This window comes from Rattus rattus, chromosome 1 (genome assembly GCF_011064425.1).
Source record: "Rattus rattus isolate New Zealand chromosome 1, Rrattus_CSIRO_v1, whole genome shotgun sequence".
In the NCBI taxonomy this organism is placed as follows: Eukaryota; Metazoa; Chordata; class Mammalia; order Rodentia; family Muridae; genus Rattus; species Rattus rattus.
In genome coordinates this window covers 47,554,924-47,697,922 of record NC_046154.1, presented here as the reverse complement: position 1 = coordinate 47,697,922, position 142,999 = coordinate 47,554,924, and the positions used below count along the sequence as shown (strand labels likewise).

General features: G+C 46.5%; 5 protein-coding genes and 1 pseudogene across 9 annotated transcripts in view; 4 read left to right on the top strand and 2 right to left on the bottom strand.

The window, feature by feature from the left end:
• Nucleotides 1-28,271: 28,271 nt before the first annotated feature.
• On the bottom strand, nucleotides 28,272-65,584 carry Tceanc2 (transcription elongation factor A N-terminal and central domain containing 2). Its single transcript, XM_032900979.1, has 4 exons — nucleotides 65,426-65,584; nucleotides 54,427-54,568; nucleotides 37,528-37,721; nucleotides 28,272-29,250 (listed from the first exon to the last, which is right to left on the bottom strand). The coding sequence occupies exons 1-4, from the start codon at nucleotides 65,522-65,524 to the stop codon at nucleotides 29,062-29,064; spliced, it is 624 nt and encodes a 207-aa protein (XP_032756870.1). The 5' UTR covers nucleotides 65,525-65,584; the 3' UTR covers nucleotides 28,272-29,061.
• A 756-nt stretch (nucleotides 65,585-66,340) lies between these two features.
• On the top strand, nucleotides 66,341-87,577 carry Tmem59 (transmembrane protein 59). Its single transcript, XM_032900966.1, has 8 exons — nucleotides 66,341-66,790; nucleotides 72,714-72,819; nucleotides 74,659-74,753; nucleotides 77,811-77,963; nucleotides 79,727-79,808; nucleotides 80,622-80,703; nucleotides 83,952-84,060; nucleotides 86,951-87,577. Exons 1-8 carry the CDS (start codon nucleotides 66,602-66,604, stop codon nucleotides 87,104-87,106), a joined length of 972 nt encoding a protein of 323 aa, XP_032756857.1. The 5' UTR covers nucleotides 66,341-66,601; the 3' UTR covers nucleotides 87,107-87,577.
• An 8,796-nt stretch (nucleotides 87,578-96,373) lies between these two features.
• Ldlrad1 (low density lipoprotein receptor class A domain containing 1) lies at nucleotides 96,374-105,244 on the top strand. The gene is made up of 6 exons (XM_032891103.1): nucleotides 96,374-96,409; nucleotides 96,512-96,668; nucleotides 99,447-99,572; nucleotides 101,721-101,858; nucleotides 102,745-102,873; nucleotides 104,060-105,244. The coding sequence occupies exons 1-6, from the start codon at nucleotides 96,374-96,376 to the stop codon at nucleotides 104,206-104,208; spliced, it is 735 nt and encodes a 244-aa protein (XP_032746994.1). The 3' UTR covers nucleotides 104,209-105,244.
• LOC116890295 lies at nucleotides 97,150-97,225 on the top strand (annotated as a pseudogene).
• A 14,108-nt stretch (nucleotides 105,245-119,352) lies between the features above and the next one.
• Lrrc42 (leucine rich repeat containing 42) lies at nucleotides 119,353-140,961 on the bottom strand. 2 transcript variants are annotated; one of them, XM_032900897.1, is made up of 8 exons: nucleotides 140,658-140,961; nucleotides 134,764-135,250; nucleotides 127,529-127,660; nucleotides 126,430-126,548; nucleotides 125,247-125,335; nucleotides 124,708-124,821; nucleotides 121,637-121,721; nucleotides 119,353-119,824 (listed from the first exon to the last, which is right to left on the bottom strand). In XM_032900897.1, exons 2-8 carry the CDS (start codon nucleotides 135,234-135,236, stop codon nucleotides 119,574-119,576), a joined length of 1,263 nt encoding a protein of 420 aa, XP_032756788.1. In that variant the 5' UTR covers nucleotides 135,237-135,250; nucleotides 140,658-140,961; the 3' UTR covers nucleotides 119,353-119,573. The 2 variants fall into 2 exon arrangements, with proteins under 2 accessions (XP_032756788.1, XP_032756797.1); XM_032900906.1 differs by lacking the exon at nucleotides 140,658-140,961 and adding an exon at nucleotides 140,500-140,570.
• The window catches only part of Hspb11 (heat shock protein family B (small) member 11), a 26,378-nt gene continuing 24,060 nt past the window's right edge, over nucleotides 140,682-142,999 (top strand). For 2 of the 4 annotated variants that reach the window (XM_032900917.1, XM_032900944.1), the window contains exon 1: nucleotides 141,256-141,345. The gene's annotated coding sequence lies outside the window, so the exon portion shown is untranslated. Of the gene's footprint in view, nucleotides 140,768-141,246; nucleotides 141,346-142,999 lie in introns of those variants that run through there. The other 2 variants (XM_032900935.1, XM_032900926.1) reach the window with 2 other exon arrangements.

Below are 142,999 nucleotides of genomic sequence, written 5' to 3'. Positions count from 1 at the left end.
CAAGTCCAAGTCCTTCACCTTGTTAATGGAAAGTCTAGGCCAACTGCTCCACGGTTTCCATCTTGTGGAGGGTGTGACACATAGTGAATTAGGGGAGTTAGCTGGCATGGGTGGTCCTGCAGGGCAGTCCTCAGTCAGCCCCAGGCCTCTGAACCCAGCTTTTCTCTCCCCCGACCTCACTCTCAGTTCCTGAGTTAAGCACCTTTGCCCTGATCTGTTAACAAACACTAGGTCTTGATTTCTCCCTGGTTTTCTATCACTGTGATGAAACAACCATGACCAAAAGCAACTCTGAGGGAATGATTTATTTTGGTTTATAGTTTGTAGGCCACCATGAAGGGAAGTCTGGACAGGAGCCTGGAGCAGGGGCCATGGAGGGGTGCTGCTTACTGGCTTGCTCTCCTTGCCTTTCTCGGCCTGCTTTCCTAAGCAACCTAGGACCACCTGCTCAGGGATGGCACTGCCCACAGTGGGCTGGGTCCTCACACATCAATCATTAATCAAGGTAATGCCCTAAAGATTTGTCTATAGGCCAATTAAAGGCATTTTCTTAATTGAGGTTCCCTCTTCCCAAATGATCCTGGTTTGTGTCAAGTTGACAAAACAAACAAACGACAACAACAAAAGCAAAAACCAGCACCAACCACAAAACAAAAAAGATGTAACTAGCAGTTTCTCTGCCCCAGAAGACTGGGCACATTCTGAACACTCTCCAAGGGAGGCCTGGGGTCTGTCCTCTGTGGTTGGTGGTGGGCTGTGTACCACTTGCTGATACATGTGATTCTCTCACTTTATAGCTGAGGGAATTGGTGCAGCGAATGGAAAAACACTTAAGAACACGGCTGTGACACACTGGCCTTGGCTAAAGGAGGAAGCCCTTCCCTAAACTGGGCCTCCCAGCCCCTAGGTCACCCTTAGCTATGAGGGCAGTGTCTAGTGGGAAAGGCTTGCATGGCAGAGCATGAGAGAATGCTTCTGTCTTCACAGATGTGCCTGCAGCCAGCTGTTCCCAGCTCCCCGGTGTTATCTAGGTGAGCTGTGGGAAATGGCTGTCTTGATGACAGGAAGATGTCTGTTTAGAACTCAGTGGCTGAAATGATCCACTAGCCACCAGGCTCAGGCCTGGAAGAATAGGACAGGAGGGGCAACACCCGGCTCTACAAGTTCAGTGTTCTCAGAGAGGGGGGCTCCCATCCTACATGTCCACTGTGGGGCTAGCCTAGGCAGGAGCTTTGGGTCCTGCTGCCAGCTTGACCCTGTAGGGCTGATGTCACAGAGGAGAAGGAACCTTGGTAAGTAAACACATTGGTCTTGTCAAACCTCCTGTAGACTGCAGGTCAGACAGCAGCTACCTTTTAAGTTTTACCCTGACTCAGTGTAACCAGCTTTGGGGTGGACTTTTTTTTTTTTTTTTTTTTTTTTTTTTTTTTGAGCTGAGGACCAAACCCAGGGCCTTGCGCTTGCTAGGCAAACGCTCTACCACTGAGCTAAATCCCCAACCCCTGGGGTGGACGCTTAAGCTCTCTGAACACCATTTTTTTCTCTTAAGTGAAGTGAGGATAGCAATATTCTGTGTAAGTTATTATGAGGGATAGGTGGCTGATGGGTCCTGACTCTGAGCAAGGGCTTCTCAAGGAGGCCTCAAAGCTCAGGGTTGGAGAGGGTCTCACAGGGAAGCAAGTCCCCGGCTGTCTCATATGTTCACCTCACCAGTCTGCCCTCGAGTCTCTGCATCTCTGCTGCTCTCCATAGATGAAGGCCACCCCCCGCCCCAGTGCTGCAGGAGAATGATTCCTGCAGAAGCATCCCTGGCCTTGTCCTTAGGTCCATGTCCCTCGTATCCTCCTCTGTTCCATTGTACCTGACCACTGATGTAAGGTGATGTCCCCACATGTCACCCTGCACCCTGTGCCTGCTTTGCTTTCTCCATAGGATCTACCTAAAATGTATTTGCAAACCAAGGCATGTGAACATGAAACACAGCCAAGCAGGGTTCCCTGGAGGGGGAAATCAAGGCCCCCTATACTGATGCCCATCTCCAGTGCAATGGTAAGCAAGCCTCCCAGAACTCAGAAGAGTCCTGAATGGATCCCGAGGGACTCAGGAAACCACACAGAAATAAGCAAGGATTGTCCTCTAGTAATCCAGGGACAAGGACAGAGTCCAAGTGAACAGCTCACCTTGCCTAAGTGCTGGAGGTGCTCAGAGGATCTCCAGTATTCTCCATTGGCTTCCAGAACAGACTCACCAGGTACAGGACAGGTAACCACACATGCCAGTGCAAGGGGTCTTGAGGAGCACATTATGCCCTGGGTCAGGCCGAGGGCTGGGTGAGGAGGCTCAGACGTATACTGGGTGAAATCAAAATGCAAGACGAGCTGGAAGATTGCTTCAGGCACCAAGATGGTACAGAAAACAGAAATGCTCTCTGACCTCTGAGAGGAGACTACTGACCAAGAGAAGCAAATGACACAGCCCACCATATAGAATGTTTGTCACTGGTTGGCCCCACACATGCCGCTCACAAGTAAGTCAGTTGGCCTAGGGATCTGAGCCATGGGTTCCAGCTGCCTCAGCCACACGTAACCTTGGCTTATCTATCCATCTCCTCCATCTCCACGGGGCCTTTCCTAGCATCCCCAGGAGCCTAGCCAGGCTGGCGGATCACCAGGATCTGGTCACAGGGATTCAGATCAGGAGTGGCCAACATCGGGAGGTGGCCATGTAACTGGTCCTAGCTTGTTCTGTGGCTCGCTGTCTGAGGAAGCTCTCTGAGCCTCCACTTCCGCATCTGCGAGTTGAAAACAATAGCAGGAACATTCGTCGAAATACACTGCAAGCCAGACATGTTTCTAGACTTTATTTTTAAATTTACTTACTCATTTTAATTTTGTAACCAGTAACGATTCCTGTTCTTTCTTTAGAAACAAATTCAAATTCAGGCTGGGCAGTGGTAGCACAGGCCTTTGACCCCAGCACCCAGGAGGCAGAGGCAGGCAGATTCCTGTGGGTTTGAGGCCACCCTGAGTTCCAGAGTGAGAGAGAGAGAGAGAGAGAGAGAGAGAGAGAGAGAGAGAGAGAGAGAGTGTCAAACAAAAACAAACAAAAAAATTGAATTCAGGAAGAGCCAGAGTTTCATCCCCAAAACCCACATAGTGGAGGAAAGGACCCCAAGAGTGGCCTTCTGATCTCCACACCAGTACTGTGGCATGTGCATGCACACACTGTGCACACACACACACACACACACATACACTCACACACACACACACACAATAACACACACACAATACACACACACACAGAATAACACACACACAGAATAACACACACACACTGAATAACACACACACAGAATAACACACACACAGAATAACATACACACACACAGAATAACACACACACAGAATAACACACACACACAGAATAACACACACACACACACAGAATAACACACACACACACACACACACACACACACACACACACAGAATAACAAAGCAAACCACCCAGACAGCAAGTCAGTCAGCAGAGCCCAGATCTCAGGTATGCTAGAAAGAGCAGGTGAAGAAACCGAAGGGACAGGTGGATCCCAGCCATAACACTACATGCTTCATGCTTGGTGCTCAACTTAAAGCATTCTCCACATGGTAGCTCCGATCATTTAGTCTTCTGGGTAACACTGAGTTACACAGACCCACTCAGAGGCCAAGGAATGAATCTGGCTCCCGAGCCTCCGAGGAGCCGTAACAAATGTCCCAGGTGACTTGTCAGACAGAACTCAAGGCTGTTTTCATGCCAGGTTTCCAGGAACTCAGGGTGTCCTGGACGGTCAGGTTCTCATGCAGGCCTCTAGAATGCCTGGGCTCTGCCGGGGCCACCAGAGTCCTTTCCTTAGCCAGTGATGTCTGTGGGACTTCCTCCTAGAAAACACCCCAGCAGGCTTCCTTCTAGCGTCTGCAGGGTCTGTGGACCTTGGGGTAGCAGTTCCTTTTTCTCAGCACATAGGTCACATATGCACCTAGACCATGACTCAGTGGCTGTGTCCCAGCCACACTCCCAGAGTGCATCAGCAAATGTCCCAGAGGCTCCACACTGGAACACACAAAGAGTTGACCCCTCCCCCCAATCCACAGTCACCAAGCTTTGCAAGCAAGGAATTTGAAGCTTATAGGCTAATGGAGACCACCCAGTTGATCTGGAGGTTGAAGGAAGAAAGAGTGGGAACTCAAGTTCAGACCCTATTGGAGGATTTTCCCATGAAAGCCATGGAATTTCCCCCTTGCCATTTCCCACCCACGGAAGGTAGTAGCTTTTACTCATGCCTGGGGTATGCCAGACCCTGAGCCCAGTGGGTGTCCAGTAGGCAGTGATAGCTATAAGTGCTTCGAGGAGACCTACCCATAACAGTGACACAAAGTACTGTAACCGGAAGAGGGACCCTAAGAATGTCCTGGAGGGGAGGGAGGACCCCCAAGAGGGGGGAATGCCTGGGCAGGGTCCTGAGAGATAACGCAGGGCAGGAAAAAGGGAGAGCATGGGAAAGGAAGGGCATCTGAGGCAGTATGTGTTAGAGATGGGAGACCGGAAGGTTCTGGAACCTCAAGTTTGCTGGTGGCTCAGTGTAAGGTAGGGGGGAACTGAGGCACAGATGCCAGAAGGCTCCTAAGGGGCAGAGAATGGCTGGAAGCAGACTGCCCTAAGGGACCTAGGGTGGTCATGCCAGCCCCTAATCTCCATGTGATGCATCCGGAAACACATGGAATCCCAAGTCATAAATCCTGCACCCAGGCTTACAGTGGAAGCCCCCCTGTAAGAGGGCAGGTTGCCTGGAGGCACTGGACTCATAGGTCACCTGACTGCCAGGGTCACGCAGTCCCTGAGGCAATCTTGCTACCCTTTCTCCTTGCTGGGGGACCAGTGCACCTGAGCTCTGTGGGGAGGTGATGGGAGACAGCCAGCCCTCGGGATTCCCCTGGCAACTCTGTGGACTAGGCCCCACCCACCTCACCTGGCCCGGGAGTTTCCCAGCCTGTGAAGTCAAAGGCAAACAAAACCAAACAGAAACCGGCCCACCCCTGAGCTCCAGGTAAGCAGAACCCAAGCCTGTGGGGCCCGTGTACATACCTTTTGGCTGGCCTCCAGGACACAGGAGGTTGTTTGAATAAAATCCCCTCTTACTGGTAAGCCTGTAAGGCCTGGAGGTTTGCAGCTGGCAAACCGCTTCCCCCACATGTCCTCCCTTTTGGCTCTTACACCTGCCTTGAGAGGGGGTCTCCTGAGGCCTGAGAGGTTCTAGTATGGGCTTGAGGTCACAGAGTAGTTAGTGATAGATTTAGGGTCAGGGATATGAGGCTCAGGAGAGCAGCCACTGGCCATTGGTTAGATGGCTCCAGCTGACCAGTGTCATGGCCAAAGAGTCACAAGATCCGAGTGGCCTGAAGGCACTAATAGGGTGGCCTTTCGGAGGCAGACAGCAGTCACAGGCAGGCAAGGGTGCTCTCAGAGGCAGGGGTGTGTAAGCAGAGGCCCAGAGGCAGCGAGGCAGTGGGCAGTAGGGAACAGAGGGCTTCACTGAGGCTATTGCATGAACGGTCACTGGTCAGGGCTTCTTCACCTTTGTTCCATCTCCCAGCAGCCTCTGCTTCACTGTCGGTGTTCAGATCTGCCGTCCCCCATCGTTGGAATCTACAGAAAGTGTGAGGGGCCATGTATATAGCTCACTGGCTTGCTGTTGAGCCTAGCACGGTACTGGGAGGCTGCAAATTAATGAATGGAGCTGTCGGGATGGCTCAGCTGGCAAAGGGTTTGCCACATAAGCCGAGTTTGACCCCTTAGAACCCACCTTAAAGACCTGACTATGGGGTGCATGCCTGTAATCCCAGTGCAGAGAAGGCAGAGGCAGGAGGGTCCCTGGGCTTTGCTGGTGAACTACTCTAGCTGATCGGTGAGCTCTGGGTTCTTCTGGAGACCCTGTCTGGAAAAATGCAGTGGAGAGTGATTTAAGACACTCAGTGTCAATCTCTACACGCACATACACACGCACACACACACACATACACACACGCATATGCACACAGAGAGAGAGGGGGGGGGATTGATTCATGGCTGTGGTAGGGCAGGCATCAGAGTTAGAAACAGAGTTCTGAGTTGAAAGTGTCTTCCCAGAATGCCCCTCATTGCCCAAGTCTCTCCAGTGTCCCTCATGCCCCAGCTGGTAGACGGAGGGCAATCTAGCCTTAGGGAGCAGTCACAGTGAGGGCTGTCATTGCTCACACAGCCGGGGCAATGGAGCTGGAACCAGGAGAGGGGTGTCAGTGGATACAAGTGCACACTCCCAGGCACAACGGAGCTTGGAGTTGCTAGGTACCCGTGTGACAGTTTGAGGGCCCCTACCTGGAACTGACCCTCCTCCTCAGCTGTGGGACAGTAGGGACACTGAGTAGGAGGTCTACTGGGTGGCAGGTGCTCAGGCCAGCCTTGTGGCGGAAGCAGGCATGTGGCTGTGTGCCTCTCACTGCTGTGCATAAGCATAGCCCGGCAGTTGGGGACAGGACAAAGGTGTCAGGGCCAAGTGCTTGTTAGGGTGTGTTCGCACGTGCTTGGATGTCCCATGTCATTCTCAATGCACTGCATGTAGGCCTGGCCTGTTTCTGTTCACTCCATTTCCCACATACCCCGCTTGAGACCTTCCATGGGAGTGCAGCAGAAGCAGAGAGAAAGAGAGGCTGCACCCAATGTGCAGGTGCACCCATATGCAAGGTTTTCTGTGCACGTATGTATGTGTCTGCATATGTGTGTGTGTGTGTGTGTGTGTGTGTGTGTGTGTATGCCTACATATATGTGTGCGCACCTTCTTTCTAGAAGGTCCTGAGTTCAATCTCCCTCTGGCCCCTCTGGCCCATCAGGCCCTGACTCTCATGCTGTTGGGGTGCCCGGGGTCTGGGAGGAAGGAGAGTGAGTCTGAGAGAGGAAAGCAAGCACGTCCTCAACTGTGTTTCCGTGTGCCAAGCCAAACAGAGGGCCAAGCTCGCAGAACTGAGCAGTACTCTCCAGTCCTACCAGGCAGAGGCCTGGGCTAGGGGTGGACACAGCACCACCTTGTGGGCCACCAGGAGAGGTAAACGGCACCACTGGAAGGCAGCCAGCTACCCTCAGAAGGGATGGGAGGATGGCCTAGGGGACCCAGTATAGCTCACTGTCTTTGCATCCGACTCCTTTTCCTCTCACCCCTGCTGCATCAGCCTTCCTCACCCTCACTACCTCCAGTCCTTGTTCTGAGTTCATCCAGCCTGGGGGATGTGAAGGGCAGGGAGTCCAGTGACGGGAGAGGTGACCAAAAAGACTTCCCAGAGAGAAAAATCGCTAAGCATAATATCTTTTTTTTCTTTTATTGGATATTTTCCTTATTTACATTTCAAATATTATCCACTTTCCCGGTTTCCCCTCCAGAAACCCACTACCCCCTCCCCCTCCCCCTGCTTCTATGAGTGTGCTTCCCCAACCACCCACCCACCCACTCCCATCTTCCCGCCCTGGCATTCCCCTACACTGTGGCATTGAGCCTTGACAGAACCAAGGGCTTCTCCTCCCATTGATCCCCGACAAGGCCATCCTCTGCTACACATGCAGCTGGAGCCTTGGGTCCCTCCATGTGTAGTCACTGGAGGGTGGTTTAGTTTCCAGGAGCTCTGGGGGATCTGGTTGGTTGATATTGTTGTTCTTCTTATGGGGTTGCAAACCCCTTGAGCTCCTTCAGTCCTTTCTCTAACTTCTCCATTGGGGACCCTGTTCTCAGTTTAATGGTTGGCTGTGAGCATCTGCCTCTGTATTTGTCAGGCTCTGGCAGAGCCTCTCAGGAGAGAGCTATATCAGGCTCCTGTCAGCATGCACTTCTTGGCATCCACAATATTGTCTGGGTTTGGTGGTTGTATATGGGATGGATCCCCAGGTAGGGCAGTCAATAAATGGTCTTTCCTTCAGTCTCTGCTCCACACTTTGTCTCCATATTTCTTCTGTGACTATTTTTGTTCCCCCTTCTAAGAAGGACTGAAGCATCCACACTTTGGTCTTTCTTCCTCTTGAGTTTCACATGGGGTTGGATAAGTGGGAAATGCCTTAGGCAGAGGGAACAGAATGTGCAAAGGCCCAGAAGCATTAATGATTGCTGGGTATGCTGAGCTGGCGGTCCTCGAGAGCATGGACGGAGAGTGGGAGTGAAACTGAGAAATGATGGGGGTCTGGGCCCCAAAAGCCTGTAGTGCCAACCCAGGGAGCTGGACCGTAATGGAGCCACTGCAGGGAACTGGGCAGGAACTGACAAGGTCAGTGCAGCTGGCTGAGCTGAAACTCACATAACATGCTTTTACGTGTTATTTATTGACATTTTATCCTATTTATTTCATTTTGAGATAAAGTCTTTCTCTATAGCCCAAGATGGCCTCAAACTCTATATCCTCCTGCCTCAGCTTCCTGAGTGCTGGCATTGTTGATTTGGGTCCCTATAACTATTTTAAAGTGCTCAGTTTAGTAGCACTTAGCGACCCAGCACACTGTGTGGGAAGCAACATCTCTGTCTAGTGACCCAACACCATTATCATACCAAAGCAAACCTTTTACTCATTAAGTAAATCCACCCCCCATTCCCCAGAAACTATCAGTTATTCTCTCTCTATGGGTTTATCAGTTCTAGACATTTCATATAATTAGAATCATACACCATGTGGCCTTTTGTGCCTGGCTATTTTGATGAAATGCGTTTGAGGTTCATCTACACGGTAGTATTATTACTTGGGTCCCAATCTGTGTAGCTCAAGGGTAGAGGCCCTGAGTCCAGTCACCCACACTGAAGTAAATAAAACAAACCAACCCCTTCACCTCAGTGTGGTAGGATGCACATCTATAATGCCTGCACTCAGGAAGTAAAACCGATTCCAGTTCAAGGCCAGTCTGGGTGACATTGGGAGACCATGTCCTTAAAAAGAAATCATTCCTGGGGCTGCAGAAATAGCTCAGTGAGTAAAGAGCCTGCTGTGTATGTGTGAGGGCTGGAGTTTGGATCCCCAGAACCTGTGTAAAGGCCAGGTGGGCGTGGCCAGGTGGGGTTGGAGGGTGGGCTCTCCTGAGCAACCCAGCTACCTAGACTAGTGAGTGTATAGGCAGGCTCCGGCTTCTATTGAGAGGCCTACCTCAATGAATAAGGTGGAGAGTAGCCGAGGAAAACTATCTATGTCAACCTCCGGTCTCCACACAAGTATACACACATGCAAACATACATGCACACATAATACATGCATGTGAAAATTAAAAAATTAAAATTTCTTTTTTATGAATGAATAATACAGATGTTCACTCACTTGTGGTAGGTTATAACAGATAAACCTATGAAAGTTGAATACACAGCACATTAAACACACCTAACGTACCAGACAGAGCTGAGGTTCTCCATATGGCTGTCTGGGGGCTGGGGCTTGCCCATGCTGCCCAGCCCATTGAGAAAGCATTGGACTGTATGTCACCAGCCTAGCAAAGAGCAGATTCAAATGTCAATGGAAAGTTTCTGCTGAATATCACTTTTTTTTTTTCTTTTCTTTTTTTCGGAGCTGGGGACCGAACCTAGGGCCTTGCGTTTGCTAGGCAAGCGCTCTACCACTGAGCTGAATCCCCAACCCCTGAATATCACTTTAAAAAAAAAAAAAGGTTTTATTTTATTTTTTTATTTTATTTTATTTTATTTACACACACACATGAATGTCATTGCCCTCAGAGGACAGAAGAGGGTGTCAGATCTCCTGCAGCTGGTGTTTACAAGCAGTTGTGAGCCACCCAGTGTGGGTGGCTGGGAACCGAACTCAGGCCTGGTGTAAGAGCAGTCAGTGCTCAGTCTTAAACTACTGAGCCATCTCTCTGGGTCGCAGTATCACTTGTATATCGTCACAACACTGAAGAGGCAGAAGTCAAACCATTGTCTAGACCATCCCTGTCCTGTGGTCTGTACACAGCGAATTGCTCGCCCAGTCATGGTGAACATTTGGGTGTCGCAGGCCCACGTTTGATGCCCCTTGTGTCTCCGTCGTGGTACTTTATCTTCCAGAGGTAAGGTCCTCCATCAAAGGGTATGGTGGGTGAGGGAGAGGCTGAGAGCTAGGACAGGAAGGAACCCGGGAGCCATGCTGAGGAACCTGGACCTGGAGAAGCTGATCCGATCACCTGGGAGCCAGTGCAGAAGCTGGGGGCTGAGAACTGGAGGTGCCAGACTGCTGCCTCGGGTGACTCTCAGAGGGTGGCTCAGAGATAGAGTCCCACTCCCTCTTCTGCACCCCAGCATAAACCTGGGGCAGACCAGGAATCATGACTCGAAATGTCAGTCAGCGCCCAGAATGACACAACAGTGGAGTGACCCCAAGAGCAGTCACAGAAGAATGTGGTGTGAGAGAGAGTGCTAGAAAGCTTTTGAGCCCAGGTCTGGCTCAGTGGCCTCTCCAGAGGTCTCCGTCCTCTCAGACATTTCTGAGCAGCCAGCTTCTCGGAGGTTATATCCTCCCTACTTCCCTTCACAGGTCCGGCCTATTTGCTGATGTGACCCAGAGCCCGTGGGGTCTGTAGAGGGAAAGTTCCCACCTCAGGAAGTGCTGACAAGAAGCCCCCACCCTCCACCCTCCCACACCCCACACCCTCCCCACACCCCACCCCACACCCCCCCCCACCCCCCAAACCCCCCCCACCCCCCACCCCCCACCCCCCCCACCCCCCATCCCCCTCCCCACACCCCCCATCCCCACACCCACCCCCAAACCCCAAACCCCAAGCCCCACCCCCACAACCCCCCATTCCCCCACCCCCCATCCCCACCCCCACCCCCCCCACATCCTCATACCCCCACCCCTACCCCCACCCCACAAACCCCACCCCACCCCCCCCCCACCCCACCCCCCCCCCCCCCCCCCCCCCCCCCCCCCCCCCCCCCCCCCCCCCCCCCCCCCCCCCCCCCCCCCCCCCCCCCCCCCCCCCCCCCCCCCCCCCCCCACCCCCCCCCCACACCCCCACCCCCCACCCCCCCCCCCCCCCCCCCCACCCCCACCCCCCCCCCCCCCCCCCCCCCCCCCCCCCCCCCCCCCCCCCCCCCCCCCCCCCCCCCCCCCCCCCCCCCCCCCCCCCCCCCCCCCCCCCCCCCCCCCCCCCCCCCCCCCCCTCCCACCCCCCCCCCCCCCCCCCCCCCCCCCCACCCCCCCCCCCCCCCCCCCCCCCCCCCCCCCCCCCCCCCCCCCCCCCCCCCCCCCCCCCCCCCCCCCCCCCCCCCCCCCCCCCCCCCCCCCCCCCCCCCCCCCCCCCCCCCCCCCCCCCCACCCCCCACCCCCACCCCCACACCCCACACCCGTATTAGGTGCCTCTGGGAAGTAGGTAGGTGGAGCAGGGATGGCGAGAAGCTTACAGCTGCTCTGCCAGAGCTGTTAGGACTCCAGAATAATTTTCTTTCTCTCTCCTAAGCTGAGATTTTTTTCGTAAGCCGCAGATGCGGCAGATGGAAAGCAGCAGACATGTGAGGGAAGCTGCGAGACTCTGAGAGATGTGAAATCTAGGCTGGCCTTGCAGCCAGACGGCTCGAAGGAGAGATGGTTTGGGAGACACGAGAAGATTCCACCCCACCTGGCCTTGGACTCACACCTGAGCAGGCCTGAGACAGAGCTCCCCACGGGGTTTGCAGGGCACGGAGCGCTGGTCTCACCCAGAGTTTCTGATTTAGTGGGCGTCTGGTGAAAACCCAAGATCCTCTTTTCTGCATGGATCAAGGGATGCCTTCGACACGGGCGAGACCCACTGGTCCTGTCGCTTCCCTCTGGAGCTTGAATATCCTTGGCTTTCAAGGGAGAAGCTCACAGGCGTCGAGATATGCTTCAAGGCTCAGATGAAGAAGCCAGGACATAAGGAACATCTGATAGCCAGCCGGACTCCCTGCTTGCCAGGAAAGGAAACCCCACCAGAAGTGGCACGGACCAAGGTCACATGGCCAGTGTGAAGGTGACATTAGGCAGATCCCAAGCAATCTCTGCCCTTTTCTCCACTCCTTTAGCCCTTAGAGATCCTTCTCGTCTCTCATCTTCCAGAAGACAGGAAGTTCGGTGTTGGGGTTAAAGACTGGCAGTCCCTGCTCTATCCCTCAGGGTGTGTCATTTCTCAGCATAGTGATCTGACGTCTTCCACGTGCCAACCCTGCCACACTCTCCCTGAAGACTTTCTATGGCTCTCGAAGCCCTGTGCACACAGGAAAGATACCAGGGAGCTGACATCCATCCTCCTGCAGTAGATCCTAGGCAGTGACTGGCGGATGCATGGCCTGGCTTCCTCACCACCTGGCAGAGACAGCTTTGAGGTATGTTCTGTGCTATGACCCAGAATTCCTCTGTGAGACTGAGCCTGGCTGGTGATGGCAGGAACTTGCTGGATGGCAGTCCCTTTGCTGGCCTTTCACATCCATGAAGAGTCTAGTCACCTCTCATATAAGCCACTTGTTTCAAATCCTGTTGTATTAACTGGTGACAGTGGTGGCTTGTGTGCACCAAGACCTGCTAGCTGTCAGGTGTTGTGTCCGTGTGACTTTGTTTGATCCCCTCCCCAGTGGGCATCATCACCTCAATGTCACTGTCACACAGGATGTCCAGATTCAGAGACGGGAGGTGACTTGACTGGACCGTCACTGATAAGCATTTGGTCCACTTGGGGAGGCTCCACTCCCTGTTCCACCCTAGGACTTAGGGAGTCAAGGCACCCAACCTAGCTCCCTGTGGCTCCTGGATAGTCCAGTGTGGAGAAGAGGAGGTGGTTTGGGGGTTCCAGGACATGTCCATGGTTTTCCTGTGGCAACCAACAGAGGCACCAGCATGGTGCCACCCACCAGTCTTGTCGGTTGAGGACCCGGAGAGAATGACTGGACATCTACAATCGCAAGGCCATTTTGAGGCTCACCCAGAGACTCGGGAGACCTCTGAGGAGAGAAATCTCCTCTTTAGGAACAACAGCGGGATTCCATTTTGTAATCAGAGATGACTGAGTCTGCGACTCTGTGTTCAGGCCAGAGCAGAATGTAATGTGCCAGTACATTCACTGCTAGTGCGTTTGGGGGACAGATTGCTGTCTTTGTCAGCAGAAGTGTGGTATTTTACTTTCAACCTCAGTCTCAAAGCATGGTCCCAAGCAGACATTCTCACCACATAAAGAAGCCTATGTTGGTGATATCGAAGTCATAACTCAGGAGCAATACACCGAATACCCTTGATGGCACAAAGTCCCACATTAGACTCCAGACTGGGTCTGCTTTTGGGGCAGAAGCTCTAAAAGTGCCCCTCCCCCTTCCCCATTTGACCTCAGTTTTCTCAAGTATGACAAGGGAGTCAGCCGAACACAGAGTGATAGCCCTGTGGCCTTGTGCTCTCTGGGGGTCCCAGGTTTGACAGGACCTGTGGCTTTCCCTTAGGCCTACTTGGCAAATCCTGGCAGGTCCCTGCCCCAGAGTACAGATCTGTAATTGAGCCTTCAGGACCATGGTGACAGGCTCAGCTGTAAATCCCAGTTGGGAAGCAGCCGGAGAGATAGATTATTCTGCTCTTCCTGAGATTGGGGACAGCCTGTCTAGGGAACTCATGCGGACAGCAAGGGGAGCTGACAATGGCGTTCCCTGGGGTTGAGACACTCAGTGGAGGGTTCCAATCGACAATGCTTGTCAATACAGAGATGGCATGAGATCAGCTTGCTGGGCCCAGTGCAGATGCTGGCTGGGAGCAGACATCACTGAATGCGAGCCTACTGCACTCCAGGCTCTGGCTTAGTGTCCTCCAGGTCATGACTTCCTTCCTTCCAGAAGGTGTTCTTAGGAGAGAGCTGAGAAACGGTCTCTGCAGACATGTAAAGAACAAGGATGGTGGAGCTGGCGTGACGGTGTGCCTGTAACCCCAGCACTTGGCATTGGCAGAAAGATGACAACTTTGAGATAGGTCTGGGCTACATAAAGACTTTCAGGTTGGCCTGGGCTCTCCCCCTCCCCCTGTGCAGGCTGCTGTGTGGGTGTGTGGGAGGGACAGAAATGAACAGATGGGAGGTGAGAATGAGGCCAGCTGCTTTCCGAAGGGCTGTGTGATCTACTCTGGGCATTAAAAGCAATGTGACACAGCCAGGCTTTGCTACTAACCACAGGCCTTGCTCACTTCATTCAGTGGGCCCCGAACCTGTTGAGTTGGCAGAGTGATTTCCCTCCATGCTCCCAGATACCATGACCCCCAAGAATCCTGGGGAGGGGAGGGGAAGAGCTGCAGAGCTGCTGTCTCCCCACTGGGCGGGAGGGAGGGAAGGAGGAAGAGAGGGAGATCATATCTTTTTGTAGTCTTTAAGATATGTAGGGAGTTTTTTTGGTTTGTGTTTATTTTTGTTTTTGTTTTCTTTGAGACGGGGTTTCTCTGTGAAGCCCTAGCTGTTCTGGAACTCATTCTGTAAACCAGGCTGGCCTCGAACTTACAGAAATCTGCCTGCCTCTGCCTCCTGAGTCCTGGGGTTAAAGGCTGACACCGAGCTGTAGGAAGTTCTTTATTCTGATAAATTAGTGAAATTTCAGAAACTAAGATAAGGTGTAATATGTGCTTAGTTCAATTCTGATACTTAGCCAGGATATAAGTTTAGCCTTTTTAAATATATATATATATATATATATATATATATATATATACACACACACACACATTGTTACAAACAGATTGTTCAGACCTGTGTCTTTGTTGGAAGGAACTCTTCAGAAAAGCTAACTGCTCCTCCTGAGGGCTGGAGAGAGAGAGAGAGCGCAGAGGATAAGGGCCATCTCCTAGTGACTCAGTTGAGCAGCCAGCACCTAGCTAGCTGGCTTTGTGGGGAGATAGTGGCTGTTCCCCCCCCCGCCCCCGCCCCAAGGGTGCAAAGGGCCCTACAGCCCGTCCCCCTGCCAGCTTTGAACCCTTCTCTGCAGCCTCCTGCTGTGTCACCTCAGGCACATCACTCTGTTCTGAGCCCTTAGTTTTTCTTGTTCCAAATGATAATGACGCTGCTTGTTTGCTGGGCTTTGGCCTGGTGCCAGACAGATGGGTGCCGGACAGATGGACAGAGAGTTAGCGAGGCCATTTAGGAGGTCAAGGTGGAGACGAACCCTTCCCAGTCTGCCCTATGCTGTCCCAGCCGCACCTAAGCCAAGAGCTGGACTAACCAGTTATCAGAGGGCTGTGGACTGTGGCAGAGAACAAAATCTGAGTGTAACTAAAGAAGCTTTGCCTTATCCACTTGCCCCCAGGGTGCTTATGCTAATCCCATTCCCACCAAAGCCACTCAGACTAATGAAGCTTCTTCCACTCCTGCTCCACACCATCTGTCAGCAGATCCGCCGAGTCCTCCAGGACAGCCTGTGTCTGAAACCTGGTGAGCCACGTGGAGGCAGGCTGGGCCACCAGTGTTTCACCCAAACTTCATTCAGTGCAATGGGCCCTGCTGAGCCACATGGGGCTAAGGCACTGGTGATCTGGGGAAGAGAGGTGCTCAAGGTTTCTACACACACTCACATACACATACTCACACACACATACACACACACACACACACAGACACACACACACAGACACACACATACACACAAACACACAGACATAGACACACACAAACACACACACACAGACACACACACACACACAGACACACACACATACACACACACACACACACACACACACACACACACACACACACACACACACACACACACACACACACACACACACACACACACACACACACACACACACACACACACACACACACACACACACACACAACCACACACACACACACACACACACACACACACACACACACACACACACACACACACACACACACACACACACACACACACACACACACACACACACACACACACACACACACACACACACACACACACACACACACACACACACACACACACACACACACACACACACAGACACACACACAGACACAGACACACACACACAGACACACAAACACACAAACACACACAGACACATACACACACACACACACACACATACACACACACACACACACACATACACACACAGACACACACACACACACACACATACACACACACAGACACATACACACACACACACACACAGACACAACACACACACACACATACACACACAGACACAAAACACAGACACACACACAAACACACATAAACACACACACGCAACACACATCCACAAACACACACACACAGACACATCCACAAACACACACACACACACAATCCACAAACACACACACAGACACATCCACAAACACACACACACAGACACATCCACACAGACACACACACACACATCCACAAACACACACACACAGACACATCCACAAACACACAAACACACACACTAACACACACACAGACACACATAGACACACAAACGCACACACAGACACACACACACATACTCACACACTCACACACTCACACACTCACACACACACAGACACACACACACATCTGTAAGGAGGAATAAATAAGTTACTCTGGGGAGTTCAGGCCGCATTATGTCCTAGGAGAGAAAATGAAGCCAGGGCCGAGGAAGGATGTGGCCTGAGTCCAGCCTGGCTTCCTAATCCACACATTCACTCAGGTGTGTGGCACTCCTGCCTGTACAAGATTCTGCTGTAGTGGAGAAGTCAGTCAGTCAGACAGTTCCTGCCTGGGAGAGCTTCACACTGGGGTGGAAGAGCAGGTAAAGGCTTGAGGTGCTGCAAGTGCCATCATCATCAGCCCTTGATCCATTACTAGGAGTTTCCTAATATCTGTCATCTATCTATCCATCTATCTATCTATCTATCTATCTATCTATCTATCTATCTATCATCTATCTATCATCTATCTATCATCTATCAATCATCTATCAATCAATCATCTATCTATCTATCATCTATCTATCTATCATCTATCTATGTATCATCTATCTATCAATCATCTATTATCTATCTATGTATCATCTATCTATGTATCATCTATCTATGTATCATCTATCTATCAATCATCTATTATCTATCTATCAATCATCTATCATCTATCTATGTATCATCTATCATCTATCTATCTATCATCTATCTATCTATCATCTATCTATCTATCATCTATCATCTACCTATCAACCATCTATTATCTATCATGTTATGTGTGAAGGCTGCATGTGCCATCATATGTGTTTGGAAGTCAGAGAAAAGCTTTGTGGATTTGGTTTTCACTTCCGTCTTTGTGTGGGCTCTGGGCATTGAGCTCAGGTCCGCAGGTTTGTGTGGTAAGTACCTGCTGAGCCATCTTGCCTTTTCAAATGCTGGATCTTCCTTAATTTGTTTTATACGCATCTCTCTCTCTCTCTCTCTCTCTCTCTCTCTCTCTCTCTCTCACACACACACACACACACACACACACACACACACACACACAGTTCAGTGACTGCAGAGGTCAGAAGAGGGCATCAGAGGGCATCAGACCCCCTGGAACTGAAGTTACAGATGACTGTGAGCCACCATGTGGAGAAACTAACGGCCCAGTGGTTAGGGCCTTTGTTGGTCCAGGCAGAGCAGGCTTAAGGAAGCCACTCTTCCGCCTGCATCCAGTCTTCCTGGCATCCTCAGTTACCTCACATTGCTGTGGTACAGTGACTTGGGTCATCTCTGAGGGCTGGGACTGTCATGTGGCTTGGTATAGAGGAAAGAGATGTCCCATAAGCACTGTCACTCGTGAGAGGATGCATTTATCTCCAGCAGGACTGACATAGCACACTGCTGGCTGATTTTTTTTCTCTTCTATTCTATTGTTTTTGTGTGTGGTGTACATGTATGTATGCATTCATGTATGAGTATGTGTGGGGGTGTGGGCACATGTATGAGCCTGGGTGGCCAGAGGTCATTGGGTGTCTTCCTCTGTAATTGTCTATTTTTCACCCAAGACTCTCACTGAACCTCAGCTCATTAATTCAGCTCTACTGGCTGGCTAGTGAACCCTTGGTGTCCCCCATCTCTGCTTCCCCAGTGCAGAGATTAAAAGGACAGGGCTTTAAAAACAAAACAAACAAGCAAACAAACAAACAAAAACCCATAGATGCCCTCATGTGTGTGTGGCAAACACTTGACTAGTGACTGAACCATCTCCCCTCACTATTGGCTTCAATGACAGAATAAATTTCCCTGGAGGCCTTGCTCTGCTTTGCACAGAGCCATGGCCTTGCTGTGGTTTCCACAGGTCTCTGTGTAGCCCGTGTCCTCAAGCCTTTCTGTAACAGTGGCATCATACTGCAGCACGGCATTTACCTAAGACCTCAGTCTGCCCTGGTTACCCCTTCCCAGGCCCTTTTCAAATGCAGTCAACTTTGAAGCACAGAAAGGTGAGACTTCAGCACGTGACTTTAGGAGAACACTATCAGTTTACAGACTTTTATTAAGAGAGGGGGCAGACAGTGAGAGGTTCGAGAAGGACACTGAGTAGGGCAGTAGGCACTTGGTCTAGCCTCTGGAGAAAAAGGTGAAGAAGAGGAGGAGAACTAACTCCTATTGGGAGAGGGTGGAAGAACAGGAAAGGAATGCTTGCTGGGGTTGAGATGGGAAACAAATGTAGATTGTGCTCATAGGATGTTCTCAAGAGCTAGTAGCTCTGAGGTCATTTTCCAGCATAAAGATAGACATTAAAGATGTAAGGTCTCGGGCTGGAGCGATGGCTCAGCAGTTAAGAGCACCCGACTGCTCTTCCAGAGGTCATGAGTTCAATTCCCAGCAACCACATGGTGGTTCACAACCATCTGTAAAGAGATCCGATGCCCTCTTCTGGTGTATCTGAAGACAGCTACAGTGTACTTATATATAATAAATGAATAAATCTTAAAAAAAAATAAGAAAAAATATGTAAGGTCTCTTTCAGGCAATGAGATGCCCAGAGATTTAGAAATACACAAATGCCAGCCCCTTCTTTACCCTAGAGCAGTGGTTCTCAGCCTTCCTAATGTTGCCATCCTTTTAATACAGTTCATGTCGTCGTGAGCCCCAGCAATTAAATTATTTCATTGCTGCTTCATAACTGTAATTTTGCTACTATTATAAATCATAATGTAAATATCCGATATGCAGGGTATCAGATACTCGACTTCCCAAAGACGTCGCAACCCACGGGTTCAGAACCGCTGCTCTAGAACATTTCATTAAGTTGACTTTCCAGTTAGGGAATGGAGGCCGAGAGTCAAAATCGCCTGTGTGAGGTTGCTGGGCATCCTGTGAGCATCTCCTCATAGTCACAGGGAGGGAGAAGCCTGCACAGAACTTAGCCTTTGTGGTCACTGAGGAATACAAAGCTCCACTGTGAAAAACAAGTAGCCTGGATTATAGCTCGATGTACAAAACAACCATGACTCCATGTTGATATGACTGGATCCATGGGGGAGGGGCAGGTCTTCCTCAGAGGAGACTCAGACCTGAGAAGCACTCCAGGATGTGGGTTACACCCACCTCCATTCTCTGGCTGGGAAAACAATGTGGCGCTAGGGACTTGCCCCTAAGTCAGAGAGGGAAACAGTCCTGAGGGAACCCTCCTCAGACAGAGAGGCTCCTACCATGGGGGGTAGCCCTGATGGGCTGTGGCGAAAAGGGAACTTTGTGGTGCTATTTTCACCCTCAGTAATCCCAGCCTAGCAAGGAGCAAATTCTCATTCAAACCAGACTGAGGGGCCGTCTGCGAGTGACCGGCTAATGCTGCTCAGGGCTGGAAAGGCTGTAGGAACAAGAAAAGTTGGAACCTGCTCCAGAGCAAAGGCGTCTGCAGAGGCACGAAGACTGAGTGCAGACAACCCTGGTCCAAATCCTGGATTAGAGAGGGAACATTACCAGCAAAGTGAGGGCTTCAACTAATAGCAGTGTACCAGCAGTGGGCTTTTCCTCTCGACAAAACATGTAGAAGGCTGACTGAGATGCCCAGTGGATGAATGTGCTTACCGCCAAGTCCTATGACCTGAGGTGCTCCCTTAGAGTCACATGGTGGAAGGAGAGAAATGACTACTGGAAGTTGTCCTCTGACCTAAACACACACACACACACACACACACACACACGCATGCACACACACACACACACTTCATTTATCTATTTATTTGTGTATTTATTTACCGTGTGCATTGATGTTGACTTGGATATATCTGAGTGAGAGTGTCAGATCCTCTGGGACTGGAATTACAGTTCTGAGCTGCCATGTGGGTGCTGGGAATTGAACCTGGGTCTTCTGGGAGAGCAGGTTAGCTCTCTTAATCGCTGAGCCATCCTTCCAGCTCATGATTTTTTTTTTTTTTTTTTGGTTTTTTTTTTTTTTTTTTTTTTTTTTTTTTTTTTTTTTTTTTTTTTTTATTTTTTTTTTTTTTTTTTTTTTTTTTTTTTTTTTTTTTTTTTTTTTTTTTTTTTTGTTTTTTTTTTTTTTTTTTTTTTTTTTTGTTTTTTTTTTTTTTTTTTGGAGCTGGGGACCGAACCCAGGGCCTTGCGCTTGCTAGGCAAGTGCTCTACCACTGAGCTAAATCCCCAACCCCTGTTTTTGTTTTTGAGACATAGTTTCTCTGTGTAACCCTGGCTGTCCTGAAACTTGCTTTGTAGACAGATTGGCCTCAAACTCGCAGGGATTCACGTGCCTCTGACTCTCAAGTCCTGGGATTGAAGACACGCACCACCACCGCCAGCTAAATTTTTTGTAGGGAGTTGTTTGTACACAGGGAGAAATATTTCCTAGAGCAAGGCTTGGCAGAGTAAGGCCTATTCCCCAAGTGCAGCCCAGCACTTGTTTCTGTAAATAAGGTGGTTGGACACAGCTACATACACTTACACATTCTCTATGGCTGCCTTGGTACCTCAGCGGCAGAGGAGAGACCGAGTGTAAAGGATTTACTATCTGTCCCTTAAAATTTCTTCCTGACCCCTTTTCTAGAGTTGCTACTAGGTCCGGTTCTCTGGAGAGTGGACTCATACAGCGGCAGGCAGGAAGTTCTGGAGGTCACTCTCAGGGTTCAGGAGGGGATGCCATCGGGCCCCAGTCACCACGCTGTGACTTGTGCGTGACTCAGGGTCCTCCTGAGTCATCCGGAGAGGGGTGGTGGGGACAGGCTGCTGCAGGCCTCAATGACCTGTCTTGGGAAATGGGTGCATCCTTGGGTGAGGTGGCTCCCTTCTGCAGAGGGCGTTCCGAGCACAGTCTGGCTGAGGGCCTGCCCATGAGAATGTGCTGGAGAGTGGCAGATGCAGCCATACCCTGAGCTGCTCTCTTCGGTTCTTGGTGTTGTTTGTTGCGCTAGGGTCTGTGCATACTAAGCACATGCTGTACCACAGAGCTTCAGCATAGGCCTCCACTCCAGCTCTTGGTTTCATTTCCCTTGGGCCTCTTCCTGGGGGAGGTACAAGCTGGTGGGTCAGACTACAACCTCCATCCATCACTGTGGCTGCTCCTGAGGTCACAGCAGATGCTCCCCGCTACAGTAGGGAAACCTGCTCTAGCTGGTCTCCTTTGCTGCACTTCTTCAGGCCTCCAGGACTTACATGGAGGCGTGAGCTACAGGCTCTCCGCCCTGAAGTTATCAGAGCCCGCACTCACACATCCTGCTCAGGCCATGGCCTCTTAACCTTTAGGACTTACTTTTATCCCCCCACTCTCTCCTCTTTCCCTCTCTTCTCCTCCCCCCCCTCTGTACATGTCTGTGTGTTTGTGTGTCTGTGTGAATACATGCCATGTGTGTGCTGGTCCCCACTGAGGCCTGAAGAGGATACTGAATCCCCTGGAGCTGGAGTTAGAGGTGTTGGGAGGTATCTGATATGGGTGCTGGGAATAGAACTCTGGTCCTCTGGAAGAGCAGCAAACATTTTTTATCAGCTCAGCTCAGATCCTTGTCTACTTACTAACTGGGGAAGGTGTATCAAGAGGCCAACTAGATCAACTGGGTGTCAAAGATGTAGCTTCCTGCTCTCAGAGCTTCCCATCAGGGCTAACCGTGATCAGGAGCTTTGGCATCTAGTAATACGGTAAACCTGATGGTCCATGGTCAGATGATCTGTCTCCACCAGAATTCTTGACCAGTCAGAAGATGTATTTTGCTTTGTTTTGAGAGTTCTACATAACCCTGGCTATCCTAGAACCACTAGGTAGACCATGGTGGGCTCCAACTCACGGAGATCTGTCTGCCTCTGCCTGCCGAGTGCTGGGATTAAAGGCGTGTGCCGGCACCGTTGGTCATCCTTGGCTGTATTTTTTTTTTTTTTTTGCTCTGGATCCCCAGGGGCTACATTGTGGTTTTTCCGTAGGGTCTTGTCGTATACTCTGTAGGTCATTTTTCACCCTGCCAACTACCTCAGATAACACAGGCTCTACCAGCTCACATGGCTCACCCAGCACGGCAGCTTGCAGTAGAGTCTGCACCTGCTTGGGAGCCCTTTTCTGTTCTGGGCTCCTATAACAGCTGGTAGCTTTGTGTCAGCCAAACCTGGAGAGGCTGACTGGCCTGGGGTTGTTTTAATATTAGGAGTGACCAGTGGCTGTCAGACCTCTGAATCATCCGAGTTCCCTATTCTCTACAGTGTATGCTTCCGATATACCAGTGTTTTGCTTATCTGACCAGGTGGCTGATGTCTTCCATCTACTGGGTCAGCATGTTATCTGGGTGGAACAGGTCATTGCAAACCATATTATGAGAGGGCTGGAGCAAGCAACCTCGGGGGCAGGCTAGTACCTGTATACCGATAAACGTATATGGATAAATGTTGGATGTGAATGTGAACGGTTTCTGATCTTCCTTCCCACAGTCCAATGGCCACACACCTAGTATCTGAGAACACGTCGAGGTACACAGCTGACCCAGATGAGGCAGACAGAACTACCTCCAAGTTTTGCTGTTGTCGCCTGAGATTCCTCTGCTTTGGCAGCGGCTAAAGCTGTGGCTTAGAGCTGTGGTGACCTCCAGGGCTCCAGCCCTTAAGTCTCTAAGGATGGTATCCATCAGCGATCACCGGCAAGGCTGAGCATCTTCTAGAAGTGTTGTTGGTTGGGTCACGTGAGATGGTTCAGCAGGTAAAGGTGGTTGCTGCCAAGCCTGACACCTTGGGCTCAACCTCTAGAGAGGGGAGGGGAGAACCACCTCCCCTAGGTTGTCCCCTGACCTCCACACACACATCATGGCGTTCGTCACCCAATACATAGATATAACAAATATTTTTGTTGGCTATTATTTTATTGCCTTTTTTTCCTGAATTCTCATAAATCACAATCATAAGCCTTTAAAAGAAATGGTCTGCTCAGGACCAGAGAGATGGCTGAGTATGGTAAAGGCAGCTGCCTCTGCTCTCAACGGCCTGTTTAATCTCTGGTACCTACATAGGAGAAGGAGAGAACCTTGCAAGTTGTCCTCCGGCCTCCACACACAAACCGCAGCACGCACCGCCCACACTCCAAACCAGGGTGACTTAAACAACTTTTAAAAGAAGGTCAGTTTATCATCTTCCTTCATCAGGCTGTGAACTTGAGGCTAGAGTCCGCCGTCTTTGTCCCATGACCTCTGTACCTGACACACAAGAATTCAGCACCAAACGAATGGTTTTGACAGGAAGGGAAAACGGCATCACTTTGGGCATCATGGTCCTGTTGGATCTGGAGACCAGCCTACCCAGCCTACCCAGCCTACGGATAATCCTGACAGCAACTATATCGTTTTGGGGGAATTTGACAGGAAACACCATGTCATCCAATCAAGCTAACTCTCCTCTGAAGCCTGTGTCCCCACGCCAGTGGACGCTCTCCAGCCTTGTTTTCCTGGCTGGGCTGATGGTTTCTGATTGCAGTAATGAGCGGTAACAGACTGAACCCTCGTCCCACGTGGCTGCAATAAACACATCCGAAACACACTGCCCATCTCAGGGTGAAGCTCGGAGGCCCGAGGCAGCCGGGGAAGAAAACCAAGGTTGACAGCTCCCAGTTTAAGAACCTGATATTCTATAAATGAAAAAAGACCAGCTGCCTGTCCCGTCACCACTGAACCCGGTAAACGAGTTATCTGGGCCTTCTGTTATTTTTCAAACCCGGAACTCCTAATGATATCTGTTTGGGCAACTCTAAACTTCATTTGTCAAAAAAAAAGGTCTCCGATTTGCTGAATCTGAGTTGTTTTTTGTGTTTTTTTTTTTTTCTTCTCTAGACCTTAAATTGTAGAGGGTTTTTCTTTTTTTTTTTTTTGGTTCTTTTTTTCAGGGCTGGGGATTGAACCCAGGGCCTTGCGCTTCCTAGGCAAGCGCTCTACCACTGAGCTAAATCCCCAACCCCGAGGGTTTTTCAAAGCTTATTTCTCTTTATCTATTTCCAGAAGGACCATTTTATCTTGACTGCCTTCCTCAAAACCTTCTCGGGTCATGCATACCCGACGACCAATTGGCTAAGGTTTCAGGACCTGAGACTTTTTTCCGTAGTTCCTCATGAAGCTGGTGCCGCACACGTCTCTCCTCTCTACCTGCTCTGAAACCAGCCATACACCGCGTGCCCAGAGCTGGGCTTCCTCGTGCTGCCAAGACTCCTGGTCGAGCTTCCAGCTTTGCGGTGGAGATGAACCCTTCCGGGACTCTTTCCTCCTCTGAGGAGCTAATCATTCCCTTCCCCACCTCCTCCACATGTAAAACAAATGTCTACAGTAAACACCCGATAGGCCACATTCTAATTATTTACTTACTCGTCCTCACTGGACTAAGAGCCCCTCAAGTGGAAATCATATCTCGCTCATTGCTGTATTCCCAGGGCCACTCTAGTCTTTGGCATACAGAAGACACATTTATTTGTTGACTGAATGAATGAAAATAAGGAGACTTAGTCCCTACCCAAAGGACCGGGACTTAAAACTTCAATTTAACCACTGGAAAAGGTCAATAACCTCTGGAGTGGATTCTAATGGTATGGGTCCTCCAGCAACTGAACACACGCATTAGACACAGAACAGCCAGCCTTACAGGTAACTTCCCCATCCATTTCCGGGAGCAACCCTTTCATTTTTAACCACCTGAGCCTGCAAGCACTTCTCAGCAGGAGGGCGGGCAACCCGGTCAGAGCGGCCAGAGCTGGCTGCAGCCTCCTCCTCCCCTTCCATGAGTTCACAGCAGCTCCATTAGCGCCTGTGGAAATTCTGCTCATGCATCAAGGAGAAAACAGCCACTGAGAACACAGCTGTTTCTCTAACGCCAAGACATCTCCAAAGCCATCTTACCCTCCAGCTATCGCTGCTGAGGTCTTTTGGGTAGGTAGCAAGCAATTTGTTCTCAACTTACTCTGACTCGGAAGTTAGCAGAACTCCTGGGGTTACTTATAAAGGAGGCCTTCTATTTCCACTCCTTCCTCACTTCTGAGAGCCAGGTACCACCAACCTGACCATGCCTTAGCCTGCCTGTTGCAGGATGTTCGATCACATGGTGAGATTGTGCTGTTTGCTGGGAAAACGGTTTCCAGTTGTGGTGGCTCAGCCCTTAGCAAACACCTTTAATCCCAAACAATGAAGGTAAAGTTAGTTTGTAGAAGGACGCACGGATGTTTGAAAGCGATGTCTAATTGAGTGACGAAGTGACGAATCAGAGAAAGCTGTGAGACAATAGGATCTGCCCAACTCTCATGAGGAGAGAGAGGAAAGGGAAGCTACTTCAGAGAGCTGCGTAGAGAGAGAAAAAGGAAGGAGGTGGTTTTACTGGGAGAGTTTCACAGAGACGGGTTGCGGAGGGAACAAGCTAGACATAGGTGAAGACAGAAGATTAGAACAGACTGCCAGACTTAGTACGAGGCCAAGCAGAGCAATTCAGGAGAGGCCATGAGAGAAGCCAGATTGAACCAGTTAGCAGGGAGAGAAGCTGGACCCAGAACAGCTGAGTTGAACCAGCCAGCCGAGCCTCAGAAAGAACTAGGAAGGGTGAGCTTATTCAGCGGTAAGTCTCAGAGGCGGCAAACATTCTACCCTAGATGAGATTGTAGGAGGGTGGACGCTTCCGGGACTAGGCTCAGGTTAGCAGACGGAGGCAGTAAGCCCCGGAGAAGACTACAACAGGAGAGTAAAAGTTACACTTTACACTTGCCTACTATGCTGTCTCCGGGACAGCTAGACCTGTTACTTGCCAGCCATCTCTACTTCTGGGTCTTTCATTTTATGCTTTCTCTGCTGGGCATGCGCCTCAACCATGCAGGTACCCCTTCCTCCAGGAAGCGCTCCCTGATTTGATTAGGTCCTGCTCCTGTTTCCCCACAGCTAGATAGCTGTTCAGTTATACAGTCAACAGCTATGGCCGCCTCGCTGGCACCAGGCTCTGTTCCTAGTACTGGAGACTCAGAAGGGAGAAAAACACAAACATTGCTAAGTGGGGACAAACAGTAAACACACAAATCAACAAATGAAGTTTAATTAAAAAGCCTCCCAGCAGGGGTTGGGGATTTAGCTCAGTAGTAGAGCGCTTGCCTAGGAAGCGCAAGGCCCTGGGTTCGATCCCCAGCTCCGAAAAAAAGAACCAAAAAAAAAAAAAAAAAAAAAAAGCCTCCCAGCATTTAAGGGGCTGAGGCAGGGGGAGCTCAAGTTTCAGGCCTGTGTGGGCTACACGGCAAGAGCATCTCACAACAAACACACAAAATCACTGCAAAGAGAGATCAGCAAAGAAAAGGGAACAAGGAGAGGCTCTCTGTTCTGTGGCACTGGGGGATCTAACAAACTCAGGGCCTTGAACAAGCTAGGCAAACGCTCTCCCATGAGCTATGGCCTCGGAACTAGACCAGGTTAAAGTGCTACGGAATATTTGAAAGGAAGAGAAATTGTACTCATGGCTATCTGTGGAGCAATGGACCGTGCCAGGAAACTTGGTAAGGCTGAGTGGCTTCGGAAGTTCCGGCACCTCATACCAGAGGATGGTAGGTGCTTTAACTGTTCCTGACCAGGCCCCTGTCAGGTGACCACAGCACCCCATGGAGAGAGTCGGGTCACACAGGTGCAGGTGAGGCGTCCCTAACATCCCAGACCCAGCCAATAGGAAACACTGCTGTCAGACCCCAACCTACCCCTAAAATGTACATAAGACCCTGTGTACATAAGACCCTGTGTACATAAGACCCTATGTACATAAGACCCTGTGTACATAAGACCCTGTGTACATAAGACCCTATGCGGAAGGAATAAAGGTGTGAGAATGGCTCCATCGAGGACCATCTGAGAGCTTCTGTCATGTAAGCGCTGTGACACTCTCTGAAGAAGAGAGCTCTGCTGAAGATTTCACCTCCAGAAGCTGCCTGGGCCCATTGAGGTCACTTCCCACCCAACTCGGTGGCCCCCCACATGGCCACCCCCACCTCCCCACCTGTTCTGCTCATAGTTTCATTTGGACTCCAGAGTAACTGCAGTCCCCCTCCCTGTTTGAGCAGCTTCCCCCACCGCACCCCCCTGGGTAGCAGGTGCACATTCCCATCTGAGCAAGAGAAACGGGCAGGGCAGAAGAACTACAAGCCCCAAATCCCCACACCTCTCATCTCAGACCAAGAACCATTTGCAAGGGGGGCCTTGCATCCTTGCTTTGCAAGCGATCCCTTCCTTGGAACACTCTTCTCCCTCTCTGCCTCTGGGAGTATGAGGTGCCGGAACTTCCAAAGCCACTCAACCTTACCACGTTTACAGCCTTCCTCGGGTCTTGTCATCTTTTGCAGATTCTGTGTATGTTTGTGTGTATGTGTGTGTGTGTGTGTGTGTGTGTGTGTGTGTGTGTGTGTGTGTGTGTGTGTTTGTGTGTGTGTTTTGAGACAGGATCTCACTACACAGCACTGGCTAAGTTGGAATTCACTATGTAGACCAGGCTGGCCTGAACTCACAGGGATCCACCTGCCTCTGCTTCTGAACGGCTAGGATAAAAGAAAGGTGTGCGCTACCAACCTGGCCTCCCTCCAATTCTCAACCCACCATGAACTTTACCAACTGCACCTTCTAACCCATTTACTCTGTCCACTATGCCCCTCTTCCTGCTCCAAGCTCCCCCAACAGAGTCTTGTTACACAGCTCCAACTGGCTTGGTACTCACTCCATAGCCCAAACTGGCCTCAAACTCACAGCAATCCTTCTGCCTCAGACGCCTGAGTGCTGAGACTACAGGCAGGAGCCGTCATACTCGGTTCTGTAGGATGCTTCAAGGAGGAAGCTACATTCTTGATTTGGTATATCTCAGTTTATTATTACTTTTTAAAGAGCAAGAGCATTTACATAATCACCCAAGCGGGCACGTATAGATGTATTTCATTGAAAATCTTCACGTATGCATTTTTTTCTTACTGCAGTAAGTCACTGCAAGAGAAATTTCATTATGCATCTTCAACAGAGCCCGTATTCAAATGAACCCTGAGGTGCAGGGAAGCTTCAGGCCAGCTCCTCATTAGAAGCCTCAGCATGGGGGCTCAGGAGCCCATCCCCGAAGGTCTTCCAGGGAGAGCTGAAAGGCTCAGATAAGTGAGCGAAGGCAAGCAGGGCTGGTCGCGGGCTCCAGTGGGCTCACCCCTGGGGTAGAGCAAAGAGAGCAGGCAGGGGAGTTCTGAGAGGCATCCGAGCTGTCTAAACTCAGGGGGATGGAACCGAGTGAGGAGCAGCGGTAATTGAGTTTCAGTTACCTGCAGGGTGGCGAAATAAAGTGGTAACTTCATCTGCCTGACATGGGGGAGTTTAGAGGTGTCCTTGGCAAGCTCACAGTGAAACCTGTCACCCTTCCATTGTGTTGGGTGATGGCAACTGGATGGCGCTTCCTAGTGACAGCCCTGTTCGACCCGTCAGGCAGTGCCAGCGCGAGGCAGCTAATGAAGCCGCTCCCACAGGCTCCCAGGGCTCCCCACGCTCCGTCTGAAGGAACGGCACCGTGGGAATATCTAGCACAGCCAACATCCGCATCACCCAAACTCAAAAGAGTCTTTGAATGGTGAGCGGGGCCCAACGCTGGGCCGTCCTCGGGTCACTTTTTGTGGGTCTGTACAAACGTGCCGACCGGCAGCGTCCCGCTCTTCACCTGCTCCCGGATCTCAGCTCGGTGCTTTAATGTGAAGACCAGAGCGCGCACCGTCCTCCGGTAGGGCCTGTTAATGAGCCGCGAGCAGAGATGAAACGTTTCCCGTTCAATATTTTCAACCAGTAGGTGATCCATCTGAAAAACAGCAAAATTATCAAATTAGGGCCTTGAGTTGCATAAGGATTAAAAGCAAGAGAGGCTGGCGCACTCTGCTCTGGGGCCTCCATTAATCAACTGAAATTCAAGGACATCTACTTCCTGTCACAGGAGAAACAGGAAGAGCAAATTAATTCCACCCTGGCAATTAAGGAACAAGGCCATGTGCTTTGTGACAGGGACCTCATTCACAACCCCTGCCGGGTGGTAATATTTGCCATTATAACAGGAAACCGGCCTGAACTAAGCAAACGGCACCAGGCCCCGTGCTTCACCAACCAGGAAGTGGGGTTCAAGGATAATAAATCAGAGTAACGATGCCTACTTCTTTGTTTTAATCGTGCCTTTTAACTTTAACATTTTAGAAATGCTGGTCTGGATCCTGAGACGCTTAATATTCGTAACTGATTATCAGATGTTTTACATCCGAGGAGGAGTTTCACAACTCAAGAGGCAGACAGAGCCTGACTAGAGTTCATGCGGCTTCCCATCAGCAGAGACACTGCTGGGCGGCTGAGTCTGGATGGCGAGGCCAACTGGACAGGATCTGTAGCAGTGCTGGGTGATCTGCCTCAGGTCCAGGCCAGCCGGAGGTCACAGGTCTAATCAAGGCCAGCCTCTGTGGCTGGTCAGGGACTCCCAGCCAAACCCACTTTTTCAGGCCCACCTCCTAGTAGCAAAGGCCACCTTTCCCTAGGAATCACTCTGTGCTGGCTGGCTTATGTCAGTTTAACACAAGGTAGTCATCTGAAAGGAGAGAACTGTCAGAAAATGCCTGTGTAAGATCAGGCTGCAGGCAAGTCTGTATGCCCCCCCTCCCTTTCTCACTCCTTCCTTCTTTATTGTTTTTTCTAGACAGGGTTTCTCTGTGTAGCCCTGGCAGTCCTGGAACTCACTCTGTAGACCAGGCTTGAACTCAGATCTGCCTGCTTCTGTCTCTGCCTCTGCCTCCCAAGTGCTGGGATTAAAGGCATGTGCCACCACACCTGGCTGTAGGGCATTTTCTTATTTTGTGCCAAGGCCCAGCCTACTGTGGGTAGTACCACCCTGGGCTGGTGGTCTTCTGTTCTATAAGAAAGCAGGGTGAGCAAGCCAGGGGAGGTAAGCGGTAAGCAGCACCCTCCATGGCCTCCAGGTTCCTGCCCTGCTTGAGTCCCTGCCTTGGCTTCCCTCAGTGGACAGTGATTCAGGATATATAAGCCAAAGAAACCCTTTCCTCCTCCCCAAGTTGCTTTTGGTCACAGTGTTTTATCGCAGGAACAGTGACCCTGAGTAAGACTGTGCTGGTATGTCACTCCATCACACACACACACACACACACACACACACACACACACACACACAACCTTAGTGCAAAAGACTGAGAGTTCTTTAGGCTGCAACGCCCTCCTCAGTGTTCCTTGATCACTGTCATAATACACTGCAGTTCCCCTGGTAATAAATTCTTCAAAACAGGAACGCTATTATTTACTTATTTACTGGTTGACCAGTGCTGGAAACTGAACTGGGGACCTTACACATGCTGGGCATATGCTCGAGCACTGAGCGATATTCACAGCCCAGACAATTTTTACTTCTCACTTCCTCTTCAACCCTTCTTAGGGTTTAGTGTGGGCCACTAAACCGGGCTTGGTAAGGGTTTCTATTGCTGTGCAAACACCATGACCAAAGCAACTTGGGGAGGAAAGGGTTTATTTGGCCTCTACTTCCACATCACTGATCATCATTGAAGGAAGTCAGGCACCTGGAGGCAGAAGCTGATGCCCAGACCATGAAGGAGTGCTGTTTACTGGCTGGCACGGCCTTCTTTCTTACATCACCTAGGATGACAAGCCCCGGAGGTGGTACCACCTACAGTGGACAGGACCCCCCCACGTCAATCGCTAATTAAGAGGATGCTCTACAAGCTTGCCTGTAGGGGAACGTGATGGTGGCATTTTAGCCAGCACAGGTATGCACTATACTATGTAAAACACAAAGATCAAGCAGGGAACGGTTCACATCTCTAATCTCAGCACTCAGGAGGCTGAGGCTGGAGGGCTGCGAGTTAAGGAGGCTGCGTTGGGGAGACTGCAAGTTTGAAATCATCCCGGGTAAAACAGAAGAATGTGCTTATCTAAAATCAAAACGAACCAAACAAATAAAAGCATAAATATATAAGGTCAGGCATGGTGGCACAAATCTTTGATTTCAGCACTTGGGAGACAGAGACAGGCAGATCTCTGAGTTTGAGGATAGCCTGGTCTACAGAGCAAATTCTAAGCCAGCCAGGGCGATATAGTGACATCCTGTCTCAAAAACAAAATAAATATATGGAAATGTACTATGGGCCTGGAAGGATGGCTCAGCAGTTAAGAACACTTGCTGTTCTTGCAAAGGGCATGGCTCCAATTTCCAGCCTCTGAACTCACATGGTGCACATGCATGCACTCGGGCATATACATATAAACAAACAAACAAACAAACAAACAAACAGAACTTGGAAAGAGAGAGAAAGGCAGGGTAAAACAAAAGAAAAGGAAAAAAAAAACTTCCTTAAGGACTCACAAAAGAGAGTAAGAATAAGAGAGAGAAGGAAGATCCAAGAGTAGGCACTAGCTCAGGCTGGCCCACAGACTGGCTCAGGCTGGTCCAGACTGGCTCAGGCTGGCAGACACGGCTGTCTTGGGCTTCACGCTTCCCAGGCCACGGCTGGAGTATACACACTTTGTGCCACAGTTCTTTGGAACCCAACTTCCTCAGGCTCATCAGGGCTCCCTGAGGAGAAGGCACTGGACTTGCCTGAGGAAACCCTGTGTCCAAACTACTTTAGCAAGGTTGTAATGGCAGCCACTCCGTGGCCCTGGGCCTGCAGCATTTGCCAGACAGGTTCTTACCTTGGGGTGAAGTTCATTAGTTACCAAATGCTAAGATTTACTTAGTTTAATGTGCAAGGAAGCCTTTTTAAAGGGGGGAGGTTATCAAAGGAAGAGGGTATGTTTCTGTTTATACAAGTCACAGCCTTGGAAATGAAGTAAAAATACCAAAATAAAAAAAAAAATCAGAGAACTTTGACATTCAGAGAGCTGGACACACACACACACACACACACACACACACACACACACACACACACACACACACACACACACACCATTCAATAGTCACTGCTCTCTCAGGTCTGATCTGGGGCACAGTGCATAAGACCCCACTCTTCACCTCTGGACACTCACAGCATAGAAAGACATGGCATGTTACCAGGCATCATGGTGACATGACGGTGACACACACCTTTAATCCCAGCACTCAGGAGGCAGATGCAGGCAGATCTCTGAGTTTGAGGCCAGCCTGGTCTACAGAGTGAGTTCCAAGATAGCCAAGGATACATAGTGAAATCCTGTCTAAAAAAGCTACCATCACCTCCACCATCAGAGAGAGAGAGAGAGAGAGAGAGAGAGAGAGAGAACGAGCAAGTGCCAGGCATAGTGGTGCATATCCTAACTCTTAGGAGTCCAAGGCAGGACAAGCTAGTCAAGACTAGCCTGAGCCCTATGGAAAGATTATGTCAAAATATCAGCAAACAAAACAAACCACAGACCCGGGGCAGCACAGCACGTGCTGTTCAGGGGTGATGGAAAACAGAAACATCTAATAGTTCACATGCTCCTTGCTAAATGTAGGCCAATCAGGGTAAAGAAATAAAGAGAAATATGTGTGCCACATATAAAACCCTCTTGTATAGATTTACTGCATGAAATGAAAGATACTTTTGACTGATGCAAACCTGTTCAAGGTTGACCCTATTCCAGCAGGTCCTAACCTGACGCTTTAGGTGACAGGTGGGTGAATGATTCAGAGTCTTTCTGGGACCTCAAGACGAAGGGATTTTTCTGTGAGGTGTATCTGCTGAATGGGAATGGGAATGGGAACAAGAGACCCCCCCATCACCCTCCCAAACCTGAGGCAGTTACTGTGTGTAGTCACCAGATCCTGTCTTCATAACAGAGATCATGGTCTCTTGCTGGTTGGTTCTTTGTCAACTTGACACAAGCTAGAGTCATCCAGGACGAGGGAGCCTCAGCCGAGGGAATGCCTCCACCACTCTCTCCCCATTCCACACACTCTCTACCCACAACTCGAGCTCCCTTGTAACACCCCCAAACCCCAATCCCAGTCTAGAAAGGAGATGGCACCTAGCACCGATAACCAAGGGGCGATACAGCCAAGTGTGGTCACCCCCTAATCTTGTCAGGATGGAGAAGCTGATGTGCTGCCATTATCTATCTACTGGTGCCTGTAGGTAGAGCATGTATTGGTCAGCTGTCCAATCTGGACCAACTGGCTAGAACTGGGGGAACATATACACAGCAAGCCGTGTATCAGAGGAGTGGGCTTGGCAAGACATGGAGCCACTATCAGTTACCGTGTCCGTGAACTCTCTTGACGCTACCCTCACACTGAGGGTGTTTATTCCCCAGCAGACAGGACCTCTGGGCTGACCTCAAATACAAGACTCACTTCCTAATTTTCTGTGTTTGACAAATACCTGTTGAGTGAATATCGTTTCTCCCCGTTCACACCTCCCTCTTCTCCTCTACTTCTAATAGTATCAGTCCCATAGCAGATAAAATGTAAATTAGAGCTCCATTTTGTTTTCCAGTTCATAAAATTCTACCCCTCTTTTAACAGCGAGCTCACCTGACATCTCTTTCATGAAACCTCGAATTCCCAGATCACACTGCGTGTGTGCAAACCAACTGTTCCCAGGGATCACTCGTTCTGTAAGCCCTGTAGTTCTATTAGTCACTCACAGGCACTGGCCAGGGGACAGGGAGCTTTTAGGGACAGGGAGGCAATTCTTCAGGCTTGTATGACACCCCCACCCCCACCCCGGCACCTAGCAGATCCCATATTTGCTGAACTGTATACTCACTGGGGGCAAGATTTAGCACGAATGGATTTGTACTCACTTCCCCACACTTCTTTTTGACCACTGGATAAATTTGTGAGTGAGCTGGTCAAAGCCAGGGGCACAGTCTGAATCCATGATTCCATTAAACAAAGAAAAAACCCGCTAACAGTCCTGCGTGAGATATACCCCTGAGCTGGACCTCATTAGCACCGTCTGCGACCAACCGGGCCACCAACCAGTGTCCCAACTCTTAATGATATGGCTCACTTTAGAATCAGGCTCATTTTTTTAAATGACATAATAGGAAAATGATCCCAGGCCGTGCGTGAGGTAGGAAGGAGCGTGGATAATGAGGAAAGGGAAGTAAGAGAATGACACTCAGGGGTGCTCATGTGAGGAGAGATTAAAGGATAGGGAAGAACAAAGAACCTGGAAGGGAGAGGGGAAAGGGAATGGGGCCCGGGCCTCGGCAACAGCGCCGTATTCATCTGGTCCATTATCCCAGGAACAAGGAAGGAATCCATGAACATGGAAAGCAAATCTGCAGCGTAATAAAGAGAGAACCTATGGGGTGTGCATTTGTCACACATGACTTCCCCCGTTGAAGCATGAGCTGAAACAGATACACGGGAGACTTGGGATTTGCAAAAACACATGCTAGGATAAGTGGAAAAAGTTTGTCACTGGGCCGGGAAGTTAGGTTTACTACTGCGTGGAGAGGCACGCTTACAAAGCCCTGATGTCTGAGGTAGATGCGATCAGGATTAGGTGGGTCACGGGCTGACGGCAATGAGGAAATGACGGGTGCGGAGGTTAGCCTATGTAACTACGTAAAGGACTTGTGATAATCTTGTGGACATACCAAACCAACAAAACAACCATCAAAGCTGCTTATGCAAGGCAGGCAGGGTGTTTGTTTTTCTTTTTTGAGCAAAGAAGAGGCATCCTTTTTTGAGTAAGTTGCATACTTCAGATTTTTGAAATTTACTCCTTGGGAACAAACCCATTCAGCTGTACTGAACCTGATACTCTTTCCAATTACGGTGGAAAGCACTAACGAATGTATCACTTTTTAAACTTCGCTCTGCAACACTTGAGCGCTTACCACTTGATGTGCCATTTAAAGGATAATTAATGGATAAACTAAAAGGATAATTATTATGGAGTTTAATATAGCAGGCAAACTGCTCATTAATCCTTACAAGCATGGCTTCGTTATTATCATTTACGTAAAAAGATACCACAGGGAACTGGTATTTACCACCACATTAACTACGTATTATAGACCGCACTGTACGTTTCGGCAGTAATCCGGGTTTATTTAAAAAATGAGCTTTATTTAAAATATCGAGTCTGTTGGCTAATCGATACTCTAGAAAATGACTTACATTTCACACTTTCTGTCGTCATTATTCACATCAAAGTTTCCACTAGGAAAAGTTATTTTACAGCCTAGTGAGTCCCTGCCCATCAGATAGACAGTAAAGCTCACAGACATGAGAATAAAGATGCATAGAGCAGGACAGAGAGGGTGACAGTAATTGAGACTGAGCAAGGTTCACGGGACAACACAAATATAAATAATTATGTCAATTTTCTGGGATGTGATTTAAATAATCAATAAAAATATCTTATGGGACATTTGGCAAATAATTTGCCCTAAATAAATCTTGGCTAACCACAGCTTGTCTGACATTTCATTAAAAAAACTATAATAATTCACCATAAAAGAAAACACCAAAATGTTAGCAACATTATCTCTAGGTGGCAGGCTCAATGGTGACTGGTTTTCCCCTCTCTGTATCTTTTTCATTTGGGATTTTAAGTTTTCATTTAAAAGAAAGCCCACGTCTTTCTTTAAAAGTGTAAGCAATGCACTGTGTGTCCGTTTGCTTTCTTCTGTGGGTAAATACTTGGGACAGAGGAAGTGCAGTGGCAGATGTGGCGTGTAAGCTAGGCTCTGAGTGCCCTCCTTTAAAGGTTTTGTTGTCATTTCTTCAAGGAGGGGGCGTGCATAACGTGTGTGTGCACTCGTGGTTCACTTGGATGCCAAGGTCAGGGAACAACCTTGGGGGCCAGGTCTCTCCTTCCCCCTCTAGATGTTTCTGGAATCAAGGTGCCAGGCTTGCATGGCCAGTGCTGTCACCCAGGGAGCCACCTTGCCAGCCCCAAACTCCTGTGTTTGCAAGTTATTCTTTAAGGATATTTCAATAAGGAGAAATTACAACAGGAAAAATATGGATAAAAAAATGTTGTGTTTTCACGACACTAGCTTCTTTATTTTTTTGAGACAGTCTCCATATGTAGTCCAAGCTGACCTGGAACTCACTATGTACCCCAGGCTGGCTTTGAACCTACAGATCTGCGTGTGCCTTTACTTCCCCAGTGCTGGGATCAAAGGTGTGTGCCATCCACATCTGGTTCATGATTAATATTATTAATAATGAGCAAAATTCTGTCCAGCACGTATATGGCAAACTAATCACCTGGGCTTCTAGCTGCCAGGGTACAGGGAATATGCCTATGGCGTTGATTCTATGTCACGGATCTGGAGGTACAGGTCTTGACAAATAATGAGGGAACAGTCCTTTTTATTGCCACTGATATTTTACAACATTTCAAAAATTTTATTTCAATGGGAGAAAAAAGAATTGAAATGGAAAGAAACCAACATTCATTAAATGACTTTTTGTTTTAAGACAAGGTTTCTCTGTGTAGCCTTGGCTATCCTGGAATTTGCTCTGTAGACCAGGCTGGCCTCAAACTCAAAGAGATCTTCATGCCTCTGCCTCCCAGTGCCCCACCACCTTCTGACCATCAAATGACTTCTCAGGCAGAACTGACGATATTCTTATATAAACTGTTCATTTAAGTTTCCCAGGAACTTAGGTGATGGGATCCCGAGTCTCCTTTCACAGGTAAACATGGGCGTCAGCAATGTTGAGGAATGTCCCTGAGGTACACAACAGAGACCTGAACTGGAGCCTGGTTCTTGGTAGTTCGAAAGCCAACACGCAACACTGTTTCCCCAAATGCTTATTAATCCAGAATCCTTAATAACCTATGAGTTTATGTATGTGCATGTGTGGCTCTGGGTATGTATGTGCCTGTGCATTGTGAGTACCTAGAAGGCCAGAAGAGGGAGTCAGGGCCCTGGAGCTGTGGTGGTTCTGAGATACCCAGTAGGGGGCTGGGAACCAAACTTGGGTCCACTGCAAGAGCATCAAGTGGTGCCCTTAACTGCCGAGACATCTCCAGTCCTGAGGATTATCACAGACTGGGCCTGGTGATGGCCAGAGCCCATCCTGGGAACACAGGCTCATTCAGTGAGGAGCCCCTCAGCCACAGCTCAAGCAGGACCTTACCTTCAATTCCAGGGCTTCTGAAAGTAATTTCTGGGCATTTTTTCTAAATGACTCAGTTTTTGGATCACTGCGGACTTCAATAGAGGGTCTGTCCAGATGGTTTTCAATGAAAGTTCTCCACTCAGTGTAAACCTCTTTGGCAAGGCCCGCCACCTCTGGGTCCGAGTGCCTGCGCACCTTGTTCACCGCATGACCTAGAACAGGAGAGAATCAAAATGCAGTTCTGTCTTCTGGAAATACAGTGTTGCAGGATCCTTGATCACACTCTGATCCCGAGATTGTGTCATTTACTAGAAAACCTGTGTTTAGTTGTAGTGAGGCTCAGCCTTAGCATACACCTTTAATCCAAGAGCTTTCTGCTTTAATATTGTAAAAAGGATTAAATAAAGTCAACCATGGGTCAAGAGGCGGAGACCAGTTGACAGGAAGTGAACAGAGGACTGTTAAGAAAAAACCGGAAGTAAGAGGGAGTCAGGAAGATGGATAGAGGTGCACAGGAGTAGAAGGGAAGGACATCGGTCTGAAGAGATTGTGTGAACCGGGCACGAGAGAGGGATTCCTTCTGGGATGCTGGCTGAGGAGGAAGGTCAGCTGAGTGCTTTCTCTGCCTTAGCTCAGGCAGGCTTTCACCACTCCATCTGGCTCTTGAGTCTTCATTGATAAAATGGAACAACTGAGGTTTGTACAGGGCTCGACATACTGCTGTGTGGCCCTGAGGAGCACCCATACATTCGAAGATGCAGATGTCTGTGCAAGCAAGGTCCATTTCATGGGAGTGAAATGAGACAACCCCCCGGGACTGAATTGGCCAATGTAGAGGTCAGAAAGTAAACTCAGAAGGAGCAAAGGAGGCAAGCACGGTCGCCCACACTTTTAGTCCCAGCACCCAGGAGGCAGAGACCAAGGCAGCAGATCTTGATGAGTTCAAGGCCAGCCTGGTCTGCAATAGGGAGCTTCAGGCCAGTCAAGATTTGTGATTCCCTGTCTCAAACAACAACAAAAGGGGAAGGCTCCAGAATTGCAGTAAAAGAGAATGAATTAAACATTTATCTTTTTTGGAATCTTAATATATTTTAAGTAAAAAAATTAGTCCTATTTATTGAAAGAATATTCTTGGTGGGTGTGGGTGTTGTATGCATGTTTCTGTAGGTAGCTGATTGTGTGAGTGTGCACGAAGGCTAGAGGTTGATGTCAGGATACCTTCTCAATTGTGTCTCCATTTTATCATTATTAATTAATATATTTGTTACATGTTTGAGAGTTTGTTTATGTTCATATGTGTCTATGTCTACCATGTGTACACATGAAGGTCAGGAGAAGAAATCAGAGTCTTTGGAACAGGAGTTAGAGGCTGTGAGCTACCCTGTGGGTACTGGGAACCAAACTCAGCTCCCTGCAAGGAGAGGTCCTCTTTGCACTGAACCTTCTCTCCAGTCCCTGTCTCCTTATTTTTGGAGACAGGATCTGTTAAGCTGACTGCTTCAGTAAGCCTGTCTATCCAACAAGTCCTGGGGAATCCTCCTGTCTCTACCCTCACCTGGCTGTATGAGTTCTGGTGACTGAGGCATAGATCTTCTTCATGCTTGCATAGAAACGCTTCACCAATCAAGCCACCACCCCCATCCCCATCCCAACCAGACCCTAAAAGAACATTTTTTTATTCAACTAGTATGAATGGATTCACAGAAAACATTTGTAGGCCCTGATAAACGATGCAGTCAGAAAGCAACTACTGGTACAAGGAAATGCTGACGGGGACTTGGTGGGGTGTACTGCCATCGCCTGTATCCTGAGACAGACCCCTATGAGAGGGACTGAGACAAACGACCTGACAGCTCTGCCTATGACTAGTTCTCCTCCCTCCCTCCCTAGTTCTCCGCAGAGAGAAATAGGAGCTGCAATCCACCTGCCATTCAAAGCTAACTCCCTGGCTCTAGGGAACCTGTTCGAGAGGAAGAAGCAAACTCATTCAGGGTCGCTTCAAGCCCATGGCACTGTTCACAAAAGGACAGCTTCGGACTCTGAGTCCTGGTTACCAAGTGGATGTGTGATCTAAATCCTGGAGAGAGCCACATAAAGGGCATTTTGAAATAAACAAGAGTATGGGTATGCACTAAGTATTCAATTATACCAGGGAGTTGTTAATTTGGTCATGCATGAAAACCATCTTTTGACTGACTACAAAACTATGTAGGTATTGCAGAAATGCACCCTGATGCCGTGTGCTGGAGCTGTGGTGTCTGCTGAGCTCAGGAGCCCCTAGCCTTTTCCATCACAGCAGCTAGGGCAACTGGGCTGCTCCTTGGTATTTCTTCTGTGAGACTGATACTACCTCGAGGGACACTACCCACGGTGCCAAGTCTCCTCATTTGTCTTCTTAATTCTTTGACGTTTATTTATTGTGCTTAGTGTGTCTATTTGCTGATGTGTTAGTGTGGGTGTAGGGTCTTTGGTTTGCATACCATGGCGCACATCCGGAGGTCTGAGGACAATCTGTGGGAGTTGGCTCTCTCCCTCCACCATGTGGGTCTCAGAGTAGGCTTGGTGACAAGAGCCTGTATTTTCTGAGCTATCTCTCTACCCTGTATTTTCTCTTTTAAAGAATTTTCCCCCTAAAACATAAGTTTGATTACTTCACTCTTCTATTTAAACCCTTAAGCCCTACAGCCAAACTCTTTTGCAGGGGTCCCTTCACAATCTGCCACCCTTCCCCCCACTCTCTAGCTTCATTTCTAGCTACCGTCTTCCGGTCATCCTACACCAGCTGCTCGTAAGCTCCTAAAATGCTTGAATAAATTTTCTAGTCTGTTTACTTTGGAGCACACATCCGTATAAGCATTTCTGCTGCCTGGAATGCTCCCATCCCTCTTCAGCTGGCTAGCTTTCAGCTTTTAAGACTCATTCAGGACCCCTCCTCCAGGAAGTCTTCCTTAGTTACCATGGCTTTACTGGCACCCCACCCTACACCTTATGATCCTGATGATCACTAGTGTACGCCGTACTTATCTGCCAGTCAACTCTTGCTCAGAGCCTCTTCTTCAGGTCTCCATGGTGAGCACAGGAGCAAGAGCAGGCGGCTGAGACCCACAGGGACAGACGCACGTATTTAACTAAAGCACGTAAGAGATGACCTGAGTAAAGTGGAATATATCACATGGAAGGCTGGAAAGAGACACAAACTCCAGCAGAGAAACTGATTTGCAAACTGTGGATGGCAACGGGAGGTTGTGAGGTTAATACTCAGGATTGATGGCAGGACACCAAAAGCTCAGATTCTTGGTTACATCTCAAGTTTGAGAACAGCCTGTGCTACATGAGACCTTATTTAAAAAGAAGGGGAGGAGGAGGAGAGAGAGGGAGGAGGAGGAGGAGAAGAAGGAGGAGGAGGAGAAGGAGGAGGAGGAGGAGAAGAAAGAGGAGGAGGAGGGAGGAGGGAGGAGAGAGAGGAAGATGAGGAGAAAGAGGAGGAGGAGGAGTATGAGTATGTATATTTAACAGGAGCTCAATTTAAAAAAAAAAAATCACAGCTGGTGGCACACACCTTTAATCTCAGAACTTGGGAGACAGAGGCAGTCGGGTCTGCTTTATGAAATGAGTTCCATGACATTCAGGACTGCACAGATAAACCTTGTCTCAAAAACAAACACTCCCCCCACCCCACCCCCACTCCCACACACAAAAGAAAGAAAAAAAGAAAGAAAAACTACAGTAGGTGACTTTTATTAGAACACAGATATTTCTAGACTAACTTTGGAACTCTGTTGCACAAGAGCCTAAAATCCTGCTTTTTACCCAAAGGGTTAATCTACTACAGATGCTTTCCAAAGTATCAGAAAGCATCATAAAGCAACATTACTTCAAGCTGCACAGACCAACAGTAAGACAAATGGATGGATCTAGGAAATAAAAGTAAGGCCCAGAAACACAAGTATTTAAGACTCTGGTACGAAGCTGGGTGTGGTGGCACAGGCCTGCAGGAGGCTGAAGCAGGATGGACGATCGATCGCTTAAGCCCACCGAGTTTGAGGTCAGCTTAGGTAACGGGAGATCCCATCTGAGAGGGAGATTTAAATGTACCAGGAGAGTCACTGAACGAAGGGAAGCAGGGATTTCAAATTGAGCCACAATCAGACCATCTCCCCAGGTAAGCCAAATGCGCAGCCCTAAACTGCTTGACTCACTCTTCTCTGTGCACTTGCCCAAAGGCCATTTGTACAAAGTTCTAGGCCAGACGCTAGCTAGTCATGCAGGGCTGGAAAGGAACTATCGTCACTCTTAAAGGGCTCTGTGCGATGAAGAGGAGATACCGGTGCACAGCGGTGAGCGCGACCTCCAGTCTAACCGTTGTTTATGAAGGTTCTCATCTGTCTTCCACCAGGAGACGAGCACCGCGCTCACTAGACACATCTGAAGGTGTTTTCCAGCCACCAAACGCTCAGGACAGCGCTTCTGAAGCACACATTACCTAAAAGCAGGCCCGCCCCCACCACACTCTCCTTTCTAGAGCTAGTCTCACGTCCTTGGGACTATTAACTCACAGACCATACTTTATGCTGTCACTCAGTATTGTAAATACTAAAAACACAAAGATGTGGCTAAGTGTGGACTCAGGGCGAGTACACGTGCTGAGAATTTTCCAGGCTATGATGTAGTTTCCAGCACCAAAACAAGAAATAGATAAGAATACAAAGAGAAAGACAACATTGTAATATTCAGGTACCTTAACGGAAGGCACTGTGAAAGCCACAGAGACTCTGCTTTATGGCCAGCCCTGGGGACAGAGGTGAAAAGTGACAGACAAGCCAGAGGTCAGCTTTCACTCACCCTGTCAAAGTGTGCAAAGAAAGCACATGAATAGAAACATTCCCTTAAGTGCTGTCTGAAATGGGTCAAAGCTAGGGACAACCTATGAGCTTCCCATCAAGGGTCCATTCCAATGGTGACAAGCACACAGTCCTACCAGCTGGAATAAGGACGCTGCACACACCAGCACACACCTGAACACACCTGTAACCCAGCATTCAGAGGGGGAGGCTGGCTGGGTACACAGTAAGGCCCGGTCTCAAAAAAAAAAAAAAAAAAAAAAAAAAAAATCACACTATAGAAAAACTAGAAACAAACAAACACAAAATGCAAATACTCAGATAGCTCTACACGGAGAACCATAGAAAGATAATCACTTCTCAAGTAAAGTTAAAACAGCAGAAGAGTATGTTCGGTGTGAGCCAATATTTACTTTAAAAATTACATATGTAGATACATGTAAACACCATATTTGTTTACACACAGAGAAAAAAAGTCTTAAAGGATTTACAACAAAATTATTACCAGAGGTGTCTTCCGAGCAGCAGGCCTCTGTCTTGGTAGTTCAGCTCGCACACCGAGAGGCTGCACAAACTGCCTTCACAGCACAGTGTGCGGAGCCGGGCCTGTCCCACCACATGGTCCTCACGGTATCTTCTGCTCTCCTAAGGCACACTGGTCTCCAGGTATGAGGGGAAGAAAGATGCAGTCTTTTGTGTAAAATCCAGGGGCCTTCTCTGTCCTGCCACTACTTAGCCTCTGTGGCACCAGACTCATGGCCTTCTTCCTTCTGAATCCTTCTTGGATCTGTTACATCCAGGGTCTGCTGCCTGCACGGTCTTTGACTCGCCCTTAATTACTTGAGGACCCTAGTCAGGACACTGTCCCCAGCTTCCTTCTCTACCCATCTCTCCCAGGTAATCTTACTCCTGTGGTCCAACCTCTGCCACAAAGCAGGTATCCTCCAAATATGTATCTTTAGGTTCCCCTGGGTGTGGGACCACATCTTCAGTGTCTTCCAGGACACCTCCTCATTCTGAGGTACCCCAAACTCAACATTACTGTCACACAGTAGTTCTCCCGTTCTCTCGCTCTAAGACACAGGTCCACACTGTAACACTTCTTACCGCCCTTCCCCTTCCTCTATCTACCTCCCCGCTCCTCCTGCCCCGACCTCTCCCTGGGTCTATTCAAACAGTTACATGCTTGCAATTAGGAGGAGAGCAGGTATTTAAATATCCTGGGCAGGGCTGGTGATGTGGCTCAGTGGAGGACCACTTGCTCAGCACGTGTAAGAACCTGGGCCATTTCTGTCCCTGAGCTGGTCCTTTCCGATTTATCTTTTACACTGAAGCCAGACTGCTGTTTTAAGGTAACTGGATGAGGATGGGGTGTGGCTCAGAGGTAAACACCTGCCTATTAAGAGGGAGAGAAAGACACTGAGAAAAGGGGGAAGGGTAGCACGAACGCTCTGGGTATCTGGGGCCACTCTGGACTAGCCCCTCCCCTGCCTGTGTCACCCTCTGCTGTCCCAACTCTTCCACAGAAATTAAAAATTGTATGTCTGCTTTGGGTCATGCTATCTGGCCTTGTCACATTTCTGAGTCTTAGCACACACAGCTCCTTCTACCTGGAATATTTGTTGTTGTTGTGTTAGAGATCAAACTAGGGTCCTTGCACTTTCTGGGCAAATGTTCTACCACAGACGAAATCCCCAGCCCTGCCTAGAATAATTAAACACAAACTCTCTGTTCTAAGTGGTCAGAAGCTTACTCTGAGTAGTATCATTCCCAGTCCTCAGCACAAGGCTGTCGCAAAAGAGATGTTTGCGGAATTGAGTCAAACTATTCTTGTTAGTTGTATGTTTTTGTTGTTTGAAACAGGGTTTCTTTGTGTGGCCCTAGCTGTCTTGGAATGTACGATGTGGACCAGGTTGCCCTCAAACTTATGCTCCAACCTGCTTCTGTCTCCTGAGTGCTAGGACTAAGGTGTATGCCACTGCGCCTGGCTCAAACAGTCCGCTTTAAACCGTATACTTGGCTTTCAAATGAGTTCTGTGCTAACACTCAGACACAGATGCAGGTGACTGAGGAAAGCACACACCCGCAAAAGCTCTGCTGTAACAGGAGGTTCAAAGGCGCTGAGGAGGTAACACTGTTGACTCTGCCTCCCCCACCTCAGAGGCTCTCCTACCCACCTCACCAGGCTGTTCTGATCAGTCCATTTACTTAACAATAAATTAAACAGCTCTAATGTGTCCTTTTATAAATGGTAAGCTGGAGCTCAGTACAGTTATTTGCCAAGGTTTCCCAGCGAGGGAGGGAGTCCTGAGAGCAGGATTTGTAACACACTGTGACTCTCACAGCCTATACTGTTCCATGATGAGTGCCTGGCACAGTGATCATTGAGGCGTCACTGAGATAATGCAGTGCACCCTCTTAGAAATCCCCAAGTAGAAAAGGACAGCCCCGAGAAACAGCTAAAGGCCAGAAGGCTTGACAATCGTGCCAGGGCAACGGAGTTCCTGCTTTTAGCCTTCGGGGGCTGGCATCTCCCATAGAGCTCCCACAGAGGCGAATGCTCAGGGCAGTACAGACGAGGACAAGCAGGTACCAGTCTAGGGAGGCAACTGAGGAAGAGCAGGGCTAGAAGCCCGGTGAGGGAAGGGGTACGACACTTGTTGACAAGAGGCAAGAATCTTATCACAAGAGATGGAGAAGGGCAATTTGGTTGGTCTGAGGCAGCAGTAGAGAGAGCTTGAGGGCCTAGTTTCTAGACAAATGTGGGCTGAACACATCTGAACACAGAGGGAGTATTAAGGTAGTAAGAAACTATTTTCGGGTGTTTCTCAGCGCTGTACAGGTAGGTCTCTTTGGTGCAGCCAAATGTTTCCCATTGTTCATGCACTGAAGGCCGGCTCTCCAGCTGTGGCCTGCTGGGAAACGGTGGAAACTTTAGAGAGAGGGACTAATTGGAAGATCATGATGATGCACCTTTGAAGGGAATATGTTCCTCCTTGTCTCTGCTTTCTCACCGAGTGAGAGGAGCAGCACGAGGTGAGGAGACAGAACACAGCCTCCATCATGTTCTCTGCTTCACCATGGCTGCGGACCAATGGAGTCAAGTGAACATGACTGATACCCTGACCCTGGTCAACACCGATCTCTTCTCCTTTGAACTGGTATTCTTAGGTGTTGTCATGGCAACAGAGAGCTGACCAACACAGAATCTAACTTAACTCCGGCAAGCCCAGGACAACCTGTAGAAGATGCAACAAGTCCCTGTCTTACAGGTTAGGAGCCTGAGCTGCTGAGGGCTAAGTAACGTAGGAAGCAGAGTGGAGAGCAGGGCTGGTGGGCAAGGGCGTACGTAAGCAGCCCAGCGTCTACTCTATCACCTCTGGTGATCAAACAGTCCTACCTTCTCTGATTTCAATGAAAAGAAGAATGAGGTTCCATGACCTTTCCCCAAGGTTACAAGTTGGTCAGTAGCTACATCAAGGAAGTTAATGATCTGCAAAAAGTCATTATTTGCTCCATGAAGTTTATATTTTAAAGTAAACAGTGTCACTGCTGGTCTTATGACCTGGGTCAGGTCCCCTGGGTTTAAGGTTAAGGGTTTCTGCATCCTAACACATTGTTAAGACAAACTCCCCACAGGAAGCAGCGCTTTGCTCATTTAACAAACATTACTAAGTACCAAGTGTATCACAGGCCCAGGCTGGGCACTGGCCAGAATGCTGAGCGAGACAGAGCCCTGAACTAAGGGTCCCCAGGTGGGACTAAGACACTGGCTCATACTATTTATGGGCCCTAGAAGATTACTAAAGAGGGTCTCCAAAGACCCCAAAGAACAAATAAGTCAAGTCAACTAACCAGGGAACACCACAAAAGAGGCAGTGTTTCCCCCGAGTCTTGATAATTACAGGAGATAAGACTAGTGTAAGAAAGTAACAAGAATACAGAAGCCTGAAACTGTGAGCGTGAGTAAGGATGACGGTAACGAAGTGATGCCCAAGAGGCGCCCGCATCGCCTCTGTGACTGCAGCATCGCCTCTGTGTCACATGAGCCCCTCGAACTGGGAGAAGCTGTCTGTGTGGAAGAGGCAGAAGGATGGTCAGAGCGACCCTGGACGTGAGGAGAGTTCTAAGTCACTCATTTGAAGATGAAGAAAGGGGACTGCAAGCTAAGGAGCACAGGTAGCTTTATAAGGAGCCTTCAGAAGGCGTCTGACCCTGCCAACACCTTCCCTTCAGCTTTGCAGACTCTCAGGTGTCGGAAGTGGAGGACACAGTAAAGAACATCTTGGTACGGTTGCTCATCATCTGGCTGTCTGACTTGGAGCAAGTTACTTTAAACCTTCAAGGCTTCAATTTTCCCATTTTCAAAATGGAGAAAATAATTATAATGACTTCACAGGACTGTTACATGGGTCAAAAGGGTCATGGATGTGACAGCACTTTATAAATATGAGTAGCTATTTATTGCAGTTAACCAATCGTGAGTTAAAGTAGCCAGGCATCTCTGAAATCAGGTCACTAGAGCAGACAGAGCCCTTTCCCTGGACTCTCACGTGCAGAACTGCAGGTGGGCATGCCTGCTTGCCTGCCTTCATCCTCATCTTCGGTTTGCTCGGTGCCCCTTGCCCACTGGTTCTACGACAAAGGAATCTTCTCGCAGAGGCCTTTTCATAGCTGGCCCTCAGCTGCCCTGATCACTTCAGAGTCACTCATTTCCAATGTCCCTGGCCCACATGGCCTTCTGCCCTGCTTTCCCCTGCTCCAACAGTCTCTTAGCCTCTCCACAGCTGCCCTTCTTTCTACTATGAATTTCCTCCAGGTCCAAGACTTTGGCCTTTAGTCCTTCCTTTAACTCAGAGAATTCATTCACTTTTGTGATTCTAAACAGATGTTTCCTAGAAACTTACTTCCAAATACCCATTTGTAGTCTAACAGTCTCTGAGATGGGCATTTCCATTAAGAGATTTCAAAATGCAGGCTGGGTGTGGTGCGCCCCATGCCTTTAATTTCAGCATTTGGGAGGCAGAGGCAGGTGGATTTGAGGCCAGCCTTGGTCTACAAAGTGTGTTACGGGACTCCAGTGCTGTTATACATAGAAACCCTGTCTCAAAAAGCCAAAATGATAAACTCTTACCCATTAAATGATCAAAGAACACAATTTATGAGACTGAGAGAGAGAGAGAGAGAGAGAAGAAGAAGAAGAAGAAGAAGAAGAAGAAGAAGAAGAAGAACAACAACAACAACAACAACAACAACAACAACAACAACAAGAAAGGCAAAAGGACATACGGCTGACCAGCCTATAACAAACATGAATTCTACTTAGTAAATGAAAATAAGAATCTATTTCTCTATCTATTTTTTTTGGCCAGTTGGATTACTGAGAGTTTAAGGAAAACGCAGGCATGCTAATGAGGACAACTTCCTAGGATCTAAGATTCCCAAACAGATAGAGCCAGGAGGCGCACAGGGCAGTCTAGGTGAAGGCCTTGGGGGGCTGGAGCCGTGCACATGGCTAAGTGTGGGAGAGTGGTGGCTAGAGGCTGAGCTGCCCTTCCTGAAGAAGCATCTTTAATGGGGAGAGCAAGAAACAGGGATGGAAGGCAGGCAGAGCCATTGTGAACCCGCCCAGTCCTGCCCTTCCCTGCTCTTGGACAAGCACAGTCTGCACTCCTGTTCTGTAGCAGTGAAGTGGGAGGCAGTACATACAGCAGCATGGTCCTGTTGGCATGGAGTCACCGCTCAGCAAATAGGAAATAAAGAGGCAAATCATTAAATAAGTAATTACAATCTGAGATAAGAGCCGGGAGGAAGACCGGTTAAAAATACAGACGTAGCAGCCAGTTCAGTGTCACTTATGCCAAGAGAAAGGAAATAATCAACGGTTTCAAATCACAGGTCTGGGAAGATGAGAACCGAGACAAGACACTGGATTTGGACAGAACAAAATCACTGTGTCCTGAGAGGACTGAGTGTGGGAGAAGCCCGCTGGGACAGAGAGGCCAGAGAAGGGCGCTGTGCGCAGCCAACACTTAGAGAAACAGGTGTCTGGGAAAGGGGACAAGGACAGCTAACGGAGAAGAGGAGTAAGGAGAGCCGGTAAGGACACAGCTCTGGTGACAGAGGAGACGCACTGGGCCACACCCACTTCCACAGTTGGTCCTTGTGAAGTCCACCTAAGGGCTGCCTGCGGCGCTGTTTCTCGGCTCCATTCTCAGTCCAGGCTTGCATCACGTCTCGTCGTGACCAGAGCTATACTCTGCACCCTCTCTCACACCCATTATGCGTTTGTTCACTGCCAGCCTTTCCCATGAGCTATCACCATCTACCACCACACAGATGACTTCTGTTTCTTCTCTGTGCTTGGCTTCCTTTTGTTACTGTTTTGTTTTGTTTTGTTTTAGATACAAGGTCTCTGTATCCAGGAATTCACTGTGTAGTCCAGGATAGCCTCAAACCCAGGGCAATCCTTGTGCCTTAGGCACCTCAGCTCTAGGATTATAGATAGGCTCCACCATGCTCAGCTAGGGCAGAGATCTTTGTCAGTGTTGACCACAGGCGTCCACTTCAGTGCCTGGCACTCGGCAGGTACTGCAGTTTCATTGGCTGATGTAATAAAAATACTGTGGCAAGAGTAACTTAGGGAAGAAGGGTTCACTGCGTTGCCAATTCCAGGTTATGGTCCATTACTGCTGGGGAGTGAAGGAAGGAGCTTAAAGCCTCACAACCACAGTCAAGAGCAGAGAGAGCATAAAAGTTCAATCCTCACCTGCTTGCACCCAGCAAGCTCTCGTTCCCATCACGTGGTCCAGGGCCCCAAACCAGGCAATGGTGCCTCCCACAGTGGGTGGGGCCTTCCTCTACCAACTATCAGTTGGGACAATCTCCCAAAATTCCTCCAGGCTCTCTTCCCATGTGACTCTTGGTTAAGCTGACAGTTTAAAAGTAGCCAGCATATCAGGCACTGAGTACTCACTGAACAAATGCTGGGTGGTTGCCTATGTGGTCTCCCCTGCCCTGGTATCCATCACCTTTACCTTCTTTTAGCCACCAGAAGCTCCCGGCATGCATCCCATGGCTTAACCGCATTAAATGATTACGAGTGTGTCATTTAACCTTAGAGGTTGCTAATCAGATATTCTACGAAACACTTTCATGAATAACCCTGAGTTAAAACCAAAGCCCAGAACAAAGACGGACAAGCTTGCTTGTTTGTCTACTCACTTGGCAGTGCTAGGGATTGAACCTAGAGACTTGTGCACTACCATTGAACTACATTCCCAGCCCAGCTTTCCTTCTTATGAGATTCCTCTTACTTACCTTATTACATAAGAAATTATGATGAAAACCCCCAGTAGAGAGGAGACTACCTCCCTGCAGAAGTTCTGGGAATACACAGTAGCAGACACGACACTGAATACAGAGGTCAGACGCAGCTGACTGTCCAGCTGTCCCCTTTCCTTACAGGCAGACACACCTGGACCTGCTGCTGCCACCCTCCCCAGGCATCTGTGTTCTAGGGTGCTGTCTCAGGACTTCGGGCTTTCTTTTCTCATGCCTCAGCCTGAAATGAACAGGAGTTCATTCTGACCTACGGAAAGCACGTGTCTGTGCAAACCCTTCCTACTCTGTGGAGAGTGTCGTTGCACCCTCACGGGCTCCAGTGCACGCCCTGACTTGCATATTTTCAAAGGTCAATTATAAGTACACACTCACACGCTTCCTTTCTAAGCAAGAACTGAGGATCTTACAAACACAGACCAAGCATCATTGTCTGGCCTTCAGCATAAGGCATGGTATATTAAGGTCCTTTATGTGTCAAGTGAGTGAATGATTCCAGATTGAAGATAAAATACAGATCAAATGATCCAAGGCTCTTGCTGATCGTCACGCTGCTCATTAGTTAACACACAGACCTCGCCCTGTGAGCCTCCTCGATGCAATCTCCCCTCACTCGACTGGCTCCTTCTCATTAGCGTTCAACATTACGTTTCTCTCCTACCTTAAAACCCCATTCTCATCCATCTCCTTTCCCTTCCTTATCCTGTCACCCTTTAATAGCAAACTTCTCAAAAGCATTCTCTTTTCTGTACCCTTCCTTTGCTCCTCACGCTCCTGCCACCATCTTGCTTCTGAGATTGTCCCAAAACTACTAATGACTTTTTTTTTTAATAACCTATTCTGTTTTTAGATTAAGCTTATTTGGCACAGAGATAACCTCGGATATGGCTGATGGTGCTTCCCCGCAAACCCCAACTCTTTTCTTTCTTTCCAGTGACAACATTCTCTTCTGTTTCTCTGGCCAACTTTCTCAGAATGGTCCTATAAATCCCTTAAATAGTGGAGTGCATCAGGGTTGTGGGCTTGGCTCCTTGTTTTCCTTTAGTCTTCCTGCAGAGGCTTATCTAGTTCTGTCCTCAGTTCCTAGCTGTATGTTGATAGTAAGTAACTCCTGCTGAAATGGTTACCATCTTTCTTTAGTTTGGGCTTTATCTATCCAATACCGTTTTTTGTTTTGTTCGTTTGGTCTTTCGAGACAGGGTTTCTCTGTGTAGCCCCACTGCTGCCCTTGACTCAGAGATGTCCTCGCCTTTGCCTCCTGACTGCTGGGATTAAAGGCTGCGTCCAACATCTGTTTGGACACTTCCTCTGGAATGTTCTATGGTTCTAGAGAAAATAGGAAAGATGAAAACAGAAACTGGCTTTGGAATAAAGAGCTCATGAATGAGTTAGAGTCAGCAGAAGAAAGAATTAGTAATTTGGAAGACATGTATCTGAAGAAATTATCTAGAATTCTGAGAGACATAAAGGGATAAAGAATATGGCATAGGGGTTGGGGATTTAGCTCAGTGCTAGGCAAGCGCAAGGCCCTGGGTTCAGTCCCCAGCCCCGAAAAAAAAAAAAAAAAAAAAAAAAAGAATATGGCATAAACATATGAAGAACAGGTCTAACACAGTCTACCTGTAGACTCTCAGGAGGGACTATAGGAAATAAAAGCACATTTGAGAGAGAATGGTTAGAAGCCAGGTATGGCGGCTCATGCCTGTAACCCTAGCACTTGAGAGCCTGAGATAAGACAATCACAAATTTGAGGCTGGCTGAGGTACATAGTGAGTTTCAGGCCAACCCAGGCTACGCACACACACACAAAAAAAACAACAACCAAAGAAACAAATCGTGACTTCTGTATCAGTTGCTGTTTCACTTTCTTGTCCATTTTGGGATCTCTGGCCCTGGGGACTTCAGCTGCTGTAAGGGCCGCCATGAGGACGGCCGAGGAACTAAGGGCCTTCTCTGAGCAAGCCTTTAAAATGTGCATCTAGGAAGCCCTTGGATGCCTGAAGCTCTAAGCAACAGCCCAATAACAAGCTCTTAAAAGACAGGGAGGGCTGGTGCACACCTCTGCACAGTACTCAGGAGATGGTGAGAAGAGAATCAGGAGCTCACGGTCATTGTAGACAGGCTGACTGGAAGAGCGCCTACCTAATCAAACCAAACCAAACCAAACCAAACCAAACCAAACCAAACCAAACCAAACCTGCTCTGAGCCAGAGCCACTCCCACAAGCTGGCCCCTGGATTGCTGATCGGCAGAGGAACTATGAGAAACAATTTCTTTCTTTTTTTTTTTTTTCGGAGCTGGGGACCGAACCCAGGGCCTTGCGCTTGCTAGGCAAGCGCTCTTCCACTGAGCTAAATCCCCAACCCCAACAATGCTTTCTTAAGCAGCGGATTTTAGGGAAATTTTATATAGTAATAGACAACTAATCCATTGCCAGAACCAACCAGTTTTGAATTGCTTACAAAAAGCCTTCTCCATCTGGTCCAGACTGTCTCTCGGCTGCCTTTCTTGCCACACTCTCTGGCATATTACGTTTTAAATACACCTAACAACTCGGGGCTTTTGGAACGGGACTGTGTTCTCTCTCCCATCTCCACCCTCACGCAGCTCCCACGATGCATCTCTGCCTGACACATCCCTCAACACTTTCTTTCCTACTTCCATACACTTGGCTAACCGCGCCCCATCCTCAGAGCACTGTACTAAGCTACAGAACAAAGTCTTATTAAACTGCCTATATCTCCATCAGACCTAAAGCTCCAAAAAGAAGGGAGCAATTGCTGTCTCCGTTATCCCCCGTAGCTCCCAGCACACAGAGGACACTCTGTGATATCTGGTGCTTACATCCCTCGAGGTAGGGAGGCAGGAAGGCTAAAAGTTGAAGCATAAACATTCTCAGGAAATGATCCAAGTAAGATTTTCATCTGATATAACTGTAGAGGAACCACGAACCCTCTGCATCCCATGCGATTTCAAGTTTAAGGAAGGCTCGGGTAAGGTCAGAGTTCAACAGCTGGATGGGTTCCAATTCCTGCTAAGTCAAACCTCATGGTAGTTCTATTCCGGCCCCTGGCTGTAATCTCTGGATACCTGACACACCCATTCTTGAAAATACTCACTACACTCAGCGGTCAAACAGAAATGGTTTTTAAAATTATCACCCGCTGCATCTTTAAGACAGTCTTAGCTTATCATGTTGAGATTTAGGATCTGATCACGTATGGTATCTGTGGTATGTGTCTAAACAGGATCACATACACACATACATGCATCAATAAACAGGTCCTAAAATATTAAACACTAGTACCCTCTACTGGTGGAAAGCCCTTACAGGCTCATGTGAATGGTCGTACTGCCCTCTAGTGACCACAACCTATAAAGACAGCAAACCCGGCAGCAGATGGGAGCATCTCCTTGGCTATAATGATAGGGTTTTATATTCTTTAAGCATCTAATTTCCTCAGATTCTGGTTTATATTACAGGGGTGCAACTCTAAGACTCTTGGGGGCTCCCTGGGGACTCCGTAAAGCTCTTCCCAGCTGTTAGTGACAGTGTGAGGCTGCTCTCTCCTGCTTCTCAGGAACAGGAGGTCAAGGGGAGGCAGAGGAGGCGATGGCAGCACTAGTGAGGGCAGAGGCAGCAGCTGTGCAGGCCCGCCCTGCGCTCCCCGGGGAGCCGAGAGCAGCTTGAGGAACACATGTTGTTCTTCCCGTGCATATTATCCACAGTTGTGTGCTGTGCTAAAACGGCAATTCAACTCAGTCCCTCACTCACCTCTGAAATATCTCCAAAGCCATAATAAGTGACACAGTGGCAAGTGTTGCTATCGTTTTGTTTTATAAACCAGGCTTCGCCAGTTACTGCCACTGATGACAGATTAAGCTGAATTTCTTTCAAGATTTAACTGAATCACCACCTCCTCTATGGAGCCTTCCCAAAGTCCCCAGACTGCAGCGACTGCTCTGTCCTTTCTGATCGCATACAGACGCTCCAGATTGAGAGGACAGTGTCGGATGTGCTCATTCATAGCTACGGTAGAGTACTGCTCCTGTCCGTCTACACCGTCACCTCTCTACCAAACCCTCAGATCCTCAAGGTCACGTCTTAATCAGTTTGCACAGTCAGCATCAGGCACACTCAAAATGTCACCTGTATGTGCTCTATACGGTAAGCACAGATATCGGACACATGCTTTTAAAACTTTATATAATAACTGTTATTAGACGTTAGCACCTCTGATAACTCTAATGAAAAGGTGGAGGAGGTATAGCAAGGTGGCTCAGTGGGTAAGGGTGCTTGCCACTAAACCAGACACCTTAAGTTTGATCCCAGGACTCACATGTTGGAGGGAAAGAGCAAACATCCGCTAACCCATCCTCTGACCTCCATATGTACACTGCGGCAAACACACACCCAACCCCATTCCCAGCACAGTAAAATGAAGGCAAAAAATTTAAAAGATTTGAGGACTGTGCTTTGTGTGTTTTCATTTCATTTTTTTTAAAATTTTTACTATGTTACTATATTTTACTATATATTACTATTTTACTATGTATTACTATAGTTTACTATATATTACTATTTTTTACAATAAACTCCTAGCTTGAGGCTAGAAGTGTTCTACACAGCAGTCCCTCCAGTGACAGTGTGGAAAGCACCGATGGGTCAGGTAACTCATGGCGTACAGGAAGAAGGGAGACACCAGGAAGTACTTCCCAGAGCCCAGGACCATACCTATCCTTGTCGACCTCAACACCTCCCTGGAGGGTATCTTCTTCTTTAATTCTTGTAAGGCGGCAACCAGGTTTTCTTTGGTTTGCTCAGGAAGCTCCAGCACAGTTTTCCACCTTTTTATGTCTTCTATAACCACAACTCTCTGTGAAAAAGAAAAGTTATTTGGAAAACAGAACCCTTTTATTAGAAAGACTGCTGCCTCCACCTGAGCTAATGGCTCTCCTATTGACATATGAATTATTGATTATGACCTGAACCAAAGCAGTGTATCTGATGGCCCCAAATGATGGGTAATTGCTTAGAAGCAGGCCCTGCCTACTGCAGATCTGGAGAGTTGCATCTATTAGGAAAAGTGCAACTTTTAACTTCCCCATGCCGGGCACCACGGTGAAGTGCCGTGAGAGGTGAAGCAGGAGAGGAAATGAGAGCTACGGGTACTCAGGTGGACCAACCTCACAGCTCACTTAAGTGTCCTAATTTGCATGCACAGAGCAGAGAAGCCATAAAGCCATGTTTACTTCAACAATAAAAATCACACAAACAGTTCTCCCCCAACACAGGAGGAAACTCAATTTTTTTTTTTCTGAAAGAAAGAAAACTTCCTTTTTAAAAAACTTCAAACACATAGAAAGGCACGGAGAGCAACCCACTACTTAATGAGATTACTATTTTGCCATTCCCCGTAAAATAAAACATTATAAAACTTAAGTCCCTTGACGCTCTTTGCAAATTCACTTCCCTTCGTCCTTCCCAGAAGCTGCCTCCTTAAGGCTGCTTCTCATGCTTCCTGTAAACAGTAGGGGTTAGAGAAATGTGCGAGGAGATGGAAAAGCTTTCGTGATTTTTCTGTAATTTCCATATAGTTTAAACGAAGGACTTTTTAGTGAACAAAATTGGCAGACAAAAAGTAAAAGAGTAAAGTAGCTTTTAGAACTAAAAATTAGATATCTTAGAGCTGGGCACAGTGATACACCCCTTTAATCCCAGCACTCGGAAGCAGAGGCAGGCAGATCTCAGCCTGGTCTACAGAGCAAGTTCTAGGATATCCAGGGTTACAAAGAGAAACTCTGTCTCAAAAACCCGAAATAAACAAAAAGACAAATAAATATCCTATCGTGGTCATTCCTCACCACACTTGGCATGTGTACAGTTTTCCACATGAAATTCCAGTATAGCCATGTCATAAGGACAATCCCATCAAAACCTCATCTCCTTTCCTTGGGGGAAAACATGGAGTCTGCTTCTAGCCTAGAAGCCCAGGGTGAAAGGAGGGTCCATCTGCGCCCTGTCTCCCAGCTCCCAGCCTGCTTGCACTGGTTTTGCTTTCTAGGTTCAAAGCTAGGACAGCAAGGGAAAGATTTGCCGTCAGTCCAGTTTGGGTGTCTCTGAAGTGGCGGGCATTTAATTCCCTGACAGGATGACTTCTGCAGGTCCCTGGAGAGCTCTCTGCCGAGAACTCACCTGAAGCACCTACTGCATTGGTAATGATTCTTCTAGCGGTCCCAAGACACACACACACACACACACACACACACACACACACACACCACACACACACCACACACACACACACACACCACACACACACCACACACACACACCTCACCACACACACTCCACCTCACACAACCACACCCCACCGCACACACACACCGCACACACACACCGCACACACACACCGCACACACACACCGCACACACACACCACACACACACACACACACCACACACACACCACACACACACCACACACACACACACCACAGACACACCACACACATGCACACACACCACACACACACACGCACACACACACACACACACACCACACACACACACCACACACACACACACACACACACACCACACACAGCACACACACACACACACACACACACACACACACCACACACACACCACACACACACCCCACACACGCACGCAAGCACGCACACATACACCACACACACACACACACACACACACACACACACACACACACACACACACACACACACTGGGGAGGAGACCTACAGGAAGGGGAGCAAGATAGAGTAATGGAACACATGTGACAAGAGAACAGAAGATGGGCTGTTTTCTGGGAGGAAGAGGTCCAGTTAGGGCGGAAGGACAGTGGAAAGGGACTAAGGAAATATAATGAAATGTATAACAATGCCATGAAAAGAGTGGTGGGAAGGCTCAGGATACAGGTGCCGCCAAGTCTCAACACCTGAGCGTGATCCCTAGAACTTGGAACTGCAAGATGTGCTCTGACCTCCACACAACTGTAATAAATAAATATAAGAAATATAAAAGAGAAGAAAGTGTCACAGTGAAACCTATTGTTTTGTATGCTTTCTAAATACAAGATCAAAGCCTCCATTTTGAGGCAACCTAGTTCATAGACTTTCTCTGTAGGGACCCCAGCGTCCTTCTAAGGACCCTGTGAATCCAGCCATTTAAAGCCATTTAAAGCCAGGCTGTCCAGCTTTCTCTCCTATGATTGCCTGGAAAACCTTCCCAAGGCTAACAGCTCTCACTTCTCCCTCTGGCATTAGCCAGCAACTGTCTTTGCACTTTCCCAAGCACAGGTCTGGTGTAGGCGCTGACCAACCCCAGGAGCAGAGCTGAGTTCTCCAACTGAAGCCACCACGAAAGCCTCCCACTTTACACAGACGAGCGAATGCACTGTCTTTCTGTTAACTTCCATCTTCACGGCCTACGGCAGGTGGTGGGTTCAGGATTCCGAAACCAGTCTTTGTGTGCTGCGTGCACATGTTCCAGATTCTCACTTGGAAACGCCATTTTACATCCCCTCTGTTCTTGGAGACTCATCAAAACTGAGAGAAAAAAGCTCTTCCTATGTGCTATTGTAGTATAAACTAGTATTACTATTAAATGGTTAAAAAAAAAAAAAAGACAAAACTAAGCCACATAAGAAGCTATTTTCTACTGGAAGGTATAAATATCAAAATTTTCTCATTCGGTATATTTTACTGGTGTTTCCATAGTAATATTCATTGTTAGAGCTGACCACTACAATGGCAGCATTGAATTGTAATCCTACTATTGTATACACACGCCTTAGACTCTTGAAATCTATTTCCCTAAGAGGTGTTGGGAGTTCCTTCCCTGTGTGTTTATTGTTATAAATAGTGTCTCGGTGGACTCCTGACTTCCCCGTACACTATCTCCCCTGCTTACTTTTATCTCCTCTGTATCTCCCTGCTCTAAGTAGCGGGTGCTGTGCTGTTTTGCTCTCCCTCCCCTGCTCCAGTGGAATCTAAGGATCTGTTTTCCAATGTCCTTATTTGGTCATCTGTATTATTCGCTAGAGATATTCTTCCTTTACTTTTTATCTCCTTTCTTATCGTCTGCTAAACAAACTACATTTGTTTGTTTTGTTGTTTTTAGAGAGGTTCAGTGCATCTACATTGGCCTCGAGTCCTCCATCTTCCTGCCCTAACTTTTAGATTGTTGGGACTACTGGAGGCACCGCCACCCTCGGCTCTGGGTTTTCTTCATAGTTTTCCCTCACAGTTTAAAAAGTGATCGTTCTTTCACTTAAATATTGCCATTTTTAGAACACACATTCAAAGGAATCTGGGCTGATCTTACATCTGTCTTTCAAAAACTATTTTTTTTCATATTTCTTTTATTTCTGTGTGATATATTCTAAGTGATTTCCTTATTAATTAATTAAGCTTTCATGTCATCATTTCCTCTTTAGGCACTAATCTATCTACTTTTATTTAATCTGTTCAATATGTTTCTGCTTCAACAAACGTATTTTTCATTGGACAAATCATTTCTCCTTTCATTCTTAGTTCTATTCCTTTCCTTTTTAAATGTTTCCTTGGTGAACATGTCAAACATACTTGTGATTTCAGATTGTTTTCTGACCCCCATCTTTGGGGATAGAGAATTATACATCTACCCATTCACTCCCTGCCTTTGCAGCTTACTTTCTCGTAGGGTTCACTTGAACCATGAACTCTTCTCTACAGAGGACTGCTTTTCTTGGGAGTCTTGTATGCTCTAGGATGTGAAGTGTCTTAACGGGAAGCTCACATTTGCCTGTGTTTTTGGAGTTTCCTGGTTTTACATTAGACTTCATACTAACACTGCGGTTTATATGTGTGGTAAAAGGTATGTGGTTCTAATGTATTCCAGTCAACTCTTCTTTTATCTAAGACCCCAAGAAGATGGCAATCTTCTCACTATTTTCTTCAGCTGGCAGGGAATTTTTCTGCTCACTGTTCACAAACATGGTAGACTTCTTTTAGTTCCAAATTCCACTGAGAGCATGGTGTCAGCTTCATCTCCCCACAGATGAGGCTCTGAGCCCTGTCCCATACTGACATTAAAATGTAAGCATTACAGCCACTTACAACACTCCCCAAACAACTCCACTGTCCACTTAGAGCTCCAGGTTTCAATTTCCTGTCTCTTCCTAGCCCTTAGGATTTCTCTTTCTTGTAGCCCTGGCTGTCCTGGAACCCACTATGTAGACCAGACTGGCCTTGAACTCACAGAGATATCTGCCTACTTCTGACTCTCCAGTGCTGGGATTAAAGGTATGATACACCATGCCTGTTTTTAAAATTAAAGACTTTTAATCCAGCCCCTATACATGGTTGCAAACAGGTCAGGAATCCCAAATCAGATCGTTTTGACTTATGGAATAAGTAAGTCCAAACATTTTTTTTTTCCCTTCAAGACAGGGGTTCTCTATGTAACAGCCCTGGCTGTCCTGGAACTTGATCTATAGACTAGGCTGGCCTTGAACTCAGAGACCCACCTGCCTCTCCCTCTTGGATGTTGGAGAAGGCTTAAGTGTAAACTCTTACACTGGCTATAAAAGGCCTTCAGGACTTGCGATCCTGTCGGTCTCACTATATGCTCTAGATACTATCAGCAGCGGCCAATGCAGTGCTTCACACCCACCTGCGATGTTCTTCCTCTGCCTGACGGCCATCTGTCTTTCAGAGGCTCTCTGCAGCATCACCTTGTCTTTGAAACCTTCTGTAGCCTTTGACCGCATCCCTCTCCGTGTTCCATTTGCTGTTCCTGTGCTTCTGAATGCACTCCTGAACAAGACTACCTTTCCCACCAGACTACAACTTGAGAGTCCAAAAAACTTCTTTATCTCCCATCCTCAATGCAGAGAAGGTAAAACAAAGCAAAACTATTATGATAGTTTCAGGTCTGAAAAGTAAGGGCAGAAACCAGAGAGAGGAAAAAAGAATTCTACGGATATCAGAGAAATATTTCCCTGTAACTCTCTTTCACTTTTATGGAGGGCAGAGTATGGTCTCCTAGCCTTGAACTTGCTAGGCAGTTGAGGATGACCTTCAGGTTGCACTGTAAGAGTGATGGAGTTACAGGATTATAAGCATGCGTCACCCCCACTGTATCCGCATATCAGATCCTTACCAGCATCACTTAGAGCACAGACACAGAAATGGATGCAGACTATCACTGGGAGAGCTATTCTGAGTATTGAACAGTTATCACTGGAAAGATATGCTGTCTATCTGGTCTTACGCCTGGGGATGGCTGCAATGCCCAGGTTTGATCGCAGAAAATGGTAAGTCATAAGCGGTCATGTGCACACCATTCCACTGACTGGGCCAGGAGTCAGCACACTGGCTGGTCAGCCCTACAAGGGAAGGTTCATAAAGCATTAACACTTCAGAGTGTTTAAACTGAATGAACTGGCACATTCTCTATCTTTTAAAAATAGTAAAAAGTGTTCTTGGAACTAATAGAGGAAATCACTTGCTAAAGAGCAAGATGAGATTAACCAAATTAACCTTTACCATTTAAATGTGCGCGACATGAGTTCCACCAAGTATCTCTTTTATTGAATGAGATAAGACCATGGTGAAACTACTTGTAATATGCTGATAACAGAAGTAAAATGATCCTAAGATTTTTATGCCTCCCCAGCCCAGCTTAGTTGGCACTCAGAAACCTCTACTCTCTTTTTAGTTTTAGTGGGCAGACTATATGGACCCAGATTGCCCAGTGCAAATCCCAGCTCTGCCACTCAGTGCTGCCCTGGCCTTAGGCAAACCGCTTCACCTCTCTATGCCCTGGTTTTCTTTCTAATGATGTGTATGGATTTCGCCTGCATGCATGCCTATTCACCTTGTTTATGCATGGTGTATATGCCAGAGGCTAGAAGTGGGTGTGGGATATCCTGGAACTGGAGTTCTAGATAGTTGTGAGCTGTCCTGAGTGCTGGGGATAGAATCCTGATCCTCTAGAAGGGCAGCCAGTGTTCTTAACCACTGAGCCATGTCTCCAGCCCCTGGAATCTTCATCTGTAAATGATGAAACCATACCTTTCGCCGCTGTTACTACGACTGAAGAGCTAATATCTGCAAAGCATTAGCATAACATCTGGCCTATAAAAACAGGCTCAATAAACGCCATCATCATCATCACCATCACCATCATCATCATCACCACATACCCCCATCTTGAGCTTTAAACTTTTTTTTTTACATTTTTATTCATTTATTGTGTGCATGCCTAGGTCATAGGGCACATGTGCTGGTCAGAAAGTGCCTTTACCAGCTGAGCCATCTTGCTGGTGTCTTGGGGGAAAAAACAAACTAAACAACCCCAACCCCACCCCCCCAAACCTATGGATCTTCACGACACACCAGGCATAAAGCTCAGTCAGCCCCCAGCAAGCATCCGTTTGTGAGTTCTCTGTCAGCTCTGCAGACTGGGTGTTATTGGGAGTCATTCCTGACACTGATGGGAAAAACCAGGCTTCAGCTTCAGCAGATTCTCCCATTAAACCAGAATGCTAGTCAGCCACGGGCGGCATGCACCTCTGATTCCAACACAGCGTGGCCAGGCAGCGAGATCGCAAGTCAGCTCGGGCTACGTTGGGATGCTCTGTCTCTAGACAAATAAAAACTAGAGCTGGTGTGTGGGATTGTCAGGGAGCGAATCTAGCAAATTCTCTAAATCACACACGGGTAAACACAACTTGCTTTTAGAACGCTGCCACTGTACACTTAAAGAGGAGAGCACGGAGACACGCTGAAAGAGAATGGCAGACACCCATGGCTTTGTGTGCAGCCTCCCTTTACCTAGACAAGCCCTCCTTCCATCCTTTCAGGTACTTGTCACAGAGGCTTCTCTAACCCTGAAACAGTCATTTTTTGGAATGGGGTCTCATATAGCTCAGGCTAGCCTTGATTTCACTCAGCAGGCGAGAATGATCTTAAACTCCTCGATCTTCCTGCTTTTATCTTCCAAGTGTGGAGATTACTGGCATTTGTCACAACACCTGACTTGCTTTCTTCTTTATTTCTTATATGATAATTTTATAATAAATCACTTTTATAGTATTATCTTTAACGCCCTTATAGGAGGTCTGAGGCTTATATTTTTGAGCTCAGATTTCTCTTATGCTGGGCATAAAGTTGTTTATCAAGACTGTTACAAGGGTCTGGAGAGACAGCTCAGTGGTTCAGAGAACTGTCTGTTCCTCTGGAGGACCTGGGTTCAGTTTCCAGCACCCACAGGGCAGTTGACAATGGTCTGTAATTCCAGATCCCTGACGATCTGAGGCTGTCATCTGGCTTCCACAGGTACTGGATGCATACAGTGCACATATATTCACACAGGTAAAACAGTCATATATATTAAAAAATGAACAAAAGTTTAGAGAGAGAGAGAGAGAGAGAGAGAGAGAGAGAGAGGACTGAAGATGGGTCACCTCCCTTAAAGGAGGCAGAAAACATTTCAATGCTCAATTTTAAAAAATGCTTAATGACTCTTTAATATATATCGGGCACTAAAATATTCCAAGAGCACAGAGGTAAATATTTCAGAGTCCCTGTATGTAACTTATGAGCTAAGTTTCCAAGGAAACTAGTTCTTTTTTTTTTTTTTCTTTTTTTTCTTTTTTTTTTTCGGAGCTGGGGACCGAACCCAGGGTCTTGCGCTTGCTAGGCAAGCGCTCTACCACTGAGCTAAATCCCCAACCCCAAGGAAACTAGTTCTTGATTGAGTAGATAAATGAGAGATTATAAAAATAAAGATTTTTATAGGAAAAGGGACCAGCATCAGGTCAAAAGAAAGCCGTGACGGCTTAAGACACAGGAAAAAAGGGGGCGTGGCCAGAATGTCCTCACATAAATGGAAAGCCACAAGCATAAGTCATGCTGGAGCCAAACAGGAAAGACCTCCTGTGTCATGCCAAAACTTGTAGAGTTCTAGGTGACCTGGTTGTTTAGAAAGATATCCTACCTGTCAGGTCCTGTGCCAGGCAGTAGGCTTAAAACCAAGAGGGCACACATGTTCAAGAAGCTCAGAGTATGGCTATAGAGTGCCAGAAGCAGAGGACGCACACATGCGAAGGAGCAGTTTTGAAAAGGAGGAAGTAAGTGCAGCGAGAGGAGCATACTTAAGCTACACAAAGGACACAAAGACCAGCCTCCTCTGTCAGACTGGTTCTGTACCCAGGAGACTGACAGTAACACAAGTTATGGGAGTCAGTCCTCTCCTGCTCCCATGTGGTTCCCCAGATTGAACTAAAATCTTCAGGCTTAGCAGCAAGCACCTTTAAAGCTGCTGAGCCATCTTGCCTGCCTGGCTCCAGTGTATTCTTAATCACTATACTATACTGTTTCCAAGACAGTGGACTAAGGAAGAGCATTCCTAGCAAAAGGATTACAGGGGGCTGGTGATAGAGATACAGTTCACGGTAGAGCCCTTACTCAGCATTCAAGAGGCCTGGAGTTTGATTCCCAGTACTGTCCCCACTGCCAAAACTATCTTGGCAGGCCCTCTTCACTGCTCTCTAATACAGGTCTGGTAGCCTAGGAGGGAACCGAGGAAAAGAACACATCTAGGATCTAAGCCAAGTACTCAGAATACTGCCTTCCGCCCTCTCGGCCTTAGAAATCTAGACTAGAGAAGTACGTGTGTAAGTTACAGACACGGAGAGCCTTGGGATGGATATGGTCACCCTGGTTAAACACAGAAAACAGGGCAGAACTCTGGGGAGCACAAACATTAGGAATCTCATGGATAGAGAAGTCAACAAGGAAAACTAAAAATAAGCCAGAAACGCAGAAGATGCAATCAAAAGGATTCTCTGCAAGTTGTTCTCAGTACATCACAATTCATTCAGCATTCACATGACTGTCGCCTTGTAATTTTTTTCTTTGGTGTGGTGTGGAGACTGACTGGAGGGGCCTTCACACATGGCAAGCAGGCACTCTACCACTGAGCTACACCCTAATGTAGTTCTTTTCCTTTCTTGGACAGTCTTGCTATGCAACCCGTTATATTCTTGAATGTTCCATCAGAACACTCTAAGTGCAAGGCCTACCAGTGTGCGTTAGCACACTTAGCTTGGCCGATTATTTGTAAACAGTCCTAGCCTCTTCCTAACTAGTTGGGATCAAACTTAGTTCCATCGAGCAAACAGCACATTTAAGTCTCTGTGGTCCAGGGTGGCAATGTGGAACCATATGAGTCATGAAACCATGTGCTACAATTCTGGTCAAAGCACGACATATAAGATGCCATATCATCATTTACACTACACTAGGTTTGTCTAGAGCAGTGGCTCTCAACCTTTCTAATCCTTCAATACAGTTCCTCATGTTGTGCTGACCTCCAACCATAACGTTATTTTCACTGCTACTTCATTACTGTAATTTTGCTACTGGTATGATTCTAATGTAAATATCTGTGTTTTCCCAATAAGGCAACCCCTGGGAAACCTTAATATTCTTACTAGAAACCTTAATATTCTTGAGGAAAGTTTTGGGGACAGGGAGATGACGGCTCAGAGGTGGTTGAGAGCGGGCACTGCTGTCGGCATTCTGAGTCTTATGGGTCGATTGGAGAAAGAGAGACACTACAGGACATATCAAGGCCTTGCTGGCAAGAGGGAGATCCAGCCTCTGTGAACTGAATCTCGAAAAGCCATGCAAAAGCAAAAACAACAGTTGTCCTTTAGGTGACACAAGCTCCTCACACCAAAGTCCCTGATGTAGTCTATGTGTTTTGTGAAGGGAAACATCACACCCCAGCAACTTTAGCCTTTATTGTGTTTGCAGTGCCCAATAATGCAGAACGTTCCAAGTGTGCCAGGAGTGTCTTGTGACCAAAGTCATGCAAAGGCTGTACAGCTCTTTCAGAAAAACAACTCCATAGATAACAGAAAACAATCACTGTTTTCTACAATGATTTCCCCAAGGTCCAAGTACTTCTAGAACACAGCGATTCATTCCGATGTTTATCCTACATAGAGTGAACAACAGCTATTTCATCCTAACGTTTATCCTAGATATAATGACTCTGCTAGAATGCCTGCCATACATTGCTCTCGCAGAGGACCCTAGTTCAGTCTCCAGCACCTGAACTTTCCACTTTAGGTAGTGCACAATCACTATAACATCAGCTCCCGAGAGATCCAAAGCCTCTAGTGAACATATTCACACACAGGCACAGACACATACAATAAGAATAAATCTTAGCCAGGAGTGGTAGCACAAGCCTTTAATCCCAGCACTAGAGGTTCAGGCAGGAGGATCTCTGAGTTCTAGGTCAATTTGGTCTACAGAGTGAGTTCCCCGACAGCCACGGCTACACAGTGAAACCCTGTCTCGAAAACACACACACACACACACACACACACACACACACACACACACACACATATACATATACATATACATATATATATATATATATATATATATCTCACAAAACTTTTTAATCAAGGTGGGTGGTGATCCTATCAGCTAGCAACCATACCCGAAAGCCAGAATAATTGGATTAATTCAGGATAGCAGAGGTACAGGAATTGATAAGTCTGTACGGGATGTGTGAGAAAGAAAAAATGGTCCCTGAGGAGGGCTTAACAAGAACCCATGATTCCCTACAATGAAACCCATTCCCTGTCTCTTTATGGCAGTCCTTGGCACATTTTCTCTCATCCCACATTCCTTCTCACCTTCAAAGACTCAATCGTGGCTTGCTTGTAAACCTTTTCTTTGAGTTTTTTCTTCGGGCTATTCTGAATCCTAGGCGTTCGAATGACAAATTTATCCATTGCTGGGGCCTCCGATTATCTTCAGGGGCTTGAGGTGTATTCTATTCAAGAAACAGGGTGAAACTTCATTAGATTGACATGTGTACTCCCAGAAGTGACACGACTAGATTTTCTAAACACTCCTGAACTATGGAGGCTTTTGGATGGTATTTACAGGAAATACGATTCCTTCTCAAAAGAGGAAATTTCTTCTGAAAAACTGAAACTGTAGTTAAGTCTACTTCCTGGGTTAGATTCCTAGCTTCCAGAAGGGCATGCTCTAGAAGGAATAGGATTCTAATACCCAGGGTAATGGGGTGACTTCTGAAGTCCTTTTCCAGTTTAGGTTGAGTTGTGTTAGGGTTCCACTGGGCTCAGTGAATCCCTCTTTACAAGCACTCCGCGGTAGCCTCAATCCTCTAAGAGAATTACTCTAAGACCCACAACAACCATCTCCAGACACCAGCACAATACAGAAGCAGCTCCAGAAACCACTGTTCTGTGGTCAAAGAACCCCAACCACGTCCGTAAGGATCCCATCCTTCCCTTGCCCCCAGCACTCGGAGGCCTGGAAAGGGGTTATCCAATCACAGTTCGACTGAGACCCACCGGGAAAATCAGCCTGCCTACAGCTTGGTCTCTTGACCCTCCAGACCTCCAGCCGGACCACGCGTTGTAACTATTTTATACACTTCTTCCGGGGCCCAGTTCCTCGCTGGTGACTCGCAGGAACTACACTTCCCAGAACGCACTGGGAAGAGCCCGGAAGTTGTGGTTGAGGGAGGCAACACCCCTCTGCTCGCTCCCGGCCGCCGAGAACTACAGGCCCCAGTCAGCCTGGCACGGAGAAAGAGGCAGGCGCCGCTCTGAGCCCAGAGCTGAGATGGTTGGCCCGGTTCTCAAGCCCGCCCACGAGAGGTTTTCCGTCTCAGAGACCGGCCGGGAGGTAGCTGCTTGGGCGGGTCAGGGCGGAGCCAAAGAGCTCTCGGAGGCGGAAGCTCAGGTCGGAGGGGCGGGGAAAGGGGCTGGCCCGGAAGAAGGAGAAACACTGAAAAGAAAACAGCAACAATTCGGGCTGCTGTGACAGAGGGGAACAAGATGGCGGCGCCAAAGGGGAAGCTTTGGGTCCAGGCCCAGATGGGGCTCCCGCCGCTGCTGCTGCTGACCATGGCGCTGGCCGGAGGCTCCGGAACTGCAGCGGCCGAAGCGTTTGACTCGGTCCTGGGGGATACGGCGTCCTGTCACCGAGCCTGTCAGCTGACCTATCCTTTGCACACCTACCCGAAGGTAGGTAGGGCCCATCGATACCAAGTTCCCCTTATCCCTTGGTACCCCAGCTCGCGTCTTCCTATGTCGGTGTCAGCGCCGGGACCCTAGTGGTGAATCTGCGCTTCAGCTGCTCCCCCCTTGGTATAGCTGCAGTTTTCCTTGCTCCTGCTGTAATTGCCGGAAGTTTGTGCTGCAGGTCTCGATGATAGGCTGGGGGAGAATACAAAGATGCGAAATAGGCGAACCCTTGGGAGCCTGCGGGACCACAAGGGAGTATATCACTTGCTAGGGTGGATTGAAAATGAGCGGGGGTCCTGACCTACTAGCAACGCGGGGGTGGGGAGGAAGGCGCGGATGCATGCGTGCACAAAATATTGCCTTCCAGCCCGGATTTATTGCGCGCCTCTCTGGGACGAAGGGACGAAGCGCGTTCTGTTCCGCGAGTCGGAGAAGCCGACAATTCCTTTGAGGTCTGAAGTGTGAAGTCAGCCTCAGTAGTTATGAGACACACTAGAAAGGAGGACTTCCTGTCTGTGTTGAGTGAGTGTGTGCGAGACGCTGCCGCAGAAGACTGGATGCCTTTGTGAGGCAGCAGTTAGGGCTCTGTCTTCAAAAAAATAAAGTAAAATGAACGTCACTCGGTGCAGAAGATAAGGAATCAGTGGAGTGGATCAAGAAATTCGACTGTCCCACTGAAGACCTATGCTGTGTAGCTAGAAGAGGGACCAATTCCTACCCCTGGAACCTCCCCGCAGCCGCTGCCTAGCCTTTAATTCTGCCTCCTTAAGTTGTTTTTCAGTTTCTTATGAATTCTGTTTACTCAACATTCTAAATTGCTTGGTGATTCTCCCCACCCGTTTTCCATGTATAATTAGGGTTTATACCCCTCCCCACCTGGCCTTGTAAGGGCTTTCGCTGATGCTTGTGGTTTTTTTATCCTTGTTTTCTTTCGTCTTCTGTATGCTATTTGCTTAACCATTGTGGCTATCCGTCTTTGCCTTCTAAAGCTACAAAGTGGCTAGAATAGCAGTCCCAGTGACTTTAAAATGTTCCATATTGACAAATGCTTTCGTGCCTTTGAGATGAAAAATTGTAAATTCTGTACCTTTCAGCATTTTGTTCCCCTTACCTATCTGAGGGTCATCAGTTACAAGCAAAACAGAAAAGGCGCCACAAAATTGTAGTGGGACTAGCCTTAAATTTTCTAAGTTAGAAATTAATAAATAATCGGGAGAAATGAAGAGCTGGAATGATGGACACCTGTGATTATAGCCTGCTGGAGGCTGAGGTCAGAGGGTCATGAGTTTAAGGCTTGCCATGGAACAACCTTTGGGAATAAGAAGGTTTTTTTAGACTAAAGTCAATAAAGGCTCTCGTCATCAAAAGGTTCTACAGGGAAGTTCATCAGTATTGATTGGCCTAGAATTAGGCTAAGGTTTATGTTATTTTAATGTTTGGTTCCCTCTTTTAAAATTTTTCCTAGTAAATTTGTAGTGTAAGCCAGAATACTGAGAACATAAATAATTTGAAAGCCATGGATACCATGAATCTTTGGCTATTTCTGAGGTGTTTGTTTTTGAGACAGGATTTGCCTACAGTTCAGGTTGGTTGTTCAGTCTCAGTCTCCTGCCTCAGGTTCTCCAGTGCTCTGGGGTTACAGACGTGCACCATCACAAGCAATGCCTTAGGTATTATAATATTCACTAGTTGCTAAGAGTTGATGTGATACTGATAAGTCATTTTCACTAATTTATTAATGCTCTTCTTAACCAGAACTCCAAATCATTGGCTCCCTGTCTATCCTGGACTTCAATTTGTTTTGTTTTTGAGACAGGATCTCGGGTTGGCCTAGAACTCAGGGCAGTCCCCCTGCCTCACCCTCTGAATTCTAGAATTATACGCATTTTTAAGAGTGTTTGCTTGAGACAGTGTCTTGACATACAGTGCAAGATGATCATCCCAAGGGCTGAGATTATAGGTTTGCCCAACTGGACCCAGCTCAAAATTTACTTTCTTACTAGGCATGGTGGCACTCACCTTTAATCCCAGCACTCAGGAGGCAGAGGCAGGCAGATCTCTGAGTTTGAGGCTAGCCTAGTCTACAGAGTGAGTTCCAGGACTGTCAGGGATATACAGAGAAATTCTGTCTCAAAAACAAAAACAACAAAAAGGAAAAATTAAAAAAAAAAAAAAAAAAAAAAGAGGTCTTGGCCAAGATCCTATAACTAAGAAGTAGTGAGGTAGAAACGAGTCTTCAAGCTGGCTGCCCCATGCTATTGCCATCAAAGAATGAAGTTGTATTACAAATACTTCACTGGTTTCTAGAGGCCCTCATTGAGTTACTGTGCATTGCATTGCAGGCAAAAAGTGGTGCGTTAAATAGAAAGTAAATGAGCTATAAATCTCATGTTGTCTCTTCATCTAATAAGTGGCAGATAAAAATCTCATCTTAATTATTTATCATAAGGATATAAAATATTGGAAAGACATAGAGTAGATATTCTAAAATTAATATATTTTGCCCTTTGTTCTCAAAGATTTAGTTGTATGATGTCTGGGTTTAAATGTAAGGAGCATAAGGCATGTTGTCAATAACTAGTCTGTTACAGGACATGGGCTTCAGAATCGTGCAAGCCTGTGGTCCATTCAGGCTCCACTCTTAACTGTATTCCTGCTGGTCAATTAGTTTCTTAGAATTTAATTTTGTAAACTGTAGGAAAATCACATATTTGCAGAGCTAGCATGAAGATTGAAGATAATTTGATGCTTTCAGGGCACTGCCTAGCACAGCCAGAGGTAGCTATTTCTCCTCATACCATGCAGTCTGACTAGGTTTGTGCATGTTTTCATTTGTGGTACTGAGAAAGAGAATACTTAAAACCAGGCATGTGTCTCATGCATGTAGCCCAGTACTTGGGAGGCTGAGGTAGGGGGATTGCTGTGAATATGAGGTCAGTCTGGACTACAGAGCAAGACCAGTTACAAACAGCATTAGCCAAAACAGGGGAGAATAGGTAGATTGACTTAGCTAACTGAGGGTAAGAAATGTATATGAAAGCTATCTAGGGAGCATTGTTGTTAAAGGACCTTGAATTACTTAGCTGATATTATGATGAGAAGTACCCTTTTCTTGCTCCTGTTAGGAGACTATATTTTCTAAAAGCTTGTCAGTCACTTGAGATGCATAGAACTGAAGTGTTTACCATATTTGAATTTATGTTCTGTAAAATACAAAATGCTTGAACTAAGAATATGATTTTTTTTTTTGCTTTTAAAAAAATAGTATTTTCAATTTATGTGTATGTGTTTAGCCTGCATATCTGTCTCTACACCATACAAGTGCAGTGCTGGCAAACACCAGAAGGAGATACGGATTTCTTGGAATTAGAGTTACAGACTGTTGTGAGCTGCCATGTGGATGCTAGGACCTGAGATTTTTGTCCTCTGGAAGATCAGCCAGTGCTGCTAACTACTAAGCCACCTCTCCAGCTTTCTCTTTATAGGTGTTGTATAAGGGATTAAATGTTAACATATAGCCTGGCACACTGTGGGTGTTTATTGACTATGTTATTAATGTAATATACCAGCACAACATAATATGAATTTATAACGTTCCTAGTGTGTAAGATTAATGTGAGAGTATCCTTACTTACAACTTAGATGACGCTGAGAATCAGAGAGATTAGTAACTTTCCCAAGGCTGTACAGAGCAGTGGCAAGGCTGAGCTTTGGCGGTTGATTCCTGACCCACCAGACTTTCAGCATGCCATATGGTTTCCCGATGTTGGTTCTGGGTGTCTTTTGGGTTTGGTTTAACAAAAGAAAGCCTTCTGAGCTAGGTGTATTGGCACATATGAGCAACCCCAATATTCAGGAGCTGAAAAAGATGGGGATTAAGGGTTCCAGGCCAGTTTGGGATATAGAGAGAGTAAAATGTCATCTGATGTAGTTCGTGGTAATGAGCTCTTTACTGTGCGGTATAAGGAAATATGTGGCGCTCGAAAAACAGGACAATTCTTTTGCTGTTTTACAAAGCCTGTAAACTGTAAATGCTGAAAATGAAATGTAGTTTTGTTTTGTTTTTTACCTTAGCAATTAATGCAGTTAGAACTAAGGTCTCAAAATGTACCACCTCCAAACTTGTGTAATAAAACTTCATGTAGGACTTACAGCCGTGTCTTGATACGGGTCATTGCTGCTACATTAGCTTTGCTAATTCTGCTGCTGAAAAGAAATGCACACTACTGTATTAATAACTGGAATATGCGCATGCTTCTTCATTAGGTGCCCGACAGTGTGCACAGTGGATCACACATAAAGTTACAAGGACGTTATTATTTTTTTAAACACTGTATTCATCAAAGGAAAGAAAAGCTTGTTGATCTCATTGTTCATAGTCTCAGTATGCACTTAACCATTTTCTAAGCATGAAAAACTCTCCTAAGAAAAAAGGGGGAAAAAATTCTATTTTGATTTTTACATATAGTTCTCAATGCTTGTAATTAATATTTTCTACTTTTAACACATATTACTATAAAAGAGAAAATACTATTGTGATTGTTATTAGCACTAATATTTGTTAGGTACCTCGTGTGTCTCAGACATTTTGGTAAGATTAGCAGTCTCCCAGAATAGTGTCGTCTTACTTCATGATGAGGAAATTTGAGATTTCAGCAGGTAAAGTAGCTTGCACAGGCTTTGTTTTTGTTTTTTTAACCAGAAAAATGTGATTCTGACCTAGCCCATTGCAGTACCTGTTCCCGCATGTCACCCTGTTGCTCTTGTTCCTAGTCTCACTTAAAGTAAGCCAATTAAAAATTAAAATAAAAACCCTTGGGGGTGGAGGATGGCTCGGCGGTGAAGAGCACTTGCTGCTCTGGTAGAAACCCCAGGTTCTGTTCCCTGAGACCGTGTGGTTGCTCACAACCTCCTGTAAACTCCAGTACTGGGGCTCTGATGTCCTCTTCTGGCTTCCCCAGGCTCCTGTATGCACATGGGCTCCACATGCTACATACAAATTTTAAAAAAGTGTTTAACATATAAAAATCCTTCCACATGAATATTCGTGTAGATCCCTCGTCTTTGTTCGGCCTTTGTTTTGCCATTTGCTCTATGAAGCTGGTCCTGATACCTTTTGCTAATGAGCTGATGGTTATGCACTTGGTCACAGCAGAAACATGCCAGCGATCCCTGGTGCTTGCTAACTCCTTTCTGCCTCATGCAGGATTCTTATTGTCACTCTTAGTTCTATTTCCAGTTTTTCTACCTGTTTGTTGTGTCTACAGAATATGCTAAAAGGGTGATATATATTTAGCCACTTGGCTTTTTTCTTAGCATCTCTTTTAAAATAAGGAAATAGGGATGGGGCGTGGCTTAGTTATTAGGTTCTCAATGTTCAGTATCGCACAAGCCAGGCATGGTGGAATGAGAAATCCCAGCATTAGGAAGGTAGAGACAGGAGCTTGGAAAATACAAACTCAGGAACTGGAGAGATGGCTCAGGAATTAAGAGCACTAGCCGCTTTTCCAGAGAACCCACATTCCATTCCCAGCGCCCACGTGGCAGTTCACGACTGTCTGTAATTCTGGTTGGGGGGAGGGGGCAGGACTGATGCCCTCTTTTGGCCTCCATGGGCACTGGATGTAGGTAATGCACAGACACACTTACAGGCAAAATACATTAGATAAAAATATGTAATTCTTTAAAAACAAAAGCACAAGGTCATCATTTATTGCACGGGAAGTTAGAAATCAATCTAGTGTGGGAGAGCCCATGTCTCTAACTGAGTAATTCAAATTAGGAACTAAAACTTTTCCCTTTTAGTGCAAAACTTATTGTATGGTTTAAGACAAACACTAACTCTGCTTTCTTCTTGACCTTTTTTTCCGGCTGAAAGAGCATCTTATTTTTTGGTAATCTTCTTTGTTCTTGAATTTCCCAGGAAGAGGAGTTATACGCATGTCAGAGAGGCTGCAGGCTGTTTTCAATTTGCCAGTTCGTGGATGATGGAATTGATTTAAATCGAACCAAACTGGAATGTGAATCTGGTAAGAGACTATGCTAATGACATCAGCCATGCATAACTTTGGGGCTTTCTTGGAGTTGAGTTATGCTTTTTATGTATTTTCCTAGAAAAGAGAGACATCCTGTTTAAACTAGTCACCCACCATATTGTAATTATAAAATTAGAGTTTTCATAGATGCTGCTAAAAATGTCATGGGCTTTCATCCATCTGTAAGGAGACAGTGTTTATTTTGTGCTATGGATAGGATTCCTTTGTTTAGCTAGGCATTTGGTGAGACAAATGCAGAGGTGATTAGCCAGCTCATTCACCACACCTTCCCATGGATAGTATAATTTCCCTAAGCCTTTCCCTCAGGCGGCCAGTTGACAGAGCTCCAAGGTTTTTACTGAATTGGCCTTTGACTCTGAAGTGTTTAGAGTGTTCTTTATCAGTCCTGCCAGTGACAATAACCGGAGGCTGTCACCACTCTTAACCACTCTTCTTACCTTTTAGTGAAAGAGATGCACTTGGGGTTGGGGATTTAGCTCAGTGGTAGAGCGCTTGCCTAGCAAGTGCAAGGCCCTGGGTTCGGTCCTCAACTCTGGGGAAAAAAAAAGAAAAAGAAAAGAAAGAAAGAAAAAAAAAGAAACCCGCTTAATGAAAGAAACCTACAATCAGGACACAAGGAACATTTGACTTTGTAAAGAACTGTAATGGAATCTTGTCTTTTTTGCAGCATCCTCAGTGTGGCAGGACTCAACTGTCCCCTGAGGTAGCCCTCACACACTCTTCTGTGATATTGTGAATTATTTTTATGGTTCAGGCTCCTTTTCACTGGCCATCGTTGTATATTCATAGTGCCTTGTTGGTTTATCTAAAGCTTCTGAGAGGTACATTACTTATCTGAGTGGAGAAGAAGATAAAGTTGCTGTGGTGGTGAACTGTTAAAGAAATGAGCGTAAACTAAAGGATGTGAGTGTATCCGGTAGAATCCGTTTCAGCTGTTTCTTGTCCTAGGAGTGCTGAAGATTGAACCCAGGACCTAGTGAATGCCAGGCCAGTGTTGTGTCCCTGAACTACAGCCCCAGCCCTACTCCAGCCTTTAAAATTCCCCATTTCAGAACATTTGCTAGTTCCATTTTCTTAGAATTTAGCATAATAGACTGATCGGCCTACCCCCCACCCCCTTGCCAACTCAACTGAACAATCCCAAATACTTATATGAATAACTATCACACATCGTTTCATTCTTATAGTCTTTCCATTTCAGACTTCCAGAAATCAAACTAGGCCCAGCGGCACAAGTCTGTATTCCCAGTCATTTGGGAGGCTGAGGCAGGAAGGTTAAAGGCTTGTCTGGACTGCAGAGTGAGTTCATAGACAATCTGGGCAACTTGGGGAGACCTTGTCTCAAAATAAAATAAGAGCTAGAGATATAGCTCAATGGTTGAATACTTGTCTAGTTCTTACAAGGCCTAGGAAAAAAATGGAGACTTAGAAAAATCAGCGGTCAGAGGTGTTTAGTCCCTCAGTCCAGATTGAAGACTACTTTCAGTGGCATCATAAGGACATCAAACTATTTCTTCCCTCTCCACAAACTTTTAAGCTGTGAGAATACTTTATGTGAATGTCATCATATAGCCAGAGCCAGGTATGAAATTAATAGACTCGTTTACGAGACATTGAACTTGTAGGAGAGAGATGAAAGAATTCTGTTAAAGTATTTTCTGCTTTTGCCAAGTTTGGCCGCTCATGGAGAAGAAATACTGGTGTGTCTTTGTGTCTCTGCAACCTTAGAAGTATGCCAGATCTTTCTCTTTTGCAGCCTTTGTCTTTTCCACCCTCCTCCTCTTTCTAAGAATTGGCCGTTTCCTCTTTCAGCGTGCACAGAAGCGTATTCCCAGCCTGACGAGCAGTATGCGTGCCATCTCGGCTGCCAGGACCAGCTGCCATTTGCTGAACTGAGACAAGAACAAGTAAGAGACAATCCCCTCCTTCCAGGCTGCCTGCTTCTGTGCTCCGTCCGACTTGCTTACTCCACATGGTCATTGCCAGTGTGGTCTTATTTTACTGTTTGATTCGATACGTACTTTCCAGCCATCAAAATTATGTTTGCAGATAGAAAAGTTACTAGAATACTTTCTAAAAATATTTTTCTGTAAAACATTATATCCATAATCTCATCTTGTTTTTTCTCACAGTCCAGTAAGAAGACACCTCCATTTTTTTCCTTATTTTAATTGGATATTTTATCTACAAGGAAACTTCCATTTTAAATGTACAAAAAAAAAAAAAAAAAAAAAAAAAAAAAAGCAAACCCAAACCCAAAAACCCCTAAATTGGCTAAGAGAAGATGGTATTGGAGTCCCTCTCTCCATCCCCTTTGCTACTGGAATCACATCAGCATCATCTGTCGTTCCCGTTGCTCAGTTAACTCTTAGACTGTTTTTCTGCGCTAGCCCTTTCTAATCCTTTCTTTCTCCTGGGTCTGGATATCTTTCTTTCCAAATGGAAATCTTGTCATCTTCCTACCTTACATAATTCAGTAGTTCACAATTACACACAGGGTTGAGTACCAACTGCCTCTTAGAGCTTAGCTCCCAAGAGCCTCTACAATCTCATCTCTGAAAGTTGCTTACTCCTTGGGATCTCTGTCCTGGGGAAAGGATCTTATTTCTATTATACATTCATTCCAGTTTTTCGAGACAGGGTTTTTCTGTATAATAACTCTGGCTGTCCAAGAAATTGCTTTGTAAATCAGTCTGGCCTTGAACTCACAGAGATTCCCCTGTCTCTGTCTCCCAAGTGCTACAATTAAAGGCATGCACTACCACGCCCTGCTGGATCTTAAGTGTTAGGAAAAAATGTTTTTAATTAATTATTTTTTAGACAATAATTTTTCAACTTTGGGCATGAGCAATATAGTCTGTATGAAACTCCAGGTACAGGTACAGTGTTTACAACTCTGTGCTTCATACTCGACACCTGTGCTCATGCTCCCCTGGAGCATCGCCTTCCTCCACTGTGCAGCTAGGGTACTCATACTGAGGTATGTTATATGTGTACAAGGGTGTGCAAGTGACTTTTGTTAATATAAGCATGTAAAGCTCATCTTCTTTCCCTATATGATATTCCATATGGATGCATCATGGTGTCAGTAGCCCCTTGTTTGGGGGTTGGTTTTTGGTTTTTTTTTTTTAAGCAAGATCTCACATAGTCCAGGTTGGCCTTGAACTAGGTATGTAGATGAGGGGGCCTTGAAGCTCCTGATTCTCTCTCCCCCTTGATTTTAGAGTTACAGGGCTGAGCTATCACACCCAACTAGAGCATCGTCTTGCTAGTGAACATGACGTTTCTTCTGATGTTTCTCTTTTATAAGTGTTACATATTTCATACATTTGTGAGTATATCTATATAATAAGAACATAATGAGTATATCTATAAAATAAGAACATATGAGAGTATATCATAAATTAAGAACATAGGATTAGAATTGCTAAAGTTTGTGCAGTTCTAATTTTGAGAAATAGAGCAAAATTGTCCTCCATTGCAATTTGTAGAAAATTTTTAATTTGACAAATAATGCACATATTAAAAGAAATCCACAGGCTGGAGAGATGGCTCAGTGGTTAAGAGCACTGGTTGCTCTTCCAGAAGTCCTGAGTTCAATTCCCAGCGACTACATGGTGGCTCACAACCATCTGTAATGGGATTGGATGCCCCTCTTCTGGTGTGTCTGAAGACAGCTACAATGTATCCTATACCTGAAATAAATAAATAATTCTTTAAAAAAAAAAAAGAAAAGAAAAAGAAATCCACACTTCTAACTTCAGTGACTTTTAGAATAAATTGCAGTTGCACAACCATCATCACTATCTAATTCCAGAGATTTCCATCACCCCAGAATAAATCTCACACCCATTAGCAATTGCTTTCCCCCGGTTTGCAGTAGGTTTCCCTCCTTTCATATGCACGCTGCCCTGTGCTAATCCCTTTCCTAATTAAAGTATTCTGACTAAACACAGGTGCACATTGACGATTGAAATAGATATGTGAGTAGACATGCTTGCAACCTCAGCTTTCAGGATGCTAACTAAGCCTGGAGGATTGCAAGGGGGAGGCTAGCCTGGGCCACATAGCAATACCTTATCTCAAAAAATGAAAACAGAAACACCTGGTCTCTGATCTCTTCAAATTTGTAGCCTCAAGATATTTATAGATATACTCATTATGTTCTTATTATATAGATATACTCACAAATGTATGAAATATGTAACACTTATAAAAGAGAAACATCAGAAGAAACATCATGTATACTTTTGAGTGGACTTGTGATAGGTCTCATAGCTACTATATGGGGAAACTGGACCCTGAGTACAGGTTGTCCTACTCTAAAGCTGTCCTTTGCTTTGCAGTGGCTCTTATGGTGTGTCTCCTGATGTCACATGAGCCAACACTATCCCTAGAGCTCAGTAGTTTGCACCCTAAGTCTGTGCCCCAGGGTCAGAGCCACTTAGTAAGTTAAGAAGTCAGAACTGGGTTGAGCGAGGTTGCGTCAGCTGGTGTTAAAATCTTGTCAGCAGCACCCATCACTTAAATTAATACCACAGAATACCAGTCAGCTTTCAGTGCAACCAAGTCTCATGTTTTCTGCGTACATTTTTGCCTTTGATGTTCATTAAGACATGATTTTCCCTCCTGGGAATATTAAGGGTAAGAATGATATGATTTCTCCTTTCCCATTCAAATTTCTTTTAATGAGATCTTAAGAGTTTCCATGTTGGGGGCTTGGCTCAAAGCCTGTTAGCCTGATAGAAGTCGTGGGTTGTGTATGAGTGTTTGAGTTTGGGTAGCCTGCCATGTTAGCTTTACCATAGTTGATCAGCAGCAGCAGCAGGGTGGAGTCTGATGCTGGTGGTTGTGACTGTTCGTGAAATTATCTATACCCTCTCCCGGCAAGGTTTGTTCTCTTGAGTACACACATCATAAATAAAATATTTCTTTTTCCTTAAACACTTTCCTTGTTTGTTTAGCTCATGTCCCTGATGCCAAGGATGCATCTCCTCTTCCCTCTGACTCTGGTGAGGTCCTTCTGGAGCGACATGATGGACTCCGCACAGAGCTTCATAACCTCTTCATGGACTTTTTATCTTCAAGCTGATGATGGAAAAATAGTCATATTCCAGGTGACAACTGTGTTGCACACATTGACCTAAATACAACAATGGGCGCTGTCCGTGTCTTACATAAGGGCCTTGGCATAGAACCATGTAATCAGTCACCTAATGCTTTTGTCAAATGCTGCTGCTTAACTGGCCTTGTGGAGACCCTGAGCAGCAGGACGCAGTGTAGTCACCTTTCCTTCTTGCCTTGAGGCCTTACCTCAAGCTTAGTGGTTATTTGGTCTTCTTGGTTTGACTAACTTGGAAAATGAGAAATTTAGATAGGAAGGTAATACCATATACCTTGAACATAAATAGTGGCATATAACACAGACACTAGAAAAGTGTTAATGATACAATAGGAAGTTTATGTGTTTTCCTCTAGCTGCCTGTAAGAACGTGATACAGATGCATTTGCCCTCCAGGGAGGTAATTTTCCTCTTGTCTAGAAATTGACTGTGTGATAAGATGTTAACAAGTGCTAATACAGAAAGTTCTATATAGTCTTAGAGTGCCTATGAGGAGTTATCCAGGATTCTGAGAATGCTACTATTTGGGGATGCTAAATCTCATAATATGAAATGACATTGCATTTACATATAACCTACAAACTCCCCCCTGTGTAGGTAGTTATGGGTCATTTAATAATATAGTATTCTTGAACTGAGATGCTACAGTATTACTCGGTGGGGATGTCATTACAGTATTGCTGTCACAGTGCGTGACTGCGCTTTAAATCACCCCTGAGTTGTTTGTGAAATCTGCACAAATAATTGTTATGATGTAGTTTAATGATAATGGAGATGCCTGTGCCCACTCAGTACAGATCCCCCCAGGAGTGGTTCAGTTACAGACATGAAGTGCAGTGACATAGAACCCATGGGTGTAGAGAGCTGACTGGTTTCTGAAGCTCTAAACAGTGTCGTGAGGTTGTATCACCCCTGCTTCTTGGTGAGGAAGCTAAGCACCCAGCTTTCCTAGAGTCGTGCTGTTGGTTACTAGTAATGTGATATTCAGCTCAAACTCAGGGCATTTTAGGCTCCACACCCATAGTGCATCCTGACATCCTATTTTCTTCATTTCAGTAAGTTCCTCATCTATATCAGTCAGCAGGTTGCATTGTGACACTATCTAGCTCTCACGTAGTAAGCCACGGCTTTAAGCATTATTATAGTGGTTTACCATATGGCTACTTTGTGTTCCTAGCATTATCCTATGTTTGGGTCCTCTGCACTTAATTTGATGGCAATAAAACACAGTGTCTTCTTATATTTATGGATAAGTTCTGTGTCCTAAAGCTACATACACAAAAGCATCCTCAGTGGATGAGGGATTCTCTTTCTCTCAAGTCTATGTCAGCTTGAGTGTAACTTGGATGAAGAAAGTCCCTTTCCAGAGGCTCAGAGATATGAGGTGTAGAATGCATGCCTGTAGTGTGTCAGAAGCTTGGCGTTAGGAAGGAACAGAATGTTCCAGATGAGAAAAGAGTTCGTATGTACAATATGTATTTGGTTAAAATATATTATATCCAGGATAATATATAATATATATTTGGCTAAAAATTTAAGCATTTAAATTTAAGCATTTATTATTTAAGTTATTTCTGATCAACTAAAATCGGAATTCATTTTTACCAGCTAAATAATATTGAAGTATTGTGGTTGATGTGTTTTATCTGTTCTGTTTTTCAATTTGAAGTTTGATAGTATGGATGGTGTGTTCTAGAACTTGTTACTAAGAACAGCGTCTGAGGTATGAATGACATAATGCTTTCCTCATCATTTTAGTCTAAGCCGGAAATTCAGTATGCACCGCAGTTGGAGCAGGAGCCTGCAGACTTAAGACAGTCATCGTTAAGCAAAATGTCCTGTAAGTTTTATTCGAAGTAGATGGTTAAACCTTAGCTGTCAGATCTGTTGTAATTGCCCACTCTGACTTCCAGTGCACTGGTTCTGGTTCCATCTACCTGGGGGTTTGCACTTCTAATGAGTTCCACATCCTGGTAATGCTGCTAGCATGGGGACCATGCACTCTTCTAAACCCCATTTCAAAGCTTCCAATGTGAACTAACAAAGTAGTGTGTTTTTTCCCAATAAGCCTAATCGTGATACTACCTTAAAAGTGTGAGTTCCCTATTCTCTTTTTTATTTCCATGCTAGATACGAATTTTAAATCATAGGAACATCAAAGATCAGGCTAAAACAGTTTATCTTTGATGATGTTCTACCTGCCATCTTTTACTTGTTGATGTAGTTAATTTACAGGTTTTACTGTTGAGTGGGAATGAATAGATAATGCTAGCATGGACTGTTTTAATTAGGATAGACTAAAACAAATTCTGTTACTCAAGTTCACGTGTAACTCAACAAGAACATCAGTACCAAACACATGTGATCCAGGCATGATAACACACACCTTTAATTCCAGCATTTAGGAGGCAGGGGCAAGCAGATGGCCGTGAGTTCAAGGCCACTCTGGACTACAAAACAAACAACATTTAAAAGTAAGGCAGGAAATTCATAATATGGTACAATACTTATTTGATTTTGATGTGTCAGAAGAATTTTAACACTTAGAATGTGTCAGAGCCCACTCACAGAAACTCCCTGCGGGATGTACATACTAGGAGAGAGTGAGACTGGCACTCAGACATTCATTCAACTCCGTGCTTTCTCATTTCAGATCTACAGATGAGAAGCTCCCAAGCACACAGGAACTACCTGGAAGATGAAGAAAGCGATGGCTTTTTAAGATGTCTGTCTCTGTATGTGTGTCTTCTTAGTGTATTCACCAAAGATAAAGTCTGGTTCATGCCAGTCATTCTGTTTGCCATTTTTAGTTCGTTCTATCTATCTATCTATCTATCTATCTATCTATCTATCTATCTATCTATCTATCTATCTATTTATTTTTAAGATTTATTTATTATTGCCTACATGCATACCTGCAGGCCTGAAGAGGACACCAGGTCCCATTACAGATGGTTGTGAGCCACCATGTGGTTGCTGGGAATTGAACTCAGGACCTCTAGAAGAGCAGTCAGCGCTCTTAACCTCTGAGCCATCTCTCCAGCCCCCTGTTTGCCTTTTTTTTTTTTTTTTTTTTTTTTTTTTGGTTCTTTTTTTTTTTGGAGCTGGGGACCGAACCCAGGGCCTTGCGCTTCCTAGGCAAGCGCTCTACCACTGAGCTAAATCCCCAACCCCCTGTTTGCCATTTTTTAAATTAGAAGTTTAATAGTTAAAAAGTGAATTTTTTTTTCAACTTCCTTTCCAAATTTGTACTTTTGAATAATTAGTCTGATGAAGGTAATATTACTGCTTTCTAAATAGACATATACTTATACAGTGGGATATGGTATGCTATTTTAATACGTGTATGCCTCATGTAATAATCACACAGGATAATTAGCATATGTAGTACCTTAGACATCTACATTTCTTTGAAATCACAATGAAAATCCTCTCTTGTAGCCATTTTTTTTTTAAGATTTATTTATTTATTTTGTATATGAGTACACTGTAGCTGTTTTCAGACACACCAGAAGAGGGCATCAGTTTAGTTTAAGGATTGGTTTTATGTGCACGCACAAATATGCAGTTAGAAGAGATAGGTACGGACTAGGAAGATTCTTAGGAGGAACAGGAGAACTGGGAGGCACCAGTGACGGCTGCCTTATGCCCCCTCCAAGGAAGGATGGCCAGGCATTCTGATGGAGTGGAGAGGGTTTGATCAAAGTGTACATCTCATCATAGGAGTGCCTCCATGAGCCCTCCCAATAAAGCTGCAAGCCATTATGCTTTACAGTACATTGTTCTGGGGGGAGCCAATCTGGTTGAGTGTGACACTGCAGTGAAATATTTAAGTTGTATTGAGAGAGAGACTCTGTGTGTGTGTGTGTGTGTGTGTGTGTGTGTGTGTGTGTGTGTAGCTTGTGGGAGTTGGGTCTCGCCTTCACTGTGGGAGTTGTGAGGATTGGACTCAGGTCATCAGGCTTGGCAGCAAGCATCCTTGCCAGCTAAGTAATCTCACTGGATCTGACCTAACAATTTAAAAGTAATCTTTGAATGTTTTACTTAGAAAATAGCTAACTTTTAACCAGAAGTTTATTCTCTAGAAGTTTCTGTGTACAGATATGGGTTATTATAATATACTCTATATTTGAAAGAGAAGTATATATAAAGAGTGTCAGGAGCAATCCTGCATATAATGAGTATAGGCCGGAGAGCTGTGAGCAGGAAATTATGGGCCAGATCAGGACAATGGGCAGGGAAGTCAGGAGGTCATGGAGATGATTGGCATCTACAGGATCTACTGTGCTTTGCTATGGGGGTCTAGGAAAAAGATACACTTGGAGATGCACCCCAGTTTTCTGTCTGTACTAGTTGCTGCAGTCCAGATATCAGATCTGTCCTCACCCATGGAAGTGAGTTCCTTAGGTCCAGAGAGGATGAACCATGCAAAGGAGAGTGAATGCTTTTATTAACAACATTTCTTACTCTGCTACTTTTTAAAAATTGGAATATTTGAAATTTAGCATCAAAGTACAATTGCACACTTTCTAGAGTCTACTTCTTTTTTTTTTTTTTTTTTTTTGGTTTTTTTTTTTTTGGAGTTGGGGACCGAACCCCGGGCCTTGCCTTTCCTTGGTAAGCGCTCTCCCCCTGAGCTAAATCCCCCGCCCCGCGTCTACTTCTTTTAAAGTAAACATAAAAATATTTTATTTGATTATGGGTGTGTATGTCACAGAACCACACAGCAATCAGAAGACAATTCTTCCTTTTTCAATTATTTTCCTGGAATCAAGCTCAGCTTATTCTCCAAGACCCACGTCCCTCTTTTGTTAGGAGACAAACAGTGAGTGGCACGCCATTTCCTTAGGCTGCGACAAAAAGTGAATGGATTACTGGCGATCTACAGTATAGGTCCTTTGACCATGAATGAACACATGGGAATTAGGGATTGTCACAGACTTTGAGAGTCCGAAATGCCCTCCTATGTAGCCAGACTTTGCTACTTTTTGGGTTTTTCATTTTCCTACCCTTTATCCCCACGCCCTATTCCATCCCCTATCACCGGATAGGAGAGAAAGGAGGAGAGAGGAGAAAGAAATAGAATTCTCTGAATGAATTTCTTTCCTTTTGTTTCTTCTTTGAGCTACTAACAAACTACAACCCCTCCTACCAACCACCAACCCCTCCCCTCGGGGCCCTAGCATTTATGTACCCTCTGAAAAGTTTGCAGATTCCAAACATCACGTGACCACAGAGACTACCTGCAGTTGGCAAAATCATGCCTTGGCTAGAGCATGAGAAAAAACAAATAATCATTTCATAACTTACCTTAACTTTTAGGGGTATTTTATTAAATGAGTATTATTGCAATAGCCTACAAATTAAAAAAAAAAAACATGTTCAGTTTTTAGGATACTTGCTTGCTTTTTCTAATTTAGTAAGTAGAATGTATTCTCCAGGTTCGGTGGTCCAAACTTGTAATCCTAGCGAGGTAGGAAGGCAGGAGCTTCAGGCCAGCCTATCACACACCAAGTTTGAGGCCTGCCTCAAAAATAAATAATTAAAATGCCCTGGACAGTAACTTGATGGGAGTTGTTTTTGATTTTGTGGGTTTGTTGTTGTTGTTTTAGAATAGGCTCTTACTGTATAGGCCTGACTGTCCTAGAACTTATTATGTAGACCAAGTTGTCCTGGAACTCAGAGATCCATCTGCCTCTGCCTCTGGAGTGCTGGGATCAAAGGTGTGTTTCACTAAGCCCAGCAATTTGAGGAAATTTTGTAAGTGTAGTAGGAAGTCTATATGTCTGTTTTCATCATTATTAATTATTATTGTAATAGTTATTTAGCCATGCTACAGACATCCTAGACATAGAGGGAAGAACATCAGCTCATCCTAACAAACTAGATATAATAAATAGGTTCGTTAACTAGTTCTGAAGACAGTGCAGAGTTCAGTATTCTGTGTGAAGGCAGTGTGACTGACTGCCATGATGTTTTGCAGTAACTCTGGGTGGATTTTAACCACAACTCTGGTGCTCTCGGTGATGGTGTTGCTCTGGATCTGCTGTGCAGCTGTGGCTACAGCCGTGGAGCAATACGTGCCCCCTGAGGTGAGTATGTGCCCCCCTGAGGTGAGTGGGCTTTAACCCTTGGGCTACCTAAAGCCAGAGCCCCTTGAATAACCAATTTAAGTGCCCGCTTAACTAGAAAAATAAGGCCCTGCTGATAGAATGAGAGAGTTTTTTGATGGTGTTACTCAGGTGAGATTGGCCTGTATGAAAACCACAAGTTTGTAAGCCCAGCCACAGTGGCTTCCATGGGCCCTGACATGTATCTGTTGATGGGCTTGAGCACAGCACCATCACTGCTGCTCTGAGACTGAAGAGAACTGCTGGCCCTGCTCTCTAAGCTGGGATGTGAGAGAGGGCTTGTGCAGCCACTTAAAGTTATGAATTGCCATAAATATTGTTTTAGAGACTAAGAAACCAGTCCTTGATTCTGAGTTTCTCTGTTCTGGTAGCTAACCTCAAAGAGATTATGACCTTGTTCCTTAGTAATTAAAATTTAACTGGCTCAAGAGACAGTTGTTAAGGTAAAGAATGTTGTTTGGGGAAAAGCTGTAATTTGCTGATTTGCCTTAGTTTCCAAGAAAAGAAAGTTACTTATATAATTAAATGTGGGATAATGTCTGTTGACATCAAATCCAACCGAAACAAGCGAGAGTTCTGTGTGTCTACAATACCACAGGAGAAGAGCAAAGAGGGAAATGCAGTAGGATGTATAGTGAGTCACTGCATGGTACCACAACCAAAGGGCCTGGAAACTGGGTCAGGATGCTAGCTAGCACTGACGTCATTCTTTAAGACTTGCAGAGCATTTTCTCGAATGTCAACCCAGTATTCACCAACATCCTACTGTGTGATTTTCCTCCTCCTTGTTTGCTTTTTGAAACAAGTTCCAAGATGGCATTACAGGCCAGCACTACCATCTGTGACTCCTTTTTACTTTAATTTTATGTTTATGGGTGTTTTGCCTTTATGTATATATGCACACCGTGTGTGTACAGTGCTCACAGGGACCAGAAGACTAGAGTCCCTGGAACTGAAGTTACAGATGGTTGTTAGCCACTAAGTGGATGCTGGCAGTCAAACCCAGGTCTTCTGGAAGAGACCCCTTAACCACTCATCCTCTCTCCAGCCCACGTGCCTGACCCACAGCTGCTCCTAACCTACTTTATATATGCATAAGAAAATCTAGGCAGTGTTGCAGGGATTGCTTACCTGTGGAAGCAGTAAAGCTGGAACGAAGTTCATGGTAGATGTTTGTTTTGATGTGAGCTTTCAGTCTAACTCAAAGCCTTTGATCTTTGTGTCTTGCCTGGAGTCATGAGCCAGGCCTCGGGACTAGACCCAGCACCCACTCTGACTCTGGGAAAATGGCCACCTCTTGACGGGTTTCTCACTTTGCCCTCTCTTCTCCTCACTTGATTGGGAAGTACTTGTTGGGATGGTCTCACATAACAATTCCTCCACCTTAGATAACTTTTTTTTTTTAAGATTTATTTATTTGTTTCATGTATGTGAGTCCACTGTAGCTGTCTTCAGACACACCAGAAGAGGGCATCTGATTTCATTACAGATGGTTGTGAGCCACCATGTGGTTGCTGGGAATTGAACTCAGGACCTCTGGAAGAACATTCAGGGCTCTTAACCACTGAACCATCTCTCCAGCCCTAGATAACTCTTTTTTTTTTTTTTTAAGATTTTTTTTTTTTTTTTTTTGGAGCTGGGGACCGAACCCAGGGCCTTGCGCTTGCTAGGCAAGCGCTCTACCACTGAGCTAAATCCCCACCCCGATAACTCTTTTAAAGTCGTATTTTCTGTGCGTATGTGTACCTTGAATTTATATGCTCTGTGTATATAGGAGCCCATGGAGGCTGGAAGAGGGCCTTGGATCCCCTAGAACTGGAGTTCAGGTGGTTATGAATGGTCATGTGGCTGCTGGGAACTGAACCCAGGGCCTGTGCAGTAGAGCTCTCTCTCAACTGCAAAGCCTTCTCTCTAGCATGACTTGATTTTTCTCTTTTGTTTTGATTGTGTAATTCTGAGACAATTTCTCCATTTTTTTTAAGTTCTTTGGGATCGCCTCATATTTTAAATTTTTAAAAATTTAACTTAATTTTACATGTATGTGTGTGCCTGCTCATCTATGTGTGGACCTTGTGCACACAGGACCTACAGTGACCAGAAGACAGTATCAGGTCTCCTACATAGGTAAAGGCAGCTCCAAGTTGCCCAGCATAGCTGCTGAGAGCTGAACCCAGGTTCTGCAAAGCTGCAAGCTCTTAGCCGCCGACCTGTCTGCAGATCCTGCCGCCTCAGTGTCTTACTGAGCACAGCAGCATGAGGAAGTGTATATATTCAGGAGGATCTTTCTACTAGTGTTAGAATGTTTCCGTTTAAAGCAGTGCGTGTCATTTTCCTGGTATGACAAGTTAGACACCTGCAGCAAATCATTTCCTAACTGAATAGGAGACTTAGGGTCATAAACTTGGTCACTTGAGACATCTACCAAAACTCCAGAACAAAAGCTCTTAATATGGCCATGTTAACTTCAGTTAAACCAAACCACGTTTACCTGCTACTCGTTTGTTTGCCTCTAAGGATTAAGTTAGGACGTGTGGGAACACTCCCTCCGGCTATGTCCACGAGACTGATCCTCATCCATAAACATTCTCCAGTCTCAGAGATACAGATGGAATTTCTCAAACCAAATATCCATAGATCGGTCGTGTGTTTGTTTTGTGTTTTCTGTTTTCAGACTGTATTCTACTGCGTGGCCCTGGCCAGCCTGCAGCTTGCATGGGGCCTCCTTCCTCTGCCTCCCGAGCACCGGAATTCACGAGCCGTTCAGCTCAGAGATTGAACTGTTGCCTGGAAACTTAGGTGGAGAGATTCCTGAGTGTCCAAGTTAATGGCGTGTGCTGATTTTTCTTTACAGAAGCTGAGTATCTATGGTGACTTGGAGTTTATGAATGAACAAAAGCTGAGCAGATATCCAGCTCCTTCCCTCGTGGTTGTCAGGTCTCAGACTGAAGAGCACGAGGAGGCGGGGCCCCTGCCCACCAAGGTGAATCTTGCTCACTCAGAAATCTAAGCTTTTTTAAAAAGTGTTGTCAACACATAAACTTCCATTCCTCATAGAGCTTTTTAAAATTGTTTCATTGGACATAGGCCTTAAGAAATCACTATGAGATGCAAATAAAGTGACCCGACCCTGGGAAGACTTTATTTGCTGTGACTTTACCTGTATTTTTCTAGTCGTTTGAGATGGACATTGGGTTGTATTTCATTTTACTAATACCTGTAGCTACTTTGTTAGTTGCCTTGGTTTTGGTTTTTTCCTCTCTTAGCCAAATTCTATGAGCTGATCATTGTTGCCCCGCCCCTGCCATGACCCCGTCAGTCACCTCACTTAAGCTGAAAACTTAGGATGTGATGCTTCTGCCCGGAAATGGCCTCCAAACTGTACTCTGAATTATAGCAGAAAATGTTATTTAATGACACTACATTTTCAGTTGTATTGAATTGAAATCATTAAAATTTATTTGAATAATTATGTACTGAATCTTGAGTGTTGAGCTTTCTTGTCCTTCCCTGTCCCCCTTTCCCAGTGCAGGGAGTCGTGAGTTGCTGTGCGTCTGCTGTTCAATGCTAGGTGAAAGCAAACAACGGCCTTCTCGGGAGAGGCATTGGTGTGATTTTCTAAAGTGTGTGTGTGTGTGTGGTGTGTGTGTGGTGTGGTGTGTGGTGTGTATGGTGTGTATGTGGTGTGTGTGTATGGTGTGGTGTGTGTGTATGGTGTGTGTGTGGTGTGTGTGTGTGTGTGTGTGTATGGTGTGTGTATGGTGTGTGTGGTGTGGTGTGTGTGTATGGTGTGTGTATGTGTGTGGTGTGTGTTATGTGGTGTGTGTATGGTGTGTGAGTATGGTATGTGTGTATGGTGTGTGTGTGTGGTGCGTGTGGTGTGTGTGTGGTGTGTGTGTGTGTGGTGTGTATGTGTGTGGTGTGTGTGTGGTGTGTATGTGTGGTATGTGTGTGTGTATGTGTGTGGTGTGTGTATATGTGGTGTATGTAATATGTGGTGTGAATATATGTATGTGGTGTATATGTGTATGGTGTGTATGTGTGTGGTGTGTGTATGTGTGTGTGTGTGTGTGTGTGGTGTGGTATTGTGTGTGTGTGTGTGTGTGTGTGGTGTGTGTGTGTGTGGTGTGGTGTGTGTGTGTGTGTGTGTGTGTGTGTGTGTGTGTGTGTGTGTGTGTGTGTGGTGTGTGTGTGTGTGTGTGTGTGTGTGTGTGTGTGTGTGTGTGTGTGTGTGTGTGTGTGTGTGTGTGTGTGTGCTGGATGTGAGGAACATTTGCATGCCACAGCATGTGTAGAGAGATCAGTTCTTTCCCTTACCAGTTGAGATGGGTCCTCTCCTCATATTTTTGCTGCTGCACTGTGTACTCCAGGGTGGCTGAGCTGAGAGCTTCTGGCATATTCCAGGAACTCAAATGACAAATTTGGGTTGTTGGGCTTTTGAAGCTAATGCTTTGGCCCCTCAGCCATCTCTCCTGAAGTCCCATTTGATGCAGTTTTTGCACAGCTTAGATTTGCAAGAATTTTTCCAAAGGAACTGTTTGACCTCTTTAAAATCACATCAAGGTATTTTTAGAGAAAATGGCATTTTAACATTAGACGTTCATTCTCCTGTGCTGTAGACTTAGGTACAGATCTGACTTGGTAGAAACTGACATTTGTTGCCCTTCCTTTACCATCAGTGATAGAGAATTATTGATTTTTAGATGTTTATTTCCGGTATACCAGTGTTTTGCCTGTATGTGCACACGTGTGTGCCTACTGCACACAGCAGTCAGAAGAGGATCTCAGATCCCTCAGAACTGGGTGTATAGGGACTTGTGAGCTGCCATGTGGGAGCTGGGAATGAACTTCAGTCTGGTCGACCGGCCAGCACTCTCAGTGCTGAGGCAGCTCCCATCCTAGTACTAGAGATTGGGAACAACGGCAACACCAGAGGCCGTCTTTCACTGGATCTTAATGTGGTTCTGCATCACCACACAGGGAATGTTAAACCTTAGCTAACCACCATCCTTGATCTCAGAGCTGGGTGGCGCTGCAGTGGGAGTCTCACTGGAAGGCCTCACACACTGTGGTGCAGTTGTCAAGCTTCTCTAAGTCAAGAAGATACAGCTGACAGCTAAGAAGCAGGGGCACTTGTCACAAAATATAGGCTTTGTTTATAAGATAGCGTGTCCAGCCGAGGGCCAATTCTAACACATGAGCCTTTCGTGGGCGTTTTCCCTCTGAACCTGAGTAAGCCTGGAGGACTGCGAGAGCACTTGGGAGCACCACTAATTCCAGGAGGAAGCAGTGGCCGGCTTCAGCCTGGAGAGAAGTGGGGGGAAAGCTAGGGAAGTTGCAGGGAACAGTGTTCTCGCAGTAGGGACAGCAGACCTAAGCTGAGGGACCCAGAGCCGGGACTGCAGATTGTTCAGCAGGCTAAGCTAGGACGTAGATGTGAATAATAAAAGGCCTCGCTAAGCCTCCATCCTGCACAGAATGGAGAGTCATTGCAAAGAAGTGAAGCCCCAGGGTCTTGTTGGAGAATGGGTCCCAGAATGATTCTGAGATAGCAATGTAGAACAGCCTGGGAATGGGAGCAAATGCAGAGACGGCCATAGCTTAGCGCCTCTGTTGGTTTTATACTGTAGGCCAAACCCAGGGCCTCGCTCATTCTAGGTAAGTGCTCTACAGTAGAGCTCTATCCAGCCTTGGATTTCTGAGGCAGCCTCTGTGTAGCTCAGTCAAGCCTGCCTCAGCCTCCCGAGTGCTGGGATTACTTACGGGTGTGCACTTTGCTCCATACTAGTTTTTATTAAGTGGACTACGGTCCTGTTCTCTTTACTCACATTGTTTGGACTTTGTTCCCCACAGTGTTGTAAGTCTAGGACCCTGCATTGTGGTCACAACCCAGATCAGCAGTTCTCAACCCGTGGGTCACAGCCCTCTGGTGGTGACATATCAGATGACCCGTGTATCTGAGTCATCTGATATCACGATTTATATCACGATTCATAACAGTAACAAAACGACAGTTATGAAATAGCAACCAAATGATTTTATGATTAGGGACCCACAGCATGAGAAACCGTAGGGAAGGGTCGCAGCATCAGGCTGAGAACCACTGCTCTAAGTGAGGCCAAACAAAAGCCTGAGCCAAGGTCCAACCATGACCTGCTTCCTGTTGGCCTGAGTCTTCACGCTACGTTGTCACACAACCAGTCGGCTCAGCCACTGTCTAAGGTTGCACATTCTCAGAGCAGGCCCCCTTGGCTGCCCTGGAGCCCCTCCCCCAGGCTTCCAGTTGCTAAGCTTCCCGTTTGAGTACCCTCAGCTCCGTTCCCTTTAATCTTTCCTTAACTATTTGTTCTACATTAGTCTGGGTTTAAGGTGTGGCCTGCAATAAAGGCTGAGGCACTGGAGACTGCGTTGTGTTCTGTGGAGAGCTGACTTCTGAGGCACAGCCCCTACCGTACTTGAAATTCCTAATTATGAAAACCATTTTCATGTTTCACTGCTAAGTGCCCTTCCTGTGCTGTGAGTAACTGTCTTGTTTAGAACAGGGATGTTCTTTTTGGGAGAGCATGTGTGTGTATGCATGTACCCCCAGTGTATCCATGAGTGGAGGTCAGAGGTCAGCATCAGTCTCCTATGTTGCTGTCCACCTTATTTTTAAGACTGGATCTCTCATTGAACATGGAGTACAAGAATTTGGCTAAACTGGCTGGCCAAGCCCCTGAAGTCCTTTTTGCCTCCCCACTGCTGGAATTACAGGCCTGCAGCCCTACTTCCCCTACTTCTTATTTAGATGCTGGGGATCCAAACCTAGATCCTCGTGCAGATGATTACCTACTGAGCTATCTTCCCCAGACCCCTAGGACCAGGATTCTTACCTTCTTCTGCACCACAGAGCTTTTGGAGATGTTATGGAGTCCATGGACTCCCTCTCAGAATTATGATTTCATATGTGGAACACTAAATATGAAGGATTACAAGGAAACTAACATAGTGCTAATCAAAATGTTTTCAGAACTTTGATGTAGATATATATATAGATATAGATAGATAGATAGATAGATAGATAGATAGATAGATAGATGTAGATATATATATATAATGGATATATATATCCATTCACCCAGAACAACATCGAAGGGTAGTTGTAACACTTCTATGATCTCAGTATTTTTTTATTACTATTAATTAACATCTACTGCAGTGTGGACTCTGCTGGTGATGATGTCACAGGCCTGCTATACTCCAGTTCAAATCTAGTGAACACTTGAATTAGCTTTTTCCCCAACCAAGTTCACCTAACCCCCGGCCGAGGGTGATCTGAGTTTGACGTATTAGGAGGAAGTTGTTTTAGTTTGCTTGCTCGGTTCAGGCTACCGACCGACCCGACTCACTGCATCTGCGTGAGCTTTCTACACCTGAACTGTTTGCAGTGTTAGCCGCAATTCAGGGCTTGGGTAGAAAGGAGTCAGGAACTGATTGGAAAAGAAAGATTTCATCAGAAGCTCGTGGTAGTGATGCTTTCCCTGGGGCACCATGCCTCTTAAGTTCATAATGTTCAACTGCATGGACTCTAATAAAATTTGCAACATCTGAATGAAGCAAGTACCTAATTAGATAATTCACAGTAGGCTTTGCTTTTAGAAGACTTGTATCTCACAGGATCTTGTCTTCAGTCTTCTTTCTCAGCTTAGCTATTTTGGTGACTGAAGAATCCTTCTAACACCCATGCAAGGAGAGCAGATGGACCAGACCCTCTCCATCTTGACAGGACAGTCTGGGAGGGAGGGGGTGTGTGTGTGTGTGTGTGTGTGTGTGTGTGTGTGTGTGTGTGTGTGTGTGTGTGAAGTGCTATAATTCTAGGGCTGTGGAAAGTACCTGGGGGGGCAATAAATACTGAGATGGGGGTCAGGCCATTCTTCTAGACAGCTCGATGCTCTGGGGCCCCTGTAATTGGGGTACCCATTTAGTTAGATGCTTCTAACGCTGTGCCTAGCTCTCAAGAACATCTCTCTGCCTGGAGACAGACTTATTCCATCCTGCCCCCATTGTTCTGATGAGACAACTGAGGCTAAGATTGGTGCTGCCTTCTTAGATAGTAACTTGATAGTGAAAAGGAAAACTGGGGCTGTATGACTCAAGGCAGGTGTCCTATGTCCAGTGGGTCTCTCCTGGCTTCAGCAAATTAAATGTGGCCGGAGGTTAAAGAAGGAAAGGCAAGGAAGGTGTGAGACCCAAGGCTCCCTGGAACGAGGCAGACTCAGAAAGGTAGAGGAAACCTGCAGAACTCCTCAAGCAGATAACCAAGCACAAGCCAGCAGAAGGTTACAGCCCATATGACAGGCTGCTGAGATGAGCATTGGTGGTTCGTACCTGTTACTCTGTCATTAGGGAGCTGCGGCAGGTAGATCACCACTCAAGGGGAGTCCTACACCTCCCAGAAAAGGGATTCTTTTCTGGCCTTTACAGGCACCAGGCACACACATGGTGCACAGACAAACATCCATGCAGACAAAACACACATAATAAACAAACAAATCATAAATAATGTTTTTTAAAGGAATAAAGGGACTGGAGAGATGGTTCATTGGTTAAGAGCACTTGCTGCTCTTGCAGAAGACGTTCAGTTCCCAATACTCATGCATCCTATAACTCCAGGGGATTTCACACTCTTTTCTGGCCTCTAAGGCACTGCACACATCTGCATACACACACACACACACACACACACACACACACACACACACACACACACACACACACACAAATAGTCATTAAAAAGAGGGAAAGGAGAGGTAGAGGGAATCCACAGCCAAAGCAGTAGCTGTCCAGCACCAGTATCACGTTACAGAACTTTAGGATTATCCATCTACTAATGAACACCATACTGGGTCCTACCCTACTACGTCTGCAGCAGCATGGACATCCATAGCAACCTCTTGACCTCCTCAGAGGCTAATAGCAACAACGTGAAGGTCTTCAGCAAGTATTTCTACAATGCCTTCGAACATTGTAAAATAGGGTTCAGCTTTCGTAGTTTTCTGAGCACCGATGAGCTGTTGCTTAGGGCCAGGTAACTGAGATACCCTGCTTGCCCTTGGGTAAAGCGGGGCTTTCCATTCTGCTGACCCTTTATGACTCAACCTGCTTGAGTCCCATTGCCTGGCTGGCAGCCAGCCCATCCCAATGGCCTACACCTCAACTACAGGAAGAAAGGACCCAGAAAGGAAGAAAGATTTTTATTTCCCTGCCTCTGGGCCCCTGCTGTGGACATAGCCTGCCTTTTAAATCCTGAGTAATTGTGCCATCGTCAAGTGATGCTGAGACTGTATGGGGTGGAGCCCCAGAAGAATATATCTTCCTATAGAACAGAAAGACTCATGAGTCAATAAGGAAAAAAAAAGCACTTATTGAAAATTGAGCAGCCTATGAGCAGTGAACAAGCAGTCCACTAGAGGCGAAAATCCTCCAGATGGTGCATTCTTAAAAGCCAACAGTGGAGGGAGAGGCCTTCAGGCTCTGGTCTGTGGTCTGAAACGAGGCCTGCCTGTGGGAAGGAGTATCAGGATGGTTCAGCCAGCTGGGCTGCAACCCTAGCTCTGTCCTTCAGATGACAGCCTTGAGCAAAATGCCTCAAGACCTGTTCCCTCACTTGAAAAATGGCGATGGGATGGCCTGTATCCTATTGGGGAAGACAAGGTGGGTTAACTTACAGAAAGCAAACCACACAGCAGACAGGGACAGTAAGTACTCAGAAAAATGGTACCCTTGGAGCAGTAGGAGAATAACCAGATGTAAATCAAACAATCACCTTGTCACAGGAGCCAGCCTGGCAGATGTTGGAAGACCTCGGGGTTTCAAGGGCTGAGGAAAGGGTCTCTTACCGTTTACACAGTGCTGACTAGCCTTGAAGAGCAGCTTTACAGCGCCTGAGACATCGTGGCTGCCTACAGTAGGACTTGAGGGGCAAGAGATCAAGCACATACACTAAGATGATCCGTAGGACCCCTGCTGCCCTTCCTTCAAGGGTTCCTGGCAGAGCCCTGGAGAAATGGGATTCTTCCAGTCAGACATGGCTATACCTGCATTGAAGGAGGAGGCATCGAACAGGATGAGGAGTATCCTGATAAAGGAACACAAAGCTGATGTATCAGAATGTAGTTCATATCTGTCGTCGCAGTACTTGGGGGACAGAGGCAGGAGGATTGCCATGACTTGGAAACCATCTTGAACAATAAAAACAATAGTAACAGCAATATGTACATACAAACGTATGTACGTACATACATACATACATGCATGCATACATGCATACATACATATAAAGGGACACTAAAGAATCAACAGTCCAGGGCTGGAGAGATGGCTCAGCGATTAAGAGCTCCGACTGCTCTGCCAGAGGTCCTGAGTTCAACTCCCAGCAACCACATGGTGGCTCACAACCATCTGTAATGAGATCTGGTGTGTCTGAAGACAGCTACAGTGTACTCGTTTACATTAAATAAATAAATAAATAAATAAATCTTAAAAAAAAAAAAAAAAGAATCAACAGTCCATGGAAGTCGAAGACTAAAGGGCATGTGTTGGTCCAGGAATGCACTGTACTCTCCACTCTGACATCCATGGTAGGCATTACTAATCAATCACAGACCCTGAACTCAACATCCTTCTGAAATCATGTTCCTCATGGTCTCTACTATAGTTGGCACAAAAGAAGAAATCTAGGTAGCATCTTTTGTTTATTTTCATCCCCTTCGGCCTTTTCCTTTTCATGGCTTACCAGCCTGACTTGCAACTGCCATTGGCCTCCCTTTGCCTCCCATAGGCCAGTGAAGCTAGGGATAAGGGGGTTGCCAGCAGCCTCATCCAATGGCTGGCAGCATGGGCTAAGTGCTCCAGTTCCCAGTGTCCCCAAATGCCTCACAGAATCCAGGTGCTGCCCCATATCAGTGAGCGGTGTCTTCTCCTTCCCCTCAGCTCCCTCACTCCACACCAGCATGTCCGGGATCCTTCCCTTTGAGACCCACTGACCTCTATTCTTGTCAGAGGCCAAGCTCTGAGAAACCTGCACTCAAGCACCCCTGCATCTTCATGCCTGTGAAGGGAAGGGTCTTTCCCGAGCCATTGGCAAGGCCCTTGTAAGAACCAATGCTTAGCTTGCCCAGCCCACTGGCTACCTATGGTCTTCAACCTCCGTGGTTTGGCATTTATTTCCCACTGCAAGAGACATGGCCCAGCAGGGGAATCTCTGATGGGAACGCCTGGACACATGGAGGTAGGTACTACCCTTGGGGTGGGCCTCGGAGCATCCATAGCTGCTTCCAGGACCTCTGTCTCCTCCACAGACTGCATTGCTAAGGACTCTGCTCCATGCTGGGATAGAAGGTATTCTGGGAAGCAGCTAGCGCCCACCCAGATACCATCTCGAAAACGTTAAAAAATGTACCTCTCTATGCTTTTAACAATGCAAATGTCTATGCCTCTCTTTTACTTATTAATGTATGTATGTAGGGGTAGGGGTGCACGCATGCGTGTTTGGAGTCAGGACAACTTTGTGCAGTAGGCGTCCTTGCACCTGCACCTGGGACTGGAAGGAAGGTGCTCAGGCACCTTTACCCACCGAGCCATCCTGCTGGCCCTCAGAAGTACATATCCTTCTGGTTTAGATCACCTACTTAATGAGCGTCCATCAGTGAGAGAAGGAACTTGTCCTTCTAGCCACTGAACCAAGACTCATGGCACTTCTGCCTGTGGCTTCCTTCCGCTGGGAGAGGGTGTGTGTGGGGGTGGGGGTGGGGTGGGGTGGGGTGGGGGTGGACTTGCCATCCTGGGTCTGTTGGTGCAGAGGAGGAAAAGCGTGCTAAAGCCCTGGTTCATCTCCCCCACGCATAGCGTGACTCGAAGCACAAACAGCAGCTTGTCATCTGTGGAATGGGAAGTGTCCCTGTCCAACTGCAACCTAGGGAGAGACTTGGTAGGAGCAGGTACACCTGTCCCTTCCTCCGTGCGTGCGGGAGGCAGCCTGGGAGGAGAGTGCCACGGGGGAGGGCACAGCCCTGGCAAAGCCTGTTGCTGTCCTTCCCTCCCCCAGGCTGCCCCTGGTGACAAGGCAGAGGACTCTACACTGAGCTCTCCTTGTTCCACAACAGTTCCTGGAGATGAGTGTTGGAGCCATGAACAAAATCTCCCCCCAGGTAAAAGCTGCCTGAGCCTGAACTGACTCTTGACCCAGGGGGCCATCCTGGAGATGGAAAGGGCTCTGGGGAGGGGGACCCCAGGACCTATGGCCACATTCACCTGCCCTGGAGACTCATTCCAAGTGAGAGTCAGGAGCGCTGAGTGGCAGCACCGAACACCTAGAGGTGTTAGGACACTGCCCCAGGAGGACCTGCCTGAGTCAATTTGGAGGATGAAGGAGTAGTGGGTACTGGGAGGAAGCCGCCCTACTGTACCGGGTGGGAAAGTGTGGAAACACGAAGCAGGCAGGATAAGTTTGCCCAGCCCTCTCTGGTCTCTTGGGCAGGCAGATGCTGAGAGCAACATGACCACCGGAAGGAAAGCCCGCCCTGGAGGTGAAGGTAAGGACAGAGGTGGGGGTCAAGCTCTGAGCTGTGATCCCTTCCTGGGAAACTACCCTGATGCTGGGCATAGAGAGTCCGAGGCTACCTTTCTTCTACCCCAGTGTGGGTGGTGATGTCTGCTCCCAGCTTCCTGGTCCGCCATACCAACAGTCACTCCCTGGATAGAACTGTTCATTCTCTCCAGCTACTAGCATTTTCTGAGTGCCTACTATGTGCCTTTTGCCTGCTGGCCTACCACGCTGAACCTGTAACACCAAGGACCTCTGGATCAACCTCTGGACCCCATGCCTGATCCGGACGCTTCTGCTGATCATGAGACAGAGTGGGTCAGGACCCCAGCTGTACTTTCTTTTTTTTTTTTTTTTTTTTTTTTTTTTTTCGGAGCTGGGGACCGAACCCAGGGCCTTGTGCTTCCTAGGCAAGCGCTCTACCCCTGAGCTAAATCCCCAACCCCCAACTGTACTTTCTATGTCTCCCCATCGCTTCTCGGCCTTTTGGCTAAGATCAAGTGTAGTATCTATGTCTCCCCAGCTCCTGTGCAGCCAGGACCTTTGTGTCTCCCAGGGCCCACAGTTGATCGAGGAGGAAACAGATAGGCGCAAAGCATGGCTGTAACGGGTCTGCCTCCGCTCCCCGGAGCTGCAGATCTTGGTTTCAGGACAACCCTGGGTGGGTGGGGTACGAGAAGCAGCTGAAGCTAGGAGAGGTTGGGCAATCAGGCCAAGGTAATATGGCACCGGAAAGGAGGCCCCTGGTTGCTAAGCTTTAGGGTCATGCTCCATGCTGGTGGCTATTTCCAAGTTCAGTGTGGCTGTAGGTGTGGTTTTTCTTCCTTTGCCCTGGGTGGGCAGTTTCCGAAGTTTCTGGCTTTAAAGTGGGCATCTCCACCAGGGCAAGACCTCTCTGGAGGTCTGCCCCTCCAGTCTTGCCTACAACCCCACCTTGCGCACCATATATTCTGCACAAATATTTGAGGATCAACCATTCAGCTGGCTCTGCTGCCAATGTCAACACCATCTCCCTGGTGACCCAAGTTTACTCTGTGTTGCTGACCACAAAGAAACAACCCACCAGGCTTCTGGGAGTATAGGTTTTGATGTATACTGCACTTCCTGTAGGCTCCTTGCTGTCTTCTCTACCAACCCACACCCACACACTTTCATCCACACCAGCCACCCACCACGCCTCTCCCCCCGCAAGCCCTCTCCCTGGAAGGCCTGCTCTTTGAGGCCTCTACTCTGCCCCACCTTATAAACCAGCCGGTTTTCCTGAGGTCCCTAAGTCACCCGGAGCTCCTCAGAGTCCTGTTCACACCTTGCCAGCCACCTTTCGGGCACAGTTCTTGCTGACAGGGGACTGGAAACCTGAGTGTCGTGAATTAAATGACCCAAATCAGGATCCTCCCCTTGTCTTCTGTATCTCTAGTTTGCACATGCATGTGTACCCCCCACACACACACACACATGCAGCACCAGTGAGAGCCTCAGAACATAAGAGCCCAAGGGATGAATCAAAGCTACCTCTGCCCTTCTGTGGCCTGACAGAGGGGACTTAGTCCCTACCCTACTTCCTATTCAACCACGTCTCCGAGTGAGGCTGAGAACTCTCTGAGAGGATTGGAAGCTACTGTGTCACCTTCTACAGAGCAAGGTGCCCATGAGGTCCACGGATAAAACTGCTTTGCTTCATTTTGTAAGCAAGCAAGAATTGGGGGAAGTAAGCCAGGCATAGTGCTACACACCCTTAATCCTAGCACTTGGGACGTGAAAGCAGGCGGATCTCCGTGAGTTCAAGGCCAGGCTGAACACAGTGAGTTAGGCTAGCCAGAGCTATATATCGAGACTCTGTCTTGAAAAACAAAAGAAACAAAGAGAATTAGGGGAGCCAAGCACAAGTCTAGAGTGTGGGACATCTGCCAGCTTCTCCTTAACTGCTGTCTCTGCAATACCTAGAGAGTGTGGCACTCGGTTGCACAGCAAATTCTTAGCTCACACTTAGCATCTGCTGTTTCAGAATAATCATTCAGCCAACCAGCCCCCAGCAAACCACAGTAACTCTCCCCATCCCGGCTTAGCCCTCGAGGAGGCTGAGACCCAGCAAAGCAAATGCCCACGGTTCTGGGGGGCACTAGAACAGATGATAGGCCGGAGGTGAGCAAAGGCTCTGGCTCTTGGCATCAAACAGAACAGGGGTGACCCGGATGTTTGTTTCTTGGAACCTCAGTTTGTCATCTACAAAAGTCAAGTCACAGCCAGTCCATCGTGGCAGGGAGCTCGAGGAGCTGGAAGCGGCTGGTCATATCAGACCCACAATGGAAAGCAGAGAGGGGTGAATGCAGGCACTGTCTGCTGCTTGGCTCTCTCCACTTACGCAGTCCAGCATCCATTTAGGGAATGGTATTGCCCACTTCAATGAGTACAATCAGGATAATTCTCCCCCCTCCCCTCTGCTTCCCCCCCAACCCCCCCATCCCATCCTCACGAAAGCATGCCCCGAGACTGCTCTGGGTACACAGATGTCCACTGTCCTATGCCCCTGGTCGGTCACGAGGATAGGCTAGGAAGGACATGAAGGAGAGATACCCTGTATGAAGCAGAGGCTAGCCCCTGATGTCATTTGGTGATGGTGGAGGACAGGCGGGGCCAGAGAGTGTCAGGGAAGGCTTAGGAGTGCTTCCTCTCGCCCTAGTACTCCCTCACTAGGGAGGGCTGCCTGCAGGGTGGAGTGGGATCTTGGGGGGATCCCTGCACCTCTTCATTGTCTTCCCCTCCACAGGCTGTGGCCCCCTCTGCTACTCACGCCGCGGGGCCTGCCTTTCTGTCTTCCTGCTGCTTCTGCTGGCCATGCTTGCCGCCTTGCTCTTGATCGTCACCATCCTGGGACATCCACGGCGCACACCAGGTCAGGGGGCAAGAAGGAGGCTTGGAGGCTCAGGGAGACGGGAGCCCCAGCCCTGCCTGTCTTCTTCCTGAGTGACTTGAGTGGCTCCTTAAGGTGCATGCAGAGGTACCTGTCAGTGTGTGGTTACAAGACTGAGAGGCTATTCGTGTACGTATCCTTGGCATGCGCTATTTTAAGTTTTTTATTTCATCTTTATAAAGTTTATGTTTATGTGTATGGGTGTTTTTCCTGCACATATATGTCTATGCCACATGTGTGCTTGGTGCCCAGGGGTGACAGAAGATGATGTCAAACCCCCTGGAACTGTACTTACAGATGGTTAGGAGTATCCATATGGGTGTTGGAAATTGAACCCGGGTCCTCTGGAAGAGCAACAAATGCTCTTGACCACTGACTGAACCATCTCTCCAGTCCCAGCATGATCTATTGAGAGGTCCTGGTTTTGATGTTTCTTCCTCTAAGAAATTCTCTCTGACCCCTGAGCTGGGCTAGGAGCTTCCTCTCAGCTCACACAGCCACTGCATTTCTTATTCTCCAGGCCTGGCCAGCCTGGTTAGTACTCTCAACCACCCATCAGGCTGGACCCAGAAGTTCCCTGCAGTCTGACCTCAGTGAACTGTCCAGTGCAGCCCCCACCCTCAGGGAGCAGTTCAGAGAACTCTATGAGTTTGATCCAATAAACACTCGGGCCTAATGGGAGATCAGGAGTCTGGAGCCAGGGCTCTCCTCCCATCAGTGTGGTGGGAGTTAGGGTGAGGAGCACCATGGGAGGTGGAATAGACTTGAAGTGAGAAGGGAAAGCAGGGATTGGTTAGCAGAGAGTGTAAGGGATAACATCCAGCATAGGGACCAGTGTGTGTGGCGTTCCTATGGTGGAAGGAAGCATACGGAGAAGGAGAGATGGCAAGAAGACAGTGGGAGAGTGACAGAGGAAAGGAGTGGGCTCAGTGCCCAGGGCCTCAGGAGCTGCCCTTGGGAGGGAGGTCATATTCCAGGAGCTTAGGGAGAGGTCCCATCCTTCGAAGAACTAGCTTTCTGAGAGAGGGCTCCATGGCCAGGCAGGGCTGCTGTAAGGGTCGAGGAAGAGAAAAGGTGAAATCATAGCAGAAGGGGGAGTTGCAGCCATAGACCTGTGTATGCACATGTGTGTGAGTGCCCGTGTGCATGCAATGCACGTGCCTGCTTGCTTATGTTCACGTGTGTGTGTGTGTGTGTGTGTGTGTGTGTGTGTGTGTGTGTGTGAATGCCTGTATGTGTGCAGGTGCCTGCCTGCCTGCGCGTACATTAATGCACATGTCGGTGTGTCTGTGAACGTGTGTCAGTGCATGTTCGAGTGTCTGTGTGTGCATCTGTTGCTGTATGCATGTGCACGAAGGTACAGGTGTGTGCATGTGAGTACACATGAATGTGTTCATTTTCCTGTGTGCATCTGCGACAATGTGATATCTAAGGGTGCCTCTTATGACTAGCTGCGGTAGCTCTGGGATGGAGACATGACTCCTACTGGCTCAAATACACTTGCACATGTGTCCAGAGGCACAGCCTATGACCTCAATCTCCTTAAGTCAGTTTCTCCTTTAAATCTTGTGGTCACCTTTAAGGATGAGCTTAAGGGTAACATTTCTTATGAGTACTTGGAGGAACAATAAAAAAATTATGGAAGTTTGCTGACTGTTAAGGTATACCCAGCCAGAAGGGATTATGACATGCAGTCCCCAGACAGCCAAATATACAGCTTCCAACAAGCTAACCTGTTCCAGGAGATCCATCATTAAATCTGTATGATGCTGTCCTTAGTGCTTCCTGTGTGACCAAACCACCCTGCACAGCCTGCGAGCCAGTGTCTAGAACAACCATGTTTCCCAGCATGCCACATACCTCTGGGGCTAGGCTATGACCTCTATTTTGAGGACAAAGGACCTTAGGCTGGAGGAGGCCAGGTCACCTGTGCCTGTCATGCTGTGGCATAGGCAGAGTGGCAGCTTCAAGTCCACATATGCCTTGGAGTTCAGAGCCTCTCCACTGCCCGAGGCCCTCCAGGAGCTCAAAGGGGCTCCCTGAGGGACCTAGTGCAGTGCCCACCTTGCCCACCCCAGGGCTGCCTGTATGAGTTCTACCTTCACTCTAGGGTCTCTCTTGCCCCTACAGAGCCTCACTCTTGTGTGACACTGGCCAACAGGACGGGGTTCTTGTGCCATGACCGAAGGCACTGCATCCCGGCCCATGCCGTGTGTGATGGCATCCGCACCTGTCCTCATGGTGAGGACGAGGCTGAGAGCTTGTGTCGTGAGTACCCCTCAATCCCATACCCCTCATCATCCCCACAACCACCTTAACTCCCCTTGCAGCTCTGTGGACTATCCCTAGGTACCACCTCCATGTCCTCATGCCTGTGGTGACATGGTAATTCAGCCCAGACCTTCTGCTACAAGGGTAGGGAACACTGCACCTCAAATCTGTGAGAGCTGGACTCTAAAGAACCCTTTAACCCAAATCCAAGAGTTGCTGTGCGCATGGCAATCCCAGCACTTGGAAGGTGGGTGCAGATGATCAGGGGTTCGAGGTCATTCATTTCAAGTTTCAGGCCAGCCTCCTTAAATGAGACCCTGCCTCAACAACAAAAAGTGTCACCAGGTCCACACTCTAGCTTCTATCCTATGAGCTACTCCAGAAAGCCAAGCGAGACTGCCCAGCCTCTGCTTAAGTGTTTCTAGGATGGCGAGCTCACTACCTGAGGCTGGCCTGGGTTTGTGTGAATCTGGGTCACCCTGTCCACTCCCTGACGTAGATGCTACTTTGGAATTCTGGGGCCCATGTGTAAGAAATCTGGTTTTACCTGCTATGTTCTGATGAGCGGAGGCTTCTTGTGGGGGACTTGACCCTAGATTGAAGGTAGCAGGCTAGCAGAGGGGGGACTTACGCTTGAGTATGCACACAATGCTGAGTGTGGGGACATACAAGGGGTGCTCTCAGGGACCCTTGTCATCCCACAAAGGTTGCATAGAGTAAGAACACTCCACTCTTTGGAACCAACCTCCTTCCTGGAAGACCTCCTATGCCCTTTCCAGAATGAATGGGGAGACCCTGCAGTATGACAGGTGATCCAGCTGCAGGTGGCCGAGATACTGAGGTCAGAGGTGAATTTTGTCCTGCCCCATTTGTCTCTCTATAGGAGATTTGCCCCAGAGCCTCCCCAGCTTCCTCCTGACCACCTGTGGAAACCCAGACTCCTGGATCTACTCAGACCAGAAATGTGATGGCACCAACAACTGTGGGGACTGCTCAGATGAGCTGAGCCCAGGTGGGGGCTGGGCACAGGTGGGCAGTGGCCAAGGGCATGGGCTGAGCAGGAAGCCCTGTGGTCCCCTACATATGTCCCTGAATCCTGGGAAGAACATTTCCACTGTGGAGTAAACGACGACCTTAGACATCCTTACCTTCTTCCCCAGCACTGGGGGGATGCTCAGTGAGGCACTGCTGCACAGCTTGAGAGGCCAAACCCCTCCCCGTGGTAAAGAGAGAGAACCGACCACGGGTTCCTAACTTCCACATGCTGTGCGCGCACCACATCAGGGAGGTAGGGTCTAAAGATGCAGCTCAGCTGGTAGTGTGCCTTAGTGTGCACAAGGCCTGGGTTGGTTCTCAGCACTGCAGAAATGAGGTATGGTGGTACATTTCTATAACCCCAGCACTCTGAGAGTAGAGGCAGAGGAGTCAAAACTTCAAGGTCATCTTTGGCTCCATAGTTGAAGGCCAGCCTGGGACTGTCTCAAAAGACAAAAGGTGAAGGACCATGAAGGAAGACACTGTAGACCTTATGCCTCCACACAAGTGCCCATACCTTCACATGTGTACATGTCTGTATGGCATACATGCACGCACATTCTATGCCTGGTGTTAAATCAACAAACACATTCTGGGCACTGCTGAGGTGACCTGTACCAGATTCTGGAAGGGAGAGTCAGGAGTCAGACCCATCCCCAGGATTACACCATGCTGGTGCCAAGACGAAGCACCGGGACCTTGTAGAATCTACCAGACACCTTAGAAAAGACATCATGGAACAGGACATAGAGAACAGAGGCCAACAGTCGGGGCTGGTGTGTAAAGAGGAATGGGGGATCCACGGATACAGGACAGGGGGCAGAAGAGGGAGGCACCCCCAGAGCATCCAAGGGATCGCTGTATCAGGAGTGAGAGCTGAGCAGAAAGGCGAACTGGGTGGTGCAGCATCTCCGCATACATTGATCCCCGAGCGCTGTCTTGTTTCCTTTACTCAACAGTTGAGCAGATGGGAGCTGAGGCTTAGCCGGGCGAGCAGGTCACACAGCCTGTGTATGAGTTGTGCAGCTGCAATTCTCTCTGCTGCTGCAGGGGAGCCCTCACAGTCACCCCACACTAGGGGTACAGGGCTATGCGTGTTGCAGATCTTGCCTGGAGAGCCCAGGATCGACGGCTGTTTCTCCCGCTGGCTCTTGTCTCCACAGTGACTGCCTGCCCACCCTGTGGCCCTGGGTGGTGGTATTGCACTCCAACTGTGTTCAGGTACTGCAGCTGTGTCCCGAGGGTCCTGTGCCGGGACGGAGTGCAGCACTGCTCTGACTGGTCGGATGAGTACTCCTGTCCTGGACCCTGAGTGAGCCTCATGGTCTGGGTCAGCATGGAAGCTGGCACCCGGAACCTTTCACCAGAGCACCAAAGCCTACACCACAAGGGCAGGAAGAAACCTTTGTCATCCACCAGTGGCACCTAGCCCCCATGGTCTCTGAACAGGAATTCAAGTGTCTCAGCCTCCACCTGAGCACTTCCAATGACACGGAGCTCACCACCATGTTAGGCAGATTCTAACAAAGATGAGGCGGCCTCCTCCATCACTTCAGGCCTGTCAGTGAGACCACAGGAGAAATGCTCCTTGACTCCAGGGCAGACCTGAAGGTCCAATCTTGTCATCCCTGGAAGAGGCAAATGTGTGGCTTAAATATCAAGTGAGTTTAGCCCCGTGGGTAGAAAACAAAGCACACACATTTACCACCATTTGGTGCCTAAGGCAGGAACTGCTGAGCTCAAGGCCCCTGGAGCTTCTTGCTCAACTCACCAGCAGCCCCGACTGATCACATGAGGTTGCACATGGCACTTGGGACCTGGAGTCTTTCTAGTTTCCCAGTATCCTAGAGGCTTGTGGCTGTGGAGTAGAAGACCCAGAGACAGTGCAGCTTAGAAGAACCCCTCTATGCCTTTAGTCTTAGCCTCGGCCTTGCTTCACCCCACAATTGCCTGCAGGTTAATATTTTGGTCCTGCAGCCAGGACCTACATACCTTGCATAACTTCTAGCTTTACAACACCCACCCAGGCAAGGATGGGTGTGCTCATTAGACAGATGAGGAAACAGAGGCCTAGGGGATGACTTGCCCAGGGTAGACTCTGGAACTGGGACTCAAAGTCAGTCTGCGGAACTCTGACCTCAGGGTCTTCCCCACTATTAATGGGGAAGAGAGATGGGCTAGAGAGATGGCTCAGCAGTTAAGAGCCATGGCTGCTCTTCCAGAGGTCCTGAGTTCAATTCCCAGCAACCACATGGTGGCTCACAACCATCTGTAATGGGATCCGATGCCCTCTTTGGGTATGTCTGAAGACAGCTACAGTGTACTTATATAAATTAAAAAAAAATATTAAAAAAAAAAGAATAGAGTCATACCTTGGCGGGGGTTGGGGTGTGTGGGAGGGGGATGAATATTAAAGAGGTAGTTTAAGGGACCAAAAGTATCTTGTCCTTATCCTTAAAGACAGACTTGGGATCTGGCTATGGAGGCCCCTGTTAGAAAAGACAGAGACAGCCCCTAGAAATGAACAGAGCTGGTTTTCTACGTTAGAATCTTGGAGGTTTGAAAATGGCATCCAGGGCTGGAGAGATGGCTCAGCGGTTAGGAGCTCCGACTGCTCTTCCAGAGGTCCCGAGTTCAAATCCCAGCAACCACATGGTGGCTCACGACCATCTGTAATGGGATCTGATGCTCTTCTGGTGTGTCTGAAGACAGCTACAATGTACTTATATATAATAAATAAATCTTTAAAAAAAAAAAAGAAAAAAAAAGAAAATGGCATCCAAGGAGCAGCTGGGCCCTGGCCATTCATTTGTTCTTTCACCACTTGTGTATTTCTTCAGCCATTTCTAAGCTGAGCTGAGTTGGGAGCTGGGGGCTGAAGGCTGGGGCCTACCTCCCCCCAGAGAAGAGGCCTGTGTTCTAACACATGAGCAGTAGAGGGTCTTATAGAGAACCCACCTCATGCCATGCAGGGATGAGTGAGACAGCATGTGGGGTCCCCATGATGCTGCCTGAAGGATGGTCAGCCTCAGCAATGCCCCTTCAGTTGGTTTCTCTGCAGAAGGTGAGGACTGTCTTCAGGAGGAGGGGCATTCCATGTTTGACCCACAGGAGCTATGTGACAGTTCTGAGTCAACCATGGATTACTCAACAGGCTGGAGGGGCCAAAACCTGGGCATATGCAGGAAACAAAGAGCCCCACTTGCTGGAAACATAATAGCAAAGGCAGATCAGTTTATTTCATGACCCTGCAAGGCAGCAGCTTAGAATGGCGGGCTGGCCTAGTGAGTATAGGGGGTTTATAAACCCTAGCATACGACGACCCTCCCCTGTTGTGAATGATCAGGAGGGTGCAACCTTTCCCGAGTTACCTCCGAATAACTTTCTATTCTCAACTTTTAGTATGGGTGGGAGGTAGCTTAGCAGAGTGTGGGGAGGGATGTGTAGAGCAGCAGGTAGTAGCAGAGGGCCAGTGTTTTCTGTTCAGTTTTCACTGGGACCAAGTTAGCTCAAGGCACCTTCAGAAATAAAGAATCAAATTTTTCTTACAAGGCGTGTGTGTGTGTGTGTGTGTGTGTGTGTGTGTGTGTGTGTGTGTGTATGTGCGTGTTGGGGGCACAGTAGTGGGGGGAGAGTAAATCAATGCAGGTAGTGTCTCAGTTCATCCTCTGGCAGTGGCCAGTGAGGGTGCTATCTGGGAAATTAAGCCTGGAAAGTGGACTGTTTTAACAGAATCTAAAACCTGTCTTTTGCTGGGCAGTGGTGGTGTTCGCCTTTAATCCCAGGACTCTGGAGGCAGAGGCAGGTAAATTTATGAGTTCAAGGCCAGCTTGGTCCAGGATAGCCAGGGCTACACAGAGAAACTCTGTCTCAAACAACAACAACTACTACAAAACAAAAAACAAAACAAAACAAAATCCCATCAATCGATCAATCAATCAAGCAATCAATCAATGAAAAATAAATAAAGAAAAGAAAAGAAAAGGAACGCCCATGTCTTAGCGTTGGGGAGACAGTGAGCAGAGCCCTTTCTGTGTAAGCGTGAGGACCAGAGCCTGAGTTCTCAGCTCTTACAGGCAGGGCAGGCACGGGGGGTGGACGGTGCTGGGGGTACAGAGGTACAGTGTGCAGACAGGATTCTGGGGGCCGAACAGCCATCAGCCAACCTGTTGAACTCTGGTTCAGTGAGAGACACTCTCTCAAAAGACAAGGTAGAGTTCGAGAGAGCTGGCTCAGCAGGAGAAGGCACCTGCTAACAAGCCTGGGACCCACAAGAAGAGAACAATCCCCTGGGGCTTGTCCTCTGCTCACACGTGTTGTATGGTGGGACACGCATGCCCACAAAAACCAATGGAAACATAAATAAAATAAGGAAGGTGGAGAATGATTAATGAAGACACCCAATGTCTCAAACACACACGCGCATGCGCGTGCGCCCGCACAGACAGGCAGGCACACACACACACACACACACACACACACACACACACACACACACCATACACAGTAAGTAACGTGATTAATGAAAACCTATTGGGGGAGGCAAGGCAGCTGTTGAACACGGTGACACTGAGGGCAAAGTTTGGTGTGCAGATTCTGTAATGGAGCACCTCACTGTTCCTGAGCATGGTAGTCTCAGTGCCTGGAGTACGCAGAACGCCTTAGGGGCTGGCTTCTGAGAGGGGTTTTGGCTGCAGGCCACAGTTTGTTTCCAGCATGAGGAATACATTGGATTTCTTCACGTGAAGAGGGACTTAGAGGGAGGCTATGGAATAAGGGTCTAGTCCAGGCTGTTCTGCAGGCTCACTGAGAGGAGGTCCATTTGTAAAGGTTTCTGCAGAAGACGGGTGCCCAGAGGACCTGTGGCTCTCACAGGCATTAGCAATGGGTGCCTGCGAGTGAGTGTTCCCCTGCACCACTGCACACTACTGTAAGCCCTTATCAGTCTGTCTCAGGGATCCCATTTTATCGCCATCCTACCGCCACGCAATCTGGTATAGTTGGACACAACTCCCCAGAAGCACGGAGAGACATCGCGCAGCTTTTTAAGAGCCAGGGGTTCAAGGAAGACAGGCCCACATCCAAAGGCTTCTCGGAGTCTCCTGAAGCCTTGCTCTTTCAGCCAGGCCTCCGCAGACCTGCCAGGTGCCACAGAAGGTGTGCAGGAGCCAGCTGGCATGTGCTCCTCTCTCATTTATTGGTCCTTCATAAAGGAGCAGGTGCCATAGCCACCACCCAAACAATTCTCTATAAGGGATTCCAGGAAGATACAGGCCTGGGGCCTGGGCCAAGCCGACCCACCCCTGGCGCCAGGCCGCAGAGCAGCCAGAGACACAGCTCAGCAGCCAATGCCAGTATTTGCCCCGGCCCCGCCTCCCTGGCCGCTTCCCTGGCCTCAGCCCCAAGATCAAGGCTTTAGATACAACAGGTTCTTTGCTGTGCAAACACGGAAGGGCTAGATGAATGGTGGAATTTAAAGTGGCTCCAGCTGGGCCCCAGGGTTTGGGTTGAAAATCTGCTCTGGGTTAAGTGCCTGCCATTTCTGTTTGCTGGGGCTCTCTTTTCATCCTTAAGCTCACAGAACCGAATTTGCTGCAGCCCCTAGGAGGCTCAGGCAGGCTTTTGACAAGAGGACACTACTTCCCAGAGAGGACAGGGGTTGACTCAAAGCTGCAGTGGCTAACACAGGGTTCTGGGGGCCACACTAACTCCAGAGTCAGCCACACAAGTAATGTCTGTGTCCCAGAGTCCTTTGTTTCTCTATTTCTTCTCAAATACAGTCTCATGTAGCCCAGGGTGGCTTCAAACTCACTATGTATTCAAGTGTGGCATGAGTTTTACACACACACACACACACACACACACACACACACACACACACACACACACACACACACACGAACACAGAGAGAGAGAGAGAGAGAGAGAGAGAGAGAGAGAGAGAGAGAGAGAGACATTAAAAGAATTATCAGCAGGCCTGCCTGGCCCCTTCAGCTTTGAGTGGCTGGAAGAAAGTTACCCTAGCGTTCGCCGTGGCCCTGTGGCCAGTGCCACTATGATGAGCAGATATGTGCAGGAGAGATGGGCGAGCCGGAGTATTTCCTGGACAGATGGGAGAGCGAAGCTGGATGGTTCATACACTGGGGAGAGAGGTGGAACTGGAGAAGCAGCAGGGATGAGGACCAGGCAAATATGAAGGGCTGGCACAATCCCCACAGCAATGTTTGCACCCAGGCTACTGCCGGTCCACAGCCCTACCTCAGTTGGGGGTCAATGCTAATATCTCTGGCCTGTGTTGCCACCTAAGGCCATCTGGATGTTAGTGGTCTGGCTGCTGCCTGAGACCATGTTGATGTTCTGTGGGCATGGTGATGCTGGGGGAGGTAAATGGTCTGTGGTGCCACCTGGACGACTATGGCCCATGCTTCCATCAAGGATCATGCTTGGGTCCTTAGTCCTAGAACAGCTGGGGGCTGTGTTGATGTGCCAGGCCCATGTTACCACCAAAGCCCATGTGCATATCCCTGGTCTGGACTGTTCCTGAGGCCATGTTGATGTCAGAGCACTGTGCTGAGCTGGCCCTGCCTCTCATTCACCACCACACCCTGGAGAGCTGGCCCCACCCCTGCTGGCTACAGCACCTGGGAGAGCTAGCCCATTCCCTGTCTGCCTAGAGGTGGCAACATGTCTCTCCCCCTGTACCCCACCTTCTGCTTAAGATCACCAATTCCGACCCCCAGCCGAGGCCTAGATTTCCTGCATACCAGCCATAGGGAAAGAGCCCCTGAGTCTCACGCTTCTAAAGATGAGGGACCGGCTCCTTCCTGACTCTGTGGCACTGGGAAGCTGACTCTACGAGATTCTCAGATTTTTTTCAGGTCTAGTTCCAGAAAGTGTATCTGGTCCCTTGGTTCCAGGAAAGCCTTCCTCTGCAACCTGGGGACCAGCTCCCCTGAGGCAGCTCAGGCTGCAGAGTCCCTTGTGGGGTCAGTGTTTTAGCCACCTAGACAAGCGGGAAGCAGAGTTGGACATGGTGACCTTCACAGGAGCTACTGTTGAGCTGGCGTGGCCACCACTGTCCTGGAAGGGAAGGACAGATGTGACTGGAGCCCTGATGACCAGACTGCTTTCTTCTTGGGCTCGTTCCTCATAGCATACCAACATGGGTCATGTCTCAGCCTTTTTTGACAAACAGCCCCCCAGACATCAGTTTTCCTTTGACTCTACTTCCAGTCAAGTTGCCTGTGTCTCTCCCCTGTGCCCTTTCTGCCCAGAAGCCTTAGCTGAGCACTGCCACCATGTTGGTCATTTTCCCCTCAGTTTCCATAGGGCACACCATCCTGTTTTCCTGTTTGGCCATCTCTTCTCACTAAACCCATCCCCTGCTTTCTTTTAAATTCTGCCACCTTCTAGGGCCCCATCAGTAGCCATCATTTGGGGAATTCTCTTCTTCCCTTTGGAATATGACGATAACTGCAGATCCTCGCCACAGACTGGAGAGAAAAACTCGCTTCTAAACCCACAGCACTGGATGTTTAGCTCCGGGTTCTCAGCCTGAGGGCTGTTTAGCTCCGGGTTCTCAGCCTGAGGGCTGTTTAGCTCCGGGTTCTCAGCCTGAGGGCTGTTTAGCTCCGGGTTCTCAGCCTGAGGGCTGTTTAGCTCGGGTTCTCAGCCTGAGGGGCTGTTTAGCTCAGGTTCTCAGCCTGAGGGGCTGTTTAGCTCGGGTTCTCAGCCTGAGGGGCTGTTTGGCTCAGGTTCTCAGCCTGAGGGGCTGTTTAGCTCGGGTTCTCAGCCTGAGGGGCTGTTTAGGGGCTCGGGTTCTCAGCCTGAGGGCTGTTTGGCTCGGGTTCTCAGCCTGAGGCTGTTTAGCTCGGTTCTCAGCCTGAGGGCTGTTTAGCTCCGGGTTCTCAGCCTGAAGGCTGTTTTTCTCCCTGGCTTTATTCTTACCTCTAGCTCCTGTCTTCCCGACTCATCACTGATGGACACTGATTCCTCTCAGCTCCATCACTTCGTCCCTGTGGCCCCCGCTGTGGTGTCCCTCTATTCTGACTCTTCCCCACCGAGCAGAGCGCCTGCCTGCTAGCAGGTGCTTGGGCAGTCAGCCATGAGTGAAAGAGCACGCTCTGTTCTGCATCCCTCTGCTTCCCCTCACATCTCACATCGCTCTCCTATGGTCTGCCCTCCGCGTTGGCTTTGGAGGCCCCTTTCTGAAACATGGATCCCTCACAGGCTAAGTTCTTCCCTACTCTATGATGTTCCGGAATTGGTCCTTGTGACAGCTCGAGCTTTATCATACCACTCTTCACCCCCACAGCTCTGCTCACCCACGGCTCCCCTGAACTCCACATGTGGAAAGGCTGTCACTAGTTTCCACACTCACGGAACCCCGAAGGCCTGGCCCCTGCCCTTTGAGACATGCTAGCTCATATTCATCCTTCAAATCTACTCGGGCATCATTATCCCTTGGGAAACAGTCTCACCTCAAAGCTTTTGATTACATTCGAACTTCTAGCTGCGGACTCACACTTCCCAAAGCATGCAGAAATCATAGCATTGGCTACACTCAGCGGGATGTAGAAAGTCACTTGTCTGTTTTTCTTAATTAAGAGAATGATGAATCTGGAAGAAGAGAAGCTAGAGGTGAGAATAAAATCAGGCAGAAAACAGTTACTTGAGGGCAGAAATTGTCTTTGCTTGGCCTACCTGGGCCCACTCTAGGTGCCCAATAATTGTAAAAGGATGACTGTTCTGGTCAGGTTTACCCAGAGAAGGAGAACAGGTGTTTCTCTGTGTGTATTTCTGTCCATTTACCCATCTGTCCATCCGTCTGTCTGTCCATACATACACATACATACATACATTCATACTTACATATTCTCTATCTCTACATATCTGAGAGACTTCTTTTAATGAACTGGCCTGTGCAGATACAGGGGCTGGCAAGCCTTAAGTGTTTGGGGCAGGCCAACAGGCTGCAAGTCTCCCTTCGTCGTAGGGTCTTTTATTTCAAAGCTGGTTGCATGATATGCATATTTTGACGGGCAATCTGTTTTACTCAACATTTACTAATTCCAATATTAAGCTCATATTTTAAAAAGGAGCTGATATTTTGGGATGTATATAATATATATATATATGATATATTAAAATATATAAGAAACAATTTTTAAAAAGAGGCCATAAATTTGAACGAGAACAAAGAGACAGCCATGGGAGAGTTTGGAGGGAGAAAGGAGAAGTGGGAAGTGATGTAATTATAATCTAAAAAAATCGGAGCTGGATATGTAGCACAGGGTGAGTGTCTGCTTAATATGGGAGGTCCTGAATTTAATCCTTAGTAAACAACAATGCATTCTCACAGTAACATGTAGGCTGGTGTTTGACCATATCTGGGTGCCATATCTGAGTCACCTTGACACAAGGCTGACAACCACAGTGAACCTTGGCTTCCCCACTTATAAAATAAATAGTTGTTATCATGTTCTAGGATTCTATAGAGAAATCATAATTGTACTATCTGGGGTTGGCTTGTGCTTCCACTCACAATCTGGAGTCCATTGCTAACTACAAGGCAGCTAGGGAAAGAGATTTACTGAGAAGCAGAAAGAAGGACTGGACTGGGTTTTCTGATATTCAGCCTAGAACTGCTCCATCTGAGTCTGAAGAATCATTTTTGAAATTTGGGAGAAAGGAAATTGTCAGAAGCAGGAGCTGACCTCAGAGATCAGCTACAGAGGCACACACTAAGCCTGGTGTCATCACCCTGATGTCAGCATAGGCCTGGGACTATTTGCTTATTTGCTTGTGTAGAAGTTTCACCTCCCAGCAGTAAGTCTCAGACTCAAAATATATTTTCAAATACCTCAATCTCGGTTATATAGTTAGGCTTTTCTCTTATTAGATCCTAACTTAAATTACCCCACTTATTCTACTCTACATTCTCATATCTTCCCAGGGCAAATCTCCTATGCCTGGCTCTATCCCAGAATTCTTCCTGCCTTCCGGATGTGCCACCTTCTATGCTAGCCTTTCCTATAGGTCACACGTTTTTTAATTGTCAGGTGACTCTTCTCTCTCCAGCTTGTTTGCTTACTATTTGATGTTTCTAAGTGTGTGAGTGCAGGCATGTTTACACCATGGTGAACATGTGGAGGTCAGAAAAACAGCTCATAGAAATCAGTTCTATCCTGTCACTTTGTGGGATCCAGGGCTCAAAGTCAGGTTTTCAGTCTAGCACACAGGCACTCCTGCCCAGTGAGCCATCCTGCCAGCCCATCTCAGGAACTCTTGAATATAATCAATCTCTCTCTCTCTCTCTCTCTCTCTCTCTCTCTCTCTCTCTCTCTCTCTCTCTCAGATTTATTTATTTATTTATTTATTTATTTATTTATTATATATAAGTACACTGTCGCTGTCTTCAGACACACCAGAAGAGGGCATCAGATCTCATTACAGATGGCTGTGAGCCACCATGTGGTTGCTGGGAATTGAACTCAGGACCTCTGGAAGAATAGTCAAGTGCTTTTAACTGATGAGCCATCCCTCCAGCCCCATAATTTCTCTTTTCTAGTAAAGTGAGTACAAGCACAGACAAGACTTCACAACTGGTGGATTGAAAACAACTGACTTGGGGTCTAGTATAATTTTCAAAAGTCAAGGTGGAAGACATGTAGATTAAAGCTGGAAAATCCAAGTCACTGCTCTCTACTTGCCTGGAGTCATATAGGACGGAATGTTATCAGAATGTTCTCATACAAATCTATCCAGCTTGGCCTTCATGTTTCTGCCGGGCTGTGGCTGCCGAAGCCTTCAGTGGAAGGACTAGACACAGCACAGCTTCTGGTGAGGTCTTCTACGCACCTAACTTGGTATGATTGTTTCTTTTCAACACCTCAGAGAACTTCATGTGTATGATGATTGGTCTAAATGTATGTAAGTAGTATTAGTTAAGTTTAACCCTAAAAGGACAGAGGAGGGGACTGGAGAGATATCTCAGCGGTTAAGAGCCATGGCTGCTCTTCCAGAGGTCCTGAGTTCAATTCCCACAACCACATGGTGGCTCACAACCATCTGTAATGGGATCTGATGCCCTCTTCTGGTGTGTCTGAAGACAGCAACAGCATACTCACATACATAAAATAAATAGATCTTTAAAGGACAGAGGAGGAAGCTTTAGATCAGAAAGCAAAGTGCAAGCCACCTATGCCAGGCTTGTTCAAGAAGCCACACGCCCCCTATTGGAAAAGGAGGTGGCTGAGTGCTTAAAGCCAAGGCCCGCTAGTCCTTAAATGTTCTGGCTTTCCTATCAGGGTTTGATGAGGGGATGACCCACCTCCTTGCCTCACTTCCATCACTGTATGTTCTATTACTGATTCTGACCTTCTGCCTCTTCTTGAGAAAGATCCTTGAGATTCTTCTGGCTAATCTGGGAGAATCTCATCCAGGGCTTTGATGTGGCTTAGCATGAACAGGCCCTGGGTTCTACACTCGACACATTAACTAACAATCCTCCTCGAGTTCCCTTAGGCACAGCACCGCAGCCCCTTTCTTAGGCAGTGTTTCCCAGGTTGCAGGGAAAGCTATTGCTTGGCTTGCCACTGAGGGCACATACATATGCCACTTCGTGTGCCACAGGTCACGGAAGGAGGTCTTGGTGACGGCTGAGTGGTTAAGATCATCTGTTCTTCCAGAGGACTCAAGTTCTGTTGACAACACACACATTAGGTGGCTCACAACGCCTGTAACTCTGTCACCCATTCCTGGCCTCTTCAGACACCAGGCATGCGTGTAGGGCGCGTACATACATTTAGGCGCGTACATACACATGAAGTAATGAATCAATGGAAGGAGGGGTTAGGGTTTCAAAAGACAAATTCCGGGGTTGGGGATTTAGCTCAGTGGTAGAGAGCTTGCCTAGCAAGCGCAAGCCCCTGGGTTCGGTCCCCAGCTCCGAACACAAGAAAAAAAAAAAACAAAAAAAAAACAAAAAAAAACAAATCAAAAGACAAATTCCAAATGGAGTCTTCTTACATTCACAAATGTGCACTCACACATATCACATACACACATAATACACAATAGTGCAAAAAATCAAACGAAGACATAAAATGAGCCATAAACAACCACAAATGATTTTAAGGTAAAGCGTTGCTTCTCCTAAGGATATAGCTTAATGATAGAACATTTGCCTGGCATACACAAGGCCGTAGATTTGATCCATAGCTCTAGGAAGTTAAAAAAAAAGGCCCGAACCTCCTATGTTTGTCAAATATGAAGTAATTGCCCTAGTTATATTATACCAGAGTAGGGTGTTGACTGCACACGTGACAAGAGCACTGGGCAGGCAGGAACAAGAACACCACCTGCAGGCTGGCCATGAAGTCGTGACCTGTTCCTCGACCACTGAAGTAAAGTCTAGATTTTCACTCGAAAGACAAAATGAACTGTTGAGGTCACAACAAGAAATAGTTGTTTAAAGGACTCATCTGTACAGGAAAGCGAGACCCTTAGAACAAAGGATTTTTAAAGAGGAACTCTTAAAGCAGGTGTGGTAGCACACGCCTTTAATCCCAGCAGTCAGTAGGAGGCAGGAGGAAACGATGGTGTGGCAGTGATGTGTGTATTTTGGGTGGAGTAATCAAATTAGGCTCAGGTTTGATTGACAAATATACACTGTGTTTGATGAGCAAAGTTATTGGTACTTGGAATTTGGTAAGGTATGCTACTGTCTGCTTAGAACAACTTGTAAATATTTATGTTAAAATAGATGTGTGTGTGTGTGCGTGTGTGTGTGTGTGCGCGCGCGCGCGAGTGCGAGTGCGTTGAGGACAGAGGCATCAGACTCCTTTGGAACTCAGGTAACAGGCAGGCGTGAGCGACGCAGGGTGGGTACTAGGAACCAAACTCCAGCCCGCTGAGAGAGCAGTACAGTTTTAGCCACCGGGCAATCTCTCCAGGCCCACGAACATTTTAAAGCATAATTTTATGTGCACAAAAACCAGTGTGCACTGTGCTGGTCAGCTCTGTGTTTCTTTTTTTTTTTTTTTTTTTTTTTTTTTTTTTTTTCGGAGCTGGGGATCGAACCCAGGGCCTTGCGCTCCTAGGCAAGCGCCTACCACTGAGCTAAATCCCAACCCCAGCTCTGTGTTTCTATGACACACCGAGATAACCAACCTAAGGAACGATGCACGTGGCTGACTGACTCAGTGCCTTGGCTCAAATGTTCTGAGTCAGTGGCAAGGCAGAAAAACACCATGGCAGGGAGTGTGGTGGAGCAAAGCTTCACATCGATCTCACAGCAACCAGCCAGGGAGACATCAGCTTTCTAATGAAGTGATCTCTTTTTGCTTTGAGGAATTGGGAGTTGAACTTGCTATGTAGTTGAGGCTGACCTTACGTTTCTGATGCTCCTGCCTCTACCCCGAGTACTTGATTCCAGGCACTCCACTCTTCATTCCCTGTTTCTGTGGTTCTGCAGCTTGAACCCAGGCCTTCACATATGCTAGTCACACATTCTACCAACTGAGGAACATCTCCAGCTCTCAATTCTACTTTTCAGTACCAGTTTTCTGCATTTGCTCTTCATTGCTTTAACAAAATACCCAAACAGTATACCAACTTCAAAGAAGAAAGGCTAAGACTAGGCATGCTAAGTGACATGGCGGTGGCACATGCTTGCAATCTCTCGTTTAGAAGTTTGAGGCAAGAGGGCTATGTATGAGTCTGGATTCAGTCCTAACTACATGCATATTGAGTTCAGGGTAAGTATGGATTACATAGAAAGACTCTTATCTTAAAAAGAAAACCAAAAAAAAAAAAAAAAAAAAAAAAAAAGAGCCAAATGGTTCATTGGCTGAAACACTTTCAGTGTATGCCTGTAGGCCTGAGTTTGATTCCCAGAATCCATGAAAGAGAACTGACTTCGTAAAGTTGTCCCCTCATCTCCATGTGTGCCTAAACACACACTCACTCTCACTCTCTCTCTCTCTAACACACACACACTTTTCCTCCACACAGAAGACTTATTATAACTCACAGTTGACAAGTCTTAGTCCACAGTTGCTTGACAGAGCTCTTTTTAAGCCTGTGGTGAGACAGGATACCAAGCAGAGTATGTCACATTAGAGTATGTTACACATACAAGAGAATGTAGAACGTGTCCCCAGGCCTTAAAGGGCCTCCAGAACTTAGTACAACTGACTGTGATGGAAGCACCATGCAGGCTGAAAAACTCAGCACATAGACAGCATCCCTGCCAAAACTAAAACAAAGATCTCATCTATCAAAGTCCATAGTTCTGGGGAAAGTCTCTAAACGCATTAAGCTAGCTTTCAGGCTTCAGTAGTACTGCTTCTGCTAACTGCCCTTGTTAACTGAAGTCTGTCAGCCCAGAACCTGGTTTTGTGCATAAAAGCTCACTCTGAGAAAGGCTCAGTGCTACACCGGGATTGCAAACACCCAGTGTAATCTCGGGCTGGCTAATGAAGACTTTCTGTTGGCTTAGGCCCTTGCTGGAGCAGTGTTCCCTGGCGGCTGTGGATGAAAAGCTGCTTGGCCCAGCTGCTGTCGAGTGAGGGGAGAGGGCTGGCCTTTCTAACATATTCCAAGCCAGAACCATTTAAGGCACAAACCCGCAAATGGTTTAATTCAAAGCAAGATTGGTGCCCTCATGATCCAGTCACCTCCCAAAGCCCGCCTGTGAGCTTCAGGGAATAAGCCTTCGATATCTGAACCTTAGGTCCATTTAAGATCCTAAGCTTTGTGTGGTGGTGGTAGTGCCCACCTGTGCCTCCAGGCTAGACCACATAGTGAGACATAATGTTTCAAAACCTCAAGACAAGAACCTCCAAGCCATAACACGCTCTGTATTCACCTTGTCACCAATTTCACAAGTCCAAGCTTTTGCTATGACCCTGGGTGGCCTTCTGTATGGTCGCAGCACCACACATAGCTCAGAATAGCAAGTGAAACCCAAGACCTACCTTTAATAAAAACTTCACTAATCTCTAGTGTTTCCAAATGTCAAATCAATATTTTCAATTTTTTTGAGATATTTTCTCCCTTCCGTAGTTGCCTATTAAGTCTTGCTGTTAGCAGCCTTTTAAACATGGGTATGTCGAGAACAGTCCTCAATCTGTGGGTTGTGACCATTTGGAAGTCACATATCAGATATTTACATTATGATTCATAGCCAGCAAAATTATAGAGTAGCAACAAAATAACTGTATGGTTGAGGATTACCACACGAGGAATTGTGGTTGTAGCATTAGGTGAAAAATTCTGGTGTGGAGACAGAAAAAAGGTAATTCACAAACCCAAGTCATATATATCATCTAAATTTTCCTAGTTGCCACAATTAGAAAAGTAAAACCAGGCATTTATTTTTTTTATGCTCTTTGAGACACATATAGCCCAGGCAGGCCTGAAACTTACTACTTGAGAAGGACCTTGAACTCTTCTCCATTTTCCAATTCAGTCTTCCAAGTGTGGAGATTGCAGGCATGTGCCTCGACCCCTGCTCAGATATTTTTCACAGACATTTTAATAGGTCGTTAACACCCAAACATGGAAGCATTCTTTGCTGTCGTGTCCAGTGTTTACACGGCTAGGAGTTAGAGCCTCGATACTCACTGGTATCTTCTGGGTGTTTGCTGGAAATGTTGAATCTTTTAATACAGCCCAGGCTAGCCTCGAGTTCCTGATTGTTTGGCTTCTACCTCCAAATTATGATAGGCATATGCTGTGCCCATCTAGAAATTCTGAATCTTAAGTCCTACTCCAGACCTGCTGAGGTTAACTCTTGCTAAATTGCTTCAACTGCACAGTCCTCACAAGGGTGCTTGCTTTTAAACAAGAGCTGCCTGGTGCCAGGTGTAGTGGCACGCACCCAAACTCTGGCTAATTTGCCAACCACCTGTCTTTGTAAACAAAAAAAAAGTATTGGCAGGCAGCCATATTGATTTACTGTGTGTAGCTGGGTATTCCTAAGAAAATTCTTGTGGCCTGAAAGCCTACAATATTTATCATTGGGCCTTTTCCAGTAAGTCTTAGGATGGGAAAAGCTTCTGCCCTATTACTTCCAAGACTGCTGTGAGTCACTGGGGTTCTAATGAATACCTTCAATGGCTGGGATTTCAATAAATGCTAATGATTGTTGGGAAGGCAACCTAACAGAATGGGCTTTGCAGCCAACAAAGAAGTGTAAACTCTAACTTGCTATTGTAAGCTCTGTGACAGTGAACACGCCACTTAACTTGAGGTTGAATGTTCTTGGCTCTGAATTTTGGCTAGTATACTCACTAAGAGGCCAGGGCACGGCTCAGGGCATACAATCAGCAGCAGCTTCATTCACATCTACATTCTATCACCTGTTCTAAACTGTAGCAAGAGGAGCTCAAATTTGTTAGTTCACGTGGTGCTGCCTCCTGTGGCTCCAATCTCCGATCCACAAGCAGAATTCAACGAGAGCAAAAGAGTTTATTTGAAAAAATTACTATGTATTGAAAATATACATTAGAAATTATTACATACGTCCATAGCCTTCCCTCCCCCACCACAAAAGTAGAAATATCTGCTTGCTATGCTAATGCCAAAGGTAAATCCAAACCAAAAGAAAATCACCAGCAGTCCTCCACATCTCATGTGCTGAGGTGAGGGGGGATCAACTGTATGTGTCAGTCAGTAGGAATTGAGCAAATCCCAGTCTTCCACAGCCAGACACACACACTTCTTAGCTGACTGCGGCGAGCTCTGCTCCTGCTCTGACTCCTCGAAAGCTCTCTTTTTGCTCTTCTTTGATTCTTGGCTCAACAGTGGCTCATGGCAGTCCGGAGCCTTCTCCCTATAGAACTGGAGTTTTCCAGAAGAGTTCATGTGGGTCTCTGCTAGGGGACATTTCCTTGAAGCTTCTGTGAGAGCTCGATTCTGATCTGTAAGAATAAGAAGTGGGTGAGTTTTCTGTGCTCGTGGGCAGGACCTGCCAAAGTCTGAGACCACCCAGGACTAAGACAAGGCCCTGGGGTGGTCTGGGCTGACTGCCCAGCAGCAGGGGCGGCAGATATACTACCACGGCAGAGGGAGAGGAGGGCGCTCACTGGGTTCAGTGACTCTAAAATACCTCAAGAATCCATTTTCTCAATTTCCTATGAATAAAAAATCTAGAATGACACAGAAATAAATAAATAAAATAATGTATACAAAGGGACAGTGTCGGGCACATCCTCAAGGCTAATAAGCTGTTGGCTTCCTTTTTCCTTTTCCAACCTGGACCTGACTCTGACCTCTGCCCCTGTAGTATGTGGTCTGCCCTAGGGTTCTGATTTGGTTACTGTTTCCTTCAGCTTATCGCTTAATTCTTTTTTAAAGTGACAAAATGAACATTTTAACCAATCTCCAGAATCTCCAGAATGTTTCTACTTTCAGAGCTGATGGATCAGAGCCTTGTGCATGCTTAACAAGTATTCTACCACAAGCTGCAGCGCCCCCCCCCCCCAGAGCCTTTACTGCCTGGGTATGATGTGAATGTGCAGGCACATGTGGCAGTGCGTAAAAGTCAGAGGAGTCAGTGCTCTCCTTTCATCATGGGATCAAACTCAGGCTGCCAGGTTTGCATGGATGGCAAGCACCTTTTCCCAATGAGCCATCTCACCAGCCTACAGAACATTTTACCATACAAACTAAAAAGTCTGTAGCTATTCAATAGAGATTCCTTAACCCTGCCCTATAACTATTTCTCTTTCCCAGTGAACCTGGTTTTTCTGGGAAGCTCCCAAAGGAACAATCATAATACAGTACTTGTCCTTTCACCACTGCCTTATCTCATGTAGTCTTAATGCTCATGTGTCAAAACGTCCTTACCTTTTAAAAAAACAAAAGATTGGGGCTGGAGAGATGCCTCAGTGGTTAAGAGCACTGGCTCTGGGATCCGACTCCCTCACACAGACATACAAGCACCAATGCATATAAAATAAATACATAAATAATAAAAAGTTAAAGAAGAAAGATTTCTATCATTTAATCATATGTAAGTGTGTGACTGTGTGCACACGGGAGCTGGAGTTTCAGGTGGTTGGAAGGCACAGATATGGCTGCTGCTGAACTGAATTCAGGTCCTCTGGAAGAGCACATGCACTCTTAACCGCTGAGAGAGCCATCTCCATCCCACAATGTTTTTTTTTTTAAAGATTTATTATTCATTTATTATATATAAGTACACTGTAGCTGTCTTCAGATACACCAGAAGAGGGCATCGGATCTCCTTACAGATGGTTGTGAGCCACCATGTGGTTGCTGGGAATTGAACTCGAGCCATCTCTCTAGCCCCCCACAATGTTCTTGCTTTTTAAGACTTGGATCATACTCCCGTGTACATAAACACTGCATTCTGTTAACCCACCTGTCTGCTGCAGGGCATGCAGATTAAAGCCTTTTTTCTCTCATGTTTGAGACTGAACACATGGCCTTGCCCGTGGAAAAAACCCTTGATCCCTGAACAATATTCCTAGTCCTACTTCCATCTGTTGGTGACAATTTTCTGTGCTGTTTTCTTTAGTGCCACCACAAGATACAAATAATAAGCAGCAGCCTTCCCAATGGTGGTACCTGCACCATGAGCTACGCTGAGGGAATGATCTGTCTTAGTGAATACTAGTACAACTCATTTTCCTACAGAGAGAAGACGAGCTGATTGTTTTAAAAGTATAAAAACCCAAGAGCAAAAACTCCAAAACAGAATTTCTCACAGAAGTACTGAGCTGCCTTTCGAGGCTCCGGATCTTTCCGCTGCCGCACAGCTTCCACGCTCACTCGCTCCCACTGCAGGACAATCTAAAAGGAATTTGGAAAGACTTGAACACAAACAAAACCTTGCCTTTTTATTTTTTTTATTTTTTTATTTTTTGGTTCTTTTTTTCGGAGCTGGGGACTGAACCCAGGGCCTTACACTTCCTAGGCAAGCGCTCTACCACTGAGCTAAATCCCCAACCCCAACCTTGCCTTTTTAAATCTCAAATTTTTCTCATTCCTCCTTGGCCCCTTCCCTTTTTTCTCCTTTTTGTTGTTTTCATTTTTTTGTACCAGGGAGGCAAGCACTATTCCTCCTAGCTAGTCTTTGCTCCCTTTCCTGAAACATAAACCTAACTGTTATTCGTAAGAATCAAGTCAGACTGGATCCAAAAATATGTAAGTGCATACTACAGGCCAGCCTGCTGAGCTCACGCATCCCCAGGTCCATCCTGCTAAGTTAGGAATCAACTGCAGGAACTGAACATCTTTAAATACTAAAAGCTAAAACCATAGTCATAGTATGTTTCACACAACCCCAGACCCTTATGCCTGCCATCTCTATGTGCCTATATAGGATGCCCATATTTCTATAGCTACACGTTACAAATGTAATTTTACTTACTAGCTACTGCTGTTTTCTTTAGAAATATGACTGGATATAATAAACTATACATGATAGAGTGAAAAGTAATCATTTCAACATATTTTGAGTAACAAGGACTTTGCATTTAATATTTCTTACTAATGCAATACAACGATCATAATGACCATGAGTGATGAAACACTTGCAGGATACAGAGCAATTCAAGCACTAAGAATAGACCTCGCACAGTAGAACACACCTGTAGTTTCAGAACTATGAATCTAGGGCCAGCCTGGGATACGCAGTGAGACTCAAGATACAGACAGACAAAACCACAAACCGTTAAGAGCACATTTACTAGCCAGACAGGCCATAGCTAGGGATCTAACTTCTGAGTCTCACTTTCTTTTTTTTTTGGTTCTTTTTTTCGGAGCTGGGGATCGAACCCAGGGCCTTGCGCTTCCTAGGCAAGCGCTCTACCACTGAGCTAAATCCCCAACCCCTGAGTCTCACTTTCTTGACATGTTGAATAGAGCTTAGTAATGGTATGCATTCCACAGGGCTGGTACAAGGACTCCATAGAGGGTCTATCAGTGTCTGTTATGCAGAAAGCACTTGGAACATATTAGTTATGGATCCTTCAATGATATTTCCTGGTCCCGGAAATGGGTACTAATCTAAGGGAAGCCAAAATGGACTAAATCAATTTGGTGACTGGGTAGAAAATAAAGACACTGTCCTTCCAGCAACAGAAACAGAAGAAGGGCTAACTGTGAATCCAGAAAAAGAAAACAAGTTTGGACAAACTGACTTTGAGGTGCCAGGAAGATACTTGTAGGTAATATTTGGGGGGTTGGGGATTTAGCTCAGTGGTAGAGCACTTGCCTAGCAAGCGCAAGGCCCTGGGTTCGGTCCCCAGCTCCGAAAAAAAGGAAAAAGATAAGAAAAAAAAATATTTGGGAATACAAATGGCTTTTGATAGATTGATTTTCCTTTCAGGACACTGAGAAATAGAGGCATAAAAGGGAAGGAGGAATCACCTAAGGCAGAAAAATCCCAAGGCATGCATGTCTATATTTAAGGTCACGGAAGGGGAACACTAGGCTACTTGGCAGCTTCCAGAGACACTTAAAGTAGAGCAGTGGAGGCCAAAACCAGACTACAAGACAAGGCAGCAAGGGGTGTGAGAGCTAAGAGCAAAGAGAATGCAGATGCCCTGGTGGTGAGGGACTCACTAGAGTAAGGATAACAGACATTTACATAGAGAAAGACAGCACCACCAGAAGGTGACACAGGGGATGAGGTGGTGAGGAAGCCAGGGAAATGCAATATGACAAAGGAAGTTGAAGGCTTTCAGGAATAAGACTGAAAGAAGAAATAAACAAACAAGGGCTTACCACTAAAATAAACTTGCAAGTTATTTCCTTAAAAAAAATAAAGGAAGTAAAAGGTGGAGAAGTGGAGAACTTTGGAGACAGTCGTACAGCTAGCTACTAAGTTTATGAGGCTCGACTCTCAACTCTCAGTCTCTGGCCCCACAACCTATGTTCTTTCCACCACGTTACTTGCTACCAACCTGTAGGAGGTCTTGGCAAGAGCCATGTGTCCTCCAGATGCACCTAGGATGGAATCTGGGTCCACTCTGGCAATTACTGAACCATGCCTAACTGGAGCCAGCTCCAAATGGTTCTAACACACTTGACACAGGTCCCCCTTCTTATCTATTGGGAGGTGATGCTATCTGTGTTCAGGCTGGTAGACAGATTTTCCACCATGCCTTCTGGCTCAGAGCCAAGGAAGAACTCAGGATAAAGTTGTCCATGCTTCTGCCAAGAAACAACAGATAGGTGTCTGAAGGGGAAGGTGCCCAAACAGGTGAGCTGCTGTCTACCTGGTACCTTTTGACTTTCTATTTAAAGCTATACTTTATCACTAGGGAAAGGCATTACAAAGTCAAGAGAAACTCAAAGGTCAGATCTTTCACTGGCAAAAGGCAAGAGAGCGAAAGCTCAAAGAGACTCCTCATGAAGGCTCTGGGAAAAGAAAAGAACAGTCAGATTTGAAACCTTTACAGTGTGACACCTGTTAATTCTCTCTGGAATACAGCACACTGTGACGACAACAGATCAGGAACATCCCCAATCCCCCTTTTTGCTTAGTGAGTCATAATTTACTTATTTCCTGAATCATTTGTAGAATAAGATGGCTTTCTAGGCATGAGGCCCGGTCAGTCTCTCAACCAAAGCAGGCTAGTATTAAGATCTGAGGACCAACACTACTCCTTCCTTAAGTAGATGGGTCAGTAGAGACTATCACCACTGATGACTGAAGAGACAACAGTACAACTGAGGTAAAAAGTATCAACGGGATCATGTTTCTGTGACATCCAGGTACCTAGAATGAAAGAGAGCAGCTGTACTAACTCTAGTGAAAAGCCTGGCATACCTGGTCAGCCCAGCCCTCTGTTTTACAGTTACTGTGATCAAATTCCTTCAAAGGCACTTTGGAGTGAACAAGGCCTATGTGTGTCCGGAGCTTGTCCTTAACGGCTTTGATATCCTAGTGAGAAAGAAACACCAGAGACATGAATGAATTTTCCAATTCTGACTTGTTTTTAGTAGCAAAGACCACTATAAATTAGGTATGGTGGTGCACACCTATACTTCCAACACTCTGGAAACTGAAGCAGGAAGATCATGCGTTCCAAACCACCCTGGGCTAGCCAACCAGACCAAAATGCCAAATGCTAGGCATGGTGACATATACCTGTGACCCTAATATTCAATAAGCTAAGGATAGCCATGAGTCTGAGGCCAGCCTAGGCTACATGGGAAATTCAAGCCCAGGAAGGGCTACATAGTAACACTGTATCTCAAAAACAAAAGAGAGTAAGACCATCATAAATACTAGCTCTTTTTAAACATCAAGCTGTAAAAGAAGCAAAGTCCCATATCATAAAGCCTATAAGAGACCAAATGCCTTACCTTTAGTCCTGTTCCAGAGATATCCAAGCAGTTTAGTTTTCTAAAAGAAAATAGGTATCCAATTCCAGCATCTGTTATCTCAGGGTTACCTAGACATCAAAAACAAGGCAGCATTCTGTCATAACTGTTGGAAAAAAGCCCCACAGTAAGCTCAGAGGAAAGCACCCAGGCATCAGTGAGCGGAGTGCATGAGAGTTCCAGAGTGAATTCAGTATGAATTCTTATTTTTTCTACTTGCAACGTGAAGCAACCACACTAGATCCTTCACAGTCCAACTACCTAGGACTCAGATGAGCAAAAAAAAAAATACATGACTAAGGCAGTTATCCCCACAGTCAATTAGGAGCAGAACTACTCAAATGGGGCGTACTGTCCTGCTCCTCACCAATTCACTTCTCAAGTAATTACGGGCATGTGCTCAGTCTGAGAAGATTTTCAGGGTACTTACAAAGGGACCATCACTGCTCTTACTATCTTGATTTTCAGAAGCATTTCTTACATACTGCCTTTTCACCTCATGGAGTACTGCTCTAGCCGTTCCATCTAGGAACACTGAGCATAGTGCCAGCGATACAGCAGATGCTCAAGTAGGTAGGTAACTAACTCCCTGGGAGGTCCGCCAGGGGATTCAGCAACATTACTGTGCAGAGGCCAAAACCAAGGCTCAGAAGTCAAGTAACTTGCCCAAGGGTACAAAACCACCTGCTGCCCTAGCCTCTGCGGTTTCTACTCACTGAGAACCAACCCACCTTGCCACAGATGGTATTACAGGACTCCCAAACCGCTGGCTTCTTATCACTGGAGTCAAGTTAATCTTAAGTTACCATAAGAGTGATTAATTCTGTTTCTTACTAGGTAAATACTGAGAAAAAGAATGTAGCTGACAGACACCATGGATCAGAGAATCAAAGTAGAGCCAAATGCCCTTACGGATGCTCTTAACGTGGCAGAAGGACCCTGCTGGCTATATGCTGAGTGGCATGGGAAATCTGAAGGGCCTTTTCCCTCTCTGTAGGAAGTGGTGATAATCTTCAAAAGGCACTGGGCCAGGAGTCAAGAGCTGTTGGCCTCAGTTCTGTCACTGGACTGTTATGGCTCCTAGATCAGCTTGTCTTTTATCTCCTCACATAGGGGATCGATGACCCTAAAGCCATTCCCCAGACACTAACACCCAGTAACTTACAAGACAGGTCTAACAGCGTTAGATTCTCAAGGCCTCTTTTCAGCACCCGCACTGGCGCTGTCATTTTCCGAATGCCTGCATCTGATAAGCAATTATCCTTCAAGTGGAGCTGAGTTACACTAGAGAAACAAAGGCCATAAAAGTATCACTTAATGAATGTTTAAGAACATACTTGGAAACATTTCACTTATAACATAAAATATTAACATCTCTAAATATTATAAAAGTTCACCCAAATCCCACTAAAATATTGTTCTGTTTCCAACTGTCCTTTCCTATTGATATTCTTGAATTTCTGTAAATTTTTAAAAATAAATTTTAGGGCTGGAGAGATGGCTCAGTGGTTAAGAGCACTGACTGCTCTTCTAGAGGTCTTGAGTTCAACTCTCAGCAACCACATGGTGGCTCAAAACCATCTGTAATGGGATCTAATGCCCTCCTCTGGTGTGTGTCCAAAGACACAGTTACAGTGTACTCATATGCATAAAATAAGTAAATCTTTAAAAAAAAAATAATGATGGTTACTTAGAAGCTGGACATGGTGGAGCACACCTAGCACTAGGGAGGCAGAGCCTGGCAGATCTCTGCACTGGAGGCCAGCCTGGTCTACAGAATGAGTTCTAGGACAGCCAGGGCTCTGTTACACAAATACTTTCTCAAAAAAACCCAAAAACCAAAAATAAACAAACAAACCCCAAAACCAAACCAAACCAAAAAAAGTTATTTAGAAAAAAGAACGAATTATCATTCCTAAGAGCTTTCCAATCTATACTGCTATATCAAGTGAACAGAAGTTGAAAAGGTTTTTAGAAAAAAAATTAGTAAATAATACAGGAAAGTAATCCTTAAAATGATCCCACTAGACCATCCTTTAAAAATAAAACAGGGCCTGGAGATGGCTCAGCAGTTAAGAGCACTGGCTGCTCTTCTAGAGGACCCAGCATCCACATGGTAGCTCACAATGGTCTGTAACTCCTGATCCAGGGGATCTGACACCTTCACACAGATATACATGCAGTTAAACCACCACTGTACATAAGATAAAAATAAGTAAATAAGTAAATATACAAAACATTTACAAGTAACAGTGAGCTGGTACCTGGACAGGGCCTCATTGGTGAGATGTTCTAGAAGTTCATGCTCATCTCCAAGCCAGCAACAAGATAGATCCAGGCGGGTCAGCTCCCGGAAAGACTTGATCTCTTCAAGTTTTTCTGCAACCACCAAATACCTGTGCAGTGTGGAGAGCTATCAATAGCTTGCCTTTATCTTCTCAAACATTCGGGTTGTGACTTGGTGCCAGTCAACATGACATCGTCCCAAATACCAAGAAATAAGCACATACACTGATGACTATCACATGGGTTGGTCTAATTAGTAAATAGCTCAAAAAAACCTTTGTATATGACAATAGAATAAACATTTTTCAATAAACAGAAAAGTATGAGCAAAGGCAAACCACAAGGAAAAAAATCCAGCTGGTAATTAGCCAGACCTTCATGGTAGCGCTGGATTTCACCTGGGAAATTCCAAACTTACTCCCTTTTCTTTTTCTTTTTTCGAGGAAGGGTCTTCCTCTGTAGTCTAGGCTGGACTTGATTTAAAAGTCTCTTGCTTCAATTAGTAGCATGAGCCCAGGCTTTAATCTGCATATACTAAAAAGTGTTGGGGCTGGGGATTTAGCTCAGTGGTGGCGCTTACCTAGGGCGCCAAGGCCTTCAGGTTCGGTCCCCAGCTCGAAAAAAGAACCAAAAAAAAAAAAAAAAAAAAAAAAAAAAAAAAAAGTGTTTCAAAAACTATCTAGCACACGGCATTTTATCTTTCTACCGAGGCTATAGCTTGAGCACCCGTCCACACCACTGGATCTGTTCCCCTAACTACCTCAAAGTATGCTGCAGCATGACTCTCATTTAGATGCTTATTAAGACAAACTATGAACATAAGTGACTTAATTACACTGGAGCACCTTGCCAAGCTGTTACCAGGAAGCATCAGGGAGGCCTCTGGAGAGGAAGAGATCAAAATGCATTCCACAGTCTGGCTGGGCTCTGCTCTGCCTTCTAGTTGTTCATCTATTTCTAATGAGGTCAACAGAAAAAAAAATGAAAGGGATTAGGTGTGACAGAACAGGATACTAGGGAAGCCTGACTGTGGCCAGAGCACCCGCTTCTCATCTACTTTCCTCTTGGAGGCCTGTGATTTCTACAGCGGAAGAATATGCTAGGATTAGTGAGAGCACACAGCACCCTTACTCAGCAGGATCTTAACTGCCAAAAACAGGATGGATAATCAGAAGGAAGAATGGGGTGGAGCTTTTCCCTTCCTAGATCCAAATGAAATTATCAGTATTAAACTGACGACTGGCCTAGTAGGTAAACGGCTGAGGTGCAGGATCCTTTTTAAATTGAAAAGTTTAAGCTGCCTGGAGAGAGCTCAGCTGGGTACACAAGTAAGCATTACTTACCCAGACTACTGTAGCTGCACTGAAAATAAAGCTGCTCTCTACCTCTGATCACAGTTCTGAAGTGTTAGTGGGGACTCTGGGGGTTATTGGCAATTAGAGAAAGGAAAACAGGTCCTTTGATCAATTACCATAGGATTTTTAGTAATGCTGAAATTAAGGGTGAAGAACGTAATACTGTGTAATGTGATTAAGAAACACTGTGGAACGCAAGCTGAGGATAGGCACAGACAATACTAGATGCTAATCTAGGACAGAAGGCTCCAGATTCTCGTTTGCAGCTTGTCTTCCAAATGACCTCTGAAGGCTCAAAGAGTAAAGAAACAACAGAACGCAAACACACATATTTTAGTGCAAAACAGACCTGAGTTTGAATTCTTTTTTATTTTTTTGTGGGTGAAGAAGCAGAGACAGAGACAGACTGGGAGAGAATGAGAAGATAGTTCTCTCTTTCCGTGTTTATGTGAGCTGCAGGAGTCACTGGGAGGTGTCATTCTTTACCTCTGAGCCACACTGCTGGGCCCAGTCTGTATTCAAACAGCTTTAATTATTTGCTCCATCACTTGACCCTTTGAGCTTCAATTTTTCCAACTATAAAACTGCACCTTCCCATTCTTTCTTACCAAATTAAGAAAAAAAAAAACATTTATGAAGTATATGGTGCACCCTTTAAATAGTAGTGATTGGGGGTTGGGGATTTAGCTCAGTGGTAGAGCGCTTGCCTAGCAAACGCAAGGCCCTAGGTTCAGTCCCCAGCTCCGAAAAAAAGAAAAAAAAAAAAATAGTAGTGATTACTACTTTGTTAACATAGAGTGATATCTTAAGAAAAATGTACTTGCTCTCTGTGACCACCATTAGGTTTAAAATACGAGGGAGTTTTGTCTGCCTGGCCCCCGCCATAAAGACACGGCCTTCTTTCAGCAGGCAGCTTCTGGGCCTAATGAGGTGCTCCCACCTGCCCGATTCTCTTATTGTCAATTATTTTCTCAAAGTTCTTTCCTCTGGCCTGACCTCTTTTGTGTTGTTACAAACACCTCTGCTACTGTAGCTCTAGATTGCAAACATCTCTACAGCCCTTGCTCTCTAATGTTCGTCTGATTAGTCAAAAGAGAGGGTTTTGGTCACAACTGTAAACTCACTTGTACCTGCACAAAAGTGCAAAGTTTGGAATTTAACAAAATACAATCTGAGAGATTATACTGAAAATGTTCCCTATATTTTATTACAAATACATGATCAATATAAATACAAAATACAGGATAGGGTAATGGGGGAGGGATTAAGAAACTACAGAAGCTGGGCAGTGGTGGGACATGCCTTTATGCCTTTAATCCCAGGACTTGGGAGGCAGAGGCAGGAGGATCTACAGGGTGTGTTCCAGGAAAGCCAGGGCTACAGAGAGACCCTGTCTCAAAAACCAAGAAAACAAAATTACAGAAAGTACAAAGAAAATAAAACCAATTATAATTTTCCCTCACAGACATTAGGTTTTTTCTTTCAACAATATATAAAAATATTTTTTAAACAAAATTTAAAAAAGTCACTACCTTGAATGTAATCACAAGTAGAATGTGAAAATAATTTTTTTTTAAAAAAAATAATGATATCTGGCCCTCAAAATGGCCCAGTGAGTCAAGCATTTGCCATTCAGGTTTCATGACTTGGGAGTTCAATCCCTCACATCAACCAAAAGGTGGAAAGAAAGAACTAACTCCACACAGTTGTTCTCTCACCTCCATGCACATCACAGCACACAGCACATGCCATGTCATACTCGCATCTACTAAAGTGTACAATAATAAAGTGGGTTTTTAAAAGCCCACGTGCATCTGGGCATGGTGAAAAATGCCATTAATCCCAGAACTCGGAAGGGAGAGGCAGGCAGGTCTCTGATTTCAAGACCAGTCTAGTCTATTCAGTAAGTTAGGGCTACACAGAAAAGGCCTGTCTTGAAAAAATAAATAAGTAAAAAAGCCCATTTGTCTAAAGAAAGAATAATAAAAAACCCTTAGAAACGGGGTTTTGCTAATAGTCTGTTTGGCCTGGTCCTGGCTCCATCGCTTGCCTTAAACTCACGTGCTCTTCCTGCCTCAGCCTCCTGAGTGCTGGGATTACAGAGTTAGTCCATATTTGTAGGTTCATTATTTTCTTTCTTTCTTTTTTTTATTCATTTATTATATATAAGTACACTGTAGCTGTCTTCAGATACACCAGAAGAGGGCATCGGATCTCCTTACAGATGGCTGTGAGCCACCATGTGGTTGCTGGGAATTGAACTCATGATCTCTGGAAGAGCAGTTGGGTGCTCTTAACCACTGAGCCATCTCTCCAGCCCCCTAGGTTCATTATTTTCATTTGTCACATTCTGACCATCATTTAAATTATCTGACTATACCATAATCTGCCCAACAAATTCTCTAGCTTTCAGCTTCTCACTGCTACAAAAAAAGTGTTACCAGATTGAATACATTTTAAAAAATATTTATTATTTGGGTTTTTTGTTTGTTTTGAGATAGGGTCTCACTATGTGGTACTGACTATCCTGGAATTCTAGATTAGACCTCACAGAGATCTGCCTGTCTTTGCCTCCTGAATCTTGGGATTAAAGGTGTGGGCTACCATGTCCAGCTTAAAAGTTATTTTTAAGCGAAGTCCTCACTATGCCATCTAAGCTGGCAATGAACTGGGCCTTCGGCTTCAGGGCTGCAGCTGTGCGCCATTATGATTAGGCTCACAAGAGAGGCTCTTTCCTCTGTCCAGTTTCACCTCCTGTTTTTGCCTGAAGCCAGGAGTAAGAAGAGAAACAAGAAGGTTGAATCCTTTCACTGTGTAACTTCATTTGCAACAATCACCTACTTGGAGTCCAAATTTCTCCTGTAAGATAGATGTTGCTCTCTAGGGTGATCACCACGCTTGCTGAAATAGTCTTAATATGCAGAATTATGGGCTAAGCATGGTGGTCCATGCCTGTACACTCAGACAGAGCAGTGGAGGGAGGATTAGCCATGAGTTTGAGGCCAGCTGGATTTACACTGAGTTTTGGGCAAGCGCAGCTTCATAGAAAGACCTGTCTCAAAAAACCTAAGCAAACAAAGTGAACTAGATGTTGAACAAATCATGTAGTTGTTTTTAGGTCTCTCCTTTTCTTTCTTTTTTTTTTTTTTTCTTTTTTTCGGAGCTGGGGACCGAACCCAGGGCCTTGCGGTTGCTAGGCAAGCGCTCTACCACTGAGCCAAATCCTCAACCCCTAAAGTAAGTTCTCCTTTTCTTTCTTTTTTTTTTTTTTTTTTTTTTTTTTTTTGTTTTAGGTCTCTCAGTACACACTGCAAACTACTTTCCAGAAATGTTACACGCACCTATTATTTTGGTACTGGAGCTGTTATATTATTTATATGCTCATCAAATGTGAATTAAAAGTGTTATTATCACAATCTAACCAATCAGAATACAGAATATTACGGACAAACAGCATTTTCTTTCTTTTTTTTTTTTTTTTTTCTGGAGCTGGGGACCAAACCCAGCCTTGCACTTGCTAGGCAAACGCTCTACCACTGAGCTAAATCCCCAACCCCCAGCATTTTCAAAAGCATGGGAACTATTAAGACTGTAAAGATAACTGGAGAACATGGGAAAGTAGAATACCAGTTATAGAGCATGTACTCTCTTAATGAAGGAAAGTATGTCTTTGAACATTATTGCTGTGATAGGATTGTAAAGTTTTTCATTTTAGTTTTATATATTCTCAATATGGAGTTTTTATACATAATTCTGCTTTTCACCCTGCTAATTTTCTAGAATAAACAAAATTACTTGGAATAAAGCACAGGAGTGAGGCAGCACAAGGTTGCCCATGCCTATAACAGCACCCAGGAGGCTGAGGCACCAGTTTGGCAGTATAAGGCCAACCTGAGCTAATTAATACAAGATCCTACCAAGGAAGGAAAGAATAAGGGAGGTGGAGGGATAAAATGTGAAATAAATTGGCTTTGTCATTCAGCAAGATAAGTGTTTTCCTTTCATTGGCAGCATTCCCATGTAGGCCACAGCACAGACAGTTCAGGAAATGCCTGCTTTGTGTTAAGTCCAAGGTTCTGTTCTTTGTGTCCTCTGGCCTAATCCTTTTAAAGCAACATATGCAGCCTGACCTGGGGTAAACTCATTAACTCCATGAACCAATTAAGTAAAGACTAGTTACACTTTTCTTCGTGTTGTATGAATTTTATATTTTCTGTTATTGCTTTCTCTTTTATTGTACACTTCTTGTTTGGCTTCTTTTTTGGGGGGGGAGGGTAAATCTGTGTACCCCTGGATATACTAGAACTCACTCTGTAGACCAGGATGGCCTCACACTCAGAGATCCACCTATCTCTGTCTCCTGAGTGCTAGGACTAAAGATGTGCTGTTTGGCTTCATTTTATAGGTCATATTTATTACTCATCTGAACTGTAAACTGGTAGCCTGGGGAATGTGGTTCATATAGACACTATACTAGTATGTATTAGGTCCTGGGTTGGATCTTCAGTATCACACACATAAAAAATGAATTAATAGCAAGCTGCCTTTTAATCATAAAAAAATTCAGATGGTTCACTATAAAACTGTCTACAACACTGACCACAATGCTTTTCAAATTATGTGAAGAAAGAAAGTTACACAGGTTTATAAAACATGTAGTCCTCTACATTTCCAGCTCGACAAACTGGAAAGAGATGTTAAATGTTCAAAGTATCTCTGGAATGAGAAAAAAGTGGCTGGGCTCAGGGAAGGAAGCAGGAGACAGAGAGACGTTATAGTCTTCTGTACTCATGTTTGAACTGTTTGCCAGGGCCATTTTTACTCTTTTAAAAAAAAGTAGATGTTCTCAAAGTTTTCTTAAATGATAATGAAATAAATATTTTAAATAAATGCAAAAAAGTACATGAACAAAGGCAAATCAGTTACAAGGGAAAAGTCTGCTCTGTAAGGAGATAGGCCTGGATGTTGGGAACTTATTTGAGCATTTCCAAACTTCAGGATGTTTGAAATTTTAATCATGTGTTTTAAAAATGTTACCTTTAATCTAACAATCAATATCTAGTGTTCTCAAAACTGAAAAAGGACCGAGAACTCTGAGTACTAATCTTATTCCCAAGGCTATACCAAGAGATACTTGGCAGGTCATAAATTTCCTGTATTCTCTTATGAGAAAAGTTGACTCCAAGGGAGCAAGATGGGATACGCCTATACCTAAAAGTTGAAGAAGAGAACAGAACAGGTTTTTTTGTTCTTTTTTTTTCAAGACAGTGTTTCTCTGTGTAATAGCCCTGACTGTCCTGGAAATCGTTCTGAAGAGCAGGCTAGCCTTGAACTCTGAGATCCACCTGCCTCTGCCTCCCGAGTGCTGAGGTTAAAGGTGTGGACCACCATCACCTGGCGAGCCTAGTGGTTCTCTACCAGCCTGGGGCAATATAGCAAGACCATATCTTAAGGAAAAAGGAGCGAGAAGTTGGTTGCCAAGTATTTTTATCTATTAGAAAAGCTGTGGTAGGGGTTGGGGATTTAGCTCAGTGGTAGAGCGCTTGCCTAGGAAGCGCAAGGCCCTGGGTTCAGTACCCAGCTCGAAAAAAAGAACCAAAAAAAAAAAAAAAAAAAAAAGAAAAGCTGTGGTAGCCAGCCGAACAGAACATTTTAAAACAAGGCTAAATGTTGTCTAAGAGATGAGAGAAAGACAGGTGATCCCCTGCTGCCTCCCCAACCTCTCTGTACTTTAAAGGTTTAAGTGTGAAATCGAAAGTACTGTTTGATGGTAGAGCTTATGAGCGCACTAAGCCCCAGCCGGGGCTTGACAGGATAAACATCCACTAAAGTACTCACTAGCTAATGAGAATACCCACCTGTTTCGCAAGCACAGTGAGCAAAGCACCAGACTTCCATAGGCCTCAGTGAATTTCTGTAAAGCCCTCAGCCCTGCACCTGGCTCTGTGAATTTCTGTCTGGCTTCAGCAGCAGAAAATAACTTCTCAGCAATCTGCTCAGGAAAGCCAATAAGGGAATCAATGTGATCAACATTGTCGGAGATGAAGCCCAGCACCAGGCTGAAGAGGGATTTAGCAGAGTAGCGCAGATTCCCCTCTCGGGTGTACGTGAAAATGAAGTGATCAGTCTTCTCTTTCTGTGCAGTGTCGTCTTCCCTGTTCATGCATAGCTCCACAGAAAAGCCTTTGGGAAAGAGTCTGAAAGGCCGTGGCTTCTGCAGGCTGTTCTTAACACCATCCAAGGCCAGACTGACCATGTGGAGCTGCCCATTTTCTCGAACATAGATGGGCCCCGGATCCAGGTGGGCTTCTGAGTTGAGGTAGTAAGCCATTGCCTTGGTTGCAACTGTGAAAGCAATGAGCACGGAAGCAAATCCAATTAGAATGTCATCTGCAGTATGAACTTCACCTGGCTGTGCCCACAGCTTTATGATCCTCCCACCATGATGAAAGCAAGACTCCACAGTTGCTGAGGGCTTTGTCACTATGAGGCTGTTCCACTGTTTCTACCTGAAGTGCCTCTTTTCCATTTTTCTCATGATTTAGTAATCTACTCATCTTTCAGAACTTTGAGCTCAAATTTCATTTCTAAAATTCACCCAGAAGTTACAAAAAATGCCAGCACAATACTTTTTTTTTTTTTTTTCCTTTTTTTCGGAGCTGGGGACCGAACCCAGGGCCTTGCGCTTGCTAGGCAAGTGCTCTACCACTGAGCTAAATCCCCAACCCCAACAATACTTTTAGAATTAGATTTACAGCTGCACAATTTATGTTAGCAATGAGGAACATCCTAAATGCTCAACACTGAGTATTAATAAACAAAGCATACAGTATTTCATCAGATGTTATAAGCCCACAAAATTCTGGAATTAAAAATGTTTACACACAGTAAAAAGGAACTCCCCTCGCTGGTTTGGCACCTTCCACTCTTCTCTTTGTTGCCCTTGGCTCACTGTCTTATTGATTTGCTTCTGGGCCTGTCTTTGCTGCTTTGTACACAGAGAGAAGGGCTGCATTTAATTCATTCAGACTGGTACGGTGCAGTCCCTCGGGAGAATGTCTTGGAACTAGTTTACTAGTTCCATAAGCCGTAGGTAAACCACAAGCAACAAGCTGTCTTGAATTTACAAATAAAGGCCTCCACAACAAAGGCTAAATAAAGTCATTACACTCCTCCAGTGTTAGATCTGTTCAGACTCTGTCAGAGCACTCTGAGGTAAGTTAAAAACCCACAAGCAGTTTTGTTTTTCTTTAATCCCATTGGTGACATTATGCATCAAGAATTAACTGTAATAAATACTATTTTCTTGAGGAACTGAGATTTCAAATTACACGAGAAACTGCTACGTTAAATAAAAGCATCTGATTATCATTTTTACAGTAAGAAAGGGGAAAATGTGAATTTTAATACCATGTAGGACTATCCGTATTTCTAAAGGACTCAAATTATCGCTCAAAGACTCTGGTCGACTTTTAGAGTGTACTAGGTCAGCTTCTACATCAATACCTACAATGTGGCCTGAAGCCACTAACAAGTGTCAGCAAACAATTAAGTCAGTGACAAAAATGCTGAGTCTCTGAAGATCAAACAATGATCCTGTTTGTGAGAATCACTACTATTCATTTTTCTCCCAAGAATAATTATGTGCATAAAGCATATCAGAAAGGAGGGCCAGCTTAGCCCTGGAGCCTCGCCCTTCCCAGCTCATCTACTATGTCCTATTCTGTGGCCCTGCCAATACTACATGGGTAAACTGCCACTCACTCAACCTGCTGGAATTAGCTTAGTTTACTGCTTTTGGTTGTTCTGCCTGACCTAGCCATTTCCTGTTCATCATTAACATTCAGCTCAACCATCACTCAGCATTCTCCTGGGAAACTTCTCCAACCTAGGACCAGTCCATGCCTGTCTGGTTTTCCCAGAGCACCCAGTGTTTCCTTTTACACAACACTTAGCACTGTGTACTATGTTCACTTGTTACTGTGCCCAAAGCTGTGAGTTTTTTCTTTCTCAGGCTGGACATGATGCTTAGTACTGAGTAAGCACTCAACAGATATAAGCTGAACTGAATGAGACCTCAAAGGGGTAGATTTAGTGCTGAGTTGAAGGGCCTGCTGATATTGTTGCTAGGAGCCAGCGCCTCTTCCAGGCAACAGCTGCAGGCTCCTCCCCCACTTGTCAGACCCTTCTGCAGGTGGTAGAAGCACAGCAGATGATGGGGCTATATTGCTACTGGTACTACGTGGGGGGTGGGGTGGGGGGAGGGAGGACAAAACAACTAAAGTAAAAACCAGTTTAAAAAAAAAGTCTTGTCATAGTGCCAGCTCTTATACTTCATACTCTTGCCAGCATTCAAGGGCTGCTGCAGAAAAGATGTCCCTCCCCACTCCCCCCACCCCCACGCTATAAGAGTTTCTTTCAGCAGGGGCAAGCATTTGGTCCCTTCGACCTCACAGACCTTAATCCTAACTAGGAGAAAAAGAAAATATCCTTTGATCTTTAAGACTAGACTTTCAGAGCCTACTCTACCTAGATATCAGAAAGTAGATACTCTGTATGGCGTAAAAACAAATTATTTGATACATAGACAAGAAGTGACCAAATGGGTGAATGAAGGAAAGAAAACATTTTATCATTATCACCATTTTAAAGTGGCCGGAAATTTAGTGTGTAGTCCAGGCTGGCTTCAAACTCACAGTGATCCCTCAACCACAGCTCTCCAAGTACTGGGATTACAGTCATAAGCCTAATGATCTGTGACAGAGGAAAGGCAAATCCTATGGAAGATAATATATCTGAATAGACCAGCACACCATAATGCTGACAAGCAGAAGGAAGGAAAGACAAAAACCCAAGCTTTACATATATGTATGCACTGCTCTTAACCCTCTCTAACCTCCCACAAACTTTGGAGTGAAACAGAATGAATGGATGACTTCTATGAAAACTAGAAGTATGATTCCATCCAGCAGAGGGCACAAGTAGTGTGGGCCGAGAGTTTGGATGCTAATCCTTTACTCTGCCCCTCCTGGCAACTTTACCCTCCAAGGATCATTTTCAAAAAAGAGGGCCCAGTTATGACTGTATCACATCTTCAGACTCTCGTCAAACAGTTCTCTTTTTAAACGTTGAAAACAAACTCAATATTTACTGACGAGTAAATCTACGTCTTGTCCAGGCCGCAGTCCAAGGCTTTGTTTTCTTCAGTTATTTGAAGAACTACTCTTAGTTTAGGGAATCATGCATGGTGATCTTTTTTTTTTTTTTTAAAAAAACACCCTGCATTCTCCTAATCAAGTACTTCCTGCAGTTTGTGAGGTACTATAAAATGATCTAAGGATTAAATGAATGTCTGAACTTTCAACTTGAAGAACCAACCATAAAGGGTAAAGCTTCTAAACTGGATATTGTTTGCCCCTCATTATTGTTCATGTTGGCCTACTACAAACCAGCCCCTTAAAAGACAGAGCCTTCCTTGCCTGGGGATAGGAGTGCTCATTTAAACTGGAAAATTAATGTAATGGCTATCTGCAAAAATAACGATGTTCAGTGTAGATCTCATAGCAGTTATATGTCAGATCAACAGAGTGACAGGCAGTCTGGTGGTGGTCTAGCCCACTACAGAGAAGCAGCTCTGTGACCCACATGAGCATTACCAAGTATGGTACGACAGTACATTAGCATTACATTGGTGAAGCTAAAGTTAGCACAAAGCATGCATATCATTTCTTCAAATAAATGAAACATAAAAATTCAGTTCTCTACAACTTCTTTAAATAAGAGACAAGATAAAATGATTTATAACTAAACAGGAATTTTTAAAACCTTGAAGCCAGTTTCCAAGCAGAAAGCATAAAAATTATCCCAGTCAGGAGAAAGAAGAGAAGAGAGAAGGCAACAGGATAATAGTACTAAAACTGTGAGCTGAGCCTACGGTTCAGGAAAAATAAAAATAAAACCAAAACCAACAATCAAAAAGAACACCTAACCTTAGTAGGCAAGCTAGTCTTCTAAGAGTAGTAAGTAGGCCGAAGTAATGATCAACGGTAATTCTTCCAGATGGGACTGAAAGCTACCATTTACTATATACCTACAAGCTGGTAAGCACTGTTAGGTACAATATAAAATGATGTCATGCAATCACTGATCCTATGAGGTCAGTTCTGCCACTTACTGGATTGGATGAAGAGCCTCAGAGAAATGAAAGACCTTACTTAAGGCTCACAACTCCTAAAGGCCAAATTCAATCACAGGGCTGTGTAACTCCAAAGCCCAAGATCTTCCCACTTGCATTGCTGCTGTATCTCAAGACTAAAATTACAGCACCAGCCTTAAAAATGTTTTAAAACTCTCAAAATTAATCTCGTCGGCCATTTGATCTCTCTGGTACTCACACTGGCTCAAGCTGAGGGTTAAGAGGGCCGGGAATATATTGAAAAACCAAACAGTGTTCATCTGAGGAAAAGAGTGGGTGGAAACAGAACCAGGGCTCACTTTAAGGGATGAGGCATTCCTCCTTCACTCTGCCAGGGCAGAAATCTGCCATATCCACACCAGAAAAACATCTGTCAACCCATGACCTTCATCTCAAGACTGCAGATACCTTCGCCTTACTTGAACATGTGTGGTTTTTAAAGACTTTTTCTTTACAACAACAACAACAACAACAACAAATCCAAAGAGAAAGTAGTTCTGAAGTATCTCTAACCAACTAACATCCACCTTCATTGTTCTGTGTCACCGCCATTATTCAATTTCCCACTACTTCTTTTTCCCTGTAACTTACACTTCCCTATCGCCTTCTCCCCCAAACTGCAGAAACTCACGTCATATCCAGGCCCATACTTTGTTCAAGAGCAAGCTAATCTCTCCCACATTTTTTTTTTTTTTTTTTTTGGTTCTTTTTCGGAGCTGGGGACTGAACCAGGGCCTTGCGCTTCCTAGGCAAGCGCTCTACCACTGAAACTAAATTCAACCCCATCTCTCCCACATCTTGATAGTTTTACCCACCCTTTCGCTTTTCATACCAAAAAAAAAAAAAAAAAAAAAAAATCCCCATTCCTCAAATTCTAACCTTTCTTATTCATTCCCAGATCTTCTACCCATCTACCTCACAGCCCAGACTCTTCCCGTGCCCCTCAAAATTCGGCCCCGGTCCTCCAGACTCAACCCCACCTCCACCTGCCTCCTAGAGACCCGTTTCCAGCCCCATCCTTCTCTCCCTCACGATTCTTCCCTTCCTCTCGCCATCGAGGTTCCTCTTAGCACCCTAGTCTCTCCATCTCTTTCCCGGTTTTGCGACCTCAACCTTCAGAATCCCCTTTCTTCACGCTTCACTATCTCCAACTTCACAATCCGCGGTCTCAACTAGTTTCCTCCCTGCCCCCCAAACCCCACCCCTCCCCCTATTCCAACCCTAGCTCCTTTCCTCCGTGCACTCCTCAACCCCTTTTTTCCCCCTTCCCCGGCACTCCCACCCAAATCTCTCCCCAAGTCCACCCAAGCTAAATACGCTCCCTCTCCCGCCCAGAACCCTAATTCTCACACACCCTCAGTCTAACCCGGGACGCCGCCGACCCCACCCTTAAACCCACCTCAGGCACCCCTATATCTTCATCCTCCCACCTCTCCCACCGCGAGCTCTACCTCGTCCCTAGGGCCTTTCCCCTCCCCCAGCCCCCTCACACTCCGCCCCCGCACCCACGCGCTGCCCGAGGCTCGGCGAGCGGCCCGACCCGCGGCCGCCACCTACCTGTGCCCCTGCCCGGGGCAGCGAGCGGCTGCACCTCACAGGCGGCTCCTTCCTCCACTGAGCGGCTGACCAGGAAGCGGCTCAGCACCTAGGCCACAAAGCCCGTGAGGGTGGGACACACACAGAGGGTGGCAAGAGGGAGGGGCTGGGGGGCGACCTGGCGCCGCGGGACCGCGGTACCAGCGGGGAGGGGGAGGCCTCGGCTGGGTAGGCGCGCGTGCGCGGGGCCGGCATTAGGGGCGTGGTCTGATCTGTAGTGGGCGGGGCATATGGCGGGGCGGGACTGGGAGTGGGGTGGGACAGCCGATCTGAGAAAGCCCGGCAGTCGCAGGAAGGGTGAAAGGGGCGGGGCCGGACCGTGCGTGTGCGTGCCCGCGCGAGGGCGTGTCCCCCAAGACCTCTAGGGGCCCCGGAGGCAGCGCGGAGCAGGGTAAGGGTAGTCCTGAGGAAAGACGCGCAGGCGAGGTGGCGCATCTAGGCGGGTCCAGTGCCAAGAGAGGGCGGGGCGGAGCTTCGCAGGGCGCGCGCCTGGGAACTCCGCTGGGGCGCGGGCGGGGCGGGGTGGGGCGGGGGCGGGGCGGGGCTTGGCTTGCCGGGCGGGGATCGCGAGCGGACTGGGTCCTTTCGCAGAGCTACCCGAGGCCCAAGCGAGCGGGTCTGTGCAGCACGGTGGGTGGGCACCGAAGAGGTGGGAACGGGCTAGCGAGGCGGGCGGAGGGATGCGGGCGGGAAGGAACCGGTTGTGAGCTGACGCGCGGTGGGTGACCGCGGGAAGGAGCAGTGATGTCGCTGGTAAAGGACAGTCTGACTAGGGCCTGGCCTCTCTCTAGGCCCCCTCCCCAAGAACTTTTAGTGCCCTGAAATGATGTTGACCCACAAAGGCAAGAACAATTACAAATTACAGTTAATATGCCAAACGTAAGACATCATCAGCATCGACCACTCTCCAACAGTTATGAATAATATTTAAAGTCGATGTGGGCACATTTTAAGTTATTCGAAATCCTTTGGGTCTGGGACTTGCGAAGGTGAGAGGACTGTGTCCGGGCTGCCACCCTGGGAGACAGATTAATGACTGGTTTTAAACTTAGAACCAGAGTTACCAGTGGATGGTATAGGAAAGGATTTGAGGCAGGCAGGTGTAAGCGCACCCGGACCCAAGGTCAACGAGAAAATCCGTATTCTGGATGTGAATCACATTGTTAGCATCCAGCTGCTAGTTGTGTGTCTGTTATCAGCTTGCCATATCAGCATTATACATGTTAGTACACGGGGACCCCTTATTGATGTTCAAAGACTTTGATGGAATGTACTACCTCTTTAACTTCTTAAGTGGCGTTTTGTTTTGTAAGGCTGTTGAATATCCAACCTGAGGCCCATGCCTGCCCACTGGCACTTTTCCATTGGTTGCCTAACTTTTAGTAAATCTAAAAATAACAATTTTAAATTTTGCCTTTGGGACAGTGTTGTCTTACAGTGATTTTGTCATGGACTAAACAAGTTAAATTTTAATACACCTAGATCAAGGGTCATAAAGGGCCAAATAATATTTTAGATTTTGTAGTCTGTGTCGGCTACTCAATTCTGCCACACAAAGGCAGCCATAGACAATATGTAAATTGATAAACATAAACTTGTACCAATGAAACTGTTCTATCTTGTTCTCTCTCTCCCTTTCTTCCCCCCCTCCCTCTCCTTCATTGAACCCAGGATCATGAACATGCTAAGCACATGCTGTACAACTGTACTATACCCCTATCCCTCCAGCATTTCTTTTGAGGGCCAGTTTTATTATTCAGCATATAAGCTGACTTCTCAGCTTTGTCATGTCTACAGAGTTGATAAGCATACTTCTTTTTTGGGGGGGGGTAGAGAAAGTGTTTATTCAGCTTACATTTCCACATTGCTGTTCATCACCAAAGGAAATCAGGACTGGAACTCACACAGGGTGGGAACCTGGAGGCAGGAGCTGATATAGAAGCCATGGAGGGATGGTGCTTACTGGATTGCTTCCCCTGGCTTGCTCAACTTGGATAAGCATACTTCTTATACCAGTATTTAACAAAGCTGTTATTTCAAATACCTTTACTTAATTCCATTCCCCACTACCTTTGGCAATATGATCTTACTCTATAGTTGAGGATGGCCTGGAGTTTACTGTAGCCCAGGCTCCCTGCCCACTTGTGGTAATCTTGCTTTTAGCCTCCCATGTGCTTTGACTACAGATCTGCGCCACTATGCCAAGCCACAGAAGTTTTGAATGGGATTATAGCTCAACAGTAGACCACGTGCCTAGCATTCTGAAAGCCCTGGGTTTAATTCCTAGCACTATAAAAATAAAT

Excerpts from the sequence above, each read along its gene's own strand:
- Tceanc2 (XM_032900979.1), bottom strand. The coding sequence starts at position 65,524 with ATGGATAAATTTGTCATTCGAACGCCTAGGATTCAGAATAGCCCGAAG. Across the intron at positions 54,569-65,425 it reads CCACGATTGAGTCTTTGAAG|AGAGTTGTGGTTATAGAAGA; the intron begins GTGAGAAGGAAT and ends TCTTTTTCACAG. Across the intron at positions 37,722-54,426 it reads GTTGAGGTCGACAAGGATAG|GTCATGCGGTGAACAAGGTG; the intron begins GTATGGTCCTGG and ends CTCCTGTTCTAG.
- Tmem59 (XM_032900966.1), top strand. The coding sequence starts at position 66,602 with ATGGCGGCGCCAAAGGGGAAGCTTTGGGTCCAGGCCCAGATGGGGCTC. Across the intron at positions 72,820-74,658 it reads CAAACTGGAATGTGAATCTG|CGTGCACAGAAGCGTATTCC; the intron begins GTAAGAGACTAT and ends TTCCTCTTTCAG. Across the intron at positions 77,964-79,726 it reads GAAAAATAGTCATATTCCAG|TCTAAGCCGGAAATTCAGTA; the intron begins GTGACAACTGTG and ends TCATCATTTTAG.
- Ldlrad1 (XM_032891103.1), top strand. The coding sequence starts at position 96,374 with ATGGCCACATTCACCTGCCCTGGAGACTCATTCCAA. Across the intron at positions 96,669-99,446 it reads AGCCCGCCCTGGAGGTGAAG|GCTGTGGCCCCCTCTGCTAC; the intron begins GTAAGGACAGAG and ends TCCCCTCCACAG. Across the intron at positions 102,874-104,059 it reads CTCAGATGAGCTGAGCCCAG|TGACTGCCTGCCCACCCTGT; the intron begins GTGGGGGCTGGG and ends TTGTCTCCACAG.
- Lrrc42 (XM_032900897.1), bottom strand. The coding sequence starts at position 135,236 with ATGGCTTACTACCTCAACTCAGAAGCCCACCTGGATCCGGGGCCCATC. Across the intron at positions 124,822-125,246 it reads TCTCTGGAACAGGACTAAAG|GATATCAAAGCCGTTAAGGA; the intron begins GTAAGGCATTTG and ends CTTTCTCACTAG. Across the intron at positions 119,825-121,636 it reads AAAGGCAGCTCAGTACTTCT|ATCAGAATCGAGCTCTCACA; the intron begins GTGAGAAATTCT and ends TTATTCTTACAG.